The sequence below is a fragment of the Dasypus novemcinctus genome, chromosome 6 (genome assembly GCF_030445035.2).
Source record: "Dasypus novemcinctus isolate mDasNov1 chromosome 6, mDasNov1.1.hap2, whole genome shotgun sequence".
Lineage (NCBI taxonomy): Eukaryota > Metazoa > Chordata > Mammalia > Cingulata > Dasypodidae > Dasypus > Dasypus novemcinctus.
Window position 1 is genome coordinate 73644311 of NC_080678.1, and position 144179 is coordinate 73788489.

Sequence of the window (144179 nt, forward strand, 5' to 3'; positions counted from 1 at the left end):
ATGGGTTGAAACATTTCAGGTTTCATGCAGTTAGAAGATTTTTACAAAAACGCTTGAACAATGTACTCATTGGACTGTCTCGTTATGCATTGTACAATGAAGTGACTTTATCTCTTTTATTTTCTTCTGAAAACTTATAAAATCCATATACTGATTTTCATGTACCTGGACACTTCTGAGTCATCAGAGAATATCTGTATTTCACTGTTCTAAGTTGCTTAAATCTGAGTATGCCTTCAAACTATTTGGAACTGAATTTTGGACATCTATCAATTTTCCCCTATGGTGAAACTTATTACCAATTATTTTTCTATCACTTTTTGTTTGCTTATATATAATTAATTGGGCTAATACTACCATGTAAGTAATTAAGTTGATCTCAGATTTTACATTTGGACCAAGTTTACTTTCCAATTCTTAAAACATTAGCCAGAGACTTCTATTGCCACAGAATAACATTTCTAGCAACAACAGTTATTAAATGTTGATAAAATAATAATTTAACAAAACACCTGGTTGAAGGTTTTTGGGAGCAACCAAAGCAGTCGGGTAATGAGGTTTCAAGATCACAGAAAGAAAATAAAGCACATACAAATTAAGGTGAGTCAGATATTTTCTGCTGCCGTCCCACTCCTGATACTTGCTAATTCCTAAATCACATTAGACAAGATTTATGCATATATAATTTGTAATTTTTTCTTCTGTGTTTTATTCCAATATTATATTTAACCTTAAATATATTAATTTTATTACTCATCTGAGTAACTTATATACTGCAATTAATATTTTTTAATTTCATTATTCTTTTGGTCTTTAGCATCATGAATAGCTGCTTTATCTGATGGGTGGCTTATCAACATAGTATTTCTGATTTGCTACACACCTTCCTAATTTAAATTTTCCTCTTGAATGTGCTATATAAAAAGTAATCTGTTCTTAACGTAAAATATAATAAGGCAATGTATCATTGTTCTCATTAGCTGTGTTTGGGAACCATTCAGTTTAGCAAATGGTCAAAGTTCCTAGCTGTAGCTGAGCGTGGGGGTTTCGTCCTCGCTCAGGCCCAAGAGTCGGGGGGGCTTGCTCCTGCCGAACAGCCGGCGGGGGGTGCTCCAAGAAGGAGCACCGGTTCTCCAGGCGTGGGGGACGCTCGGTTGAGGAAAAACCACGGAGACCGCTTGAGCGCAAGAACAGGTCTGCTTTATTACGGAAGTACACTTAGCTATATAGGGTTGGGTAGAGGGAGGGGCGTGATGAAGGGAGGGTTGGCTAAGGGGCGGCTGTGGATAGGCTGAAGCTGATGGATAGACCTGAGGTAAGCAGTTACTGGGGAAGAGGGCAGATTGTAGGTTGGCAATATGGGCGGGACTGGCGGGAAGGACGGTGGGGCTGGAAGGGGAGGAGGGGTGGAGAAAGGCGGCAACACCTAGCTACAATTTTTCCACTGGAAAAAAAAATGCCTCATCTGCTGTTCTGTAAATATGTATGTTCCCAATATACTCTACTACTTGATCCACCTACAGAATCTTCCTGAGGGTTTTTTTTTGTTATCTAGTGCTTATCTTTTTAGATTTCCCATGTTTCCTGTTTAGGCAGTTTAAAAGTTTTGTAAAAGAAGTGGCAGCTCTTTCATCTGTCCTTCTATATTTTTAATAGCATGTTTTTTACATAAGGTGAAATATGGAAAAAATGCAGAAAAGTACAAATAAGTAGGCAAGTTCTAAATGTTTTCAGCACTCAGAATTTATCACACCTAACATTTTAGAATACATGTTTCTAGTTTTAGCAATGTGTTAATGGCTTTTAAGTTAAACAAGAACTATGTGATCCCATATGTATTTGAAAACAAATAATAAAAGCAGATATAAAGCTAAAGTTTCCTAGATATAAAGACTCATAGATTCTCCAGATATAAAGGAATATCGGAGGATAAGGACCAAGCATAATGATAATCCTATGCTACATTTTTTCTACAGAACGGAATGGAGGCCTCCATTTTAAATTCTATTTGTCTGTTTGTGATTTCATTATTCAAATTATTCCTTTATTATGTTCTCTGATAATTGGTAAAGCTATTTGCCTTTCTTCTTATTCAAAATAAATTACATATAAGTTTTAGAAGTAGCTTGTCAAGAACCATAAAAAGTTCTCTTAGAATTTTATTGTGATTATGTTGAAAGATACAAGACTCTGAGAAGAATGATATATTTTCTAATATAAAGCCTTTACATACATTAACATAGTATATTATCTACTGAAGATTTTCTTTATCACATGGCATAGGTATGGCTATTTTTCTTTTTCTTTGCAAAAAGATTTCTATTTCTCTGATATTTATTCTATATTAACACTTTTCAGTATTACTGTAGTAGCAGCTATTATTTTAAGAAACAAGAGTTTATTCTTCTAATATTATGAGATAATATGCATTAAGCTGATATAAAAGATGCTGGTGCCGAGTGAACACAATGGCATTATATTAAGGATGAAATATATAGCTATTAAGTCATAACATTTCTTTCTAGTGTTAGCTTTGACAGATGTCATAAAATGTGTATTTCAATCTTCAAAAAATTTTAGATCATGTTTTCATAGATTTTTATAGTCCTAAGGAAGTCTTACCTTAATAATAAAATAATACTACTAAGAGAATATACTCTGTGTTTAACACTTTGACATAAATTCAATTTTTTGTGGAGGTTTTTGCATTTAATACTAACAAGCATTCTATGATTTATAGAATATAGAATACTGAAGTAGAAAGAAATTTGAAAATTTGCCATACATCCTTGTTATTCAAAGAGCAACATATGCTTCTTAGAGATATGCAGAATACTAAGCCTTGCCCCAGACCTATGAAATCAGAAGCTACCTTTTAAAAAATTTATTGACGTATATCCCTCATACATAAACATACATAAACAATAAGTGTATAGTAATGGTTTTGAACTTACAAAAGAAACATGTATAACAAACTACAGGATTCTCATAACTCACCCTACCACCAATAACTTGCATCGCTGTTAAACATTTTGACTAATGATTAAAGAGCATTGTCAAAATATTACTACTAACCAAAATATTTTCCCCAACCCACCCCATTATTATTATCTTTATATTTTTTATATGTAAACATAAGTAAACAATAAGTGTACAGTAAAAGTTGTAAACTTACAAAACAAACATGCATAACATCATAGAGGGGCCCCATATATCAACCCTTCACCAACACCTTGCATTGTCATGAGATGTTTGTTACAAATTATCAAAGATTTTTGTCAAAATCTTACTACTAATTACAGTCCTTATCATCTTACATTTGGTGTATTTTCCCCCTTATCTACCCTATTATTATTTTTTAAATGTATTTTTATGACAGAAGTTGTAAATTTATAAAACAATCACACACACGTGCAGAATTCCCAAACAACACCCCTCTACTAACACACCACACTGTGGTGGAACATTTGTTACAGATAAGATAACATTATCTGATTGTTACCACATCCATAGTGTACATTTGGCACACATTTTCCATACTGCCCCATTATCAACCCAATACATCCTTGGCATAGATGCAAGAATATTATTACTGTTAACCACAGTCCATAGGTCACTCCAGTTGTTTTTTTCTCCATGCTTCTCCACATTCCTACCACCCTGCAGTAGTGATGTACATTTGCTCTAGCTCACAAGGGACACTCTTCCATCTGCACCATCAGCCACAATTCTTATCCACCTCTTGGTTTATACTGTGCTATTCAGTTCCTAGATAATTCTCTAGCATTTTGTCAATTGGCATTTACATACCTAGTGTACCATTTTCAGCCACATCCCCATTTATAAACTAGCTATTACTCACTATTTGTTACCATCAACTCTATACATTTCTACATGTTTACAGGAGAGCTAATTAAAACTTCTACATACATTAAATATCAGTAGTCCATCTCAGTCCTCCTCCTATCTCCTTTAAAAATCTACCATCTACCACAAGGCCTTGAAGATATTTTCCTACAATTTCTTCTAGACGCTCTATGGTTCTTGCTTTTATTTCCAGGTTTTTTATCCATTTTGAGTTAATTTTTGGATAAGGTGTGAGATAGGGGTCCTCTTTCCTTCTCTTAGCTATGGATATCCAATTCTTTCAGCACCATTTTGCTGAATGAACTCTTATGCCTGAGCCGTGTGGGTTTGACAGGCTAGTCAAAAATCATTGACCGTACATGTGAGGGGCTGTTTCTGAACCATTGATTTGGTTCCTTTAGTCTATGTGTCTGTATTTATGCCAGTAGCTTGCTGTTTTTACCACTATATCCAGCTAATATGATTTAAAGTCTGGAGATGAGGGTTTACTTTTCCTTTTTAAGACGTTTTTGGCTATTCAGGAATGCTTACCCTTCCAAAATGATAATCATATATTCAAATTTTTAAAAAAAATTCTGGTGAAATTTTTACTGGGATTGGATTGAATCTGTTTATCAATTTGAGTAAAATTGATATCTTAATGATATTTAGTCTTCCAATCCATGAGTATGGAATGCTCGTCCAGTTATTTAGACCTTTTATAATTTCTTTTAACATTGAGTTGCCATTTTCTGAATACAAGTGCTTTACCTCATTGGTTAAATTTATTCCTGTCTATGAGTTTTATCAGTCATATTATATTTTCACCACTCTTTTGACATTTTAGTTACTTTTATTGATATAATCTTCATTTCTAGACTCTCTTCTGGGCCCCTCTCTCCTGTTTTCTTTTCAGCCTCTAGCACACCCTTTAGTATTTCCTGAAAATCTTGTCTCTTAGTTAGAAATTCTCTGTTTCTGTTTATCTGTGAATATTCTAATCTCACCCTCATTTTTGAAAGACAATCTTGATGGATATAAGATTCTTGGCTGGAAGTTTTTCCTTGTAGCATCTTAAATCTATCATACCACTGTCTTCTTTCCTCCGTGATTTCTGGTGAGAAATCAATTGGACCAGTGGTTAGGGTGTCCATTTACCACATGGGAGGTCCACAGTTCAAACCCCAGGCCTCCTTGACCCATGTAGAGCTCGCCCGTGTGGGGTGCTGATGCACACAAGGAGTGCAGTGCCATGTAGGGGAGCCCCATGCTGCAAGGAATGCACCCATAAGGAGAGCCACCCTCAGTGAAAGAAAGTGCAGCCTGCCCAGGAATGGCACTGCACACACGGAGAGCTGACACAACAAGATGACACAACAAAAAGAAACACAGATTCCCATGCTGCTGACAACAACAGAAGCGGACAAAGAAAATGACGCAGCAAATAGACACAGAGAACAGACAACTGGGGCGGGGCAGGAGAGAGAAATAAATAAATAAATCTTTTAAAAAAATCTTATTGGGAATCCCTTATATGTTATGCATTGCTTTTCTCTTGCTATTCTCAGAATTCTCTCTTTGTCTTTGACATTTGACATTCTGGTGAGTATGTGTCTTGGAGTTGTTCTATTTGGATTTTTTTGGATGTGAGTATGTTGTGCTTCTTGGACGTGGACATCTATGTCCTTCAATAGGGTTGGGAAATTTTCTATCAGTATTTTTTTCAAATATTCCTCTGCCCCTTTCCCCCTGTCTTCTCCTTCTGGGTCACCTATGACATGTATGTTTGCACTCCTTTTGCTGTCATTTAGTTTCCTGAGACGTTGTTCAATTTTTTCCATTCTTTTCTTCATCTGTTCTTCTGTATGTTCAATTTCAGAGGCCATTTCTTCAAGGTCACCAATCCTTTTTTCTGTCTTCTCAAATCTGCTATTATATGATTTCAGTGTATATTTTTTTTATTTTAAAAACATTTATTGAAATATATCACTCACACATAAACATACATAAACAAAAAGTGTATAGTAATAGTTGTGAACTTACAAAACAAACATATGTAACATGAAATAAACATATATAACATCTCACCCTACCACCAATAACTTACATTGTGTTTAAACCTTTTTAACTAATAAAGAGCATTGTCAAAATATTACTACTAAACAAAGTATTTTCCCACTAACCAATCCTATTATTATTATCTTTATATCATTTATATATGAACATACATAAACAATTAAGTGTATAGAAAAAGTTGTGAACTCACAAAGCAAATATGCATAGCATCATACAAGGGTCCCATACTTCAATCCTCCACCAACACCTTACATTGTCATGAGATGTTTGTTACAAATTATGAAAGGATATTGTCAATATCTTACTACTAATCACAGTCCTTATCTTACTTTTGGTGTGTCCAGTGTATTTTTAATTTCACTTATTGCACCTTTCAATACCATAAGATCTGCTATTTTTCTATGTATGCTTTCAAATTCTTCTTTGTGCTCACCCAGTATCTTCTTAATATCCTTAATCCTTTTAGTCATCTCATTGAATTTATTAAGGAGATTTGTTTGAACATCTATAATTAGTTGTCTCAACTCCTTTTTGTCATCTGGAAGATTATCTTGTTCCTTTAACTGGGCCATATCTTCCTGTTTCTTGGTGTGGGATGTAATTTTTTGTTGGTGTCTTGGCATCTGGATTATTAGAGTATTTATTCTAGGTGCAGTTTTTCTGTTTAGTTTAGGACTTTCTGCCCTTTCTCCCTTGCTGGTTGTGCAGTAGGACCAAGGATGTTATTGGTACTTTAAGCTGTGGAGGCTCAAGTCGCCTGCATTGCCCCTGGGACCAATGATGCTTCTCCCAACTTTCTCCTTTGCCAGAGGTTGGGACACAGTCACAGCTTTTTTGAATAATCCAAGTTGTGCAGCCTAGATTGTGTTTGCCAGAGAGACTGATGAAGCTTCATTCCCCTTTTTCCTCTGCTTGGGATAGGGATGGAGCAGCAGGTGTGGGTAGCAATCTATGCAGTGCAGGTCCAAGATGGCCACAGCTGCCCCGGTAGACTTCCTATTATTCAGTTTGTACTAGTCAAAGGTAACCTGAAGTTACCTGGATAGGGTGGTGAAAAGCTTGCCAGTCTCCTCCCTGCCAGAGGTGGGGCTGAAGGCTAGCCTAGGGCTGCAGGCTGATGTGGGTGAAAGAATCCGGTTCCTACCGTCACTGTGATTTTCAGTCAGCCTGGCTTCCCCTCAGGCTGGGAGCAGAGTCAAAATGGCAGCCACTGGCATCTTTCTAACCTGGACAGATTCACCCCCCAACTGTTCCTAGGGTTATACCTTAGGCAGCCGAGTCTACTAATCAATAGCCAAAATCGGCAGCTGGCCATCATCTCCTCCCATTTTTGGGAAATGGAGCTTCCAATTCCAGCCACAGTATTCTGTATTCTGTATCACATTATTCTGTAGCTCCTGGGGTGGCTTGCACTACCAGGGTAAGATAATCACCAGCCTCCACGGCTTGGCCGGTAATTTCCCAGAGAGGCTGGCACTGGTCCCTGCAGCTTTCTTGCTGCTGTAGATGACTCTGGGGCCTAGGCTAGAGCTGCAATCTGATCTGGATGTAAAGAAGCCGGTCCCCACCAGCACTGGGATTCTCAATTTGCCCCGTTTCCCCTTGTGCCAGGCACAGAGTTAAGATGGTGGTTCCTGGCCTCTTTCTGAATTGGACAGGCTCAAAGTTTAGCTGTTCTCAGGGTTATAACTTAGCCTGCTGAATTTACTCATCAGTAGCAGAAGTTGGTACCCAACCGTCTCTTCCTCCTCATTTTGGGGAAGTGGAGCTTTCAATTCCAGCCACAGAAAAGCTCCCAAGGCAGCGTGTGCCTCCAGTGTAGGATGGGCACCAGCCTCCAGGGCATGGAGCAATCTACTTATGAGTCTTCTCTGCAGATGGGCAGTCTTCTCCTTCCACTCCTTCCAGGATGTTTCAGGATGCTCTTCTGGTCTCCTGGAGCCCCCAAACAGGTGCTTCAGCTAGCTCCCAGAGAGCTCTAGGTATTTACTAACTGCCCTGCAGCAGGAGCTGACTCTAGGAGATCCGTACTCCACCACCACCTTGCTTGTTGTCTCTCTTAATGGCTTTTTATATTTTTATTATTATAACAATCTCTTATATGTATGTCACTTTGTCTTTATGTAATATTAAAATGCCTTTCATTCTTTAATTCATTCAAGAAATGTTTACTGAGAGTCAACTATCTACCTCTGCTAGATGCCAGAGAGAGAGTAAGGAGCAAGATCTCTATGGGTATCATGGACTGGACATAATTAATTAGATTGGGACCTAAGCTCTGTATAAACTATTGTTTCCTCTGTTGTGGCAGTTACACTTAGATTTTTAAACTATTTTGAGGACTGTTAGTCTAGAAAATGATAAATGTAATCTGCATATAAATAATAGTGTATTATAAATAATATTGTATAATCTATTCAAAGCACTGCCATATAGATAATTTTATTTTAACTCATAGAATGCCTTAAAGAGTAGTGTACAGGGGACATGAAAAATAAACTCCATTTTATAGAGAAGAAATAGAAATTCAGAACAAGTTCAGAATAGTAGTTAGTGGACCTATCTAAAAATACCAGTTTGGGGGTATTATTTTTCATTTTTCTATGCTGCCTAATATTGGACCCAGGTATCTGAAAGAATGTGATCTGTGAACATCATAGGCTTTTATTTTATCTCCCCCTTCTTTTTTTAAAGATTTATTTATTTCTCTGCCCTTCCCCACCCCCCACCCCCCACCCTGGTTGTCTGTTCTCTGTGTCTATTTGCTGTGTCTTCTTTGTCTGCTTCTGTTGTTGTCAGCAGCATGGGAATTTATGTTTCTTTTTGTTGTGTTATCTTATTGTGTCAGCTCTCCATGTGTGTGGTGCCATTCCTGTGCAGGCCGCACTTTATTTCGTGCTGGGCGGCTCTCCTTAAGGGGCGCACTCCTTGTGCGTGGGGCTCCCCTACGCGGGGGACACCCCTGCGTGGCACGACACTCCTTGTGCACATCAGCGCTGCACGTGGGCCAGCTTCACACGGGTCAAGGAGGCCTGGGGTTTGAACCACGGACCTCCTATGTGGTAGATGGATGCCCTAACCACTGGGCCAAGTCTGCCGCCTGTTTCCCTTTCTTTGAGGTTCCTTTCATTTATAAATTATATTTTGTTTTGCTCATAATATTTATATTAGTAAAATACCATATATGAATATAGCTCATTGGTGTCATTATTGGGCAGCAATGAAATCATTAAATCAGTCTGTTGAGAAATACCAGCATGGTCACTGTGTGCTTTGTAAACCATATCATCAGGAGCTTACATTCCTTGATATGGCAGTAAAATTCTAAAAATCCTCACAGGTCTGATTTCTTTTACTTTCATTTAGTGATATGTTACTACCATTAAAATCTATTGGGGTTGCTGCAAGAATTTACCAGGTACGTTTTTGTACCTATAAGTAGGTATAGGTACTTATAATCTATAAGTGGATTTTTATATAATCAAAATTTTTACACTTAGCTATAATTTTTGGCATCAAACAACAAACAACTATTTGGTTCATGCAATGATCAGATAAAAAGTGATTTGACTCCTGAATAGACAAGTGCATTTAAGAGAATTATATGAGGATTTTATATAAAGTATTTACCACTTATTAGTTTGCTTGTTAGTAATCGTTAAGACAGATTTATTTACAAAATACATATATTTCCACATTATTAATGGTCACATCATCAAATACATAATACATACATGTCTTTGGAGAAACTGGAAAAACAAATTTTGTGAAAGGTATTTGATTTAGAATGATTATCACACAACTAAAATTATGTCAATCAACTATATGAAAAGTTAAAATAAGTAGGAAGAAAATGAACAACTAATAGTGTACTTACTGCTTTCTGCCTCTGAAATGTAATAAACACCTCAATAAAGCAAGTTATTCAGAAAACTGAAAATTGCTATAAAGCTAGTAACATTATTTTTTTGGTTTCCCAGTGCATATAAAAGCTATGTTTACAATATACTGTAGTCGATTAAGCATAAGTAGTATTATGTCTAAAAAAGTATTGCACATACCTTAACTTAAAAATACTTTATTGCTAAAAATATTAATCATTATCTGAGCTTTCAATAAGTGGTAATCTTTTTCTTGGTGGAGAATGTTGCTTCAATGTTGATGGCAGCTGACTGATCAGGGTGGTGGTTGCTGAAGTTTTTAAGAAATTTGACAATTTCTTAAAATAAGACAAGGTAGTATGCCACTTTGATTCTTTCACAAAATATTTCTCAGTATCATGCAATGATGTTTGATAGCATTTTATCAAAAATAGAACTTCTTTCAAAATTGGGGTCCATCCTCTCAAACCCTGCTGCTTTATCACATAAGTTTATGTTATATTCTAAATCCTTTGTTATGATTTTAACAATATCCACAGTATCTTCACTTGTTGTAGATTCAGTCTCAAGACACAATTTTCTTTCCTCATCCAAAGAAGCAATTCCTCATCCACTAAAGTTTTATCATAAGATTTCAGCCATTTTGGTCCATGTGCAGTGCTGATGCACACAAGGAGTGCCCTGCCACGCAGGGGTGTCCCCCACGTGGGGGAGCCCCATGCACAAGGAGTGCGCCCCATAAGGAGAGCGGCACAGCGGGAAAGAAAGTGCAGCCTGCTCAGGAATGGCACCACCCACACAGAGAGTTGACTCAATGAGATGACTCAACAAAAAGAGACACAGATTCCCCGGGCTGCTGACAACAATAGAAGCAGACAAAGAAACAAGATGCAGCAAAAAGACACAGAGAACAGACAAGGGGTGGGGGGGGGTGGGGATAAATAAATAAATAAATCTAAAAACAAAAAAAAACCCTTAAAAAAAAAAAGATTTCAGCCATTCAGTCACATTTTCAGGTTCCACTTCTAATTCTAGTTCTCTCACTATTTCCACCAAGTTTCTTCCTCTACTGAAGTCTTGAACTCCTCAAAGTCAGCCATGAGGGTTGGAATCAACAACTTCTAAACGTGCATGAATACCGATATTTTGATCTCTTCCCATGAATCATGAATGCTTTTAATGGCATCTAGAGTGGTGAATACTTGCCAGAAAGTTTTCAATCTAATTTGTCCATATCCACCAAAGGAAATGCTATCTTTGGCAGCTATAGCTTTACAAAATATATTCCTTAAATAATAAGATTTGACAGTTGAAATGACTCCTTGGTCCACAGGTTGCAAATGGATGTTGTGTTAACAGGCGTGAAAGAAACATTCACCTCATACATCTCCATCAGAGCTCTTGGGTGGCCAGGTGCATTGTCAATGAGCAGTAATATTTTGAAAGGAATCTTTTTTTCTGAGCAGTAGGTTTCAACAGTGGTTTTAAAACATTCAGTAAACCTATTTTTAAACAGATGCAGTCATTCAGGCACTGTTGTTCCATTTATACAACACAGGCAGAGTCTGTTTAGTAGTATTCTTAAGGGCCCTAGGATTTCAGAAGGGTAAATGAGCATTGACTTAAATTTAAAGCCAGCAGCTGCATTAACCACAAACAAGAGATTCACCCAGGCATTGCCTTTTCTCCCTAGCTATGAAAGTCCTGGATGGCATCCTTTTCCATTAGAAGGTTGTTTCCTCTGTATTGAAAATCTGTTTTTTAGTGTATCCACCTTCATCAGTTATCTTATCTAGATTTTTTGGATAACTTGCTGCATCTTCTATAAATTAATAACTCACTACTTCACTTTGCACTTTGATGTTACGAAGAGGGTTTCTTTCCTTAAACCTCATGAACCGGTCTCTGCTAGTCTCAAACTTTTCTTCTGCAGCTTCTTCACCCTTTTCAGCCTTCACAGAATCGAAGAGAGTTAGGTCCTTTCTCTGGATTAGATTTTGGCCTAAGGGAATATTGTGGCTGATTTCATCTTCTATCCGGACCACTAACCACTTTCTCCAAATCAGCAATGTCTGTTTAGCTTTCTTATCATTCATGTGTTCACTGGAGTAGCACTTCAAATTTCCTTCAAGAACTTTTCCTTTGCTTTCTCATCTTGGCTGTTTGGAGAAAAAGGCCTATATTTCAGCATATTGGTTTTCAACATGCCTTCCTCACTAAGATTAATCATTCCTCGCTTTCAATTTAAAGTGAGAGACAGATTCATCCTTTTACTTGAACACTTAGAGGCCATTGTAGGGTTATTATTTGAGTTAAATTCAATATGGCTATGTCTCAGGGAGTAGGGAGGTCCAAGGAGAGGGAAAGAAATGTGAAAATGGTTGGTTGGTGGAGCAGTCAGAACAATTTAATTTATTGATTAAATTCACTGTCTTATATAGGCACAATTCATGGCACCCCAAAGCAATTACAACATAACATCAAAGATCACTGATCATAAATCACTGTAACATATATAGTAATAATAAAAAATTGAAATACTGCAAGAATCACCAAAATGTGACATGGAGACATAGAGTGAGCACATGCTATTGGGAAAATGGCTCTAATGGACTTGCTTGATGCTGGTTTGCCACAAACCTTCAATTTGTAAAACAACACAACATCTGGGAAGCATATAAATTGAAGTGCAATAAAATGAGGTATGACTGTACATATACTCATTGAATATCAAATCAACTTAGTCTTTTTAATGTAAATAGTTACATCTGCTAAAGATTTTATTTTACAGTAGTAATGGGCATGTGCTTAGCAGATATTTGTACTTTTCCTTGATCATGATAGTAGCATAGAGCCTGTAACATTCCAAAATGTACCTGGCCCATTTTATTTGTCACTAGTAATGTGTATTCTGAAAATATAGGTATTCACTATTAAATTCAGAAATGGTTTGAAATAGTTATAAAGAGAATTTCCAAAGTGAGTTTTGTGTTTTAATTTGTACTTGTATGTTCTTTTAGGGAATTATAAGAAAACTAATATGTGTAGGATTTTGGAATAAATGAAAAATGAGAATGACCTTAAACTAGTAAAGAATAGAGTTTATGATGCTCTTCAGAGAATGCAGTGGAATGGGGCAGGGGTAGTTAAATTGGTTCTTTGACTTAAAAATCAGCATTTTAAAATGAACTTAGGTCTAAGAAATTTTCCATTGTTTTTATCTTAATTATAAAGGCAAAAGCTATTGAATATTTTTAAGAAATTAGAATTACATATTTTTTTTAAGAAACAAAGTTTTGAGTTACAAATTGGACTAAAGCAAGTCTACATAGTCAAAAGGAAATCAATTCCCTATAAACTCCTAATTTTATAGATGAGAACATTAAATCCAGGATGTTGGGGGAAAATGTCACTCAGGGCCAGAAACATTATCTGAAATAATTACATAAAAATTAATCAAACATGTGAATTTGGTGGTTTTTGTAACTGAAAAGTATACTCACAAATTTTACATAATGAAGTAAGCAATGCCCAGTAAAATTCCTTAAAGGTTTGCCACACAGATCTCCTTATAAATGATCTCTATTGATAATAGGAGCTATGAATTGAACTGAAATCAGATTTGTCTTATTGAAATCTTGAATTACAGATCAGATGAATTATGATTAATTGTTTTTTAAAGTAGTTTTTACCCATTTATATCAGCTAAGTGTGAGATTTCCTATGGCTCTATATTATTCACAAAATTGATGTTTTCAGACATTTATGTTTTTGCTAACCTGGTAAGTGTGTGAGATATCAAATTAAAACATACTCAGGAAGAAAACCTCAGGTCTGGATGACTCTACTGGTGAGTTTTCAAAAAAGTAAGGTACCAACTCTGGGAAGATTGAAAAAGAAAAAAGATAATCTCTTCAGCTGCAAATCATTTGCAGAAATAATTTATCATACCTGAGAAGAATTTTCAGTACACAAAAATTATAAAATATTCTCTGCTAAGAAAATGGATGCAAAACTCCTAAAAAAATAGTAAAAAGAGAAAGACTTGATATAAAAGAATTAAGCTACTATGATCAAGTAGGGTTTATTATAGGAAAGCAAATTTAGCAGTAAAATCAGTGTTATTCGCCACACATCCAGAGGAGATTTTTTAAATTATTCATCCAAATAGGTATAGAAAAAAGAATTGGATAAAATTCAACTCTCATTCATGATAAGAACACTTACAAAGCTAGAAATGAAACTCCCAATTTTGTTAGTTCATTTAATATATAATGAACTCAATACATTCAACAGCAAAACTAATAAGTAAATTATTGAAAATAAGTTTTATCTATCCTCGTTCCAAACCCTATTCTATCCCTCTGCCTCACTCCTCTCCAAGTATATGAATTCTGTGTTTAAAATTTCCTTGTTATTGTTGTTTTGTATTATTGTTGTTATTGTTTTTGAGGTACCGGAATCTTGTATGTAGGAAGTCAGTGCTCAACCATTGGGCCACATAATCTCCACCGAGTTGTTTTGTTCCATTTACTTGCTTGTTGTTTGCTTTCCTTTTTTTTAGAAGGTACTGAGGACCTATTCTGTCACCTTCCATGTGAGAAGCAGGCATTCAACTGCTTGAGCCACATCTGATCCCATTCCCTTGTTCTTTAAATGACTACATTGAGTTATATTTACATATAATCAAATGCACCATGTTAAGTATATTGTTAAGTGATTTTTGACAAATATGGAAGCCACCAATATAATATAGATATTCAACATTTTCAACACCATAGAATATTTCTTGTATCCCTTACCAGTCAATATCTCTATTACCCATGGGCCTACACAAATGCTGATATGCTTTCTGTAATTATAGATTTGATTATTTCTCCACTGAAGCAGGGATCAGCAAACTTTTTCTGTGAATGAACAAATAGTTACTATTTTAGGCTTTGTGGCCATAAAGTCTCTTGCAAATACTCAACTCTGCCACTGTAGAATGAAAAGCCATGGGCAAAATGTAAGCAAGTAGGCATGGCTGTGTTCCAAGAGAACTTGAAAATAGGCAAGGGGTTGGATTTGGCCTTTGGACATTAGTTTGCTGGCACTTACTCTGGAATATCATATAAATAAAAACATTTTGTATATACTATTTTTAAGATTTTTTAATGTTTATACTGTTTTTAAGTTTGTCTATTTGGTATGGTCAACTTTTTAAAACTTGTACGTTAAATGGGCACAGAATGGTATTCCATTGTATTATTGATTTCAAGACCCTTGATTGCAAATGATTTTTTAAACATATTTGTATGTCTATAATTCTTTGAGATTTTAGTTTCAATGGTCATATTTTTAGTTTTACAAATTTGCTTTATTAAACTTGTACATTAACATTTTAATTCCCTTTTTATTTGTTTAAATAATTTAAACTCATTTATTTTCACCTTACAAACACATAACCTATGTCCTTGATATTCTCATTCTGCTGTTCTTTTTTTCATCCAGTTCTCACTTATTGGTGATGATTTACTTAAATGCTTATAATTTTGAATGTTGAGCTCATATTCAGATGGCTCATCTTCTTTTACAGAAATCCTTTGATCTGAGGATGAGTTCCACCAAAAGATTTCTGCGTGCTTCAGCCCCACTGGGGCCATTCTAATCTGAAATTGTTTTAAGGTAATAGCTAAGCTTGACTTTTTTATATGAGTACAAATTCACGTACAGACAAGTTTCTGGTTGTATTCTCTCAGTGATGACTTTGTGGAGACTTCATCTACTCAGAATCTTGGCTGGAGCAGCAGAAAGGTAATGAGGCTGTGTACTCGGGGCTTGCTTATTTCCTTTTCTCTTCCAATATAACTTGTAAGGGAATTTCGACCTTCAAAGGTATGGTGATTGGGAAGTACAGTGTCCAATTGAAGATTGCTAGCACCAAATATGTACCAAGGATAAACTAATCCTGATGTTCATTCTTTTTACAGTCACTGACAATACCTAAGGACAGACTAACTTTTGAGGAAAAGAGAAATAGACTTGGTTAATATTTAATCCAGATATTGAGATAGATCCCCTTTCTTTATTTCTCTGTATTTCATACCCAGTTCTATTTTCTTCTTACAACTTAGATGCCCTGAAACTTGCTTACTTATTTGATTATTTTTTGTTTCCACCTTTTAGCTGTTTCTCATACATAGCAGGATATCAATAAGTATATGTGTTAAATAAATTGTTTATATTTATAATTAAATCTAATAAATTGTTAACGTAGATTATATTTTTGTACACAAATATTCACTCCCCTGTCTAATGAAATAATTTATCCTCTCTTCCCATTGCCATGTGGCTTGAAGTGACCAAGGGAAATATACACCTATGAATACCACTGATGGTTATATTAGGTATGTAAGTCACTTTGTTCTCTGACATAATGACGTGATAGGACCATGTCCAGGCAAAAACTTTAACTGCCCCAGAGTGTTTTGTCCAGCTCTATAACCCGTATTCCTATATAAAAGTTTTGTTTGAAGAAGTGGCTGCATCTTCAGCCTATACCGAAGTAGGAAAAAACCAGATAGCATTAGAGAGAAATCAATCTGTGCTGTTGAAGCCCCTGAGATTTAGGGGTCATTTATTACCATATCAAAACTGACTAATCCAGGTTCTTAATCCAGAACAATAGATTTTCCTATAACTTAATCCTTACACATCATAACATGTGTAGCCTTCAATAATCTCACACCGGAAAATAATTCTTTTAATTTTTTCAGTCACTAATTTATTCAATATATTTATTTATGACGTATATAAGACAAATGAAGTAATTGTGGTATACAAAAAGAAAAGGAATAGAGCACACAAATAAGATTTGAGTAAAAAGTTATGTTTCACTAAATTTTGAGAGAATTAAAAATAGCTAAGTAAAAATTTTAACTGTGAGGCAACGTATGATAATATTTGATATAGATCTTTAATTATGCTTAAGATTTTGCACAGGCTAGTGTATTTGAGGCACAGGATATGAATAATGTCTTAAAGAAAGATCAAACAGCTAAAACTTATTTCATAATGTAGAGGGAAAACCAAGAACTTACTGGTATCTAGTATGCAAGACAATGTAGTGGAAAATATAATAAAAATACATAGTGAGTAAAAAAAAATATATATCCTTTGAAACATTTAGGTAGGGAACATCAAGTTTCTCAGACATGGAATTAAATACAGATAAATTTGCATGGAAATAGGTAGGTAGTGCATTTGTTTATAAATCAAATACAAAGTTTGACAGTTGATCCTGTTAACATTTGGAGTATTAATTAAATTTAGCCTTTAACTTAAGGGTCACTTTGGTAAATCATTCAGGCATTTAACTATTTTATGGGTATAATGTCAAGATAAATTGCTCTCTTAAACATGGAAATACACAGTAATAGATAATAAACGTACTCTAAGCAGATAGATTTAACCTTATCACAGGCCCAGAGTTAGACAGAAGATTCCCCACTTAATCAAGTTCGCAAGAAATATTTTTGGAGAAAATAGCTATTGGGCACGTCTGTTTAGTAATAAATAAAGTAAGCAAAAAATGACTTGTCTTGTAGTTTTCAGAGTAAACTTAGGTTAGCAGTATGTTCCTCAAATTATATACAGTCTCATCATTATCTTATATTTTTTAAATGTTGGCATCTAATAAGAATGAAGAATAATTCTATCTCTATTACAATGTATAGTTAAGTTTTATAACAGCACATTTTTATAATCAATTTTAGTATCTTAATGTAGAAATAAATATGACAAATTACTCAAGATCATAAAGGTGCATTTTCTTTCCTGTTTATTTTCAAAACCCAGTGTTGATTGTATTTGGATTCTTTGGAGTCACAATGCTATAAATCTCACAGTGAATCAAGGTTTCATCACAGTGACTCATGAGAACCCTGGTAGGATATTTCAACATACCTTGCACTGAAATCAAAAAGGAATCTAGACAAAAAATAAGTAACTCAATAAAGAATCTAAATGAAACTCTAAATGTGTCCTATCCATAAATCTACATAGAATTTTGTATCTTCAAATGACCAAAATCTACAGCAAAATAAAATAAAGAATGCCTATTTTTTCGAACACTCATGAAATATTCACAAAGATTAATGATTTCTTGCCTATCAAATTTTAAAAATTAATTTGGAATAGATTCCAAAGAATAAATGTATACACTATTCTGATTAAAATATTTAACATAGAAAAAGAATAAAACATAAGTCTTAAGATCAACAATACTAGAGCATTAAGAGTTCAAATCTTCCTGATATAGCCAAAGTGATACTATGAAGAAAAAGGGCAGCTTAAATTTAGCTGCTGTAAAAGAAGGAAGAAAAAATATATTTTCTTCTAACACAAGTAAATGTAAAGCATATTAAGATTTTTAAAATGTAAGGAAGGAAATGATACAGCAGAGATAAATGAAGTTGAAAGCAAGCAATCATATCTGATTTGACAGATATTTTAAGAAATTGATATAATGTAAAATAGATAATAATTTGGAATACAAATGGTATTTGGACCAACAAAGAACTTAATTACAGAAAAATAGAATATGTTGGAGATTGCTATAGTTGTATACCAGTAAACTTGAAAAACCATTTTAAAGTTATTTATTTTTTATAAACTATCAACAGGAAGGCAAAAGAAATGGAAAAGTAAGTCAAAGATATACATCTAAAATTAGTGCTATTAGCACTGGGATTGGTGAAGGTAAGTATATGTGCCAGATATATAGGCAGAGTACCTTAAAATGCCAGGTACAAAAGTGTACATACATATTAGCTCCTGCTATCCTAAGGTGTTTGATACCATTTCTATATATATATATATATAAAAAAACCTTCACTTTTATATCCATATAATTTTATGTAAATACTTTTAAAACCATGGAAGGGTTACGGGGAGTAAGATGAATTAATAAAAATAGTAGCATGGCAATACACTGAATTTTCATTTTAAAAAAATCAAAGTTTTAAATTTAATAAATATGCTTAAACCTGGGTCAAATATATACAATAAGATGTACTTTTGGTGTACCATATTAGCTTTCATATCTTTTTTCCATTGATTTTCAGTAATTCATACATTGATTTTCATTGAAAATTCTTGTTTGCAAAGAAATATTGATTGTAAATAATTTTGGATAACATGATTTTAATATGAAAATTATACTTAACCTTTCATTTACAGCTTTTATCTTTTAAGTATGCAATTATATGAAGAAAAGATCAAATCAAAATATTTTAAAAGATTTTGTTAAAGTTCTTTTGGAAGTTCCCGCCAATGCTTAAACAAATACACCAGGGCAGGAAAAGAGATGCAAAATAAAAAATGATGGAAACTGTAGGACTTTGCATTTGTATGAGCTCAACAAAAAAAAAGGAGGAATATTGACAGAAGACAAATTACTTGGAATTGCAGTTATAAATAGCTGTTTCTTTTAGAGGCAATAAATAAATGTCACTCTAGCCAGACAATTTAGAAACTAGAATGAATAAAATAAGAATGAGAGAGTTGGCAAGCTAGCTTGAGAAATCAAGGAAATTATTGAACATTTCTCTAATAAAATAGTTGTTAAAAAGAAAGTGAAGCAATCAGAATTTCCCACATGAGGAAGAACTTCTTGGTACTACTCAAATCCCACCACTCTGCCTTTAAACAAACCTTTTCCAGATATTAACTCAGAGTTATGATTTATAAAATGAGGTTTGAAATGATTTAGACTTAACTGAAGCTATTTGTATATTTTTATTCGGACGATCATTCTGTCTTTCTCCAATGGAAGAGGTTTCAATTTCATATCATTATCCTAGGCTGTGATCTCTAAGAGTAAGTAGACTTCAGACATACTATGAATAGTACATGGCTCAGAGGAAAAAAGACAAGATCTGTAACAGCCACTCATGATCCAAGAGGATGAAGAGAGGAGATAGTCTGCTAGAGGTAAGACCATTGGGAAAGTATTTTTTTTCTTACGATTTTAATTTTTTTTCACTTTACTTTTTTTTTCTTAAATGTTACATTAAAAAAATATGAGGTCGTGGAAGAACCAGCAAGATGGCAGTGGTAAGGAGCTCCTAGAGTCAGCTCCTGCTACAGGGCAGTTAACGAACATCCAGAGCACTCTGGAGCTAGCTGAAGCACCTGTCTGGGTGCTCCAGGAGGCCAGAAGAACATCCTGCAATGTCTGTGGGGGAGTGGAAGGAGGAGACTGCCTGTCTGCAGAGAAGACTCGTAAGTAGAGTGCTCCACGTGGAGGCCAGTGCCATCATCCACTGGAGGCACAAGCTGCCTCGGGAGCTGTTCCATGGCTCTAATTGAAAGTTCCACTTCCCCAAAACAGGGGAGGAAGAGATGATTGGGCACCAATTTCAACTATGAAGAGGAAATTCAGTGAGCTGCAGAACAACTAAAGTTCGAGCCTGTCCAAGGCCAGAAAGAGGCTGAAAGCTGCCATCTTAACTCCGCTCCTGGCATGAGGGGAAGCGGCGCGAACTGAAAATCCCAATGCTGGTGGGGACCAGCCTCTTCCTAACCAGATCATATTGCAGGTCTAGCCAAGTGCTACTTCCAGCAGGGAGGAAGCTGTGGGGACCTGCACCAGCCTCTCTGGGAAATTACCAGCCAAGCTGCGAAGGCCGGTGATTGTCCTACTCTGGTGGCATGAACCACCCCAGGAGCTGTTCTGTGATGGGAATTGGAAGCTCCATTTCCCAGAAACAGGGGAGTTGGAGACGGTTGGCTGTCGATTTCAGCTACTGATAGGGAAACTTGGCTGGCTAAGAGATAATAACCCTGGGAACAGCTGGGGTGAGAACCAGCCCAAGTCAGAAAGAGGCCAGTAGCTGCCATTTTTACTCTGGCACAGCCTGAGGGAAAACTGGGCTAACTGAATCTCTCAGTGTCTGCAAGAGCTAGTTTCTTTCACACAGATCAGCCTGCAGCCCTAGCCTATGCTTCAGCCACACCTCTATCAGGGAGGGGGCTGAGGAGCCCTGCACCAGACTCTCCAGGTAATTTTGACTGGTATATACTGAAAATCAGAAGTCTACCAGGACAACTGCAGTCATCTTGGACCCACACTGCACAGATTGCTGCCCATACTTGCAGCTCCATCCCTGCCCCAGGTAGGAGAGAAAAAGATGTGAAGCTTCATCAGTCTCTCCGGGCAACTACAGTCTAGGCCTGCACGTGGATTATTCCACACAGCTGTGACTGTCCCTATCCCTGGCAAAGGAGAAAGCTGGAAGAAGCTTCATTGGTCCCTGGTGCAACGAGGGCAGCTGGAGCCCCCACATCTTACAACACCAACTACATGCTTGGCTCCTACTGCATAAACAGCAAGGGAGAAATGATAGGAAGCCCTAAACTAAAGAGAAAAACTGCACCCAGAAAAAATACTCTAGTAAGCCAGATGCGAAGATGCTAACCAAAAATTACAATCTACACCAAGACACAGGAAGCTATGGTCCAGTTAAAGGAACAAGATAAACCTCCAGATGACATGAGGGAGTTGAGATAACTAATTATAGATGTTCAAACAAATCTACTTAATAAATTCAATGGGATCGCTAAAGAGATTAAGAATATTTAGAAGACATTGGATGAGCACAAAGAAGGATTTGAAAGCATACATAGAAAAATAGCAGATCTTATGGGAATGAAAGGTGCAATCAATGAAATTAGAAGAACATTGGAATCATATAATAGCAGATTTGAGGAGGCAGAAGAAAGGATTGGTGAGCTTGAAGAAATGACCTCTGAAAGTGAAAATACAAAAGAAGAGATGAAGAAAAGAATAAAAAAAATGAACAAGGTCTCAGGGAACTAAATGACAGTAAAAGGCATGCAAACATACATGTCCTGGGTGTCCCAGAAGGGGAAGAGAAGGAAAAAGGGGCAGAAGGAATATTTGAAGACATAATGGTAGAAAATTTCCCAATCCTATCGAAGGACATAGATATACATGTCCAAAAAGCACAATGTACTTCCATCTGAAAATATCCAAATAGACCAACTGCAAGACACATACTCATCAGAATGTTAAAGGCCAAAGACAAAGAGAGAATTCTGAGAGCATCAAGAGAAAAGCAATGCATCACATATAAGGGATATCCAATAAGGTGAAGTGCTGATTTCTCACCAGAAACCATAAGGCAAGAAGACAGTGGTCTGATATATTTAGGATACTACAGGAGAAAAACTTACAGTCAAGAATCTTATATCCAGCAAGACTGTCTTTCAAAAATGAGGGTGAAATTAGAATATTCACAGATAAACAGAAACCGAGAGAATTTCTAAGCAAGAGACCAGAGTATCAGGAAATACTAAAGGGTATGGTAGAGTCTGAAAAGAAATGACAGGAGAGAGGAGCCTGGAAGAGAATCTAGAAATGAAGATTATATCAATAAAAGAAACTAAAAGTGTCAAGAGTGGTGAAAATAAAATATGACAGATAAAACTCAAATAGGAATAAACTTAACCAGTGATGTAAAGCACTTGTATTCAGAAAACTGCAAATCAGTGTTAAATTTAAAAAGCCCAAAATACCTGGAAGAACATTCCATGCTCATGGATTGGAAGGCTAAATATCATTAAAATATCAATTGTACTCAAATTGATAAACAGTTTTAATACAATCCCAGTAAAAATTCCACCAGCATTAAAGAAAAAATTGAAAACACGATCATTAAATTTATTTGGAAGGGTAAGGAGTCCTGAATAGCCAGAAACATCATAACAATGAAAAGTCAACTCTCATCTCCAGACTTTAAATCATAATACCTACCTAAAGTGGTAAAAACAGCATGATACTGGCCTAAAGACAGACACAACAGACCAATGGAACCAAATGTATGGTTCAGAAACAGACCCTCACAGGTATGTCATTTTGACTAGCCTTTCAAACTCACATAACTCGGGCAAACAATCCATTCAAAAAAAGATGCTGAAAGAATTGGACATTCATAGCTGAAAGAAGGAAAGAGTACCCCTATCTCACACCTTATCCAAAAATCAACTCAAAATGGATCAAAAAACTAAAAATAAAAGCAAGAACTATAAAACTTCTAGAAGAAATATTTAGAAAATATCCTCAAGACCTGGTGGTAGGTGGTGGATTCTTAAAGGAGATAAGAGAAGGACTGAGTGGACTACTGAAGTTTAATGTATGTAGAAGTTTTAATTAGCTTTACTGTAAAATTGTGGAAATGTATAGAGTGGATGGTAACACACAGTGAGTAACAGCTAGTTTATAAATGGGGATGTGATTGAAAACAGTAGTCTAGTTATATAAATGCCAATTGACAGAATGCTTGAGAATAATCTAGGAACTGGATAGTACAGTAAATAAAATAGTTGGGTGAGAATTGTGGTTGATGGTACAGATGTAAGAATGTCCTTTGTTAGCTGGAACAAATATATATCACTACTGCAGGGTGTTGGGAATGTGGAGAAGCATGGGAAAAATTTCAGGTGGAGTGACCTATGGACTGTGTTTAGTAGTAATAATACAATATTCTTGCATCTATGCAAAAGATATACTGTGTTGATACTGAGGCAGTATGGAAAATGTGAGCCAAATGTACACTGTTGAAATGGCAATAATCAGATGATATTATTTTATCTGTAGCAAATGATACACTATATTATGGTGTGTTGATGGAGGGGTGTTGTTTGGGAATTCTACACATGTGCATGATTGTTTGATAAGTTTACAACTTCTGTCATAAAAATATATTTAAAAAATAATAATAGGGTGCGTTCGGGGAAAAACACACCAAATGTAAGATAAGAACTATGATTAGCAGTAAGATTTTGACAGTGTTCTTTCATAGTTTGTAACAAATGTATCATGACAATGCAAGATGTTGGTGGAGGGTTGATGTATGTGAACCCTGTATGATCTTATGCATGTTTGCTTTGTAAGTTCACAACTTTTACCATACACTTAATTTGTTTATGTATGTTCATATAAAATGATATAAAGATAATAATAATCGGATTGGTTAGGGGAAAATTGTTTAGTAGTAATATTTTGACAGTGCTCTTTAATCATTAGTTAAAAAGACTTAAAAGTTATTGGTGGTAGGGTGAGATGTTATATATGTTTGCTTAATGTTATATATAATTGTTTTTTAAGTTCAAAATTATGCATTTATTGTTTATGTATGTTTATATATGAGTGATGTATTTCAATAAATTTTTAAAAAATGATTAAAAAAATGAGGTCCCCATATATCCCGCAACCCCCTCACCCCACTCCTCCCTCATCAACAACCTCTTTCATCATTGTGGCACATTCTTTGGATTTGGTGAAAACATTCTGAAGCACTGCTGCACCACATGGATAGTGGTTTACATTGTAGTTTACACTCTTCCCCAGTCCACCCAGTGGGCAATGGCAGGACATACATTGCCTGACATCTGTTGCTGCAGTACCATCCAGGACAATTCCAAGTTCTGAAAATCCCTCACATCTTATCTCCTCTTCCCTCTCCCTACCGTGGCCACTTTCTCCACATCAATGCTACAATTTCTTCCATTATTAATCACAATAGTTCCGTAGTAGAATATCAGTAAGTCCACTCTAAACCATACTCTATTCCACCATCCTGTGGATCCTGGGATAGTTATGTCCACTCTACCTCTATATCGAGAGGGGGCTTAGATTCCACATTGATGATGGATGCAATTCTCCTGCTTGCAGTTGTAGGCGCTCTTGGCTCCCTGGTGTGGTGGTTACCTTCTTTATCTCCCTCTTAGCTGGCCAGGGTAAGTCCATTAAGGCAGAGGGTAGGAGTTGCAATTCTGCTGAGGCTCAGGGCCTGGCTGTCATATGGACAGTGAGACATTCAGGTCTCTTGAGTATACACCAACCCAAACACCAACCACAGGTCCGGTAAAAGTGACAGAAGAGGCATGTGTAGAAAACTCATTTCTGAGTCCAGTTCCATCACATTCAGGAATGCAAACTCCAATGTAGGGCCAACTCACATGACAGTGAGCTCCAGAGCCATCTGCCATGACCATAGAAGCTGTGGGTCTCTGTAGCCCTCAGGAGAACCAGTACCTGGGCTTCTATTTACTTTTACTGTCTCTGGTACCCTGCTGAGGCATGCATGAGCGTTACCCCTCTGATGACCTCTAGCCTCTTTTTTGGAGACTCATAGCCATATAAACTCATTTGTCCTTTCCATTTTCCCCTTTTATCCAAACTCAAAAAGCAGTTTTTAACACCTGATATTACATGTAGGCTGAGATATTCTGCTGGTCTGAGTTGACCCTTTTATTCAAGGTCTTTTTCTAGTTACATAATCAGCCAGTGCTTGGTAGTAATCCCTCAGCACCAGGGAGGCTTATCCCTGGGAGTTACGTCCCACACTGGGTGGGGGCAGGGGGAAAGGTAAGCATTTACATGCTGAGTTTGGCTTAGAGAGTGGCCACATTTGAGCAACACAAAGACTCTCAGGAGGTAACTCTTAGGCAACCTGCAGCTCTAGGCCAAGTTCATATTTCAGGCACACAGGCTCATAATCGTAGCCATCAGTATTAAGGGCTCATTGTTGGACCATCCATCTTTATTGGTCTTTGCCAATGCACTTGGGGGATTGTTGCTGTTCCATTGGGAAATGTGATAGAGCTCCCCTGGCTAGGAATTCAGCACTCCCTCAGTTGTCATTTTTAACTGAAACCACTATGAAAATATCCAAGAATGTTTATGTACCCTGTGTAAATGTCCTGGAGAACTCCCTCCCAAATATGTGCTCCCTATCAATAACTCCCTACACCAGTGTTCCTCCCCTGCCATAGTTGAACCTCTCTGTAGTCCAAAACTTCTTTAAAAAATGAAACCTAATATATTGCCAGGTTCCATTAATAGAAAAATGGAATATAATGATGGGTTTAAAGGTTAGATATAGAATACATACTAACTTAAAAAAATTAAACAAAGTAAAAATAAATTGGGGTATCAAAAATGAAAAATGAAAAATCTTTGTTTTTGACTTTTTGCCTTTCATCACTGCTATAGGTGTTACCCTGTATGTACAGTGGCAAGGCAATTTCTTCCATTTCTCCCTCAGTGTCTACACCATTTCTTTTTTTTTCTAATTATTAAGTTTGACCTCACATGAGTTTTAGATCACAGTAATTCACATACACAATATATGGTACTCCCACATATCCAACATCAAATCCTTTGTCCCTTCCCAAGCAATGAGCTTTTTGCATGTTTATATTATATTTGCTGCAGCCGATGGACAGATATTGAAGCAATAGCTTTCAAACATGGTTCCATTTGGGTTTACATTATGGTTTATATTTTAGACTATACAATTTTCTAAATTTTTAGTTATCTTATGTTTTACATTATGATTTACATTTTAGCCTACAGACTTTTATACATTTTTTGGGGTAATTTAACACATCCTATATCCATCATTTCATGATCTTGTGGAACACTTCCATTGCCCAACAGTTACATTGATTCCATCTATTCAATACCTCTTTCTTCTTCCCCACAGGGCCCACCATGACAATCAATCTCATTATTTGAAGGACCATATTCAGAGATACTTGTAACAATGTTGAGGGCTTGACATACTTGACTGCCCTAACTCATTGGGAGATACTGATTCTCTTGAGAGATAAAATTCCCTCTGTTTGAGAACATCAGTCCTCCCCAGGATATGGGTATACCTTCACTCTCATTGTATGGGTCTCCATCCAATGATATAACCCACTATGACAAAATGAACACTCACAAACTCCCTAGAAGCTTGCCCTGTGTCAGATGCCCCCCTTAAACATCTTAAACAGGTAAACTTCCTTATTATATTTTCTAAAGAGTTTTCTCTACATTATAATTTTGACCACATATCTGACAATCTCCTATGTTCAAATGCTCCCCTCACCCTCCCCCCAATTTCTTGGTCCATCTGAGCCATCCTCTCCTCCCTAGCCCCCCTCAAGCCCACAAAGCCCCACCCAAAGCTATCCCTATTCCCCCATTTTATCCCTTCCCTGTACAAATACTTACCTCCAGTGTATCATAGATTTCACCCATGTAAGTGTCCGCTCACAACCTTCCTCTACCCCCCAACTTCCTTTAAGCCTATCACCCAGTCTCTAGTGCTCTGAGTCAGTTTGGTTTACTTATTTCATATCAGAGAGGTCACAGTATTTGTCCTTCAATGCCTGGGTTGCTTCACTCAACATAAGTTTCTCAAGATTCACCCATGCGATCACATGTGTTTGTACTGTATTTGTTCTTATAGCTGAGTGCTATAGATTGTATGTATATACCACATTTTATCCATTCACTGTTATGGATAAGAATATCCCTTTAACCCACTCACAGCCTTTTACTGACATACTCACCTATGTTTGCCTTCTCCTTGTTCTAGCATCCACTCACTTAAGAGTTATTTCCCTTTCCTCTGATTAGATTTCTGGGACACAAAACATTTCAATCTTTATACAGAAACATGGAGCCTAGAGTGTCTACAACTGGAAGCGGGAGGAGTGCATCCAGTACCCATATGGAATCTAAGCCCTCACTTGACATAGATGTGCAATGGACACAACCAATCCAATGTCCACAGAGAAAATGTGGAATGGGTGTGGGAACGGTAGCCATGGTGGCTGCTGGGTGTGGGGAACGGGAGGAAGAGATGAGATGTGGAGGCGTTTTCGGGACGTGGAGTTGTCCTGGATAGTGCTTCACGGACAATTACGGGACATTATAGATCCCCCCAGGGCCCACTGGATGGAACGTGAGAGAGTCTGGGCTATGATGTGGACCATTGACTATGGGGTGCAGTGATGCTCAGAGATGAACTTACCAGGTGCAATGGATGTGTCATGATGATGGGAGAGAGTGTTGCTGTGGGGGGAGTGGGGGGCGGGGGCGGTGGGGTTGAATGGGACCTCATATTTTTCATAATGTAATTTAAAAAAAAATAATAAATAATTAAAAAAAAAAAAGAAACCTGGTTTAAAGTATTTTTGCACATTTTTCTGAAAAAATGCTGTATTAATACACAAGAATTCTCTCAGAATGGGCCTTGAGGGACCTTTGAAAAGGGCCCCAAACTTAACACTGGAAACCTCTCTCAACCCATTGAGCAGCCTTACAGTACTGCCTTAGTAATTAGTATAATGTGAGAATTTTGTTCTACTGATAGAACACTTAAAAGCAAACATGTTGTAAATCTAGACTTGATTTTATGACCAAAGGCGTACCTCTTGAATTTGAAGAGTAAAACCACAGGGAATTTTCTCCTTGAAATGGAAGGTAACAGAAAATGAAATTAAGTGTCAAAGGCCTAGGAAGAGAGACCGTATTCAGTTACACATCGGAAAATCTACTTTTTCCCACTCTTTATTTTCCTCACAGTGGCTTGAACTTAGCATTGTTTTATTTTGTTTTTAAATATATTTTTTTAATTTTTTAAAAAAGATACTTAGATTACATAAATGTTACATTTAAAAATTTGGGGGATTCCCTTATGCCCCACTCCCTACCCCTCATATATTTTCCTACATTAACAACATCCTTCATTAGTGTGGAACATTTGTTACAATTGATGAAAACATTTTGGACCATTGCCATTAAGTGTCAATGATATCTCACATTGTAGTTTACATGCTGTCTTGCACAATTTTGTAAGTTATGACAAGATATATAATGGTTTGTATCTGTCATTGCAATGTCATTCAGGACAATTCCCAAATTCTGAAAATGCCCCCATAGTACACTTATCCCTCTCCCTCCCCTCAGACCCTTCAGTGGCCACTGTCTCCACATCGATGACAACAGTTCTAGAGTCACAGTAAGTCTATAGTAGAATAACAGTAAGTCTACTCTAGTCCATCATCCATTCCCCAATCCTGAGGATACTGGGATGGTGATGCCCACTCTGCCTTGGTTTTAATGCATCAGAAATATGAGTTCGGCAAATAAGGAAAGTTTCAGTATGTTGAAGAGCCGCAGTTTTTAACTTGATTGTTTGAAACAAAGAGACACTGTGGAAGATATACTACATATGTATGAGTGTGTGTGTGTGTGTGCGTATGTATGTATCTATCTATCTATGATATATCCCCACATTAAACTTAGTATAACTATGGAATTGAGGCTGAAAACATTGGTGATGTTTTAAAAATTCCGCAGGTGTTTATTTCTTATACGCATTCGTTTTGCAGACGCCTGGTCTTGAAATAGTTAAGGCTGATTTAAGAAAATCTTAACAACTGATTCCCATCAGAATACAGCTTATTTTAGAGGTTAGAAAATCAATAGCTATATTTTATTTTGTTGTTCTTGCATATTGTTTTCTCACACAGACCTCGCCCAGTGTTGATTGTGTCCCCAGTCGCAGCCTCTGCAAAGAAGAAAACAATTCATAGGACTAGTCAGTGTTCAGCTGACTTGAAAGATATTACCTCCCCCATGTCTAAGTTAGGAGAATTGTAAAATAGCTCTAAGTAAAAGACAAATATACCTACCACTAATTTAAATTGAAATACAGAAAAAAAATTATGAATTTTCTGAAATGTATGAAGCATACATAGGACAAACTTTCTGGTTTTTCTATTGCCAGCCCTTTGGAAATGCCAGTCAAGTCCATGGAGTTTAATCTAAATGCAATACCTAACAGTCTTCTGAGATAAATGTTTTTTTTCACATATTTCATTTTCTATGCCTTCACAGGGAAAATGCATACTCAGATGCAGGGTGAATCTGAATTTGCATGTTGAATATTTTCTTTAAAGGGTGTTGTCATATTGTGGCTTGTGCTCATAAGGTGAGCACATTCAATTCCCCAAAGAAATGAACAAGAGAATACACAGTGTATACTATGTGCCATCTAGGCTTTTCTCCAAATGGATACACATATTAGTGAGTCTAGAAGATATATGCATAAATCCAGTTGTAGGTCATGAGAAGGGTATTCAACCACTATCCAAGGGAGTTAAAGAATGATGAGAGTAGCTTTAATTGGAAATGGAGGAGTTATTCCATGGTCTCAGAAGTTAGGATTGCTTCAGGGTTAAATTATGAACCAAATTCCCGTCTTGTCTTCATTTTCATATCTAATAGTCACCTGATGATAACTTATAACTGTCCCTTTCTCAGGAGTGTTTCTCAGCCTTGAAAGTATATTTGAATCTTTGGTAAAGACCCCTCTCCCAGAGGTTTTGATTTAATTGAGTTGAGTAGGGCTTAGGAATAGTAATTAAAATGCATATATATCCCAGGTATGTCAAATGTCTTTGAAACTGTCACATTCATCTTTATATATGTTGATATATATTATGTTTATCTGGGCATAAGGGAGTAATTCAATCATATTTACATGAATATCACAAGATGTTGCAAAGTCACCAGAACTAACATTAGTGTCTGGCATTTCTGACTCAAGTGTGATGTCTCAGTGGCAGGATAAGTTTCCATTCTTTTCATGAAATTTCTCCTCATGTTATATCATACAATTTGGGATGTAATTTTACAATGTTGAGATAGAAATGATATTGGAAGGAATTTTGATATTATCCAATAGGAGAAAGGACTTTGGTCTTTTATATATGAAGCTGGTTTGGAACTTTTATTTTAAAATATTTTTATGAAATTCATTGTTCCAATGTCCATAATAAACATGGTAGCACCTGTAATTTTTTTCTAAGATTTCCAAGAAACTATGAAACTTTCTTATGTTTCAAAAACAGACAAGTCTTTGACATTTTTATATCAGCCGAAGTTTTGATGGCATGTTGACCAGATAATTACCCCCCAGCTCTTCACCCATTGTCATGTGACTTGTCTGTGCATCTACTGGTAAGTATATATCCTTACTTCTTTGATTTAGGGCTTGGTAACATGGCATAATTTGGCCAATGGAATATAGGAAAAAAAGTTTTCTCTGTTCTGGCAGAAGTTTTGGTGATTGCATTATTTGGCTTGGGCACTATTGCTTTTCCTCTTGGCCATGAGGGAGCAGACTTGCATGCTAAAATAAGAAGAAGGATGAAACAAACTCACAGACAATCTGCAGCCTTAAAAAGAGCAATATAGCAACAAACTTCAGAATCACAGCTACCCACAGCTGACATGTGGGTATGGATGATGTGACAAACAAATCTTTGTTATTCTAAAGCAGTAGAGACTTTTGGATTTGTTTGCCATATAACATTACTATACCAAAAGTTGACTGATACACACAGATATAATTAAAATGTGCCCTAATCCAATTATACGTATATGGCTCAAGGGAAGGCCACACACATTGATTGCCTACTGACAAACACCAGATCTGGATATGTATATATTTATTTAAAGATAAGGATACAAGGGGGGAAAACGAAGACTAGTATTTTACAAAACACTTCAGGACAAGGAACATTGAAAATATACTAAAAATTAAAAGGGAGAAGAAGTCCCTGCATAGAAATAAATTCTAGGACACACACACAAACACACAAAACACACACACATACACAAAGAAATAGAAACAGAAAATACTTAGGAGAGAATTTGCTAATATGAAAAAAAAGCAAAAAGACAAAATAAAAAGAGCTGGTGAGATAAGGAAGGGCTACAAAGCAACTAAAACTCAAAAGCAAGAAGACATTTCAAATTGCATAAATTAAAATGCAGATTTAACACTATAGTCATTTGACTTGTGATGTATATGTAAAATATGGGACATAACAGTGAAAGAATACAGCCAAGAAAATGATTAAAGTGGTGAAAACTACAGACTACAGAAAACAGAGCATAAAACTTTATATTCTGGATGTTTCAGAGAAAGAAGCTAGGACAACTGAAATAAGTGACATTTTTGAAGAAAAGTATGATAAGCTTGGAAATTGATATATATATATATGTATATAGGCATGTACACATATGTAAATTTTAATTGTAAACCCTGCTAAGAATCAGAATGAAAAGAAAACTGTTGGGGAGGATATACCCTTTTCCATAATCATTTGATCTGAGATTGAAGTCAAATCCAAGGCAATCAGTCACAGCATTTTCTTGGCCATACTTACTGGTCACTAGTTCAGATAAAATTCAGAGACAAAATGGAGTAATGAGAAGACACAGTGTTTTTAGGTCATTCCTGACCAACTATGAGGGAAGCCAGTCTTAGAAATGGAATTTCTAGTCAGTGATCCAGTGCATTGCCTTATTGTTTAAGCTTCTGTGTTGATATTTATATTATTTGCAGCCAAAGTTGCCCTAAATGAGACCAAACTGGCAAGTATCCATTTTTGTACTATTGATATTAGTAAAATTTATAGTTCTGAATCAAAATTAAAACCTTATGACTGAAAAAGATATATTATGCATAGTGAGCTAAATGTGAAGACAGTTTTAAATATTTTCATATATGTGGTGAAAAAACTGAGTATCATGATTAAAAGTCATTCTTTGAAGTTAACTCACATATTTTGAAAATATTTTTGAGAAGATATATAATAGGAAAATCATTGACAAAATAGTCAAAAGTCATAGCAAATGATAAAACAAAGAAATATACATAAAATAGAGTAATAAGTAAAACTGGAATAATTAATGAAATAAAGGAGAAACAATATATTTTAAGCAGAAAAAGGACATAAGTTGTTTGTATAAATTGATCCCAATTTTGTTCATTAATATAATCATTCTATATGTTTTGACTGAGTTAGATGTACTTTTCAGGGTGTGCTGATAGGTAGATAGGTAGGTAGGTAGATAGATAGATAGATAGATAGATAGATAGATAGATAGATAGATAGATAGATGGATGGATAGATAGAGATAAAGTGATTTATCAATCCATATCCATAGTTACAAGTACAGCTATAGCTTTAGAGATTGGATGCACCAAACTGTTGATGATAGTTGTCTTTGTTCTTTTGGTTTTGTTTCTTTGTTGTTGTTTTATTGTTTAATTTTTTTGATGGTTGTCTTTGGAAGAGAAACATTATATTAAATTTAAATTTTCTATGAATTTGAAAAAAATAGAACTTGAATTACATCACCAGAAAAGACTTAAAATAAATAAGCACTGGGAAGCAGATGTGGCTCAATCGACTAGCCTCCTGTCTACCATATGGGAGGCCCCAGTTTCACTTCCCAGGGCCTCTTTGTGCAGGCCAGCTGGACCGCACCCATGGAGAACTGATGACCTGTACCTATGGAGAACTGATGGCTCGCACCTATGGTGAACTAACAGCCTGCACCCATGGAGAGCTGGCATAGCAAGATGGCACAACAAAGGGAGACAAGCAGACACAGAAGAATGCACAGTGAATGGACACAGAGCAGACAGCAAGCAATGGCAAGGGAGGATAAATAAATAAAATAAATTTTAAATAAATAAATTTAAAAGCTCCTATAAATAACTCTAAAAAAGATCTTCTGAGTTGTATCAGAATGTTAAGATGTTGATTCACCATATTGTTAGCTCAGGGTGGAAGAAAAGGGCTAGTCAGCAAACCTCATGAATTCAAACACTTATCTTTTCTGTAGAATAAGACAAACAGCATGAGCAATTTATAAGATCCCTCTGAATGATAGTTAATAGATATAATGATTTAACTTGTATTTTCTGTTTCAAATGTGGAGTTGACTTACAGAATAATAAAAGGAATTAAGTACTGTCTGAAGTGGTTGTAAAATGCATTATTCCCAGTGGCAAACCACCATATTGCCAGCCAAATTTATATTTTCAGTTTTACCCACTATAATGAGTTTCTATCCAGAAATTAAATTCTGGTTTTAGCAATAAAATAAGAACTTTTCAATCAGAGATTTTTAAAGTAATTATAAACATTAATTTTAGAGAAGTTTTAGATTACAGAAAGTTATGTAAAAAGTATAGGGGATTCCCATATTACTCCCACCCACCCACATACATGTTTCTTCCCTACTATTCACATCTTACAACAGTGAGATATATTTGCTACGCTTGAAACAAATTGAAGCATTGCTATTAATCAAGGTCTTTATGGTTTACCTTTTGCACTGTACAGTTTTATAAGCTTTGACAAATGTATTATGCCATGTATCCATCACTGCAGTAACATACAGAATATTTCCAATGCTCTAAAATATCCTGTGTTCCACCTATTCATCCCGTCCCCTCTCCACTGAACTGCAGGTAACCACTGTCTTTATATCAGTGTTACAAATTCTTCCATTACCATTTGATATCATGTGCAATAACAATAAATCTACATTGGTCCATGGTTACCCTCCCCATTACCCATTATGATTGGTCATTACTCAATCTTGAGGAATTTGGAATGATGTCTGCTCTGACTGCTTCAGACTGAGAAGCAGTTCAACCTGGGCTTGCAGTTGTAGATTCTTCCTGTTCTTTGGAATGTGATTTGTCCATTATAATCATTTTGTTAGTTGTTCTGGGCAAGACTGAAGAACTGGAGAGTAGGTATTGGCCACAATTCAGCTGGGATTCAGGACTGAACTGGCATAGGTACTGTTCAAAGATGTAAGTCTCTGGGATATATACTTAATAGGTGTAGTAATAATTATAAGTTCAAATAAAAGAGGTAGAAGAATCACAAGTAGGGAATTTATAAGAGTCTAAGTTATATTGCAGAAATAGATTATCATATATTCCAAAATAGGACCTGCTGAAGGGATGTTAGTTTCATGCAGCTGTGTGCCTTGCCTAGCCTATAGTGTTAGAATGTCCCTAGAGTTCTCAGAAAAACTGTTTGAAGTTTTGTTTACTGTGGTAGTTAGTGAAATCTTCTTGAGACCTGCACAAGCATAATCTGTAGAATGACCTCCTGACTCACTTTGAAATCTCTTAGCCATAAAAAACTATTTTTTTTTTTGTTTAAGGCTTCCAACCTTTGATCAAGGTCTATTTCCACATGCATCAGCAGTTGGTGCTTGGTAATAATCCCTGGGTGCCAGGAAGGCTCATCCCCAGGAGTCATGTCCCATGTCAATCTTTTTACCTTAGTACAAAAAGACAATTTTTAGAGTAGCCATAATAATTTTATGTAATATTCACCTAAGAGAATTAATACCAGATTATATTTCTTGTCTATTTTGACTGTAGGCATATGGAAGGAAGAAATGAAGTACAATACCAGTAGTCAACATTTGTTCAATAACCATACATTGAGCACTTGACATCAACCAGGTTCTACACTGGATGCTATTGTTAAAACAAGATATGAGAACCTGAATGCTTTGAGGAGGCTCATAGATTTTCATGGCAGTAAGAAAAGATCAGTATTAATAATACCAAGTAAAAACACAAGAGAGAAGAGCACACCACATAGGTGTTGGGAGGTTGGCATTGTGGAAAGGAGGATTATTAGAAAAATTTAGGTCTAAATCAAGACCCTAGTAGGTATCATCAAAGAAAGAAGAGGATTCCAGCAGAGGAATATTGTGAGAAAATCCCACTGATTATTCAGGCTGTGACTAATTAGCTCACAGGATCCACCCCATGTATTGAGAAAAACAAATTCAGCTAGTGGTTAGTGAGAAGAGTGATGGGTTGATTTCAGATGTTACTGCATTAATCAAGACCCAGGGCTGACTCATGAATATTTGCTACATAAAATCTGAAGTCTGACATCTGATATTCAGGTTCTCTCATAGATTGCCTTCAGATTACTTATTCATTCCTTGAAAAGCTACAATATACTTTTTATTTCATCTAGGAAAATAAATTGTCAGCAGACTGTTACATCTTTTCTAAACCTTCTGTCTCTCCCATGCTGTTCTCAATAATTTGCTGTGTGGGAAGTGGATTTGGTCCAATGGATAGGGCATCTGCTTACCACATGGGAAGTCCAGGGTTCAAACCCAGGACCTTCTGACCTGTGTGGTGAGCTGGCCCATGTGCAGTGCTGATGCATGCAAGTAGTGCCCTGCCTCGCAGGGGTGTCCCCTGCATAGGGGAGCCCCATGCGCAAGGAATGTGTCCTGTCAGGAGAGCTGCCCACTGTGAAAAAAGTGCAGCCTGCCCAGGAATGGTGCCACACACACCAAGAGCTGATGCAGCAAGACAATGCAATAAAAAGAGACACAGATACCAGGTGCCACAGACAAGAATACAAACAGACACAGAAGAACACAAAACGGCGAATGGACACAGAGAGCAGAAACCTGGGGGTGGTGGGGGGGGGGGGGGGTGAAGGGGAGAGAAATAAATTAAAAAATAATAATAAATCTTTGAAAAATAATTTGTTTTGTTAGATACTAATTGTCAAACCTACAACTCAAAGAATTTTTAAATTACTCAATGCACATTAATTTTGACCATTTTATTAAAAAACATTCAATCAGTCACTGGATGCTTATTAAACACATATTATGTACAGATAATTATGTTGGCCATTATTGAACATATGTAAACAAATAGGACACAGGCTCTGCCATCCCAAGTATTTATTATCTAGAGAAAAACTATCACAAGGTAGTAAATAGCTACAAAGGAAAATTGATCATGACAAATATTATAAAAGCGATATAAATTTACTGCTTTAAGAATTCTGAGGATGTAGGCATTTCTGAAGAACTAAAGGGATAGGAAGAGTTTGCAGGAATAATAGTGTTTAATATGATTTTGATGGTAGGGGAAGTCCTAGATTGGGCTGCCACCTTTCCCTGGGGCTTACAAAATACACCCTGTGCTCAGGATCAGGAGTGTCAACCTGGGAGGATGTAACACAAACCCAGTAGAATAGGGACTGATAGTAAATTCTGTTCTCTATTGTCTAAAGCATATGAAAACATTTACTAGAGACATCCTGACTATGGTGGGTGTGTTTTATGACTTCTAGCTCACCACCCGGTGGAATACTTGTCCCTGGTTGGGAGGGAGTGGGGTTCCTCCTCTGCTGCAGCACACAAACAAAAGAGACGGTTGCTGTGCACAGAACATCAAGGCCAAGGACTGAGACCCACGTGTCCTGGGGAACCAAGCCCACTACTGAAGCTGACCTTGCTCTGCCTCTTCTCTATATAAGTAAAATACCTCGTTCCATCAGCGCCTATATGAGTCCTGTTTTTGCTGGTGATCCCCACACATCTATTCGTGGGTTAATATCTCTTTAAAAGTGTCTCTCCTTCTGACTGTCAGTTTTTATAAAGCAGTGCTGGAGCATTTTTATTCAAAATAAGTATTGAATACATGTGTATTAGTTGGGACCATAAACAATGACTCTCTTATTATTATTTTAGTACTTTTCTACCTCCATTCTTCTAAAGAGGAGCACTTCTTATTTTTATTTCTTAGAGTGCATAGTCTAGTGTTGGTCATAAAGTAGCAGATTAAAAAATATTTGGTCATTGGCTTATCATTTAATTGGATTTCGAAAAAGAAATATTAAAATAGAAGAAAGTGTAATTGTGCTGAACATTATCATATGGCCTATGAAATTGGCATTATTCTTTGGTTAGGAAGGTGATCGATATAACTTATGCTGTCTCTTCAACCATCATAATATTACCAATTTAATAATAACTTGATGAAGAGTAATATCATTAGTGGAATACAGGGTTTAAAAATTGTGACATTGTGAAAAAGAAAGTAGTAGACATTTTGTACACACTTATAATTTTTTTCTTTTTAATGTAGAATAAAAGAAAAATAACAGGAACTATTTCCAGCAGTTGTTTAATGGAGCATATACAATATAGTCATTTTATTTACAACAGTTTTTTCTCCTCCTCCCAACCCCCCTCCCGCCCTGGGGTTGCTGCTAGAATAGCTGAGAAAGAGAAACAACATTTTGATAATAAGTCTATGAAAGTCATTGTAAAGGATAATCATGAATTCCCAACTATTGCAATGCAAGTAGACCTACTTGGGATTGAAATAACAACATCAAGTTTCAATCCCTTGGGAAAAATTCTACCAGGCAGACTGATTGAGTGGAAACTATCCAATAAATTGCTCATGGATTTTAGAATCAGTGAACTGTATAAATGAGACTCAATTTCCTGAATTGCATGTCAAGGACTAAATTTACATGACATATCCGTATCAAGTAAATATAACTAAGCAAGATGGTACATGAACTCCCTGGGGACAGATGGGGTATCACTAAGTGACTGCTGAACCTCCCAGCTGGAGTACTTGATGTGACTATGAATGAAAATTTCTGCTTAGTGGAAAAAATATATATAATGCATTTTAAATAATTATTGTTTATCCTGAGCTAAAATATAATAGTTCCACCATTGCCAGTTGTACCAATCTGTACAATAAAGGTTCCTAAAAAATAAATAACAGTCTTGTAGTAATGGCCGACTAAGTAAATCAAGATCAACCTTGCCTCCGTGGATAACTAGAAAAGGTGTATTAAATACATACAAACATCAACTTAAAAGCAGTGGGGAGCCACAGAGATCACAAATAATTGCCAGGTGTAGTAGGTTAATTGTAAAAGTGGCTCAGATTCTTCAGAGTCTTTACAGTGTATATCCACACCCTTTAAAATGTGACTCTTTGGTTACTCTCAACAGGTGTAGTCTTTTCCCCTGTCCCTTAAATCTGTGTTCACCTTGGGACCTGCTTTGGCCAAAGTAATTTAGCAGAAGTGGCAGTCTACCAGTTCTGAGTCTAGGTTTAAAAAGATTAGTCAAATTTCCATCCTCTCTCTTGGAATCCTGCCACCATTATTAGGACAAGTCCTGGTTAGCCTGCTGGAGGGTGGGAGAAAGGGAGCAGAACTGAGTCAGCCCAGCCAAGGCCATCCTAGACCAACCAGCCCCAGGCTAACCTTCCAGCCATCCACAGATGCATGGGAAAAGCCACTCAAGAACATACCTGGCCCAGGTCAGCAGAACCATTCAAGCAATCCATTCATTAGAGAGAACTAATAGTATTAGCCATTAAGTGACTTGGAATGCTGTCATATTTCCCTTATATACCAGGCCAGAAACCAGGATTGCATGGAGGTTCATGAAAGTGAGCCTAATATTAGTGATCATTATCCTTTCAGGGTGTTCCAATTCCAGAGGGTACAGTTGAGATGAAAGGTGGTTCAATAGCAATTTTATAGTCATATGAAGCTTAGACACCACAAATTAATATCTGTAAGGAGCTCTAATAGCTGTAGGAAAGTCTAGTAATGGAACTTTAGTAACTGTAAGATAGTCTAGTAATGGAACTCTAATAACTGTAAGAAAGTCTAATAATGACCAGGTCTAGGGTTAGTTAGGCAAGCAAGGTGTCTAGAGCACAAAATGTAATGAAGTATTCTCTCACTGGCTTGTGCAAGTACTGAGTTAGCACCTAAGAGTGAATGATCCTTTTTTTAATTTTTAAATGACGTGCAGGGGATTGGGACCTCATACATGGGAAGCAGGCATCTAACCACTTGAGCTCCACCTGCTTGAACAGCTGAGTGCCTGCTTCCCACATGGGAAGTCCTAGGTTCAGTCCCCAGTACCTCATAAAAACAAATAAACAAACAAAAACAAGTAAATAAACGAGAAAACCAACTCACGGTAGCTGATGTGACTCAGTGGTTGAGTGCTGGCTTCCTGCATATAAGGTCCCAGGTTCAGTCCCCAGTCTCAATACTTAAAAATAAAATTTTTAAAAAGTGAATGATCCCTTAAATTTTGTACCCTGAGTATCTCTTTGGTCTCACCCTAATCCCAGCCTTACTAGTCAATACCACTCAATTTTTGTTGTCCTTGAAGTATAAGAACTGGAAATAAAAGTGAGCTAGAGATCAAAGGGCCTTCTAAGGAAATACAATTTAGAATCATTTTAATACTTGAAAATGAATTAATATGACCAAAACCACTAATTCACCCAAGATACTAGCAGAAGCAGTAGTACAGTCATATCTTGGTACTTGACTACTTTGAAACTTATCAAACTTGGTACTCGATTCATTTTTCTTTTATTTCCCCCTTGCGGCTTGCTTGCTATCTGCTCTCTGTGTCCATTTGTTGTGCATTCTTCAGTGTGTCTGTATTTATTTTTATTTATTCACCACCCTTGTGGCTTGCTTGTTGTCTGCTCTCTGTGTCCATTCACTGTGCGCTCTTCTGTGTTTTTACTTGTGTCTCTTTTGGTTGAATCACCTTGCTGAGTTGGCACTCCGCGGTGCTTGTGGGCTGCTGCACTCCACAGCACTTGTAGGCTGGTGGCTCTCCATGGCATGTAGGTGAGCCTGCCTTCACAAAGAGGTCCTGGGATACGAACCCAGGTCCTCCCATATGGTAGATGGGAGCCCAACTGATTGAACCATAGCCACTTCCCTCAATTCATTTTGACATGAAAATTTTGTCTCAGTACACATCATTTGTTGGTACTCAACATGCAAGCTAGAACTTGTTGGTGTTGATTGTCTCATGATTGGCTACCCTTTCCAGTTAAAGCAAAGGGTCATGCATTAGGCAAATGTTAGCACTTGTCCTGTGCACATCCCATTGCAGTCTTGTCTTAGTTTCTGTGGTCGTTTTGTATATTTTTGCTTTTTTATTTCTCACCATGGGTCTTAAGAAAACGAACAGTGATAGCACTGAGTAGGAAAAAAAAATTATTTCATACCACTACTGAGCAAATAAAGGAAATTATAGGTAAATATGAGAGCAGTATTCACATCACTGATCTTGCTAGCGACTAGGGCATGCCTAGAACAATGGTCTCCACCATCATTAAGAATAAAGAAGTGATAAAATGCTGATGTTGTGAAAGGAGTTAAAGCAGTAACAAAGCAGTATTCCCAACCACTCAAGGAAGTTGAAAAGCTTTTATTAATTTGGGTAAACAAGAAGCAGTTAGTGGGGACCGTGTGTCAGAAGCCATGCTATGTGAAAAAGTGAAAATGTCTCATGCCAATCTTTTGAAAAACAAACTGGAACCAAGTGATGAGAGTGTTGACATTTTTAAGGCCAGCCATGGCTGGTTTGATAATTTTAAAATGAGGACTGGCATGCATAGTGTCATGTGGCATGGTGAGGCAGTGAGTGCTAATGAAAAGGCTGCTGAAGAATTTGTCATTGAATTTCAAGACTGTGTAAAGGGTGATGGTTTTATTCCTTATCCTGCCCTGCCTCCCCAAGTTTTTAACTGTGATGAACCAGAGTTTTTTGGAAACAAATGCTGAGTAAAACCTATATCACCAGAGAGGAAAAAACATTACCAGGCCAGAATTTGTGGCCAGAAGCTGTGGTTCAGAGAGACTTCAAAGGGTTCCCCAAGCCTGCAGGAACTGAGGGTATGGTTGTGCAGGATATTGTATCTCTGGGCCAATGCATGGGTCTGGAAGTTGATGCTGCTAATGTTGAGGAGTTAGTGGGGGAACAGCATGTAGAGCCCAGCACTGAGGAGAGGCAGGAACTCCAGAAGAAGCAGCAACAAGATGTGGCTGAAGAGATTTCTTCAAGTGAGGAGGAGAGAAGGGATGATGACTCCAGTTCTTGACAAAAGAAATGTGCGCAAAATGGGCAGAAGTTCAAAAATTTGCAGAGAAGTACCATCCAGACAAAGCTCTGACAAGCAGAAATGTGAATTTATTGAATGAGCAAACAACTTTACACTTTTGAGGAATTCTGAAAAGAAGACAGAAGCAGTCTTCATTGGATATGTTTTTATTGACAGTGACAAAGAATATGTCAGAGACTGTGGTGCAAGTTGAAAAAAAGCAGAAAGAGGAAAGAATACCTGAAGTACAAGTGTGCAATGTTCTATTGGATGGAGACTCTCCTTCCAAGAAATACTCCATGTAACCTCTTCTCCTCACCACTCTCCTCCCACCATCCCATTAGGCTATGGACTCTTCTCAGTATAGGTAAAGTGAAGTTTTTATTTTATTTAATCTTAGTATTTATTAATTTTTAGGTTTATTTCTCCTATAAAGTAATGATATATAACCCTATCTTTTTACATATTACCTTAAAAATGTGCATAGTCTTTGGTTTGGGAACACATTAAATTTATATACATTATTTCTTATGGCAAAAATTTGTTTGGTACTCATCGTTTTTGGTAATTGTCACACCTTCCAGACCAATTTAATAATGAATACTGAAGTACTACTGTACAAATGCATTGGACAAAGTAATATCCTTCTAGGCCTAAAATTTACTACTACCAATTTTGCAAAATACAGTTCCTACCTATGGGAAAAAAAAATAAGTAAGAAAGGATACAAGAGACAAGACAACAGGAAAAAATTCAGCAGGAACATAGACCAAAGAAATTGATAGATTAGTGATACAGATACTGGAATTATGAGATACAGATTTTTAAATAACAATGTTTACTCTATCCAAGGAGATAATAGAATCAATCAGAAATTTTCAGTTTAAAAAGTACAGCATGCCTCAGCAGGGTCCCAGAGACAGCCAAAGTAGATACAACCCCAGGTACTGGTTCTTCTGAGGGCTACAGAGACCCACAGTTTCTGTCGTCATGGCAGATGACTCTGGAATTCAGTGCTGTGTCAGTTGACCCTCTTTCAAGTTTGTGTTCATGAGTGTGATGGAGTTGGACTCGGATATGACCTTTCTACACATGCCTCTTCTGTCACTTTTACTCGACCTGTGGTTGGCACTGGGGTTGATGTATACGCAGGAGACCTGAATCTCTGACTGTCCATATGACAGCCAGGCCCTGAGCCTCAGCAGACTGGCAACTCCTACCTTCTGGTTTATTGGACTTACCCCTGCCAGCTTAGAGGGAGGTGAAGAAGGTCAACCCCCACACCAGGGAGCCAAAAGTGCCTACAACTGCAAGCAGGAGAATTGCATCCATCATCCATGTGGAATCTAAGCCCCTTCTTGATATAGAGGTAGAGTGGACATAACCATCCCAGGGTCCACGGGATGGAGGAATAGAGTATGGATTAGAGTGGACTTACTGATATTCTACTATGGAACTATTGTGATTAGTAATGGAAGAAATTGCAGCACTGATGTAGAGAAAGTGGCCACAGTAGCTGCTCAGGGTAGGAAGAGGGAAGAGGAAATATGATGTGGGGGCATTTTCAGGACTTGGAGTTGTCCTGGGTGGTACTGCAGTGACAGATACCAGGCAATGTATGTCCTGCCATGGCTCACTGGTAGACTGGGGGAGAATGTAAACTACAATGTAAACCATTATCCAAGTGGTGCAGCAGTGCTTCAAAATGTATTCACCAAATGCAATGAATGTCTCATGATGATGAAAGAAGTTGTTGATTTTGGAGGGGTTGGGGGGTATGTGGGGACCTCTTGTATTTTTTGAGTGTAACATTTGGAAAAAATAGAGAGAAAAAAATGTAAAAAAATTAAAAAGTACAATAATAACAGAATTAGAGCATTCAACAGATGGTTTAACAGAGAGTAGATGTACTTTCCTCAGTTTCTTCCACCACAAACAAGTAAATACCTTGGACATATAAAACAAACAAAAGAAGAATCTGAAAGATAGAGAGAGATGAAGGCAGATTGCCTAAATTTCTCAGGGTCCATGGAACAAAATGTTGGTCAATTCTCTCGGTTGTGTTTTGCCTCAGGAAACCCAGATTTAGATCTGAAAAGCCAGTGTCTGGAAAACGTCAATAGGACCAAACCAAAAAAAAAAAAAAAAAAGCTTTCTCTTTCTAGCCAGAGGATCATAAAAGAGTCAGACTAGAAAAATAGAAAACTTTTAGAAAATATCTGCCATACTCCACTCAAACAGCAAAGATAAGAACACTCTAACCAATCCCTAACCCCATTAGCAAAGGCTATGATGGTAGCCAAGATTTCTCCTTGCCAGGTACTAAATCTCCATCTTGGTGGTGGTAGAGAAAGTGAAATAGAGAGCCTGAACTTTCATCCACATAGCTAGTAATGAGACTTCCTCCCTATAGTGTCAGTAGAGAGAATGTTGGGAGCCTGGACTTCATCTCCTTTTGGAAGTAGAGATGTCTCTCCCACTCCCCACTGGAGTGGTACCAAAGTAGACATAGTAAATAATCAGTATCTTTGCCACTGCTAAGTACTAACAAGGCCACCCCCACTCTTGTGGAGTCAGTAAGGAACACATGGTAATTAGTAACAAGGCATTCCTACCTCTTTTGAATTGGTCATCTTAGTGGGTATCCTGGTCTCCCACCTCTGCCAGGAAATAACAACTATCACCCTCCTTGAGTATCATTGGAGACTGAATGGGAAATTTGGACTTCACCTTGCAGTAATGAGGCAAAATATTCACTTCCCCTGCCAGGGCAGTATCAGAAGAAGCCAGCTAAAACAGATAATTTGTAAACTCAGAGTTTCATATCATAATACTTTAAATGTCCAGGTTTCAAATGAAAATCACTCATACCAATACCCAGGAAGATCTTAAACTAAGTGAAAAAGACAAATAAACCAATATAACAGAGATGTTAAAATTATGGAAAAAATATTTTAAAGAACTCATCATAAAAACTTCAAAGAGTAGTTAGAAACATGTTTGTAATAAATGAAAAATAAAAGTCTCACAAAATAAATAGAAAATATAAAGAACCAAATGGAAATTTTAGAACCAAAAATTACAATAACTGAAGGAAAGAAAATCTCAATATATGGTTAAACAGCAGAATGAAGAGTATAAAGGAAAGAATTTGTAAAGTGTACTGGAAGATAGAATGATAGAAATATCTGAAGAATAGAGAGAAAACAGACTAAAGAAAAGCACAGATCTTTGAGACCTGTGGAACTAAAACAAAACATCTAACATTTGTGTCATCAGAATATGAGACATAGAGGAGAGAAAAGTAATGCTGAAAAAGTACTCAAAGAAATAATGACAGAGAAAAATTTCAAATTTGGCAAAAGACATTAACCTACACATTTAAGATGCTGAATAAACTAAAACATGACACACACAAAGAAACCCAGTAAGGCACATCATAGTCAAAATTCTGAAGACTAAAACCAAAAGAAAAGTCTTGAAAATAGCAAAAGAAAAGTGACATCTTACTTAGAGGGGGAAAAAAACAACAACAGTACGAATGACAGTGGATGACAATGGATTTCTCATCAAAAAACATGGGGGCCAGTGTAAATGGCACATTTTCATACAGAATACTGGATCACTCATGTTGTTGGTAGGAATGTAAAATGTTAAAACCACTCTGGAAAATAGTTTGGCTATTTCCTAAAAAACCTTATATGAAACTACCATATGACCCAGCAACTACACTAATAGGCCTTTATCTGAGGGATATGAATTTTTATTTTCAAACAAAAATCTTTACATGAATATTTATAGCAGTTTTATTTTTAATTGCCCAAATGTGGAAACAATCCAAGTATCCTTCAATGGGTGAATGGTTAAGCAGACTGTATTACATCCAAATCTTGGAATACTACTGGAAAGCAAAATAAGAAATAATGGTACAGATAACAGACTGGATGAATCTCCACATAACATTGTTAAGTGAAAAAAGTCAATCTCAAATGGTTACATTCAGTATACTACAACTTAAATGGCATTCTTGAAATAACAAAATTATAGAAATGGAGAAGAGATTGCTAGGGTTTAAGAATTGTCTGGGTGTGAAAGGGAAGTCAGTGTAGCTATTGAATAGCAATGTAAGAGGTCCTTATGGTGATAGAAATGTGCAGTATCTTGACTGTATAAATGTCAATATCCTGGTTGTGATATTGATTTATAAGAAAATACCATTGGGGGAAATTGGGTAAAGAGGACAAGAGTTTTCCTTGTATTATTTCTGACAATTGCCCATGAACCTGCACTTTATCTTAAAATTTTGAGCTTAATTTAAAATAAAAAGTAATTAGTATACATGAAGATAAAGAAGAATATGTCCAGATTGCATCATGGAGAGACAAAAGGAAAGAAAAAAATGTATAGAAGCTAGAGTAAGAGACATAGAATGTGTGTGCAGAAGTCAGGAATGCAAAATTGGAATTCCAAAAATGTGAAAAGGAAGAATGGGACAGAAGTATTCTATGAAGATATAATTGTTGAAAACCTTCAGAAAACCATTTAAAAACACCAATCCACAAGTTCAAGATAGCAAATGAAAACTGAGCAGAATAAATAAAAGGAAATCTATTGACATGTGTGTAAGCAAACCCCTCTGGTGATCTCCCAACTCATTTTGAAGTCTTTAGCCTATAAACTCATTTGTGTTTATTATTCCCCCTTTCATTCAAGATCTTTTTCTAGTTGCATCACTAGCTGGTGATGGCAATAATCCTTCAATGCCAGGGAGGCTCATCCCCAGGAGTCCTGTCCCATGCTGGGGGAAGGTAATGCATTTGCATGTTGACTTTGGCTTAGAGAGTGGCCATATTTGAGCAACACGGAGGCTCTCAGGAGGCAATTCTTAGGCACCCTGTAGCTCTAGGCCTAGTTGAAATTTCAAGCACACAGGCTCAAAAGCATAGTCATCAGTGTCAAAGGCCCATCATTGGACCATCCTTCTTCACTGGTCTTTACCATTGCACTTGGGGGATTGCTTCTGTTCCATTGGGGAATGCAACAGAGCTCCCCAGGATGGGAACTCAGCACTCCCTCAGTTGTATGTAACTCTACACCCACTATGACAATACCCAATGAACCCTCATAGGGGTTGTGCTTACGCATGTAAGCAGGATCCCAGAGACAACCAAAGTAGATACAACCTCAGGTAGTGGTGCTTCTGAGGGCTACAGAGACACCCAGGTCCTAAGGTTATGGCAGATAGCTCTGTAGTTCAATGCCTTGCCAGTGGGCCCTACTTTGGAATTTGTGCTCCTGAGTGTGATGGAGTTGGACTCATATGTGACCTCTCTACACATACCTCTTCTGTAACTTTTACTGAACCTGTGGTTGGCACTGCAGTTGATGTATGCTTGGGAGACTTGAATCTCTCGACTGTCCACGTGCCAAATGGGCCCTGAACCTCGGCAGAGTTGTAAGACCTACTCTCTGGTTCATTGGACTTACCCAGGTCAGCCAACAGGGAGATGAGTATGATCAACCACCACACCAAGGAACTGAGAGAGTCTACAACTGCAAGCAGTAGAATCCCATCCATCAGTCATGTGGGATCTCTTGCTTTAGAGGTGGAGTGGACATTGCCATCCCAGGGTCCTCAGGATGGAGGAATAAAATATGGATTAGAGTGGATTTACTGGTAATCTACTACAGAATTATTGTGACTCTAGTGATGGAAGAAATTGCATCATGGATTTGGAGACAGTGGCTATGGGAGTTGCTGAGGGCAGGGTGAGGCAAGAAGAGTATAATATGGGGACATTTTCAGGACTTGAAGTTGTCCTGAATGATATTGCAGGGACAGATGCAGGACATTATATATCCTGCCATAACCCACTGAATGGACTGGGGGAGAGTGTAAACCACAATGTAAACTATAATCCACGTGGTGTAACAGTGCTCCAAAATGTATTCATCAAATGCAATGAATGTGCCACAGTGATGAAAGAGGTTGTTGATGTGGGAGGAGTGTGTGTGGGGAGTGGGGTATATGGATCTCTTATATTTTTTAATGTAACATTTTGTGTGATCTATGTATCTTTAAAAAAAGTCAATAAAGTAAACAATATTTTTTTTTTAAAAAAAGGAAATCCTGGGCATATCAGAGTAAATCTGCTGAATATCAAAGACCAGGAAAAAAAATTAAATCAGACTGAGAAAAAGTCACAACCATTGGACTGGCATTCCATAAGTTCTTAAGAAAAATAATGGAAGCCAGAAAAAAAAATGGAAAGATATCTTCAAAATGCTTAAAACACTAGCAATAAGACTACTGAAATGGTTAATGTAGAGAACCATAGGAAGAAAAAAACAGACAATTTTAAAGGATAGGGAAAAATGAAGGAATTTTTAGAAAATAAAACTAAGGAAGTTTTTATGAACAGAGCGCAATGAAGGGAATACTAAGGGGTTTTCCTCAGGCAGAGGTCAAATGCCCCCAGTTGAATATTGGAAATGCAGGAAGAATTGAGGGCATAAATAATGGAACATTATTTTTTAAGGTTCTTATATCTTTTCAAAGGGGTCAAAGGACTGCTAATTTTAGACCTTGATAAGATAAGAAGGCATGTTGAAGTTTCAAGGGGAATCACTAATGACAATAATAGAGTTTATAAATTTCAAGCTAACAAAGTGTAAAACATAGAATGGTAAAAAGTAGTCAGTCAAAAAGAAGGTATAAAATTAGAGAAAAAAGAACAGATGGAAGCACCAAAAAGAGAAAGCAATCAACAAAATATTTGATTTATATAAAAGTGATATAGAATGAATGGAAAAAGAAAAAATCCAATTTTAAGTAAAAATTCTCCCTCTTTATAAACCACTCTTTTCTTTTAAAAGAAACATGTTTAAAACAGGAGAAAGAAATTATTTAAAATATAAAATGAAAAAGGGTATATACCATGGAGGAATCCATCTAAAGAAAGTTGATATAGCTGTATGAATATAGCCAAATCAGACTTTAAGGCAAAAAGCATTGCTAGAATGAAAGAGGGATGCTTATAATGATGAAATTTTAACCCACTGGGAAAATATGCCAACTATAAATTTAACACCTAATAATATAGCCTCAGAATATATCAGAAAAAAATGCAGAACTTTAAGGAGAAAGAGACATGTTTGAAATTTGTGTGGGAGAGTTTTACAAAACTCAGTACCATCAAGAATAAGCCAACAAAAAAATCAGTTTGACTACATATTTGAACATGATTAGCTAACTTAATTTATTGCGTACCTATATAATACTGCAACTAACAACTGCAGGATATACACACTTAAGTGAACAGGGAATACATCAAATAGTTGGATATAATTGAGCATTACACATAAAAAAGAAGTAAAATAAATGAAACTTGTCTCTTATTATTTCATGGCTCCTCATCATTCACAAATTCAACCTTCCAGCTTTCAGCTCCAGATACCTATTTTGTGTCCAAGCTCTCAATTTTTAGCAATTGGATGTTACTGGATGTACAGGTTATATAATTTCTTAAATAAATTACTTTTTTCCTTTTCATTCATAATTATATGGCATTGTAGGAAATTTGGAAAATATTTAAAAATTAAAAAAAACCCAGGGAAATCAAGCTGACACTCATCTTGATCTCAGTGTAACGGAAAGAACAGTCTTTTTTGAGTCACACAGACTGACTCCAAAAGGTACCTCTGACTTCTAGCAACTGATTGGCTTTGCAGAAAGTTCCTTAACTTCTCTGACTTCAATGTCCTTAAATATAAAATGGTGAGAGAAATTGCATCACTTAAGACTAGGCTGGGTAGAAATAAAAGAAATCATTTCAATTTCCCACATGAATATGCAGAAATTAATTATAAGTATATGGATAGGGCGCTTCATAAACTCAAAAGATGTAAATATAGCTGGACCTCAAAAAGTTGAAAAACTGCAGTTTGGAGAGACAGCAAATAAGGAAGTAATCGTTCACTATTTCCCACTTCTATTTTTCTTGGCATGTGTGGCCTCATTCTTTTTTTTTTAGTTCTTAGATCCAATAACAAATAACCATGGAATGTACTCTGATTTAGCCAGATTTGGACCACTGCTCAATCTAATACCTTTTTCACTGAGAGGAAGGTAACATGGTCACACCTTATAAAATGGCTGCTCAAGTCCTGAGAGTGGTGAGGCTAATGAAGGGTATGTCTATAAGCAGAACACCTGTGACATTGCAGGGCTGCTGTGAAAATTAAGTATATTTGGATCTTCTGGGAGTCATTGATTATTATGATGATGATTTCCAGAAACATTTGGATTCTACTGACTCTATTTTGGTGTTTTACCGTAAATTATTTTACTTCTATATTTGCATATATAAATATATCATATTATACATATATGTGTTTGTAAGTATATATACCTACCTATGTATCACTAACATGAGATTCTATAATAAATAAAAGTGCACAAACTGTGCATTTTCAGTAAATATATTTTAAACATCTTTACCAGTTACGTGAAACTATTTTTAAACAACATTCTTAAATGACTGTGGTCTTATTCTTCAAATTCAGGTGTTATCATTATTTGATTTACCTAAACTAATCTCATTTTAAAGTGAATTAGAAACTTAGCCTGAACAGATTGTAAAGGATGGCAGTAATATTCTGAAATGGTAATGTATGCTATTTGTTTCATTTTCCGACAATACCATCTGATTGCTATTATTTTTGATGCCAGATAAAAAGCACAAAAGAGAATTAACAGATATGTGTTGTATCATATCCTTCAAAAATGCAATATGTTGAATTTCAAATCCCTTTAACAATAATTGTTAGTATCATCATTTGACAACTAATCAAGCCTTGTGACATTTGTGCTTTGTGATATTTCTTGTACTGGATAACTGTTATTTTTCAAGAAGTATCAATAAAAGGAAAACAAATTAGTCAACACTTCAAGACCATTCTTTCATAATTTCCTACTTTAGTATCAGGAATTTGGAGTAAAATTGGCTTTAATTAATATATCTTGCTTCTATTTTCTCAGATTAGGAGAAGTTACAAATCTGTTACAGTGTATTTACTTGTTTATACAGTAAAGGAAAATAAAACTATGGTATATTAGCATAAATATATATCATTTTATTAGTATGATAGTAACATCAACATAAATAGTACTGAGTTCCTTGTAAATGTTTCAGAATGATTTTGCATTAATATGTCTTTTCGTTGATATGCAAGATTTATATAAATTTAGCATTTCTCTGCTTTGTTGATGCTGGCAATGAACCCATGTGATGTCCATATAATTCTTTAGGAATACAGATGCTCATAAACAGATATTCTAAGTTGAAAAAAAATACCTAAGTCTCAGACATAGAAAACTGAAAAGATCTGTAAATTTAGTCCCTTCAAATTTCTAGTAAAGTGTCAGCAATGAGAGAAATTACCCAGCTTTCATTCTCTTTTCCTTTTCTCATGTAAATAGTGAATAGATTAATAGAAGTAATGTAAAACTTGGAAAGGACTTAGTGTTGCTTCAAAGGTTAGTTGAAGACATAAAACTTGATCAAATTTTGGGAAAAGTTTGAAATATGACATTGTGTATTTCTTTGGTACTTATCTACATAATGAAGAAACACTATCCCTAAAGATTACTGTCTTTTTTTACTTACCCCAGAGACTCCATGAAACTCCATTACGGGAGAAGGGTATTAGTACCTACAAAAGTATTTATATATTCTGCCATTTGCTTAGATGTCGATTTAAGCTCCTTGGTGGTAAGAGATTTGTATTTGTGGCACGACATTCATGGTACTTTATAAAAGGTAGATACTCAATAAAAATGGTTATAAACTAATTAAAGACTCTCAGATACTGAAAGACGTTAGATCTTTTCTGTAACCAAGAATCTTTATTAAAACAAAAATAAGTTATCATCATTGTAATTTCAAGCATCAGATACATTCTGTTATGTGCTTAAGAACAATACAACAGCTTGAATGACACAGGCAGTTTATAAATAATAGCGATTGGCAATGTATATTGCAGGTTCTTAACAATACCACCAAGGTGTATTGGATAGGTGTGTGAGATTGAAGGTGGGATTAAAATACCCTGACATTGTTAACTACGCTATAGACCGATTTATATTTCAGCTGATAGCAAGATACTATTAGGGATGAAAACACATTTTGCATAAGCATTTTACCTGTCAGTAGAAGAACAATAGAAATCACAGCAGAAGTTGGATCACGATAGATGAGATAGTCTGGGAAGATTTCTAAGAGGCAAACGGCACTTTAACTGGGTTTACTAGCTAGGTCTGTATCTCAGTTGGCTTAGATGATAAGAAGCTACCCTCAGCCTCTCCAATGGCATTTCTGCTTCTGCTTTACATGCCAGACAGTTTGAAACTTTCAATCCCCAGTGTTTTTGACAAAACCCTCCCCTGCCCGTCTGGGTCACAGTAAAGGCAAGATCTCAGGACCCACTGTGCTGCTTCTCCCTCTGCTCCTCCGTGGCCACTCACAGGTGTGTATGGGCCAGCAGGCCCTTGGCTGCCCTCATTCTCCCTTTCCCCTCCCCCTTCACAGAGCCTTTGATCTACCAAAGGCGTCATTTTTTGCATTCTCAGTTCTCTGGCTATCTGTGTTTGTACCTCCTCACCCAAAGAACTTTCACATAACATCCAAACACAGCCCTGGTATCTCTTTGAATGAATCAGAGAATTCCTGCAAAGGATGGAGTGGTAAATCTTGGAAAGTTTTTTCAGACTGATTTATCAAAGTCTTGAAATTTTAACTGAAGAGTTTATGTGTTTCTTCCATGATAAGGAATCAGCCAAATACATTATTCTTAAATTGTAAATTATAGAAGGATGTGAATTATAGCTAATCAAAATAAATACAGTAAACATTGTTATACATTAAAGGCCTATGAGTGAATGTTAATGACATTAATATTTTACATTCTTAAAATGAATTTCCCCTAAGAATATGATGACAAAATATTTATATCTATATCAATACTTGGTCTCTGAATAACTTTATCATAAATTTTTTATTTCTGGAAATCTAACAATTTTTGAAATACATTGTATAGCAATTAATATTTCATCTATAATGGTTGATATTTCTAAAAGATTTGGCCTTTAGCATTTTGAATGTATCAAAATATCAATGTGCAATGTTTTAGTATTCAAGAACATAACAAAAGAATCAGCCACTTCAAATGAAAAAATAAAAGACAGCAAAGGCATTGCCAAAGACTTTGTAATAAGCCCAGACTGAATAATAAAATTTTGAATCTACAAAATGTTAAATATATATATATATCCTTAGTTTAGTAAGCATAAGAGACAATAAATTTTATGAAGCAGATGAGGACCAGTAATGTAACCCAGCAGTGAAACATAGCTCATGTAACTCTGGAATTCAAATTAACTTCCCTTGAAGGAAAATATGGAGGGTACATCTCAGTTATTAAAATTCACAGTGATATGAGATCAGAAATGTTGAAAGTTGGTTTATAAAAACTTGGAGTTGGGAAAGCTTTGGGATTAAGTTATTTAACATCCTTTAGGATTTCAAATACTCTGTCTTTGTTTATGCTGTCTCATTTCCTGAAATTTGCTTCCACTTTTGTCTTCTACCAAACTCTGGAGAAACTTTCAAGCCCCCTGAAAAAGCCCCATCTTTGAAGACATCTTTAATGTCACATTAGGACTTAGTATTTCCTTCACTCTAATAAAATTTCTTCTCTTTTCTATAATAGGATTTTTTTCCTTCTACCTCATATTTATATGACAAATGTAATGATTATAGGCCTTTCATGTCCTTTGGCACTCAATATGTATTAGGCAAATTGAATAGAATTGACTAGCATCACACATTCAGTTAGGCTGTCTGATAATTTGGGCCACAGACACTCATATAAAGAAGCTTTCAAATTCACCTAATGCGTGTTTAACCATAGCCAGGCTTTGATGGTGTCCCCAAATGCAGAATCACATTTTACTTTTAGTGCATATATGAACAGATGACCTGAAAGAGTTACTTCAGCTCTCTTGCATCACTTTCTCCCACACACTATCCTGAAAGTTTAATTTCAAGCAGAACAGTATAATATATTATTATAGCATAGTAATCCTAGAGGAAAAAGTTAGAACAAATTGTTCACATATATCTGTAGATACATTGAAAAACATCTATATCTGGAACATAATAAGATGATTTCTTAGTTCAAATGTTCACAGCCAAAGAGGTCCTAAAAAGACATTGGAATACAAAAGGAATATCCATCAAGCCAGTAATGGCTTAACATGTCTCGTATGTTTTATTTTCAGTAAAATATTAACAGAGGAATATACACATACCTCAAAGGAAAGCTTTTTATGTAAAAGGCTAAAATTTCTATGCAGATAGATAAATGAATAGCTAGCTAGCTAGATATCCATATATATGAAATTTTTATAAAGCAAGATTTATGAAAATATTTCCCTTTAATCTTTTTCCTCTTTTCCTCATGAGACAGCTTAATTTTCTAAAGTTTCTGGTTTCATCATTTTGGATGTACAGAGATATTTTGAGTTTTCTGCTTTTTGCAGTTAAATCCTTATAAGAAGTAAAGAATGATGAATAATTCATATCAGTAATGAAATTATTTTCCCTAAAAATTCTATTTCACCAGGTTATTTATTTTTTTTATAAATTTTGTTGTTAATAATTTTGTTCTTTAAATGCAATACGCAGTTGGTTTGAAAGGAGGTAACTGAATTTTCTTTGCCAGTAACTTTGCTGTAACATATGTTGGGTTCTTTCTTTAGGTTCTTCTGTTTATAGCTCATCCTGAGAAAGCCTATGCTCGCCTTACCTATGACTATCAGTGTGAGCACTTGCTACATTGTCGCAGCAGGAAGAGCAGACTAGCGGTTAAGCAATCTCAATGTCCCCATCAGTTACCATGAGACTTCATCATCTTCGTGCCTGAGTATTAGTTTATGACTCTGTACAAAGAGGCTCTGGGGATTTGGGAGGGGGGTAGAATAAAAACAGAGAAAGTGTTGCCTTTCTATGTTGGTTTCTATAGCAACAGTGGAATTGTTCTTGCTAAGTTATTACTTGGCTCAAGCTGATTCTTGAGATTGTGTTTTTTCTTGGAAAAAAAAGTGAAGGATGCTATATTACATGGACCTATATCACATCCCCATATTGGTTAACAAGACTGTATTGAACTAAAGATCTTGTTGATGACAAGGTAAACTTTATGTGCCAAACATCATACTTCATTCCATTGTCTTGCTTCTGGATAATTTTTAAAATTGGGGATATTATTAATAATTACACAGCTGTATGGCCCTAATTTTTAAATGGCATTTCCTTAAAGCAGGATGAATTTGAAATTCTAGATATATGTAAGGTTCATTTTTAAAATTATTTAAATTTCTTATTAATTGAATTATTCTACAATGATATTAAGAACAAGGATTTATTCACTTAGGGTAAATTTCAGACCCTGTACCCAAGGACGTAGGTGGAAGATGTGATGTTTTTTCTATATTTGTACAAAGTTTGAACATATTTATATACAGCCTGAACCACCAGAACATTCTGTTCAAGAACTATTTCACATATAATAGGAAACAAAAATATATGGGCAAGAGGACAATAAAATTATTTAACATTTCTCCTAGGTGATGAACTGGGACATCACAGGAAAAAGTATTGAGATTTATAATGTCTTGCAGGACAAGGTGGAAGAACTAGGGAGGAGGAGTAAAGACCAAGAAAGCTGATGTCAGAAGATCTTTGTGAATACTTCTAATTCTGTGTTGACTTATGGTTGGAACCTTGCTTGATTGCTTGCTATATTATGTGGGCATCTTACACACAATAGCCTCTCCTAAGATTTTGCTTGGTTTATTTTAGGTCAAAACACTCAAAGGCCATAAAATGGAGGTGGATTCTTGTAGTGCTAAATGTCAGCTTCCCGGAAAAGTAAATGGCTGTGCCTTTTAAGAGATTTGACAGGCAAAGTACTCCTTGTTCTTGATACAAATATTACTTATATTTACCAACATTGGCTTTACAAGAAAAATGGTAACCTAATCTAAGTGAAATGCATATTTAAATAAATTCATAAAATATGTTTCATTAACTAGCATAATATCAGACGTTCATATATAATGATGCCTTTTCTCTTACAAACAAAATTTCCACCAGCATGGTTAAGTTAGAATAGTATAGTCTTATCCTAAGATAGCAAACATTCCAACAATCTCAAAAGATTTATACCTCTTCTCCTCCCAAATAGTCTTGTTCGTGCAAAGTCCCTCCTAATTTGAGTGACTCTCCCGGTTAGATGTCTCGTGGTGACTTAGGAATTCGGTTGTTTCCATTTTGCTCTCCTTCTAGCTCAGCAATGGGCCTCCTCACTCATTGTAGGAAATGAGGAAAGTGTAAGGAATACCTACCTCTTCTTTTTCAAGCTTAGGGTCAGAAGTGACACATCTGCTTAGAGCCTGCTGTCCAGGACTAGTCTCATGGCCCTCCTTAAATTCAAGGAGACAGGGAAATGAAAGGTAGTACACATTGAGGACTGGTTAGCATTACTACCTACATAAAAATGGCTAAGACAATTTTGAGGAATCATGTCAGGCTTCCTACCTTACAGGTATCAGGACTTAAGAAGCTACTGTATTAATACTAATTGGCAACAATGGAATATAATTGCCCAAAAATAGATACAAAGATATATGGAAACTTGATATGTGAAAGATAAAGGTCTAAAATCCAATGGAGAAAAGTGTGGTTGTGTTCAGTGGGAAAGTAATTGTGTTTTTAATAATTGATATTGGATAAATTGAATATCCATACTGGAAGAAGAAAGAAAAGATAACCTGTGGTCCCTACTTCTCACATTGCAACAAAGTCACTTTTAGGTTCATTAGGGGTCTGCATGTGTGGGTAACACAATAAATCTATTAAAATTAAAATAAAACATAGGAGAATCTCTTCAAGGCCTTGGAGTATGCATGATTTCTTAGAAAGGACCAATATTCCTAAACTATTAAAACAAATAGATAAATTGGGCAAAGTTAAAATTAAAAACTGCTGTTCTTTTTAAAAGACATCATTAAGAGAGCAAAAAGACTAACCACAGTATGAGAGAAAATATTTTACAATAAATATTTGACAAATTCTCTCTCTCTCCATAAGTGTGTGTGTGTATGTATCTACGTATATAATGCTTGAACATAACAATAACAGAAAAGGCAGACAACCCAAGAGAAAAGACTTGAATAGGCACTTCATGATGGAAGATAACCAAATAGCCAGTAAGCATATTAAAAGATGCTCATAGTCGGGAAGCAGCTGTGGCTCAATCAGCTGGGCTCCCACCTACCATATGGGAAGCCCTGGATTTGCATCCTGGGGCCTCCTTGTGAAGGCAGGCTCACTTGCATGCTGCGGAGCGCCGCCCGGCCCCCAAGCACCACGGGACAGCCCACTCTGCAAGGTGATGCAACAAAAAAAAGGGAGACAAGCAAAAAACATAGAAGAGCATGCAGCAAATGGACACAGAAAGCAGATGGCAAGCAAGCCACAAAGGGGGAGGGGGAATAAAATAAATAAATACAGACACAGAAGAAGACACAGCAAATGGACACAGGGAGCAGACAGCACACAAAAAGTCACAAGGGGCCAGGGTGGGGGGAGTGGATAAAGAAAAAGATGCTCATGGTCACTTCATTATTATTAAAGAATGTAAATTAAAATCACAATATGATACAACTACACACACAGCAGAATGGTTAAAATGAAAGAAGAAAATACTGAGTGATAGCCTGGAGATAGATGTGGATCAATTTTAACCCTCACACATTGCTGGTGGTAAATTGGTAAAAACTAATTTTAAAAAATATTTTGTCAGTGCAATCATCTGAAACTCTACCCAGAATCTCTAAACCAGGATTCTACTCCTTGTTATGAATCCGACTGAAATGATTTCATATGTTTACCAAACTACATTTATAATAATGTTTGGCAATAACAGCCACAACTAGAAACAAACCAAATGCCCATAAACTTTTTCTGTGACAGTCCAGACAGTAAGTAATTTCAGTTTTGTGAAGCATTTGGTCTCAGTCAGGATACTCAACACTGCTATTGTAATACTAAAGCAACTGAGACAATATGCAAATATGACTGTGTATCAATAATACTTAATTTACAAAAATAGGTGGTGGGCCTACCCAAGGCATAAATATGTAACTTGTGTTATATTTAAGTAATGGATTATTTGCAAGCTATGGTGTGGTAGGTAGAATTATGTACTTTAATTTAGATATGTTCTTGATTTTAATATGCATTCCTGTTGGAGTGAACCAGTTGTAAATAGGACCTCTTGAAGATGTTCTTTTCAGTTAAGGTGTGGCCCAGCTGAATTAGTGTGGGTCTGAAACCAGATTACTGGAGACCTTATCAGGAGGAAGACTCAAGGAGAAGCCAGAAGCAGGAAGTGAATAGAACCCAAAAGAGAAAGGAGAGAACATCGCCATGTGATGCAAAGCAGGGATACAAGCCAAGGAACCTCAAGAATCTCTGGCAGCCACCACCAGAATGGTACAGACCTTGGGAAGAAAGCATTACCTTGCTCCTGCTTGGGTCTTAGAATTTCCCTGGCTTCAAATTCATAAGCCAATAAATTCTTGATGTTTAAGCCAATCCATTGTGTCATATTTGTCTTTGAAGCCTGGCAAGGTAACACAAATGATAATGAACAAACTACACTACTTGTATTAACATGGGTGAATCCCAAATATTTTTGAGTGAAAGAAGCCAGGCACATAAATGTACAAATAATAGAATTCTACAGTCTTAGTCACAAGAGTAATTCCTCATTGGGTGCAAGTGGGGTCAGTGCAGGGAAGGGTGACAGTGCAATGCTGACTGAATGGAGATCTAAGTATGGAATTATAGGGAAAGGGGTGCCGTGGTGAGCTACTTATGTTTTCTATTCACTGACTTCTAGTTAGACATGTGTACTTACTTTGTGAAAATTCATCAAGCTATATACACTTATGATTAGGGTATGCTGCTTTATGTATGTTATACTTCAATGAAACTTTTTAAAATAAATTCCATGGGGGCAAGGAAGGTGCTGGAAATGTAGTTATCCATATCCCCTGAATCTAGTAACAATTGTGCATTTGTGTCTCTTGTATGCTAATTTTAATCTATTTGACTATGGTAGAAAAATGACATAGTGTTAAATTAAAATTTTTAATAATTTTTAGTTTAATAAAACTAATTCCTCTCCAAGATTAAAGGAAAACATTCAATCATATTAGAGTGTCTAAAAGCAGAACCATGATTTTTTTCTCAATAATATATTTTTGATAATATTTTTAAAGAATTCTTTCCTTTAATCAAAAAGCTAAAATCTAAAAATGCATTGTTAAAATATATGACAAAGATAAACATCATAATGCAATTTATATTTATAATATATTAAATTGAAATATATGCTAAATATCCAAGAATAGTGGATTGGTTAAGTAAATGACACCATTCTATTTAAACAAATATAATGCTAACATAGCATTAATGTTTATAAATATTAAAATAAGATGAGAGTATTTATGAAAGGTGAAAAAAAGCAAATCATACATTTAAATTGTATATAAATTATAATCACAGAATCAGAAAACAAACCAGATAACTATATCTACAAAAGCCTTCTAAGGAATTAGTCCAGAAGTAAACAATGGTTATTTCTGGTCAATGAGACTATTTTTCCTTTTACTCTTTGCAATTTTTCCAATCTTCTAAAATGATTATGTATTATTTTTACAACATAAAATGCATAGTTAAATATATATTTCCTTATATTTTCCTTTTATTTATCCATCTATGTTTAGAATTTTAAGTATTTTTATCACAGTTATGTTATGTAGGAGTGTTCATGAATATTTATTAAACATCCTTATTTTAGTGCAACTGGGAATATAAAGGTGACTAATACAAATATCTACCCTCAGCGAGTACTTAACTTAGAATGCCAAATTAGTTAAAAATTAAACGGAGGCATGAGGAAAATATCATAAAATGTTATTTATAATTATTACTACAGTAATTTCAAATAGGTTTTATTTTACTTTCACATAAAGTTCAAAGTATATTTAATTAAAAAGAAGTAGTTTTAAGAAAAATCTTTTGAAAAACCTCTCTGTGTATTATGTAAGCTTTCAAATATATTACCAGTGATAGTTAACATTAGGTGGCACTGTTTTCCTTTAAAAAACAAAAAAGGAAATAAGCTTTGCTTTGAGTTCTAAGTCATCCCATAATAGAATCTTAGAGTATTTAAAAGATATCATTTAATTAAAATATGGCAGATGTTTTAGTAATGTATTGCCCACCAAAATTTTTAAATGCTATGTTTTCTATTCAGAGAAATATAATATGTTATAAAAGGAAGAATACATGCTACAGGATATGAATCAAACAATGAGTATACTTTAAATTATGTTTCTATATGCTACTCTTATTCTGGTTTATCCCCACAATGTTTTATACAGCTTGTTAAACTTTACTTTGCAATCTGAAGTCTTTAGTAGTGAGGGGAGAAATTTATTCCTCAGTAGTGGTATGGAACTTAATTAATTTAGGATGCCATCTTTTATATTCCTATCTCCATTAGGTATTATTGTGCTACCTCAGTACCTGAAATAGAATGGCTTTTGTCCACGAGCATGCCATTGCTGTACGAAAATTTTTATTATGACTTTTCAAATTTACTTTACAGATTATGTGTCATAAACACAATGTAAATGTTTAATTATGTGTACAAATTATTTTCTAAGATCTTAAATGTATGTCAGCAGCAAAAGACAGGGAAACACACTCATAATTGACAACTCCATTAACCATGCCTTTAAAGACAAAGCTACATTTTTGTGACTCTTTCTTATTAAATGGTCTTCCTGCTTCTTTCATTTTAAACCAACTTCTATCCTGATGCCTCTGCACCTATTCGAAAATGCACATCTTCAAAGACTTCTCACTGCTTATAATAGAATATTTAATCTCCTCTTTGTGATTTGACCCCACCTCTTACTAGCCTGATTTTCAAGTGTATCCCCATCATTTTTATATAACATCATAAAATTTACAGTTCCTGAGTATGCTTCTGTTTTTTATTCCTGTATTTGCACATGCTGAAAGTTCACTTTTTCAAAGAGTGTATTCCTCTTTTCCATCCTGTCAAACTCATGTTTCTCCATCATAAAATGAAGTAGATTGTCAAACTTCTCACAGAAATTAAAGCACTTCCTTTATCGCCTGCTGCTCTATTTAATTACAGCACATACCACGTCATACTATAACTGCATCTTTCTCCCTCTAGATTATAAGGACCTTGAAGTCAGAGGCTGAATCCACATTAAATCTAACACATAAATAGGCAGAACAGCATAACTGTAAAAAGCATAGTTTTTGGTATCAGATGCTTGCTTTTAAATCCCTGTTCAGCACTTACTGTGTGAACTCAGTCAAGTCATTTAACTTTCTGGAGCACACTTTTCTCATGTGTAAAATGGGAGTGATACTGGACCAACAGAATTGTTGTAAAAAGGAGGTAATATTAGTTATGTTCCTAGGTCATTGCCTGACATGAGTTCAATAAATATTAGTCTTCATTATTACAGTAGATTTCTAAGAAATATTTATTGAAAGGATAAGTTAATATTGATGTCATGCTACTCTGCAAGCATGAATGTTGGGAGCAACAATGTACCAGCAATTTTAACAATGGTTACAAAATTGCTGCCTCCATGACGAAGATGCACTTAAAATGTATTTTTTGTCAATGTTGAATTAATTAACAAAATTTTTAAATTGGGAGAGTTTGCATTAAATATCAGGATATTCTGGGTTTTTTTTCCTTTTAAAATCAACTCAGAAAACTTAACGTTTGACCCTATACCTAGTTGACAAAAAATCTTCAGTAGACTTAAAATTGTCCCCTTTACATGAGACACATAATTGCCATTTACCTGCAATGTCCACTCTTTCCCATTAATTCTTAGCACTGAGGATGCCAGTTGTCACTCTTAACACTTGAATGTTAATTTTTAACAGATTTAGTGAGATGTATTTTATATACTGCTGAGTTCATCCATTTCAAAGGCTTTTAATATTTTCAGAGTTGTCCATCCATCACCAAGGTTTTAGATCATTTTCATTAACTGAAAAGAAACTCCATACTTTTTAGCCATCACCCCCAAGTCTCCCTACAGCTTGTATCCTTGCTTCATTTCTATTAGTGAATAATATTCTGTTGTATGGATATACTGCATTTATTTTTCATCCATCAGTTAATGGACACATGTTTATTTTTCCTCTTTTTGTATATCATGAATAATGCTGCTATGAATATTAGTGTGAAAGCTTTTGTGTGAACATAAATTTTCAATTCTCTTAGGAGCAAAATACCTAGGAGTGCAGTTGCTGGATCATGTGGTAGGTCTATGTTTAACAATTTGAGGATTTACCAGACTGTTTCCTAAATGGCCTTACCATTTTAAATTCTCAACAATAGTGTGAGAGAGCTCTAATTTCTGCACATCCTTGTCTACACTTGTGATTATCTGTATTTTTTTATTCCAGCCATTCTAGTAGGTGTGCAGTGGTATCTAATTTTGGTTTTGATTTATATTTTCCTGTGCCTAATGATGCTAAGCATATTTTCATTGCTTATTGGCCATTTGATTATCTTTAGAGAAATGTCTATTTTGATTTCTTGACCATTTTTAAATTGGGATATTTGTCTTGTTTATTTTAAAGCTGTAATTATTCTTTATATAGACTAGATAAAAATCACTTATCAGATATGTGATTTGCAAAACTTCCCACCCAGTCTATGGGTTTCATTTTAATTTTTTGATGGTTTCCTGCAAAGCACAAAAGATTTTAATTTTGATGATGTCCAGTATATCTATTTTTGTTTGTTGCTTGTGCTCTTGGTGTCATATCTAAGAAACTGTTACTTAACTCAAGGTCAGGAAGGTTTACAGTTATATTATCTTTTAAGAGTTTTATAGTTTTAGCTCTTAAATCTATGTTTTTGATCCATTTTGAGTTAATTTTTGAATATGGGTGTGAAGTAGAGATCCAACTTTCTTCTTTTGCATGTGAATATCCAAATAAGCCAGAACTATTTGTCAAAAAGACTATTATTTCTCCATTTGTGTTGGTACTCTTGCCAAAAATCAGTTGACAAAAATGTAAGGGTATACATTTGGACTCTCAATTCTGGCCATAGCAAGTTGCTTTGATTACTATAAATTTGTAGTAAGTTTTGAAAGGGATAAGATTTTTGTTCTTCTTTGTTCTCATTTTTCAGAAATATTTTGGCTATTAATTTTCAAGAATTTCCACGTGAGTTTTAGGACCAGCTTGTGAATTCCTTAAAAGAAGACAGAATTTTGATAGTAATTGTATTGAATCCATAGAACAATTTGGCTAGTATTCCCATCTTTACAATATCAATCTTTTCTGATCCATGAACATGGGATGTCTTTCCATTTATTTAGGTATTATTCAATTTCTTTCAACAGTGTTATATAGTTTTCCAAGTATACATTTACATTTCTTTTGTTAAGTTATTCCTAAGTGTTTTATTCTTCTTGATGCTATTTTAAATGGAATTGTTTTCTTACTTCATTTCATTTTTATTCACTCATTGCTACCACACAGAAACAATTGAATTTTGTTTATTGAGATTGTACCCTCCAACCTCATGAACTTGTTTATTAGTTCAGACAGGTTTTTATGGCTTTACTGTATATAAAATCATGTCATATGCAAATAGAGTTTTATTTTTTCCTTTTCAATTTGGATTTCTTTTTATTTCATGTTCTTGCATAAACAACCTGTCTAAAACCTCCAGAATATAATTGAATTGAAGTGGTGAGAGCAGGCATCTTTATTTTATTCCCGATCTTAGGTAGGATGAATTCAGTCTTCCACCATTAATATGATTTTTATCTGTGGGTTTTTCATAGATGCCCTTTCTCAGGTTGAGGAACTTACTCTTCCTAATTTTTGAGTGTTTTCAATTTCGAGGGGTATTGGATTTTGCCAAATGCTTTTTCATTCCCTATTAAGAAGATAATGTCATTTTTGTTCTTTATTTGATTGATGCAGTGCATTATATTTATTGATTTTGAAAACTGTTTTTATATAAAGTCAGAGGGAAGTAAAATATTTAATATATGCATTTATTTGTTAAAATTTGAAGAAAAAAAGTTTCCCCAAGTGAATACATATTTCTTAAAAAGAGAGGGAGAGATAAGTTGTGTAAATGAATATATCTATCTAATTATAAAGTCAATGATCTTAATCCTTTGATGAGTACCTAATGAGAGTTCAGAATGTGCACTTCATTTCAAAGTATATTGATTTCCTTTAATGAAAGAATTGAAATTCGTAGATAGAAATAAGTAGGATGAATGGTATAGTTGGAATTTAACAATACAGGTGTCATAGGACTACACTAATTTTATTTTCTTTGTTAGAGAAGTTCTGGGTTTACAGAAAAATAATGTGCAAAATACAGGTTTCCATATAACCCACTGTTAACACTTTGCATTGGTGTGGAACTGTTTAATGTAGTTACTATATATACAATCTAGCAGTTCCCTTTTAAATCACATTCAGATATATATTTCAGTGTTGTTAATCACATTCACAACATTGTACTACCATCACCACCATCCATTACCAAAACATTTCCATCATTCCAGATAGGAACTATGCATATTATACTTTTAAACAGAGGAAAAATAAAGGTTAGAGCCCCATGCCTTCATGTGGATTATTAACAATCTGAATGCCTATGTCAAAGGACTTTGTAAAAAACGACTGTCTTGAAAGATTTGTTATGATTATGTCCTCAGCTTAAACTTTTTTAATTTTTTAAAAGTGGCTTAGATTGTTGTATGGATAATCTTTATATCATATTTTTGTCTTTATGGTACTTTTGGTAGTTTTGGCAAAAACCTACTGGTTGAAATTCTTTCCTATTTTGGTTTTCATGACAGAATTCCATTCAAATTCTCCTTCAACCTCTCCAAGTTCAACTTCTCTCCAACATCTCAAGCCTCTCCTCCTGTCCACTCCTTACTTCTGGGATTTTCCCTTTGGAAATGTAATTTTTACATCACACCATATTTATAAACAATCCCATCAATATCTTTGGCTGCAACTTTCATGTATATGATAATGAATTCCAAATCTCTTCGTTTTTTCTGACATCTCTTTGGGACTTCTTATTTAAATCACCAAATGTCCCTGTGACATCACAGAATGTCAAACTCAAATATCTAATGCTGAGCAAACCACATATATTCCCCAAACTGTTCCTTATTGACAATGGGCACTGATGTGGTAAGAGCAAGGGGACATGCTTATAAATATTTTCAGCTGCCAAAACAACAAAAAACAGGTGGTAATCTGGACTCTTCATTTCATTTCTTTTCAGCCATTTTAAAGCAATTAAGAAAGTGGTCTTGATTCTACATCTTCTCTATATTTTAACCATTGTAGTTTTGCATCTTTTTACTCTTGCTTTTAATTTGGTGCTCATTATCAACAGCCTTAGCTATTTCCATATCTTTTTTAAATGGTCTTTTTTTCCCCATTGTGTTTCTTTGCCATTAGTCCCTCAAACTACTTTCAAAGGACTCAAATTCAGAATGTTATGTACCTCTGATTATGTCACTCCCTTTTCAAAATATATAGCAGCATCTTTTGCCTTCAGAATGATATATTAAATAGTTTACATACCAAATGAGAATTTTATTTACTAGTCCTTCCCTTGTAAGACCATTCTTATAGTTCACTCACTCCCACTTTTTATTGACTTATCAATTAATTCACAGATTCAGTCATTATTTACTGGGCATCTGCTATTTGACTGATGCTGAGAATACAGTAGAGAACAATGCAGAATAAATATCTCTTTTCTAAGGGAGCTTACATTTTAGTAAAGAATGACACATGATACACAAGTAAATATGATAAATATATAGTGTAGCAGATGGTTATAAATTCTATGGCAAAAAATACAGCTGGGATAAAGAAAAATGTGTGCATGCATGTGTGTGAGTTTAGATGGATGGAAGGATGAGGAGCTCACTGAATGAAGTGAGGGAAGGAACCAGGTGGTTCAGGGGAAAGAGCATTCCTGCAGAGGAAACAGCAAGTACAAATGCCAGGTAGGAGCAGATCTGACGGGTTCAAGAAACACCACTGATGCTAGTGTAGCTTCAGTAGAAGGGGCAAAGGAAAGAGTAAAAGATGAGTTAGCAAGGTAATGAGAAATTTACCCATAAAGGGCCCTGTGTGCTTTGGTAGGGACTTTGGGATTGACCCTGAGGAGACTAGAGACATACATTTGATTAATTAGTCCATGAAGCAGATATTGTCATGTCCCTTTGCTCTTACCACATCAGTGCCCATTGTCTGATATCAGACATGTAGGCATTTTCTCAGGAAGTGCTTTGCCAAAAGTATGGGGAAATAAATGACCACTAGGAGTATCCCTTAACCAATGAGTGAGAGCCCATGATGAATAAATACCCTTTGCCCCTCAGGAGAGAGATGCTTTACTGGCTTCTAGATTTCTTTAACAGAATTAAGCTCCAATCACACATAGCTATAATTGGCACAGGGATGGGCTCTATTAGGGACCTTTCTTTCTTTGCCTTTTTTCCCTTACTGGTTGTGACAGTCTGATGTTATTTCATGTTCTTGAACTAATCCATTCCTATGGGTGTGTTGCCCTTTTGATGGAACTACATCAGTGACAAGGTGTAACCGAGGTTGCGTCTCAGCCCTCTTACTGGAGCTTTATATAAATGGAGATGTGAAGAAAGAGAGACACATAGAAAGGAAGCTGCCATTTTTAACCCTGCTATTTGAGAGAGGACTCGAGGATGACTAGCAGGCAAAGCTTAAGCATTAAGCCACTAAGAGACTGGGCCCATGGAGCATCTCAAGGCTGAAGAAATGAGCCATTAACCTGACAGCTCACAGCTGGGCTTGGAAAGAAAGCAGAGAAGTCGAGCCTGAGAGAGGAGGCCCAGAAAGAGACAAGCCTTATGCCTGTTGCCCACAGCTGAGCTCTGGGGGATGGTAGATTCTGGAGAGGAAGGCAGGGACCTCAGCAGAGATCGCCTGCTCTCTTGCTTTGCCATGTAGCAAGACACAAGGATTTTCCAGTAGCTGACTTTGATGAGAAGGCATCTTTATAGTGCCTCAGTAGGGGCAATTCATAGCCTCAGAACTGGAAGCTTTTACCCCCAAAACTCTCCTTTATAAAATCCAACCCATTTCTGATACTTTGCTTTGGCAGCCCTGTGGCAAAGTAAGAAACCAGTGATTTCTCTACCTCCAAATAAGCTACACACTCAATTCTTTGTTCAAGATCTGCTTCTGTGGGAACCCAAGCTTAAGGAATACATATTTTCTACAAATATATTGACTGCATTTTAAATGTCAGGCTTTGTATGCCCTGGGAATTCTGTGGTGAATCAGACTTCATCAGGTTAGCCATCTTGTAGGAATGTCATTAAAATGAGTGAACAAATAAAACTGCAATTATGCTTTCATTTTGAAGTGCTACTAAACTCTGCATGGGGCTGTGGCTGGGGGAGAGGGGCAATAAATGTGTCCTGGGGAAAGTGGTTATGTGACTGGATGATTTGCACTTTTTCATGTCCACAGAATTTCTACCCCAGCCTCTACCTCCATATATATGTTTCTCCATCTCACTACTTTGCGTAGATGTGTAGTGACCTGTTCCTAGACATCCTGCTGCCTCCACATATTTGCCCCAACTCCTCTGTCTCACTTCCTAACACTTTTGCATTCACAGTAGGAACAAAACTACCCTTTTCAAATTTTACCACAGAGATCCACCCATTACCATGGGCAGAAAGCTGAAAGACTTTGATCATCCTAGCTCCAATTACAGATGTTAATACCAGAAGATGGGGGTGGGGGCTGAAGGAAGGCGAGGGTGAGGTCACTGAAAGAGGACACGGTGTCTACAGCAGGGGCAGAAACAACAACCTCTCATTCTGCTATTTAGATAATGAAGATATAATTTCTTCCATTGCTAGAGCATCAATAATTCTATAGTAGAATACCAGTAAGTCCACTCTAGTCCATATTGTATTCTTCCATCCTGAGGACCCTAGGATGGAGATGTCCACTCCACCTCTAAACTGAGAGGGCCTTAGATTCCACATGGATAATGGATGTAATTCTCCTGCTTGATGGGAACATCTTATATTTTTTATTAAAACATTTTGTGGGATTTATGTATCTTTTTAAATAAAGATAATTAAAAAAAAAGAAAAGAAATAAAAGGAAAAGAAGTGTGCCAGAGCTTGAGCTTGTGTTATAAAGGTTCGTGTTCTACGTGTCTCCTTTTGTATACTGTCTCCCTAAAAGATGTCCTTCCTTGAAGAATGAGCTAAGTCTTATCATTTTTTCCCATAATACCTAGAACTTTACTTTGCTCATATTGGAAGCTGAAATAATAGCTGAATAAATGAATGAATGATTTTATGAAAGGGTTTGAACTAAAACTGTTAGAAAATGTCATTTTAGCACTTGAGGAAAGTTCTGTTTTCTCATTTGTGAGATTCTGGTCAAGAGCTTTGACTATTAGGCTGTCTCAGCTGACAGAATTAGATACCAGTTTTATAAGATATGTATGTTTTTACAGAAACATTTTCTTTGGAGTAAACTTTAATATTCAGGATGATTTAAGGCTATTCAACAGTGGGACTAAAGTATATCTTTCCCATAGTTAAAAGCAACGTTGCTAATTTACTCATTTTTTCTGAAGAAATCTTTGTCATTGCTCTGTAACACATAATATTAAACTCAAATTGTTCTGCTCAGTGTTTGGATGGTGCATTAGATGATTTTCTTTTCATTTACTACTTCGTACAAAAAGTTTTGATTATGAGACTTTCTCTCTTCATGAGAAAAGGTAGCAATTAAAAATAATACCATTCCACCTCTTATTATGCAACAGAGAAACTCTTTTAAATTGCATGTGAAATGATCTCGATGAACCAAATTATGTTTTCTGTTGAAAAAGTATTCATTTTAAATTGAGGAAAAATTGTCTGAAATCACTATAAAATTTACCATTGAACAAAGAGTAAAATATACAAATCTATATTTTAAATATTCACAAAATGAAATAAAAATAAAACCTAAGGCAATAAAAGTACCTGAGAATATATGAATAAATATTTTTAAATTACCAAGGTGGAAAATAATTTCTAGTGATGATATATTTTAAAATAGTAACATATTTGAATACATACATATTTAAAAATTCCTGTTGACAACAGCAAAATACTTTAAATTAAAATGAAATACAAATGACGGCATAAATTCTACAAAAAGTGGCCCTCTTTATGAAATTATGGGTGCTAATAGACATATGCAATCTTTTCTATATTTTCATGCATATTTGTCTAGATAAAACAAACAAATTCACATGTGGGCTTGGAATCTTGGTTGTTTCTGTTTATTCTATGATATTTATTGTGATTGAATAACAATAGGCATAAAAGGATCTTTTTCTCTAAAGGAAAAGGTCATGTAATTACGGAGGTCTTATTAAATGCTAGGCAATGAAATGGGTGAGTTATATTAATTTATTTTAATTTCTGCATATGCTTTGCAAGTAGAGAGTTACCTTTTAGGAAAAGAATTTGATAAATACTTTGTGATGAACAGTCATGATTGACCTAGCATTCTTCTGTAAAAGTAAATGGTCAAATTCAGTTGGAAACTAAAGCTTAAGTAGGTTAAATAATGTATGCAAGGTCACACTGGTAATAATTGAAAAGCCTGGGATTAAATCATAAGTTTTTCTTTAAAGCCCAAGTTTTTGCCTTTATGGCAACTTCTGAACATACAATGAGTGTTTCATTTTTCTCCAATAGTCACCTTCAAAAAAATCATTCTCAGAGACTTAGTGGACTTGGGTAAAAACCCCAAATCCACAACTTCTTTTGGTTAAAATCACTCCCTATAATTTCTAAATTCACCTTACTTAACTGCTCATGCTTCTCCCTGAACCTGGGATTTGGTTGATTAGCCATGTTCCTTGGCATCAACTGCATAGATCCAGGCCAAAAGTACGAGAGCAACTTTCAAAATAGAATAGCCATGTATGTTCATCATTTGAGAGTTAGTAAGTTTACTGAAAATTTAGAAGTGGTATATATCTTGAACTGAATCACTTTCTGCCAACTCATCAGCGTTTCCTTCTCTACTGGCTCTAGCACAAATTTCTCCTCACAGTTCTAGAAACACCCAGGTTGGCAGAATGTACACATTGCTTTACTGAACAATTATATCCCCACCTCCACCACACACACAAAAGAAATAGCTTCTGTTGAAAGCATCCATGTGAATGTAATGCCCTCAGTATTATACAAAAAATGATTCTAACGTGATTCAAATGAGTCATATGTAAAACATACGTGCCTTCTAAAACCTATTAGAATTAATATATGCTGTAGTAGATATGTGGTGATATATAATTTACACACATAATGTTTATGTATAATGTATTTAAAAATTAAGTAAGTATTCTTCTTAAGAGAGATAAATGAAAAGAGTACAAGATGACTACATCTTATTATGAACTTATCTTTTTTCAAAATACATCTCCCAAATTAACAATGGGCTTGATATTTCCTTTGATATTTGGTTTGAAGATTTCATGCAGAATTATGAATCTAAATTTAATGGTTGCACATCTGAAATATGGCTGAATGTATTAGTATGAATGGTTGAATATTCATGAATAGCTCTTTTATTGGTAAAATAACTAGTATTTCTCAACTGCTATTCCCTTCAGTCACGAGCTTTTAACTACTATTGTGAAAAAAATAGCTCTAAGATGCTAGGAACTGAAATCAGATTCTTAGAGTTTTATTACATTAGGGACTGATAAAATCCTATTGCTGACTCTGGCACCGTTGAGGCTACTCAGCTGGAAGGCTTTAAATTAGTGATGGCCAATCTCATTTTATAATATATTTTTTAGAAGATATGGCCTCCAGTTCTGAACATGGCCATGCTAAATGAAAGCACATTCAATGGCTAGACCTCTGGGTCTGAAGTATACCAAACTCAGCTTAATAAATAAATCTGATTTATGGGCATTAAATATAAAGTTTTTTCACAGTTGTGTAATGGCTGTTTTACAGAGACCATTTTTACATACACAATATTTCACTTTCCAGAGTGAGACGAGTGGGTTCTCCAAGGGAAGTGAAAGGAGAGTACTTTCATTTTATTTGTGTTTTTCTGTTTTTTCTTTATAAATCTGAAATACAATTTTTCTTCATTACATTTTGCTGGAAAGTGAAGAGAAAGATGCTGACATTAAATGGAGAAGGGTGTATTTGTCAACTGCACAAGGACTTTCTCTTTCCATTTTATATAAACTTTTATATCCTAGTGCAATTTACCTTGTATGTGACTTTGGGAAATTACAAATTTCAGAGTCCCAGAATGAGCTTGACATCTATTGACATGTATGCATTTGCGTATAATAGCCTATGATCATATTTTATTGCGTATAATAGCCTATGATCATATTTTATTTATAACATATATTATGTTTATAAGGAACATATACATATACAAATAGAGATGAGTATATTACAAACACACTCATACACAAACACATTCAAACACTTTTAAGTTTGTATCTGGAATGTAATATTTTTCTGTGTTTTATTATTAAATATTTGATGCACAGAAAAAAATATGTAAAATGCAAACAACATATAAAAATTATTAAAATAACCTCCAATGCACACACAACTCAGACTAAGAAATACAGTGCTATTACATCTTTTACATGTCTCTTCAGGAAAATCTTTCTTGTCTCCACCCCAAATAGGTAACTATCACCATGAAATTTTAGTATTATTTCTTTGTGTGTGTGTGTGTCTATATGTATATGTGTGGTTTTAGGGTATGTTTTTCCATAATATGTTATACAGTTTTGCATAATTATTATTCACTTGTTTAAAAATTGATTTTGCAAAATACATTTTATTAGATATTCTTTTTGCAGTCAATATTAGGTGGGTAAAAATGCTTTGTCGGTATCTCTGGCCTGCTTCAATAGGAGAGTTTAAGCATAGACCCAAAGGATTTTGAGCTAGGTCATGCCCTTTGTGGCACAGAACTACTTTCCTTTTGAAAAACAGTTCCTGATATGTTAATATACCAAAAAAAAATATTTTGACAACCTGACTGGGGCACTAAGTGTCTTTGTAAACTGATCTTATTATTATGAGCAAAGATTTAAAAATATACAATGAGTCATAAAGCCACACAGGCAGAGAAGAAATTCATTTTAAGATGAAAGTGGTACGTTCCAGATTAGTTTGAATATCTAAAAGGCATAGTACAATTATATAAACAACTTGCATAGGTCTAGTGCCTCTCTCTCAACCTAAATGGTTGGTGAGATTTGCCTTGACAAAAGAGAAATAAAAGATTCAGTCCTTCCCCATGGAGGGGCTAGTAAAATATGTTAAGTTCTAGCCAGGTATGGACGGCTGTAGCATTGGAGACACACCCATAGGGATCAATGTAAGGCCATGAAAGAGTCTTCCTCTTTTCATGAGCACCTTGAATGGAGGGAGAAAATACCTACAGTACAGGTTTACTCTGACTTCTGTGCAGTAGCTAATTTTTAGGGGCCTGTAAGAAATGAGACTGGAATTTCAGGGACAGGGAAGTCCCAGGAGAAGGTATATGGATTTATTTATGAAGGCATAAAAGTGTGTACATCTCATATTAATGGCCATCAAAATTTATCTACTTAACAGGAGGGACTCATGAAATAGTCACATGTGGGTATCAACCAGCTTTTCTTCATTAACCACTCCAGTGTGGAAGCAGTGGACCCATGAGTAATTGTCAAGGATGATACCAAACACAGCTAACTCTACTACTGCCACCATGGAATCCCAACCTAAAAGCAGAGACTAATGCCAATCCCAGCTGAATCAACATTTTTTGGATTCACCAGTTAAAAACAGGTCAATTAAATTGGACCACTTCAACTCTGAAAGAGTAGCAATCCATCTTTAAGAGAATCCATATATAATACATGTCTGGAATTGTCTTTTCTTCTTTCAGTGCCTCAGCCAAACCCACCACCTGAGGAAGCTTACAAAATGCCCATTTTTTTAAAAATAACACACAAAATTGCCTTGGTCCAAGGGAAAGAAACATCTTTCAGCAAGGAAGTTATGGCAATGACCACAAGACCATAGGATTCACTATCTTTCTGTGTTTGGGTTGGTTAGTTGGTTTGCTTTACTTTTTGACCATTCACACCATCAAATGTGAGGCAGGCATTCTTGTAGATAAAATAGTCCCTTGGTTTCTCAGCCACTGTGCCAGCTCTTGACATACATTTTGAGAAGCTATTGCACTGTCTTTCAGGAAAAGATGTAGAAACTCAGCCAATGTGTAGTATGTAGAATGTGACCCCAATAATTGGAATGTTCATATCTGAGACACCAGGTATTGAAGTAGAATTGGCCCCTTTCAACATTACTAGACCCACTTGTAGAATATGTGTTTCCCATTCCTGTAATCTAAGACTTGATAGGGTTAGAGTCCCTTGCTCCCACAGTGGTAATGCTTTGGCCTTTCTTAAAAAATGTGTAAAATTTTGACTATTTTAAGTAGCAATTTGGACATTTTAATTTGTCTTCTGTGTTATATTTTGGTTATTTCTCTAAAATGACAATATGAATTTGCTAATCATTCATATATTTATTGAGTTTAGAGGGTACATTTTATTAGCCAGTCACTAAAGAAATATACTCTAGGAAATGTAACATTTGCTTGGAAAAAAAATTAAAAATATTTAATAATTATGGAAGATCAATATTAGAAAGAAGCATTTAGTTGAGGGTAAAGGATATATAACATGTATTAAGTTGAGGAGAAATTCAGTCTGCCCTGAAAAAAGTGAGAGAAAACAAATGGAACATTTGGGAAGATATAAAAGATGAAGGAAATTTCAAACAGATAAAGAGAAAAGACAAAAAGAACTCTTCTGCTTTATTTAGCCTTGACAATCTATAAATGATGGATTTTACAAATTGAATTTAAGTTTCAATGCCCTTATCAAGTTAGCTGTGCAAAATCCTTACAATATTCCATCTTAATATAAAATTAATATAAAATAAAATATCATAGAGAACAATAGTGAATCTAACACATTTTCTCTCTGCTCTAAATAGACTGAGAGCTTAAGCAGCTCTATTGTAATGCAAATAAGATTATTATTATAATTTTGGATAGATAATTTCAAAAGCAGTTATTGTCTGTCAATAATGTTTGTGATTATCCCAAATGCTTTAATGGCTTTTTTGAGACACTGAAAGGCACAGGTAAAAATCAGCTTTCAGAAAGACATTAATGGAGGCAGAGAAAATCCTGTTAGTATTGCTTTGTAGAAGTTCCTTACCTCTCTTTGAGATTCTTTAGGATCAAGGAAGTAGTAAATACTTACTAATGATATTTTCAAAAATCCTTCCAACTTTTCTTTGATCCTCACATAATTGGGGAAAAAGATTATTAATTCTAATTTCAGGTAACATTTGATTAGGAATTAGGAAATTTGTTGGGGGTGACTATTGATTGTATTAGCTGATAATGCCATTATTGTTACAAAAGAGAAAATTCACATGATTTATGTACAATTTTAATATGAATTCTCAAAATAGTTGTAAAAAATTAAAACAGAGGTGAACTCCATTGTCTATCTGCAGTTTATACGAAATATGTAAAACTATAATATTTAAGCTAAACATAATACAGGGACACAAAAGGTTTAGTAGTCTTATGAAAAATTTTATATTACAAGTTGATTTTACTTATAATCACACTGAACAAAACACCCTTTATGCATTAGTAAATCCATCAGACAAAATGTAGAGAAATAAAAGAATAATAATTATTTATATGCACAGTATTTTATATATTTGAAGAGATTTTAGGTACTGGATATCAATTATTATGCTTCAAAGTCTATGAAGTGTTACCTTAATTTAATATAAGTATTTTAATAAGGTATTTTAAATTATTTATTTTGCTAGTATGTGATCACTAGCATGTGATTTTATTCCAGATATTTATCATGCTTTCTCTTTTTTAAATACTTCTCCAAGTAGCTTTTGTTTGGGGGATTATTTATATGTTAAAATAAACATAAATAGCATAAAACCTAGTCTTATGCTATTTTTATTGGTTAAAACTATATTAATTACATTTATAAAGATATTAAACCAGTATTCAATAATTTATTTATAAAACAAATATACTTCTAAATGGATCACACTGTAAACTTTTACATCAAAAAGTAAAAAAAAAGTATTGCGGGCCAGAAACCACTATCTCACTAAAAAATCTACCTGATATATAACAAAAATAAAGATGTGGCAAGTAAATATCAAAGCCTGAAACCAAGGGCCAGGACATAAAATTGGCATTTAATAATGGCAAAGGTTATAATTCACATTTAAATATGATATCAAAAGTTATTATCTCTGCATTAAGATGTATAATATAAAGTTAAAAACTCTAAACATACCTGAAAAACATTTTCTTTTAATTTATGAATTCTGCTTTTAATAGATTAATGAACTAAAATATGAAGACATTAAAATATAAATCTTTAAATCATGAGATCTTTAAGAAATGTTAACCCAGTTTTATATCTTATCAAAAATATATTTTTAATACATGCTATTTACAAAAATAATTACAAGATCACAAAGAGTTTCTCTATCTTCTTAGAAGGAAATTTTCACATGAATCGATTTATGATTACAATAAAAAGTTGAGAATTAGTTATAAAAATTAACCAGAAATTTTAAAAATCCCATAAGAATAAAATCTGAAGTGACAAACTCCACCGATAATGAATATATATATATATTCGTTTTTTTTCCTACTCTAATCCATATTTTATTCCTTCATTCTGTGGACCCTGGGATGGTGATGTCCTCTCCACCTCTAAATCAAGAGGGGGCTTAGATTCCACATGGATGATGGATGCAATTCCTCTGCTTGCAGATGTAGGCACTCTTGGTTCTCTGGTGTGGTAGTTGAGCATCTTCACCTCCCTGTTAGCTGACCTGGGTAAGTCCAATGAACCAGAGAGTAGGAGTCCAACTCTGCTGAGGCTCAGGACCCAGCTGGCACATGTTCAGTCCAGAGATTCAAATCTCCTGCTTATGCACCATCCCTACCTATTCTTTTTTTTTTTTAATTTTCATTTTTTGTCTTTATTCATTTTTTTAATATTACATTAAAAAAAAATGAGGTTCCCATATACCCCCACCCCCCTCACCTTACTACTCCGCCCATAGCAACGTTCTCCTCCATCATCATGAAACATTCATTGCGTTTGGTGAATACATCTCTGAGCATCACTGCACCTCATGGTCAATGGTCCACATCATAGCCCACACTCTCCCACGTTCCATCCAGTGGGCTATGGGAGGACATACAATGTCTGGTAATTGTCCCTGCAGCACCACCCAGGACAACTCCAAGTCCCGAAAATGCCTTCACATCTCATCTCTTCTTCCCATTCCCCACACCCAGCAGCCACCATTCTTAATATCTTATTTTCCTAATTGTGAGGGAATCATCCATCAACACTAAGGAGAATCATATAAATTGGGACACCCTGAATTAGAACAACTAGATATGACAGGGCACTCTTTTGGAGATACCATTATTATTGCATACACACCTATAAGGTGGATCCATGGAAGAATAGTGTTACCTCATGTCTGGATGTCAATAGCAGCAATGCTGCTGGTGTATCTTACCCTGGACTAGCTATAAAGTTAGGTAGTGATTGTCGAGACTCAAAGATAACACAGGCATTTGACAGATACTGAAGTAGTCCCAGTTTAGGGATGACTTCTGCATTCCAGCAGAAGCACTAGGGAATTTTCTGTTTGAGACCTTCCCCAGTCAAGGACCCCAGGACTCTGTGGATTAAGATAAACAATTGTTCACATCTAAGATCACAAGGCACAACTGATGCTAAACCACCTTGTATTACACAGTTAAAGGAATGAGAAACTATAGATTTCAGCCAGAAAGTAATAGAGATGTGTGAGTTGTCAGATATAAATTGCAGAACAGCTGTGTTAAAAATATTTAAAGAGGGGAGTGAGTGTGGCTCAGTGGTTGGGTGCCTGCTTCCCATGAGCAGGGTCTCTGGTTCAATCCCTGGTACCTTCTTTTAAAAAAAAAAAATTTATTTTTTCAATCACAAAGATGAGTAAGCAATGATAGAGTCTAATAAATGGGAAAATTTGATAAACAACATAGAACTTCTAGAAATGAGAAACCTATTGGTTGGACTTAAAAAATACAAAGAATGCATTAAGTAGTAAATTAGACACAACTAAAAAGGGAATTACATTTAAAAATTGATCACAGCTATCTCCCTAGAACACACCATAGAAAGACTAGAAGATGATATTAGGGAAAAGTTAAGGGAAAAAAACATTGTCTTGGGCACTGGAATTGGTATTCTAGTTCATTGACTAGTTTATTCTTATGCAAAGAATATTAGTGTTAATAGCCGATAGGACAAATCTCTTTTTGTTATCCTTTCTCAGGATGTTATTGAATATTGTTTTCAGTTTTTCAATTCATATTACTTTTAGCATGTACTTTTCAAGTTCTATAAAAAAATTCTGTTACGATGTTGGTTGGGATTCTGAAAAACTGGTAGATTACTTGGAAGGAAATGGGCATCTTTACAATATAACTTACCCCATTCTCTAACACATTGTGTATTTCCATTTTGTTGGAAAGTTTTGAATGTTGTGTAAATTTTTATAGTATTTTCTTATAGGTCTTTTTAGATTTGTAATTAATATTATTTTTCCTTATTTTGAATAGAATCAATTTTTAAAAATCACACCCTACAACTTCTTATTCCTGAAGCAGAAATATATATATTCATTTTTACACTTTTGATTTATGTGACCAACCACTTTACAGACATTTCAATTCTTTTTAAATAAGCATAGATTTCCTTGACTTTAGAAAGCAAAGCAAAATCCATTCTTTCTTATATATTTCAAATATTATTATTTTTCCCGAGCCCCTGCCCCTCCCCGGCCCTGATGTTTTTGCTATCTATGTCCATTGGCTGTGTGATCTTCTGTATCTATTTCTCTTTTTGTCTTCATTTCTCATTTGTTTCCTCTAGGATTCACTGGGATTGGATCCTGGGGCCCTCTGATGTGGAGGGAGATTCCCTGTCAATTGTGCCATCTCATTTCCTGGTCTCTGCTGCACTTCACCTTGACTCTCCCCTTAGTCTCTCTTTTGTTGTGCCATCATCTTGCCGTGTGACTCACTTACATAGGCATTGGCTCACCGCAGTGGGCCCTCAGCTTGCTGCATGGGCACTCGGCTCACCACTCGGGCACTGGCTTATCACACAGCTCACTGTGAGGGCACTGCCTCATCACATGGGTACTCAGCTCCCTCGCAGGTACTCATGTGGGCACTCAGCTCACTGTGCAGGCACTTGGCTCACCACATGGCCACTTGGCTCACCATGCGGGCACTAATGAGGGCACTCGGTTCTGTGCATGGGCACTCAGCTAGCCACAAAGACACCCACATGGCACTTGGCTTGTTGCATGAGCACTTGGTTCACCGCGTGGGCGGGCACTCGGCTCACCACATGGGCACTGGCTCGCCATGCAGTATATTTTCTCTTCTTTTTCACCAGGAGGCCCCAGGGATCAAGCTTGGTGCACCCATATGATAGGCGGAGGCCTTATCACTTGAGCCACATCTGTTTCCCACAAATACTATTTTTTTGGAAATGTTGTTTTTGCAGAGAAGAAAAAACAAATATGTATGTAACATATTATATGTTTCCAAATTATTTTCACTATTATAGTATCAACCAAAAAAGTCATATGTATATGAATATATTCCTGATATTTAGATCTTCATAAAAATAATTATTAGCATTTATTAAACATTAATCATGTGAAACATAGTGTCACACATATATTTTTCAAAGTAATCCAATTTTACAGGCGATAAAACTGAATCAAAGACAAATAATCTCAAGTCACATTTAGGTGGTGATGGAATCAGGATTCTAATCCATGACTCATATTTAAGAGTTTGAGATCTTAAGTACTATGAAATACCTTAAGTCCTCCAAAAAAATCTTAACCAAAATTTTACTGTAATATTCTAAGGTAATAAAATGTATCATAGCTGATTTTTCTAAAATAAAACCTTCAATTTTCATTTAAAGTACGCTAAATATTAAATGTTTTCCTTAACTTCAGTAATTCTATCAAATAACTCTGTAACTGAAGGGTTTATAATCTGTTGGTGTTGCTCAAAGGCCTATGCCTTTCTCATTAACTTTTATACTTTGATAATTGGTGTCAGAAATTGAACAAAATCTATTTAGAAAATTAAAAACCACAAAAAAGCCTATTTAGATGTTCCTCGAACCTTATATAGTTTCTGAGTTAGCTGTTCAAAGTATTAGAGTGCTTACGTTTAAAAAGGACATTCTTTTTAGTTAGCATTTTAATTCCTTTCAGAATTATCTATTTTGTTAGATTATTGGAAGGTATACTCATGCCCTAAAGTCCGATGTGACTCAATAGGTTCAAAACTGGGCAATTACTTGAATGCTAAGCTACACAACAAAATACTCTATGATTCCAAACACCATTTGCTTTCCACCACACCCTTCTGCCCCTCATGGTTGGAGCCAGCTACAACACCTGGCATCGTTGGCATAGGGGAATTCTCGAAGGAAATCTAACCTATGGAAAAACTGCGTGGAAGCAGGGCACTGAAATCCAATGGCTTGTTGCTGTGTGGTACTGCAAGAGCAGAACTTATATTTACTTTTAAAAGTAGATTTCTCCCTCTGCTTGTAACCATTGCAGAAATGCTTAGGATGTTGATACATTATCAGAGTATTATAGGGTCTCTCAACCAAGATAAATTTGCAAAGTAGGGGTATTTTCTTTTTCAGCTACCACTCTTAGTAAAAGTTGCCAACACCCCCCCCCCCAGGGCCCTTCCTATCCTCGGTTTATCCATTATCTCAATAGAAAGTCACTTACCTAATTTATGGATGACTGTCAGAAAATATCTCATTTTAGGACAACACGAATCTTCTGTATATGTGTATACAATGTGACAAGGAATAAAATGAATAAAAGGCTGCCTAAAAGGTGAAGATTATAAAAAATATGGAGATAGCTTCACAATGCACTTAGAATAAAATTTAAGCACTGTTCTGTGGTATATAAAGCCCTGGTCATATTGTTCCTGCCCACCTTATAAAATTTTCACTGGACTCCTGTCATATCCTCCATTATGAACCAGTTACTAGCTCCTAGACAATATCAGGGGTTTTCCTTTCTCTTGAGTTTACACATGACTCTCCCATTGGATGGAAAATTATTTCCAGGTTTTTCTTATTGCTGGTTATTTTTTACCTACCAGATATTGATCTAAAAATCACCTCAGCAAAGCCAATCCCAACCATCCAATCTAAATGCCTACTAGTCTCAACACCAGTGCCCAACTTTAATGGTTTGTTTTGTTTCAGAGAATTCATTATAGACTGTAATCATTTTCTCTATTTGCTTTTATTTTTATCCTTTCACTGTAAAGCAAGCTCCATGTTGTAAGGATCTTGTTATTCTTGCATACAGTGTATACGTAGCACATAACACTATGCCTGAAGCATAGAGATCCTAAGTGAAGATTTGTTAATAAGTGAAACTATAATATGCAATTTTCAGATGTTATGGTAAAGACATTATTAAGGTGCACACTAATTTTCCCAATTCCCCTCAAATTATACTACATAGAAGCATTCTACTCAAAAAGCCAGACCTTTATAATTGAAATTGCTTTAGTACAAAGGGAAAAGAAAGAGGGAAAAAATGGGAAGGAATGAAAGAAGTCATGTCTACCTTTAAGCTCCAAAAGATGGAATTGTTGTTGCCACCATTTTAGGATTTGCAAAGTTTGATATAAGATTGCTGATAAAAATGATCTCTAAACTTTAAGAAATCTAAATGAATCTATTGATCCCAAGCGAATTTGAATATAGATGAATATTATAATTAATGTTATATTTTATTTCAAATAATAGAAATTATGACTGAAATTTTCTAATGCAGACACATTAATGCCTCAGTTTTTAATTACAAAATCATATTTCTCAAATGTGTGCCTATTTTAATTAGTTATTTACATAGAAACAAATGATTGGTACCTCCGGTATAATGAACTCTGCAACAGAAATTCCAAGCAAATAATGTGTTGCCTTCACAAGCTTTGTCAAGAAGTGGTAATGATTATATTTACACAGTAGAATGATATTGGGTGGTTTTCTGTAGATTTCATGCCATAAATTTTAAGCATTCCTTCCTCCCATGAGTTTAAAGGGAGTAGAAATCAACATTCCCATAAAAGGCTCGTGCTTCATTTAACTCAATATGATGCATTATGATGAATCATAGGTTTCAGAGGGGAAAAAAAAGAATATCACTAAATATGAAAAACAAATATGTACCATACCATACATATTGATTATTTTGAAAATATATTTAGGTCATGATACTAATTCTAGTTACTTAGGTTATATGAACATAACACATTTGTCATTTAGAATAGACAACATTATCTAACTGAAGCAATGAGGCTGCAAATTCAGATAATTCAAGTTTCAATTGCAGTGTTTTAGTACTTAAACGGAGTTTAGCTGTCACCTAGGAAACCAATGACATTTAGATAAAAATAAAAATAAACTCTACATTGTAAGAAATAATAAGTGAAATTCCTTCTAAGAAAAAAATAGGGGGCAGGAAGATATAGATGGAAATTTCAAATTGATCACAAATACACTCAACCTCTAATTGGTATGTGTGGGAGGGAGGATGGTTTTCTGAAAATTAAATTTCTAAGTAAATTTAGATTTAGCTATAGCTTTTGGAGCTATGGTTTGTATTTTGTTCAGACTCTTTCTTCTTGAACAAGGGAGAAAAGAAGCTGTGATATGTGTATAGCATAGACCAAAGAGCTCCTAGTTTGTGATTTGTCTTTTTATTCTTTTTATTAGCAAGTTTCTTTTGCAGAGGAGTTTTACATTTTAATAAAGTCAGCTTCTTGATTTTTTTTTCATAGATCATGCTTTAAGTGTTGTATCTGTAAACTCAATGCAAAACCAGTGTTGCCTAGAATTTTCTTTTGTTGTATTCTAGACATTTTATAGTTTTGCATTTCATATTTTTGTCTATGATCTATTTTGAGTTAATTTTCTGTAAGGTGTGGAAGTAATGTCCATCTCATTTTTTTTTTGTAAATGGAAGTACAATATTTCCAGTACTCCATTTGTTGAAAAGATTATCCTTTCTCCACTGATATGCCTTTGCTCTTTTGCCAAATCTCAATTTTCTATATTTGTGTGGGCCTATACCTGAACTCTCTAATTTCTTTCATTGGTCTGTGTGTCTGTTCTTTTGCCAATAACACACTGTCTTCATTACTGTAACTTTATAGTAAACATTGAATTCAGTTAGCGTTAGTCCTTCAACGTTTTTCTTTCTCCATATCGTATTAGCTATTGAGTCTTTTGCCTTTCTATTGGGTTGTTGATAAATACAAAATAATTTTCTTGGACTTTAAGTCGGATTGTATTGAATCTATATAGATCAAGGAATAATTGACATCTTTACCACATTGTCTTCTTATCCATGAATATGTGTGGAGCCAGTTGCCATGTGGAGTGTCACAGGAACACAGGCTCAGGCACAACAGAGACTTTCAGTAAATGACCATTTATTACTTACAAAGCACAAAGTTTCCAAAAGAGCAAGAAAGGAGAGCCTATCGTGGCTGGTTTCCTGGGGAATCCAACTGCACAGGTAGTGGCTGCCCCACTTTACCTCGGAGAGGAGAGAAAAATCTGTGCTGGTTAAGGGTGGGATATTTATACAAACCAGGAGGAGTGGGCCCAGCCACTGGGAGTTCCTGCCCTGATAAGCAGCAGAGGCACCTTGTTCCCAGTTTCTGGATTTAAGTTCTGATTGTACCTTTACATAAGACTTAACATCTCCCCAGGGCTTCAGAATAGAAATATACTAAAGCATCAGCAAGGAGTAGAAAAGGAGGCAGAGGTAGGTGAGGGCTGGGAGTTGCCGGTAGATATGTCCATGACTTCCCTAATCATGTGGAATATCTATTAATTTAGATATTTGATTTCTTTCATCAGTGTTTTATAGTTTTTCTCATATAGAGCCTGTACATATAAGTATTTAATTTTCTTTGGTGCTAAGGTAAAAAGTGTTTTGTCTTTAATTTCAAATTACAATTTTTCATTGCTGTTATATAAGAAAGTAATTTACTTCTATATTAACCTTATATTCTTAAACTATAATTGTTTATTAGTCCCAGGAGACTTTTGATTGAATCATTTGGATTTTCTACATAGACATTCATGCCATCTGTGAACAAAGACAGTTTTATTTTTTCTTTCCCAATTTGCACACTTTTCTTTTTCTTACCTTATTGCACTAACTAGAACTCTTCCATTACAATGTTGAATACCAATGGTGAAGCCAGATAGTCATGCCTATCCTCTAACTGTAAACTGGTGTGTTTTGTATATGTTCTTTATCAAGTTGAGTAAGTTCCCCCTTTTTTCTAGTTTGCTGAGAGTTTTTTTCATGAATGGGTATTGGGTTTTGTCAAATGTTATTTGCGTATATTTATATGATCACATCTTTAGCCTGTTGAGGATTACATTAATGATTTTCAATTGATGAAATGCTGAATAAGACATACACTTCTGGAATAAATTCCACATGATAGTAGTATATATTTCTTTATATAAGTTGTTGGATTTGATTTGTTAATATTTTGATGAGGATGTTTGCATCTGCATTCATAAGAAATATGGTATTTTACTTCCTTATAATGTTTCTATCTGGTTTTGGTATTAGAGTAATGCTGGACTCATAGAATCAGTTATGAGGTGTTCCCTTATGTTTTTCAGAAGAAACTCAATAATTGGTTGCATTTCTCTCTTAAATGTTTGGTAGAATTCACAAATGAAATATTTGGGCCCAGCATTTTCTTTTAAGCAAGATTATTAATGATTGAAATAATTTTTCTAATATATATAGGAACATTCAGATTATCTATTTCTCTTTTACAAGTTTCAGTAGATTGTGTCTTTCAAGGAACTGATCCATTTCATTTATCAAATTTGTGGCCAAAGTTTGGTTCATATGTTCCTTGATTATCTTTTTAATGTCCATGGGATCCATAGTGGTGACCACTCTTTCATTTCCAATATAATTTATGAAACTAGTAATTTGGTTCTTCTCTCTTTTTGCCTTGTTAGGCTTATTAGAGGTTTATCAGTTTTATTGGTTTTTTTCAAGGAAAAAACTTTTGGTTAAACTGATGTTCTTGGTTGTTTTTCTATTTTCAATGTCACTGATTTTTTTTTTAAATTTTAAATTTTTGTTCCATTTATTCTTATTTATTTATTTATTTTAAAGAAACTCTAGATTACATAATTGTTACATAAAAAATTTAGGGGATTCCCATATACCTCACTCCCTTGCTCTCTCACACTTTCCCACCGTAAGAACATCCTTCATTAGTGTGGTACATTTGTTATAATTGATGAACACATATTGAAGCATTGCCACAAACCATAGATTATAGTTTACATTATAGTTTACACTCTGTCCTGCACAATTTTGTAAGTTATGACAAAATCTATAATGGTCTGTATCCACCATTGCAATGTCATTCATGACAATCCCAATGTTCTGAAAATGCCCCCAGTTACAACTTTTTTTCCTCTCCCTCCTCTCAGAATCTCTAGTGACCACTGCCTCCACACCAATGATAAATGTTCTTTCATTGTTAGAATAACAATAGATCTATAGTAGAATAATAATTCTACTTTAGTCCATTGTTCATTCCCCAATCTTGAGGATTTGGTGATGGTGATGCCCACTCTTCCTCTAATTGAAAGGAGGTTTAGATTCTATGAGGCAGATGGATGGGACTCACATACTTGCAGTTGCAGACTCTCTGTTGCTTGGGATGGGCATGTCCATCATCATCACCTTGTTAGCTGTCCTGAGTGCCTCTAATGTACTGGAGAGTATGTGTTACAACTCTGCTGAGATTCAGGGTCCAACTGGCACATGGACAGACCAAAGACTTAGGTCTTTTGAACATGTACCTATCAAGTATAGTACTAACTATTGGTTCAAATAGATGTGGCAGAAGAGCCATGTGTAGGGAAATCACAAATGAGTCCAACTTTGTCACACTGGGGAGCATAAGTTCCAAGGTGAGGCCCACTGACAGGGTGCCAAACTCCTGAGCTGTCTGCCCTACATATAGATTCTGGATATCTCTAGAACCCTCAGGAGCCTTGCTTTTTAAGGCAATATTTGTGGCAGCCAATGAAATACTGCTGAGATGTGCATAAGCATAATCTATGGAATGACCTCCCAACTCACTTTGAAATCTCTTAGCCATAGGAACTCATTTTTATTTGCCATTTCCCCCTATGGTCAAGTTCTTTTTCCAGGTGCATTGCTAATTGGCACTTGGTAATAATCCCTTGGTGCCAGGGAGGCTCATTCCAAGAGTCATGTCCTACATCAGGAGGGAAGGTAGTGTGTTTATATGCTGAGATTGGCTTAGAGAGAGGCAAATTTGAGTATCAAACAAGCCCTCATGAGGTAACTCTTAGGAACATAAAATACTAGACTAAGTTTCAATTTCGAAAGAAAAGGTTCATAAGTACAGTCATCAATATCAAGAACCCAGCACAATTGTCTGTCCTTCTTCACTAAGCACTGCTCCTGTACTCAGGAGATTCTTGCTGTCTCATTTGATGTAGCAGAACTCTCCAGGATAGGAATTCAATATTGTTTCAGTTATTGGTGGATTTCCGCCCACTGTGACACTGTGCCAGGAAGGCATGCCCCAGATGAAACCCCTCCCATGCATCATTGATTTCTGTTTTATTTTTTTTTCTTCTGGTTGCTTTAGGCTGAAGTTGTTCTTCTTCCATTTACTTTTTGTATTAAAGTCTGTTAGTCCTATTATTATATTTTCCCCCCAAATTTGCAGTATCTGAAATTTACAAAATATGGAGCAAACCCTACAAAAAATATCTGTACATTGAATTTTTTCTAGAACCAGCTTTGTCTGTATCCTAATGTCTTTTTTGAAGGAATATTCTTGATGAAAGTACTTAGACCTTAATTCTAAATGCTAATACCTGTTAGTATTTAATGTAAATATATTTTCTCTGTAAAGTCTATCACCAGTCAGTTTTTCCCTGTCAATTTTTTTTTGTGGGCTAACTCTATCATATGTTTAGGTGGTTTTTATTCTTGCTGTGTGCTTTTTTTTTTTTTTTTGCTTATTCATGCACATTTATCTTATAGAGCACAAATGATAACATTCTCTTTGATGACAATTTCACTATTAAACCTATTTTCCAGTGCATTTCATCATAAGCAAGCCAAGAAATTTCATATAATACAAAATCATGTTGCAAGATTGCTATGGTATTCAGAAAACTGATTCAGGTAACAACTTTAAATCACAAACAAATCTATCTTGTTTGGAAAGGTAGAAGTTGGGAGACTGAAATCCATTCATATAATTTTCTAAACTGATATCTAAACACTTTATATAGTCGTATATGATCATTTATGATAACTTCATAAGAAGGAACACCATGGTTTTAAAGTTAGTTATTATTTACATACATATATATTAATATTTTAACATTAAAATACCCTAACATATCTGTTTTGCATGTGAAATATATTTATTTGGAAGTAGCTACAAGCATCTGTGAATGTTATAAAGCTTGAAATTTAAATAGAGCTGATGACCTTCTAGTGAATTTAATGCTTATTGATTTAATTATTTAGAGATTCAATGCTAATGAGATAATAACAAGCCCTTGGTTGAAATGTCACAATTATCAACTAGCTTTGCATGAGAGAAAAAGTAAAACAAACCTGTAGACATAAAATACTCCCCTGTCTTTTTCCAATAGCTGTATTACAAAGGAGAGAGAATAGACCTGCAAGAGTGTGGCTAGTGGTACAAGCCAATTACCAGCACAATAGAAATTATCGAAGTGACAAGATGCTTGCATGCAGATGAATCTATTATGCTCATGAATTTATAAAAGAATAGTGTGGGTGGGTAGGAAATTATCAGCTCCCAAATATCTCAGTGTCTGGAAAGTAGGTCTTTTTTGTTCTTCCTTTTCCTTTGAAATATACAGGCATTTCATTGTTTATTAATACACATAGTATATGTTGGAGGAGTATGTGCAATGTAAGCGCAAGCTGTGTATTGCACACTTTCTTTTCTAAATATGCAATACTTAAGAATATTTTTAAAAGGTGGCCTATCTAAGTAGTCGAGATAGTAAAATGCTTAATATGAGAACCAGCAAGATGATGGCAGAGTAAGGAGTTCCTAGAGTCAGCTTCTGCTACAGGGAAGTTAGCAAATACCCAGAGCTCTCTGGAGCTAGCTGAAGCATCTGTTTGGGGGCTCCAGGAGATCAGAAGAGCATCCTGCAACATCCTTGAAGGAGTGGAAGGAGGAGACTGCCCATGTGCAGAGAATACTCGTAAGTAGAGCACTCCAAACCATGGAGGCCAGTGCCCATCCTCCACTGAAGGCACAAGCTACCTAGGGAGCTGTTCTGCAGCTGTAATTGAAAGCTCCACTTCCCTAAAATGGGGGAGGAAGAATGGTTGGGCACCATATTCATCTATGATGAGGAAATTCAGTGGGCTACAGTATAATCCTAAGAACAGCTCAAGTTTGAGATTGTCCAAGTCAAAAAGAGGCCAGAAACTGCCATCTTAACTCTGTACCTGGCACAAGGGGAAGCAAGGCTGACTGAAAATCCCAGTGCTGGTGGGGACTGGCTTTTTTCCATCCAGATCATATTGCAGGTCTCGCCTAGGCCCCAGTGCCACGCCCAGCAGGGAGGAAGCTGCTGGGACCTGTATCAGTGTCTCCGGGAAATTACTGGCCAAGCTGCGGAGGTCAGTGATCATCCTGCTCTGGCGGCATGAGCCGCCCCAGGAGCTGTTCTGTGACGGGAATTGCAAGTTCTATTTCCCAGAAACAGGGGAGGAAGAGACGGTTGGCTGCTGATTTCAGCTACTGAGTGGGAGACTTGGCTGGCTAAGAGATAACCCTGGGAACAGCTGGGGTGAGAACCAGCCCAAGTCAGAAAGAGGCCAGTAGCCACCATTCTGACTCCACCCCCAGCCTGAGGGGAAGCTGGGCTGAGCTGAAACTCTCAGTGTTGGTCCCTGGTGCAATGAGGGCAGCTTGAGCCTCCACACTTTACAGCACTAAATACATGCTTGGCTCCTACTGCATAAACAGCAAGGGAGAAATGATAGGAGGCCCTAAACTAAAGAGAAAAACTTCACCCAGAAAAAATACTCTAGTAAGCCTGATGTGAAGACACCAACCAAAAATTGCAATCCACACCAAGAAACAAGAAGCTATGGTCCAGTTAAAGGACCAAGATAAGCCTCCAGATGACATAAAGGACTTGAGACAACTAATTATAGATATTCAAACAAATCTACTTAATAAATTCAATGAGATGGCTAAAGAGATTAAGGATATCAAAAAAGACATTGGATGAGCACAAAGAAGAATTTGAAAGCATACATAGAAAAATAGCAACTCTTTTGGGAATGAAAGGTGTAATCAATGAAATTAAAAAATATTGGAATCATATAATAGCAGATTTGAGGAAGCAGAATAAAGGATTTGTGAGCTTGAAGAAATGGCCTCTGAAAGTGAACATACAAAAGAACAGATGAAGAAAAGAATGGAAAAAAATTGAACAAGGTCTTAGGGAACTAAATGACAGTAAAAGGCATGCAAACATATGTTCCATGGGTGTCCCAGAAGGAGAAGAGAAGAGAAAAGGGGCAGAAGGAATATTTAAAGAAATAATGGTAGAAAATTTCCCAACCCCATTGAAGAACATAGATATCCCTGTCCAAGAAGCACAATGTACTTCCATTCTGAAAAATCCAAATAGACCAACTCCAAGACACATACTCATCAGAATGTCAGAGGCCAAAGACAAAGAGAGAATTCTGAGAGCAGCAAGGGAAAAGCAATGCATCACATATAAGGGATATCCAATTAGATTAAGTACTGATTTCTCACCAGAAATCATGGAGGCAAGAAGACATATGTCTGATATATTTAAGATACTACAAGAGAAAAACTTACAGCTGAGAACCTTATATCCAGCAAGACTGTCTTTCAAAAATGAGGGCGAAATTAGAATATTCACAGATAAATGGAAACTGAGAGAATTTCGGAGCAAGAGACCAGAATTTCAGGAAATAGAAAGGGTGTGCTAAAATCTGAAAAGAAAAGACAGGAGAGAGGAGCCTGGAAGAGAGTCTAGAAATGAAGATTATATCAATAAAAGTAACTACAAGTGTCAAAAGAGTGGTGAAAATAAAATATGACAGATAAAACTCAAATAGTCAGGAATAAACTTAACTGAGGATGTAAAGCACTTGTATTCAGAAAACTGCAACTCAGTGTTAAAACATAACAAAAAAGCCCAAAATAACTGAAAGAACATTCCATGCTCATGGACTGGAAGACTAAATATCATTAAGATGTCAATTCCACTCAAATTGATACACAGATTTAATGCAATCCCGATAAAAATTCCACCAGCATTAAAGAAAAAATTGAAAACACGATCATTAAATTTATTTGGAAGTGTAAGGAGTCCCGAATAGCCAGAAACATCATAAAAAGGAAAAGTGAACCCTCATCTCTAGACTTTAAATCATAATACCTACCTATAGTGGTTAAAACAGCATGGTACTAGCCCAGTAGAACCAAATTTATGGTTCAGAAACAGACCCTCACAGGTATGGTTTAGTGAGTTTTGACTAGTCTGTCAAAAACACAGCTCAAGCTGAACAGTCCATTCAACAAATGATGCTGAAAGAATTGGACATCCATAGCTGAAAGAAGGAAAGAGGACCCCTATCTCACACCTTATCCAAAAATTAACTCAAAATGGATTAAAAAAACTAAAAATAAAAGCAAGAACTATCAAACTTCTAGAAGAAATTTTCAGAAAATATCTTTAAGAACTGGGGGTAGGTGGTGGATTCTTATCTCCTTTAGAGATAAGAGAAGGACTGAGTGGACTACTGAGGTTTAATGTATGTAGAAGTTTTAATTAGCTTTACTGTAAAATTGTGGAAATGTGTAGAGTAGATGGTAACACACAGTGAATAATAGCTAGTTTATAAATGGGGATGTGACTGAAAATGGTTGTCTAGTTATGTAAATGCCAATTGACAGAATGCTTGAGAATAATCTAGGAACTGGATAGCACAGTAAACCAAGAGGTGGGTGAGAATTGTGGTTAATGGTACAGATGCAAGAGTGTCCCCTGTTAGCTAGAACAAATATATATCACTACAGCAGGGTGTTAGGAATGTGGAGAAGAATGGGAAAAATACAGCTGGAGCAACCTATGGAATGTGGTTAGTAGTAATAATATAATATTCTTGCATCTATGCAGAAGATTTGATACTGCATTGATACTGACGCAGTACGGAAAATGTGAGCCAAATGTACGCTATGGACACTGTAACAATCAGATGATATTATTTTCTCTGTAGCAAATGACACACCACAATGTTGATGGAGGGGTGTTGTCTGGGAATTCTGTACATGTGCATGACTGTTTTATAAGTTTACAACTTCTATCATAAAAAAATAAATTTTAAAACAATTTTAGGGTGGGTTGGGGAAAAACACACAAAATGTAAGATAAGAACTATGATTAGTAGTAAGATTTTGACAGTGTTCTTTCATAGTCTGTAACAAATGTCTCATGACAATACAAGGTGTTGGTGGAGGGTTGATGTATGGGACCCCTGTATGATGTTATGCATGTTTGCTTTGTAAGTTCACAATTTTTACTATACACTTAATTGTTTATGTTTGTTTGTATATAAATGATATAAAGATAATAATAATTGGATTGGTTAGGGGAAAATACTTTGTGTAGTAGTAATATTTTGACAGTGCTCTTTAATCATTAGTTAAAAAGATTTAAAGACAATGCAATTTATTGGTGGTAAGGTGAGATGTTATATATGTTTGATGTTATATATGCTTGATTTGTAAGTTCACAACTATTATACACTATTGTTTGTGTATGGTTATGTGTGAGTAATATATTTCAATAAATTTTTTAAAATGCTTAATATGGAAGTTGGGGCAGATTTAAGAAATAACTCATGAATAATATTGGCTAGTTGAATGAGGAAGTAAGGAAAAAGGAAGAGTCAAGATGGGTGTGACAATAATGGTACCATAATTTTTGAGCAGAAAAATTAAGAAGGGGGCTGACTTTGGAGAGAAGAAAGTACATTCAGGATTGGTTATGACAAGATCTAGGCTCCTGTGCAGATTTTAATTGAAGATTGAGCTCAATTTTAAATTATACACCTGCTTCCCTCTTATAAAGACCCTTGATATGACATTAGGTACATCCTGATAATCCAAGATAATCTTCCAGGTCAAGGTCATTTAAAATAATCACATGTGTAGAGTCATTTTTTCCATGTGAGGTAACCTGTTCACAGGTTCTGAGGTTTGAGACACAGACACCTTGGCAGAGCCATTATTCTGTCTTTCACATATAAAGAAATTCTGTTCAGGGGAAGTTCAATTAACTTTCTTCTCCCACTGTGCAAGAAGCTAGTTTTGTCTCCAATTGTACACTCCTTTCTGATCTATGAATATGTCTGTCCTTTGCAATGTCCTTTGAACTTGTTCTAACATGTTACTGGTTAGTTATCTCATTACTAATGCGTTAAACAACACTTTTAACACATTCATTTTATCTGTGTAAATAGTCTCATGATTCATTTTTAAAAATCTTAATGCTAAATATACAGAATTAGAATTTCTGAGTTTATCAGCGGTAGTTAAAGTTAGAGAAAAGAGTTTTTAATGATAGTGTAGATGTTAAAGGAGTAGTGCTAGGAAATGATCCCAAATTCAGAAGTTCGGGTAGCTTTGTGAGTATTGGAATAAACTATTTTCTTTAACCTAATTGCCATGATTCTAATCTCCAATAGCTATATATTATAGCTATTTTAAATAGAATAATGATGGGGGATTTCTTTTACTTTGAAGATGTTATTAGAAACAAATTATTAATATTCAAGAGGGTGGTATACAATACAAATATAAATTATTTGTGGGAAAATGTAAACAAACATTTAGATTAAAATTAATTACGGTGTTCATCGTTGGATATCATACTGAAATATATTTTCATCTTACCACATAACTTCCAGTTGCCTTCATTGGTTCTGATATCATGATATGTTTATTTTATATTTTGTTCAGCCTTTTAACTAAAAGCATCTTATGAATTTAGAAAGTTAAGCAAGTATGAATATTTGAAATTTTCTTTATATGACTTTTGGGGCAGAGATTGAGTTGCCCCAGCCTGTGGTATCTCAGAACACTCTCCAACTAAGTGAAATTTGTCTGCATTGAAAACAGTAGCTTATTAAGGCCTATTAAATAGCCTCGGGGTACAAACATTTGAAGCTAAAGCACAAAGCATTGTTCATCTCTCATGTTTTAGCAGCTGTTTAATGAAAAGTGCCAGCTCAGTGTGTAGTTAATCTATCTAATAATTAATACAACAGCAGCCTGGGACCAATGCAGATTTAACTCCAAAGTCCTTGTTCCTTTGCAAATTAAAACAGAGGCTTACTTTTATAGCCAGTTTCTTACTTAGAAAGGAGACTGAGATATTTAAATTCTTAATTCAAGGCTTCTGTTTGATCACATTTCATTTTAATACATCATATAAAATATTTTAAAAGAATAATGCTTGAGAGCATAATATAGAAAATTAGTCATCTTGTAGTTATTAAGATACATATATTACCCTCAAGGCTAAAGGGAGACCAGTGTATTTTCCATCTGCAAAAAAGAGAGAGAGAAAGAGATCAAAGTTATTTCTAAAGCCCTTAACAATATATACTCTCTTAATTTACCTGTGTTCATATTCTAGTCAAAAGTCATCTAGACTAAAATCTGTCAAATTAATTGCTTCACAATTTACAAAATTCACCTTGAAGATTTTCCCCCCAAACCTATTAGTTTCTTGGGCACAAACAGTAGGATATTCTAAGATGCTCTCTGGAAGTAAATAATTAGAAATAAATATTGGCACACACACAAAAAACCCAAATCATAAAATAATATAAATTGTGAAGGATAAGTTGTGCTGAGCCAGTAAATATTCTGTGGCTATAGCTGCAATTGTGATAAATTGCAATTATGCTTGTATGCAAACCTGGATAAGTCTGAGTGCCTACCCTGAAGGACACCAAAGTTAACCGAGGACCTCTAAAACAGGACTACCTGCCATCCTGAAGAGCTCATTCAGAAAGACCCAAATTCTTACCTTTGCTCTTATCCATCAACGTGCAGGTGGATAGGACATGATTCATTTAGGGCCTCTGGCAATCTGGGATCAATCAACAAGAAAAAGATATACAGCATTATAATTTTACACTGTCACTTTTGTGAAAATATAGTTTATGGAAAACAGTTTGGCACATCCTCAAAATGTCAACTGAAGAGGAACCATATGGTCTAGCAATTCCACTCCCAAGAGAAATGAAAACACAGGTCCACAAAAAAATTTGCATGCAAATCTTCATTGCAGAATTATTTAGTGGAAAAAAACTAAATGCTCATCTACCTATGAATGGATTAAAAATATATAATATTATTGGGCAATAAAATGAAGTATTACTACATGGTTGAACATGATGAACCATGAAAACACTATGCCAGGAAAAATAGATTAGTAGTTGCCTGGGCCTGTGGGGAGTGGGTAGAATGGAGAGTCACTGCTAATGGGTGTGGGGCTTCTTTTGGGGATGATGGAAATGTTCTAAAATTGAATTGTGTTGATGGTTGTGCAACTGTAGAGTATATTAAAGTTGTACACTTTAAATGGATGAATTGTTTGGTATGTGAATTATAGCTCAATAAAACTGGTAAAGTGGACATTGTGCTAATCTGAATAATTACATTGAATGAATATATATTCATGAATTCACACACACACATATATAACAAAACTTATTTGACTTCAAAAGTAAATATGCATTCTAAGGTAGTATTATTATTTTGACAGTAATAACTTCCTAGAATAATATTTAAGTTCAAAAATCAAAATCATCTACAAGTATATTTAAGAATGGATTTTTCACACATTGTATTTTTATAAACAGTTGAAATTTATTTCCCCAGTGTTTCATAGTTTAAAAAATAATAATTTCAAGAATAAAATAAAATGAATCATGATATACAAACCCAGCCAGAAATGAAACTTCACACACACACACACAGTTATAAGAAATAGACCTCAACAAAGATTCAGAAAGTATATTCTGGGAAGATCAGTCAAATATCTCTGGAGAGGTGGCTCAGTAATGATATATCTCTATATTCTTAAATAAGGAAGGGAATGATTGTGGTCTAAACTTTCCAAATATATGACCACGGTTGTTAAATAAATAAATATAGGGAAAATGTGAAATGGCATAAGGATAAGTAGACTCTTATTGTATAAAAGACAGGAAATTACTAATAAAGACTTAGAAAATCCATTTGAATATATTAATAGTTCACATTACATGATTTTGAAATACATAAAATATATTAATGAACTAAAATTAAACCTCAAATATTTTTAGTTCTTTACTGATTGTTTTTCTCACCAATTTTTTAAAATATATTTTTATTTATTTTTAAAAGATACATAGATGACACAAAATGTTACTTTAAAAAATACAGGGGGTTCCCATCTGCCCCATTTCCCACACCTCCCACTTTTCCCACATCAACAACTTCTTTTATTAGTGTGGTACATTCATTGCATTTGATGAATACACTTTAAAGCATAGCTACATAGCATGGGTTAGAGTTTACATTGTAGTTACATACTCTCCCAGTCCACTCAGTAGGCTATGGCAGGATATATAAAGTCCTGCATCTGTTCCTGCAATATCATTCAGGACAAGTCCAATCCCAAAAATGCCCCCATTATCACACCTGCTTTTCCCTCTGCCTGACTTCAGCACCTCCAGTGGCCACTGTCCCCACATCAATGATATAATTTCTTCCATAGCTAGAGTCACAATAATTCTATAGTAGAATACCAGTAAGTCCACTCTAGTCTATATTTTATTCCTCTATCCTAAGGATCCTGGATGCAATGTCCACTCCACCTGTAAATCTCCCAAATTTTCATTTCTAAAAGTTCCAAACATATAGGAAATCTGTTAAAAACATACAATGAACTCCCATATTTTGCTAACATTTTGCCATACTGGTTTTCAATCTCTTCCTTTCTTCTGAACAATTTGATGGATAGTTTTCCTAAGAAAAAGGCATTCTTCCACATAACTATAATAAAACATGACATTCCAGGAAATTTAACATTCACAAAATACTATGATCAAATTAGCAGTCTCTAACTGAGTTTCCACAATTGGCTACCAATGCAATACTTAAGCAAGTGTAAAAAAGAGTGTGTTTTATTGCAAGACCATTAGTTTAAGCCTTAAATTTATATCTAGGTCAAAATTAATTTTCTAACAATTTTTTTGTTGCAGTAGTCAGCCATGTATTATGTGACATCGGCAGAATGTGATATAAATCATACCTGAAGTATATTGATTAAACTTTGGAGAAATCTTTTATTTTGTGATCTAAATAGATAGAAATTATTGGTGAAATAACTGGCCTTTCTCACAGAATAAAAGGTCTTTGTAACTATCCATTATCCATGTTGTATTAAATCAAGAGCTAAACTACAAATATAGCTCTAAATAGCAGTCTAATAATTTAAGTGCCGTGCATGATGTTTGGGAGTGAAGAGATAAGGAAAGACAGTAATGTCATCCAACTTCTTCGTGATATGACTTCTGTTTTCTTGATAGTTTTTCTCATGCAAATTATATTCCAGTTGCTGGATTTATATAAAGTTTCCAAAACATATCATGTGTTCTCTTGCTTCTGTGACTTGACATCCACTCCCTGTCCCTATATTTGTCTTCACATGGGAAGGAGTAAGGAAGAGGGAAAAAAACAAAGTAGAGACAATCACTAGAAAAATCAACTAATGTCAATAGATAGGAAGATAAAAGTTCTTCTCCATAAATTGAGGTTTTGTCTTTAGACAAAAGCCAGGACCGTTCATCTTTGGCAATAGAAAGGAAGGGAAGTAGAAATGAAGAGCTACAGTTAGTTTGGTAATTGTGTTGGTCAGAACCATGTGGACATTCTCTTGATTGCTTCTGTTTTCTCTGAGATGTAGCAAGTAAAGTCATCAATTAAAAATGTAGAAAGGAGAAGTTAACATGGAGGTTTGAGAGGAAAATAGAAGTTTGACATAGTAGATTATCCAATATTTCAGTATGAACAATAATGAAATTGCTTGCAAACACCAAGGACCCACTGGAAATTAAGGCTGATTAATTTAATTGAGGCCAGTTGAATGAATTCAGGGTTCTTCAATTTTATTCAACTGAGGAGGATGAATGTAGAGAATATTGGCTAGGCATTTTCTCTGTTGAATAAGAAGGGAGAGAAGAACAAGAGATGCGTTGCATGAGAGGAAGTGATTATTATGATAATCACAATGGACCGTGGATCTGACTGGATAAAGACAGAAAGGTGGCAGAAAAAGTTTCTCAGGCATTAATGAGATAGAAGCATTGTTATCTGGATACTCCCAAGGAGTAAATTGGAAAAATATAACTTCTAATCAGTGACTTGTATACTTAAAAATGAGATTATGCTGGACGCATAATTATTAGCACTGACAAGTATTAGTGTATTTTCCTGAGAGTGTCTCAGTGAGATGGAGTGGGGCTCAGGACCACTGAATGAGTCAAAGAAGTGATAGGAATGATCATCTTTCAGAGTACTGAAATGAATAAAAGACAAGGCAGGTATAGATTTGTAAAGAATGAGTGAGCCAGGAGCTAAATTCTCTAGAAATTGAGGGAGCAGGTCTGTGAACTCTAGCTAACTGCATGAATATAGTGATTGGATTAATCTGATGGAATGAGTTTATAAACCATATTTTCTATTTTTTATTTTTTAAATGGATGATAAAGAAAAATGGTGTGGGGCTTTAATAAAGGGTAAGTAAATCCAAACCAACTTCCAGGTCAAATGCCATTAGTTAGTATAGAAGAGAATGCAGTCACCCCTTGATAAAAAAGCTTGTATGGGGAGCAGTAAATTTCAGTTGGGGTTAAAGGTTAAGGTGATATTTAAAGAAGAGTTTGAAAATATAGGGGACTTTTCTGATATTAGAACTTGAGTTCCAGAGGGTGCATTTGGAAGAGTTCTAGTCATTTAGAAGAGGCTTGAGATGAGAGTAAGTTAGCAAGTTGGCAGAGCCATTGTGTTGCCACAAATAAGAATGAAGGTTTTCAGAGATGCTTCTGATGGCTCCTGTGGTGCATTGTGGTAGTGAGACTCAGTGTGTTGGATGAAAGGGCAGAGCTGGAATCTTACCAGTAGCAAACACATCTGTGAGATCCCCTATTCATTCCTGCCAAAGGGAGTTTTGAACTATGAGTCATTAAATAAGTGTATGGCAATCTGAAATGACTACAGGATTCACAGCAGTATTTGGATACAAAGTGCTGATATATTTTTCATGTTTCCCCCAACTATTTTATTTGTGCCTCAGAAGTTTAAAATATTCTTTGGAAGAAAAATAATAACATGTTTGGGTAGATTTTTAAAAAATTGTTATTTAGTAACATATATACAATTTAAATACACTGATATATAATTCAGTGCTGTTTATTACATTCACAATATTGTGAACCTATCACTATCATCAATTTACCACATTTCCATCACTCCCAACAGAAATGCTGTAACAATTAACCTTTAACTTCCCCTTCCCTGACCCTCCCCCACCCCGGCAACCTCTTTTTATTTTCTGACTTTATGAATTTGCTTATTCTAATTGTTTCATATCAGTAATATCATAAAATATTTGTCCTTTCCTGTTTGGCTTATTTCACTTAACATGAGGTCTTCAAGGTTCACCAATGTTACATACATCAGAACCTTGTTCCTTTTCATAGTAGCCATTTTGCTTATCCGTTCACCTGTTGATGGACAAATGGGCTGCTTCAAACTTTTAGCAATAGTGAATAATTCCACTATGAACATCAGTGTACAAATATCAGTTTGAATTCTGGCTTACAATTTTTTGCATATATTGTGTAGATGTTTAAACTACTAAAATTTTGAAGTGTTAACTTGACTCCTACACAAGGTGTTGTGAAGTATAAATAAATACATGTTATGTTTGCATATCTGTATATGCAAATACATATATTAATTTAGCTGGCTCTAATATATTGTATAGTATATTGTATATATAGTATAGTATATTGACTTTAGAAAAAAGAAGATTAAATTTGGAGATCCCAAATCCCTCCTTAGAAGGGATATGAACAGTGAAATAGACTTTATTATATAAATATATGGAAGTTTTAAAACAGGAGGATTTGATACTAAATTGAGGCAATCAAAATTTGAGGCATATTTTGATATATTGGTATATTTTGTCAACTTAATAATAAGGGAATTTACATGTGTTTCAGGGAAGGGAATCTAGTTAGAAAGTTTGTATTGTCTAATATTAGACATTTTTAATTTTTAATTTAGACACACTCACCATGATTGTAATACTGATAACTACAGGATTAAATGGGTTATTTAGATTATTAAAGGAGGATAGATAAATTAAGCATTCAAAAATAGTGAAAGGAATAGCAAATCATGAGTAAAAATATTTTTATTTTTAGAATATTTGGTGAAATATTTGATGATAATTGATTTTCATAGTTTAATCAGAAATTTTGACTATTTTTATTATTGGTTTTGTTAACTAACTTTGTTTTAATAACTGGCAAAAACTTTGCTTTGTTAGCTAACCTATTCACATTAGTTGCTTTATTCTTAAAACTATAGCCACCTCTCACACACACACAGAGATTACTATGATTGTGACAAATAAATAATATCTACCTAATACATTATAATTTTATATAGATTATTAAGAATTTAAGTTAGTAATATGGGAAGAAGAGGAATTCAATATTATTCTTTCTCATATTTATATCAACTAAGCAACCATCTTCATCTAATTATATTTCTGAATAGAATCCAAGTATTTTATCTTACATAGTGAAATTTTTAAAAAAGACTTTTAAAATAGGAAACTAATTAAAATGTAACTCATGGATATAGTTACCCATATGTGATCCCAGGAGTAGCTAAACCAAAGTAACACTAATGTCTTAAATTGCACTTGACACAAAGAATCATGTCATATGAATTTTACCTCAATGATGTCTATACTGTTAATGCATTAATCAGGTGCAATCCCATGTATGCTAAAAGAAAAGAAACACATAAGCAAAACATTTTGTATTTTACCTTTACAATGTGAGTTCTGTCTTCCAATCCTCATTTTGTTTTTTTTAAGAAATGTGAATAATACTTAGGAAAAAAATCCTTTCACCAATTCAACACTTATGTAACTTTAAAATGTACCAAAATGAGGGTTATTTAATTTTTTGTAAAATTTTATTGAAGTATATCATTTATATATGAACATTCGTAAACAATAAATGTGTAGTAAAAGTTGTGAACTTACAAAACAAGCAAGCATATCATCATACAGGGCTCCAATATATCACAACACTACCAACATCCTGCAGAGTGACAAAACATTTGTTACAAACTATGAAAGAGCATTGTCAAAATATCACTACTAACTATAACCCATATCTTAGATTTGGTGTAATTTCCCCCAACCCACTCAATTACTAACACCCTGTATTAGTATTATACATTTGTTATAGTTCACGAAAGAATGTTCTCATATTCGTCCTGTTAATCACAGTCTGTCACGCAACACAGATTCACTGTGTTATGCAGTCCCATGTTTTGTACAAGTCATTTAAAATGTACATTCAGTGGCTCTCATTTTCATCACAGAGTTGTTCTATCATAGACTCAGTCATTTTTAGAATGTTTTCATTACTCCAAAAGGAAAATCCTTTATATCCCACTATAATTGTCTCTTAGAAGTAATACAATATCATCCTTGCCATTCCTGGAAAAATATTACAATATTATTGTTAAATATCATCCAAAAGTCATATTAGTCATAATTTCCCCCTGTATCTCCATATTTATATCACTTTTAAAAAGAACATTCTTTTATTATATATATACTATTATCCACCACCAAAATCACTGTATTATATGTAACCTAGATTATTCTCTAGCTTCCTTTCAAATGACATTTAAATCTACAGTCTACCCCTTTCAGCCACAATCACATTTATAAATCAGACGTGTTAGTTATACTTACTTAAATGTGTTACCATCAACTCTATTCATTTCCACACTTTTACATAAAACCTTATTAAAAATTCTAAATACATTGAACATTAGCTTCCATTCTCAACCTACATTCTACGTCCTTTAACGTATATTCAAGAGTTTACCTCAGTGAGATTATTCATTGTATTTAGTTCATACTAGTGAGACCATACAATATTTGTGCTTTTGTGTCAAGCTTATTTCACTCAATGTAATATCCTCTAGGTTCATCCACATTATAATGCACATCCTTATTTCATTTCTTCTTGCAGCTGAATAGTATTCTGTTATATGTATATAATACATTTTGTTAAGCCATTCATCAGTTAATGGACACTTTGACTGTTTCCATATTTTAGCAATTGTGAATAAGGCTGCTATGAACATCAGGGTGCAAATGTTAGTTTGTGTACTCACTTTCAGTTCTTCTGAATATATTTCTGGTTACAGGATTGCTGGGTCTTATGGCAGGTCTATATTCAGCTTCTTGAGATACTACCAAACTGTCTTCTCTTTAGACTACACCATTTTACATTGCCACCAACAGTGAAGAAATATTCCTGTTTCTCCACATCCTCTCTAGCACTTGTAGTTTTCTGTTTGTGTGTGTTTGTGTGTGTTTATAATTGCCATTCTGTAAGGTGTGAAATGGTATCTCATTATAGTTTTGATCTGCATTTCCCTAATAGCTAGTGATGTTGAACAAATTTCATCTGTTTTTTAGCCATTTGTATCTCTTCTTTGGAGAAATATCTATTCAAGACTTGTGCCCATTTTTATTTGTGTTACTTGTCTTTTTATCACTGAGTTGTATGATCTCTTTATATAACATGGAGATCAAACCCCTATTGGATATGTGGTTTCCAAATATTTTCTCCCATTGAAGCTGCCTTTTAACTTTTTTGACAAAGTCTTTTGAAGAACAAAAGTGTTTAATTTTGAGAAGGTCCCATTTATCAACTCTTCTTCTTTCACTGTTCATTCTTTGGATGAGAAGTTTAAGAAATTACCAACTACCACAAGAGCTTGGAAATGTTTCCCCACAATTTCTCCTGGAACTTTTATGGCTGTAGCTTTTATATTTAAGTCCTTGATCTATTTTAAGTTAATATTTGTATAAGGTGAGAAATAAGGGTTCTCTCTCTTTCTTTTGGATATGGCTATCTAATCCTCCATAACCATTTGTTGAATAGACTGTTCTGGCCCAGCTGCGAGGGCTTAAGAGTACTGTCAAAAGTCACTTGCCCTTATATGTGAGGGTCTATGTCTGAATTCTTGATTCAGTTCTAATGGTCAAACTGTCAATCTTTATGGCATTACCAGGATGTTTTGTTTTGTTTTGGTTTGACCACTGTTGCTAAGTAATATGCTTTAAACTCAAAGTGAGAGTCTTTCAACTTCAATATTCTTTTTAAAAGACATTTTTGGCTATTTGGGGCCTTTTACCCTTCCAAATAAACTTGATAATTGGCTTTTACATTTTCATAAAAGGCTGCTGGGATTTTGATTGAGATTACATTGAATCTGTAAATCAGTTTGGATGGAATTGTCGTCCTAATGATATTTAGTTTTCCAATCCATAAACATGGAATATCCTTCCATTTATTTAGTTCTTTGGTTTCTTTTAGCAATGTTTTGTATTTTATGAATATAGGTCCTTTACGTCCTTGGTTAAGTTTATTCATAATTATTTGATTCTTTTGGTCACTATTATGGATGGAAATTTTTTTTCTGACTTTATCCTCAGATTGCTTATCAGTAGTGTATATAAAAAACTACTGAATTCTTCATATTAATCTTGATCCTGCCACATTGCTGAAATCATCTCTTTGTTTTAATAGCTTTGTTGTGGATTTTTCTGGATTTTCTAGCTATAGGTTCATATCATCAATGAATAGTGAAAGTTTTACTTCTTCCATACATATTTGGGTGCTTTTATTTCTTTTTTGTCTAATTGCTCATGCTAGAATGTCTAGTACAATATTGAACAACAGTGGTCATGGTGGGAATTCTTATTTTTTTTCCAGTTTCAGGGGGAAAGCGTTCAATATTTCACCATTGCCTACAATGCTAGCTGAGGGGTTTTCATACATACACTCTACCAGGTTGAGAAATTTACCTTCTATTTCTATATTTTGGAGTGTTTTTTATCAAGAAAGGATGCTGTGTTTTGTCAAATGCTTTTTCTGCATCAATTAAAAGGATCATGTGATATTTCTTCTTAAATTTATTAATGTGGTTTATTACACTAATTGATATTCTTGTGTTGAACCATCCTTGCATAACTTGGATAAAACCCACTTAATCGTGATATATAATGAGCCTTTGGATTGAGTTTGCATGTATTTTGTTGAGGATTTTTGCATGTAGAGTTATTGTTCTGTAATTGTCTTTTTTCATAGTATCCTTATCTGCTTTTGATATTAGGGTGATGTTGGTTTCATAGAATGAGTTTGATAGTGTTCCTTCCTGTTCAGGTTTTTGGAAGAGTTTGAGCAAGATTGGTATTAGATCATCTTTGAATGATTGGTAAAATTCACCTGGGAGGTTTTTGATATCTTCTATTTCTTCTAGAGTCAATGTAGGTTGCTCATGTGTTTCTAAGAATTTGTCCATTTCTTCTATGCTGTCTGGTTTGTTAGCATACATTTTTTTTAGAGTGTTTCTCTTATGATCTCTTATTTCTGTATGTTTAGTGGTAATGTCACCCTCTAAATTCTGATTTTATTTATTTATTTGCATCTCTGTTTTTCTTTAACAGGCTAGCTAATGGTTTGTTGATTCTGTTGATCTTCTTGAAGAACGGACTTTGGTTTTGTTAACTCACTCCTGTTTTTTTCTTCTCAATTTTATTTATTTCTGCTTTGATCTTTACTATTTCCTCTTTCATTCAGTCTGGGATTATTAGATAGCTGTTCTTTTTCTAGTTCCTCCAGGTGTACAGTTAGGTCTTTGATTTTAGCTCTTTCTTCTTTTTTAATGTAAGTATTGAGGGTTATAAGTTTCCCTCTCAGCACTGCCTTTGCTGTATTCCATAGGTTTTTGTTTTTTTTAAAGATTTATTTTATCTATCTATCTATCTATCTATCTATCTATCTATCTATCTATCTATCTGTCTATCTATTTGTTTGTTTATCCTAACCCCCCCCCCCTTGCGGCTTGCTTGCTGTCTGCTTTCTGCTTTCTGTGTCCATTTGCTGCGTGTTCTTCTGTGTCTGCCTGTCTCCCTTTGTTGTGTCATTTTTCTGTGCCAGTTCTCCATGGGTATGGGCTGTCAGCTCTCCATGGGAGCTGGCTGTCAGCTCTCCCTGGGACGTGAACCCAGGGCCTCCCATATGGTAGGTGGGAGCCCAGTTGGTTGAGCCACAGTCGCTTTCCTATCCCATAGGTTTTTATATATTGCGTTCTCATTTTCATTCATCTCAAGGTATTTACTGCATTCTCTTGCAATTTCTTCTTTGACCCACTGATTACTTAAGAGTGTGTTGTTTAATCTCTCATATATTTGTGATTTTTCCCTTTTTCTGTCTGTTATTGATATCCAGCTTCATTTCATTATTATCAAAGAAAGTGTTTTGTATAATTTCAATCTTTTTAAATTTGTAAGACTAGTCTTGTGACCAACATATGGTCTATCCTGGAGAAGGATTCGTGAGTACTTGAGAAGAATGTTGTTTTGGGGTGCAATGCATTAAAAATATCTGTTAGGTCTGGTTCATTTATTATATTATTCAAGTTTCCTGTTTCCTTATTTATCCTCTCTCCAGATCTATCAAGAACTGATAGTGGTGTACTGAAGTTTCCAACTAATATTGTAGAGACGTCTATTTCTCCCTTCAGTTTAGCCATGTATTTTGGGGCACCCAGATTAGGTACATAAATATGTTATTTCTTCTTGGTGAATTGCCCCTTTTATTAGTATATAATGGCATTCTTTTGTCTGTAATATTTTAAAGTTTAAAATCCATTTTGTCCAATATTATTATCACTACACCAGATCATTTTTTATTTCTATTTGCATGGAATATCTTTTTCCACCCTTTCACTTTCAAACTGGTTGTGTTCTTAGATCTTTGAGGAATCTCTTGTAGACAGCATATTGATGGCTCATATGCTTTTATTCATTCTGGCAGTGTATTTCTTTGATTGGGAAGTTCAATCCATTAACATTCAATGTCACTACTGTAAAGGCATTACTTTATCAATTTTATCCTTTGGCTTTGTGGTCATATCTTAATATTATCTTTTTAAAACCCTTAATTTACCTTTACTTCAGTTCTACACTCTTCTCCAAGTCTCTCTCTCTTGTTTTGCCTTTCAGGCTTTAAAACTCCCTTTAGTATCTCTTGTAAATCTGGTCCATTGATAACATACTCTCTCATTTTTTGTTCATCTGTGAAGACTTTAAATTCATCCTCATTTCTGAAGGGTAGTTTTGCTGGATACAGAATTCTTGTATCCACTTTCTTCAGATACCATTTTCTTCATGCCTCCAGGATTTCTGATAAGAAATTGGCACTTATTTTTATTGAGATTCCCTTTTATGTGATGCATTCCTTTTCCTGCTGCTTTCAAAATCCTTCCTTTATCTCTCATGTTTGTTATCCTGAATAGCAGGTGTGTCAGAATAGGCCTATTTAGTTTAATTCTTTGGAATACATTGTCTTTCTTTTTATTGATATTTTTGTCTTCACATTTGTTGGGAAGTTTTCAGTCATCATTTCTTTAAATATTATTTTTAACCCTTTTATGTTCTTTTCCCCTTCAGGGACACGAATAACACATATGTTTGTGCATTTCATGTTGTGATTCAATTCCCTAGATCCTCTTCCAGTTTTTCCATTCTTTTCTATTTCCATTCTCCTTTCAAGTTCATATTTTCTGTCCTTGATTTCACTAAATCTGTCCTCAGTCAATTCAAACCTGCTATTCTGCTGTTATATGCCTCTAATGTATTTTTTTCAGATTTATTTTTTATTTATTTATCCCCCCCTCATTGTTTTGTGCTTGCTGTCTGCTCCTGTGTCCATTTGCTGTGTGCTCATCTGCTCTTTAGGAAGCACTGGGAACATAGCCCAGGACTGTCCTTGTGGAAGAGATGCACTCAGTCATTTGAGCCACCTCAGTCACCTGGTTTATTGTGTCTCTCATTGTATTTCCACTTTGTGTCTTCTTGCTGTCTCATCTTGTTGCATCAACTCACCACCCCTTCCCATCATGCCAGTTTGCTCTTTTCCTTGTCTTCTCCAGAGGTACCAGAAACTCAAACCGGGACCTCTCATGTGATAGGCGGGAGCCCACATCTGCTTCCCTCTAGTGTATTTTTTATCTCATCCATTGTGTCTTTTACTCCCATAAATTCTTTTACTTTTCTTTGTGGGCTTTCAAATTGTTCTTTATGTTCACTCAGTATTTTCTTAATATCCTTTATCATTTTAATCATTTTTTTCCTGCATGTGATTATCACTGATTGTCTTAAATCTTGTGTCATCATTATTTTTGGTTTGTTTCCTTGGCTGGGCCATATCTTCTTGTTTCTTACAATGGCTTGTAATTTTTTGCTAATGCCTATGCATCTGTTTATATCTTGGAATATACTTCAGTGGCCTATTTCTTTCACTTGCCTAGTGGTTTTATTTCATGGCTCTTCTTTGATTTTTAGTTCAACTTATTCTAATTCTTTAAAATTACCCAGCCTAAGTTGTCAAAATAGAGCCAAAGACTCACTAATGGGGCACAGATCCACTCCCAGAAGTTAGGACAAGAGACACTTTGGCTTTTCTCCTGGCAGTTTCCTGGTCAGCCAAAAGATAGCACTTACTGGCAAATCTTTCCGCAGAAGTGTCTTTTTCAACCTCCACTTGCCTGTGATTCTGCTCTGGCCAGAGTCAAGACTCAGAGTAGACTCTGCTGGCTGAATTCACTAAAGGGAAACCACTCTTTCCTCTCTACTTCACCCACCCTTCTCCCAGGGAGGAAGACATCTGTTCCCATTTTAGTTGGCTACAGTGAACCATAGGTTTTATCCATGTTGTTCTCCTTGCAGGTCAGGGAAGGAGGCTGTTCCTGGCTACAGGATTTAGTAAATCATGGTTGTAGTTTCAGCTTCTTCTCTCTGTCTCTCACCTTCCCTGGGGGTGTACAGCACTCTCTTTGTCTCCAGATCCCCAAAGCATGTCCCTTGGATAAGTTTTACTTTTCCTCCATTGTTTTTGTAAGAAAATTGAGCTCTGCCTACCTATTTCAACATGATCTTCCCAGTTAAGAGTTATTTTATTTTTCAGGTTACTAGAGTGTACTTATTCTGTTAGTTTTTAAAAGTGAAATAGGACAGTACAATAATTATGTGCCTTCTCCATCTCCTCTGGTGTTTTAGTTTCCAAGCTGCTAAAACAAATACTGTACACTGGGCTGGCTTAACAAAAGGAATTTATTAACTTACAGTTTCTGAATTAGAAAGCTTTCTTCCTCCTAGGTCAGTATCTCCTGCTTGACTGGTCATCTTTGTGGGTATTTTCTGGATGGCTGGCAATCTTCGGGGTTCCTTGACTTTACCATCACATGGGAATGCACATGGTGGCATTTTCTCCTTTCTCTTTCTGGTTCAGTTGACTTCCAGCTTCAGTTTTTCCGCCATGTCCAATTTCCTTTGTTTAGAAGGACTTCAGCCATTTGGATTAAAACTCACTCTCACTAAGTTTGGGCACACCTTAATAACATGTTCAAAGGTCCTATTAATAAATGTGTTCACACTATAGAACCAGGAATTGGGACCTGAATATACCTTTTGTGGAGGACGTAATTCAATCCCAACTATCTCTCTACTCCTTTAAAACAATGTCTGATGAGAACAAAGGCATTTATTACAAAAGACTAAATTGAAAATGACCTTCATCCTCATGTAGGTTTTCCTGACCCATACCAAGGGAAGAAGAACCATTTGCAACTTTGAAACTAACTGGATATAAATATGAGTCTTTAGGTTGGAGAAAGTTAGGCAAAAGTTGGAGACAATGTCAAAGAAAACTTTATGGGCAGTTCCTTTACCTCCAAGAAGGAAGAGGAGATAGACCAGATAATCTCCCCATGATTTGGGGGAGAAAGTGGATCTTAAACCACACCTGGTTTATCTTTTTGAATTTTTCTAAGCAGGAAAACTCAGAAAAGACCAGCTTTTGGGTGACGTGAGTGAAGAAACCCACAGCAATTGTGCTGGAAAATTCCTAGATTGGGAGAAGATAAGAAGAGAAGAGTTTGTAATGAGGATATCTAAAGTTCCTTTGGACAAGGGATAGGCTGCAGAAGTTTGTGGGAGTTTGGTGTGCCTTACCAGCCCCATAGGAGGCCACTAATGGAGTGAGTTTAATGGCAGTCAGATGGATGGTGTTTTTGTTGGAACTCCTAAGCCAGGAGCCTGCTAGGGGGCCAGTTAGGGTGTGTTCAACTCATCTAGCAGCCATGATTAAAGGCAGTCAGAGACTATGATCCTAGAGCTCTCTCCAAAGGAGGACTGATCTTTGAGAAATAATATAACCAAACACCAGTGCTCATATATATTGTCAGGGAAGGGACCCAGGTGAAACCAGGAGTAAAGATCCAGGAGTAAAGAAACCAGGAGAAAAAAAACTTCAAAGAGAGCATTAAACATTGATTTAATTACTCTGACTTGAATTTTAATGATTATTGGAGTCTGCAATAGACTAAAAGATTAAAATTCCTTGAAGCAATATTATATTTCCTATACCACATGGAAACAGGGACTAATAAAGAAAATTAAATTCCATTAGAAAAATTAGGTTATAATGGCACATCTCTGATTTATAACTGCCAATTTATATCTGTTAAATTTGAGATAAAACGTGATGAAATTTGCATGAGTTAGCATCAAATAGTAGAAGGGCAATGATGTATGACAGTGCTAACTGAAGCAGTTTTAACTGAATTTTTTCCCTGTATAGCTTATGAAATTCATGTATTTGAATACAGTCTTTAGTAGATGCTAACATACAGTAAATAGAAATCTTGGATCACAATATTTTTAAAGAAAATTTGCAGGGTTCCTAAATGTTATCTGAGTTTGTTGTCTTTTCTCCTGCGATCTTGAATTATTCATGAACTATTGTGATTAGTAATTGAAGAAAATGTGGCATTGGTGTGGAGAAAAGTGGCCATGGTGGCTGCTGGGGGTAGGGAGTGGGAGGAAGAGATGTGATGTGAGGGAGTTTTCGAGACTTGGAGTTGTCCTGGATGGTGCTGCAGGGACAGTTACCGGACAGTGTATGTCCTCCCATGGCCCACTAGGTGGACTGTGGGAGAGTGTGGGCTATGGTGTGGACCATTGACCATGAAGTGCAGCGGTGCTCAGAGATGTATTCATCAAGTGTAATGAATGTCTCATGATGATGGAGGAGTTTGTTATGGGGGAGGATTGGGGGGGGAGTGGGGGGTACATGGGGACCTCATATTTTTTTAATGTAACATTAAAAAAATAAAGTGAAGGCAAAAAAATCTGCCTTGAATGTGATATTAGAGTTATTGCTACTACTAATATTGCTGGTTTTCTTTAATTCCTTAATATATTTATTTTTTTAAACTTTTGAATTATAAAATGTTTCAAAGTCATACAGAAATTTATAATCCATATAATGAATACCCATGAACTCATAACCCAGATTTAAGAAGTGATGTCATTTTGCCACATTTGCTTCATGCACTTTTTTTAGAAAGGAAATCAGGTATAGCTAACCTCCTTCATGCTGCCCATGCCTCTTCATCCCTCCTCAAGAAAAAGTAATACATGATAACCTAAAGTGAGTGTGCATTCCTCACAGATGCATGTTAAATTTAATATGACTATGGAATAATATCTTTTGAATTTTTCAACAAACATAAATTTTTGTTGTCTCAAAACTTTTTTTTTACTACTCAAAATTAGGTTTGGGAGATTTTCCCCAATATGCAAACAATAACGCATATTGTTAAATGCAGTTAAGTTCAGTCACATTAACTGCTGTATGCTATTGTACCATTAGACCATGATTTAATTATTCCTTCTCTCCATTATTTCCCCAGACCCCTCCTGGCCCCTTCACAGGCCAAGGGGGACATAATCTCAAGGAAAGTGTAATCTGTCAAAGCAAGCTGGCTAGGAAACTTAGCTTGAGGGGATAGCTAGGAGCAGTTTTTGGGTTTTAGGTTATTTTACCTAACTGTACTTCCACCAGAAGACATTTCCCAATATCCTCTCGAAAACTTGATACTTTCAGACACTTTGCTGTTCTAATGTGTCAAATGGCAACACTTTCTAATATAAATCTGCATTTCCCTATTAATTAGGAGAGTTAGCATTAATTTCACCACTGAATTTCTATCTTCTGTGAATTAGTTATTTTATACTTTTAACCTTTGCCCATTTTTTTCTACTAAGGTTTTTCCTTTTTCCTTTCTTCTTCTTCTTTTTTTTTTTTTTAATTGAGATACTCAAATATTCTGGCTACTCGCTTTGTCAGTTATATGCATTGCAAATATTTCCCCCCCACCTATGATTTGCACTTTCACCAAGTTTAAGATACAGAGAGTTTTATTTTAAGACACTTATATTTACATTAAAAGTGTATTTCAGTGATAAAAGCATGGACTCTAGACCCAAACTGTCAGGATTGAATCTACTTACTAACAGTGTAACTTTAACCATATATGTTAACTCTCTGTGCCTCAATTTCTTTATCTGTAACAAGTATTGTAATAAAAGGACCTGCCTCATAGAGTTGTTATAAGGATTGAATGATTAACATGCCCAATAATATTTATGACATGTTTCCTTCTGCTGGGCATATGAAAAAACAGTTTGTTTTTTATTACTTTAGTGGTTTGTAAATTAGGATACTCCTGCACTTACATGAAGTAAAATTTGCTTTTGCTAACTTAAATTTAATTTAGCCTTTAAAAAAACAATTTGTCCAAAATTTAGAGCAGATACATGCTTCATATTAGCTTCCTCAGCAGGTGGGTAGAGTTTCTTTATGTGCTGCCCACCAAAGGAGCACCCATTCCCACTCTTGGTGCAGCATTCCCATTTTCAGCTCTTCACATTACAGGGGCCCAAGCTCATGTCTCTAGCATTACCACACCGATCTAAAGCCTCTTGGACACACTGCTCTTATTCTAAGTTGCTCTTGGTTTCTGCAACCTGGATAATTTCCCTCTTTTCCTTTAGGACTTTTCTGTGAATTTAAATTTCTTGAATAATTTTACTGTATTCATCATTTTAGTTTTAGTATTGGAAGGCGGAGTAGTGATAAAAAGAGGTTACCTTAGTCTACCATGTTATTAAAATCAGAGGTCGGGAAGCGGACGGACTTGGCCCAAGGGATAGGGCGTCCAACTACCACATGGGAAGTCCAGAGTTCAAACTCACTGTGATGAGCTGGCCCATGTGCAGTGCTGGTGCGCGCAAGGAGTGCCATGCCACGGAGGGGTGTCCCCCACGTAGGGGAGCCCTATGTGCAAGGACTGCACCCCATCAGGAGAGCCGCCCAGTGCAAAAGAAAGTGCAGCCTGCCCAAGAATGGCACCACACACACAGAGAGCTGACACAGCAAGATGACCCAACAAAAAGAAAACACAAATTCCTGGTGCCGCGGAAAAGGATAGTAGCGGTCACAGAAGAACACACAGCGAATGGACACAGAGAGCAGACAATGGGGGTGGGGGGTGGAAGGGAGAGAAATAAAAAATATATAAATCTTAAAAAAAAAAAGTAGAGGTCTTTTTCTCATCTATTTCTATTATCTGCAGCATGGTTTTTTCTTCTTTTAAAATAGATGTTGTCTGTTGGAAAGATTAATCAAATGCCTTGATCAATGAGTTTATTTCATGGCTCCAAAGTCATTATGGATTCTCTCTGTTTGAACCTATAAAATAGTCATTTTTGTAAGTAAAAAACAATTGAATGGTGGAAATGTCATAGAGTTCACCAAAATATGATTGGTATCATAGCATTACTATTATGAGTTTCACCGGGGACTTTTTAGGTGATTATTTTTTACTGAAATAAATTTGATAGATATTGTTCAGACAAATGAGATATTGCTGATTTATATAACAGATTATCTTTCAAATGATCCTTCTCCTTAATATACATCCCCCACATCTTCCTCTAGAACTCTGTGAAACTCCTCCCCAAATCTTTGAGGCCCAGCTCAAATGCCCTTTCTTTGAACATAATCCATGACTTGTTCTTCTGTGTTCCCATAATTCATTGTCCCTATATTTATCACTTTCCCCACCTTGCCTTCTTATTTATTTATCTGTATTAATGATTTATCTTAGCTTCTTGAAAGCAGGAAACATGCTTTCATTCATGCCTTCATACACAATAGGCACTTAATAAATGCTTGATTGAATTGATAAATATGCTTTAAACAGTGTACATCATATTTGAGGAAATATCATCCAATTTTAATATTGAAAAACAAGGGAGCATGTGAAAATATAGCCTAGATTATTATTTTTTAAATCAGACTAAAACAATAGAATCATCTGATCCAAACAATATTTTATTTTTTCTTCTTGTATTGCATTTCTCTACTTTAATCCTTTGGAAAGTCTGAAGCACTTTTGAAAGTTGATATTTTTTCCCTAAATATGATTTATATGAAACCATTGGTTATTTAAAAAGCCCTTCATTGCTTTTTGCCACCTATTCAATCTCATATTTTATAAATAATTGCATATACCACTTTGGTTCTAGAATTTCACATAGTAGTGCAATGAAAATAAAACTTACTTTTAACTGAATAAGCCACAAATGATCAAAATCAGCAGTCGCCAGCAAAGTCTTCTATATTTTGTTCTCCATTTATATTGTACTTTCAGAAACCCGATCATGGTTACCTGACATTTCCGAACTAATCCATAATTATAGAATAGTGAGAATATTTAAAAGCCCAGACAAAATACAACCCTCTTTAAAAACAATTGGAATCATCATTTTATTTCCCTATGTCATCTCTGTAAGCCCAGCCAAAGCTGTTGTGACTGACTCCTGCCACTGAACACATGCTTGTTGTTACAGATCTTTTCACTGTATATTTGCACCTCTGATTTCGGAAGCTGGCTTCATGCTTTGGCCTTTGTTTTTAATGAAATTCTGAATACATTCACTGCAGATTAATCCACTATTTTTATTCTCTGGGAAAAATGCAAATGTCAGTCTGTTAATTCTCTGTGTGATGTTTGAAAAAATTTAAGTCTGGAGGCCTCTCTGCACGCTGCTGGTTCCAAGTTTTATACTAATATTGCTTTTGTGAATTATACTGTGAACTCTTGGATTAGTTTTGGTTTCTCGTATTTTTTCTTTCTTTTCTGCAAAGTAGATGTTTTCCACAAGAAAACCAGCATGTTTTGTTAGAAAAATACAATTTTCGTGAAAGTCAAAAAAATCATTTTTTTTTTGACAATAGGATATATTTTCTCTTGTACTAAATTTTTTCCATTAGCTACTAATTTCCTTTCTCTCACTGCAGCCAACATTTGGCGTCATTCTTTTGGTCTTGACAATATAATCTCTGCATATCCTACAGAACAATGTGGACCAATAGAAATGTGATAAATCCATAATCGTGTTTCCACCACTGCCCTTGACATGATGAAAAATAGAAAAATCCTCTCTACTAACCCATGCTATCTTATTTTTTCAGTGTCTGTGAGCATGCCAGGACTGTCCTCCCCTATTCTCCACTCCATTTCTCAACTACACATCCTGAATGACTCAAACGAGTTAGCAATATCTCCAGGAAACTTTTTTGTGAACTCTACCTCCAGAATGGATTGGATTTTCCCTTATAATATCTTGTTTATAGAGCTATAGTTGTAGCCTCAAAGTATTTTATGAAACTATTTGTGAACTCGTTCAAGACCCTAGCTTTATCTTAATTATATTAGTTTCCATTTATTGTGGCTCAATATTGGGAAATGGCAGAATAAAATTAATTCTACAAAACCTGGCATTCTAGAAAATCCTGCACTAAAAATAACAGCCTTAATTGAAAATGAGGGTTGGATAGGCTACCTAACACAAATGTAAGTTCATAATTAAAGAACTAAAGGAAACAAAATTGTATTGGTTTGTAAGATTCTCGTGATTAAGTTTTATTTCTAAAACATTTTAAAGTAATATCAAATTCCTAATATACATAGTAGGATACACTAAATAGTGGACTTGACTTTAAAATTAAAGGTAAATTTAGTTTGATGTGGGGAATTTAAAGTGACTTTGAAACTATTGAGTTATGAGGTAAGAAATAAAATAACAAAGGACATGGAGAACAGAATGGGACAAGATGTTCCTCCATATGGAACACATGGTCAAATATTACAAAGAAGAAGAATGTGGAATGAATGGCCATTGTGTACAAGATTCTATATCTCCATTAAACACGCAGATATGTTAGGATGCTTAGCTTTCATCTGAATGGCTACTTTGAAAATCAAAGATGAACCAACCAGACTTCTACACTTACTTACATCATTCTTCTATTCATCAATTACGCATAAACTAACCTTTTTGCAGAAATATGCTTTATAACATATTTGGCAAAGAAAATGATCTTCAATAAATAAAGGTTTCCATGAAAATAAATCTCAAATTTCTTAATTTTGAAGTTTCTATAATTGAATAAAATTGACTTTTCATGGACCATGGCAAATGAACTCACTCAAGTTAATCTGCACTTTGTGAAGTATTTGCTTTGGGAGCTCTGCAGTCCTTCCAGAGATTAGCAAAAGTTTGGAATCCTTCTTTAGGAAATGCTACATATTCCTTTTAGGGAAAACAGATACAACAGGTCTATAAAGAGTAGTTCCTGAAAATGTTAGCACAGCTTTTGATGGTGTTTGGTCCATCATGCTAGTTATAATTCATATTGATATGTTAGGAATCTTTAATGTGCAATTATTTGGTGAATCCAATAACAGAATTATTAGTGTGTCATATATTCCAATTTATTTAAGCTTTGTGGAGTTTTTCTCCCCCCTATACTTATGAGCCCATTTCAATTATCATTGTTTCAGAAATAAGTTCAGTAAATAGGACAAGCATCCACACAATGATCAGAAAATCTCACAACTGTCAGACCATATGACAAAATCCTAAATCTGCCTACTGGGAGGCACCCCAAGAAATCAAATTTAGACAGTTTCATTCAGCAAGCATTTTTTCTTAAACATACCATGCGTCTGGCACCATGTTAAGTTCTGAAGACAAATGATGAATAAAATAGAGCCTATCTCCTCAAAGATCTCATAAGGTAAGGGACTCAGCTGAGGTTCCAGCCCATGCTTTTCCATTAATTGCACAAATAGCCTTGATTATCATTCTCATACCAAGCACAGGATTTTTCACTATGTTGAATTAAAATAAATAGCCAGATATTTTTAGTAAAAATATAACTTTCCATGTTTCCTTTTCACATGTCCCTGGGAATTAAACCAGGCAGAGTTGAAGATATTTGCGCAAGAAGTTTCATATCACAGTCCCTGATGGAGCAATGCCCAAGTGCCTATATCTGTGCTCTCAGGTAATCTGCTTCCCCTTCGGATCCATAATTTTCTCACTTATGAAATGAGGACTTGGACCGGTTATCACTGTTTTTTAGCAATATGAGAAGCTAGTCCTCTGTTAATTTCATTAAAGACATGATTAGAATCAGTGTCTGGAAATTATATACTGTTATATATACTGGGTTTTTAATAGGTAGGATTTTGGAAATGAGGAGTGCAGTTTAACCAATGCTTGAAAGTGAAGAAGGACTGGCTATATTGTCAGGAAAGAAGGAAGTTTTCATAATGTAAACTTAGTGATGCAATGTGCTTGGCTATTGCCCAGCTAGGTTTCATATTGACTGACTGTTACAATAAGAATATGGTAGGAAAAAGATTTCAGTACTTAAATCCATATCCTAGGGTGCGCTCTCTCTCTCTCTCTCTCTCTCTCTCTCTCTCTCTCTCTCTCTCTCTCTCTCTCTCTCTTTAGTTACTAATAAGCTTCATATCTATTTAAGGGCCTTGATTATATCCTTTTAAAAAATCAAAACTATTTAACATTTAGTTCTGGAAGTTTAGGGAAAAAAATAAAGCAATTATTCCCCAAGTGAATGTGATATTTCAAATGCTTCTAGCACACTTCAAATGCTTCTGTGGTTAACTGATAACAAAGTTAGTTATCAGTCAGCTGATAAAAAAAAATCCAGCTGACACTAACTTAAGCAGATATCACAATTGTTACAGTAATTCATTTCTTGTCAAATTTTTACCAGAATAAACTAAAATTTAGGCTGTATTAACTCTGAAATAAATGACCATATAAGTGCTGTGTGAATAAAAATATAATGAGTTCGACTGTGGAGTCATATGTAAGCTTGAGTTAGAATGCCAGTTCATGAAATATGGGCAAAAAATGTTTTGATGATCCACCATTCTCCTGAGGATTTGAATTATTTGCAACACACAATCCCATGTATATAGTTATAAGCTTATATACAGATAATACAAATACATACTAACTCTCTTGCACACATTGAAAAAAGCACTTCACATGAAGGAACTCATTTTGTATTCACATCCATTCTGCAAGTATTACTATTATTATTGCCATTATATCCATGTTATAGACTGAGACACTAAAAATTAAAATTTAAAGTAACTTGTGTAAATGCTCAGAGAAGGAAATGTTGGAGCATGGATTTGAACCCAAGCAAATTAATTCCATGGCCGTGCACTATCCTAGATAGATTGTCACAAAGTAGGTAATCAGATGAAGGATATTGCTCACTAGTATTCACTTAGCCTCCCGTAAAAGCTGCTGATATTGAAACAACATGTATTTATAACTATGATGGCTTTAAATGAAATACTTTCACAAAATATTCACGTATCTTCTATTTCGGCTAAATCTACAAGTCATACATTCTAAGGCAACACATGGTTTCAGATAGGGTACTAGAAATAAGAAGACATTAAAAGTAGAGATTGCTTTCTGCCCTATTTTGCACTGCTGTTGATGATGCCAATACTTATGGCAGTGAGGAAAAAGTCAGGAGACTTAAGTAATTCCCAGTTCAATTTGGAGCAATAAGTTCTCAAGCAACCTTGAGTGTCTACCTTCTATATGTATAAAACCCTGATACACTGAATGTCCAAGGGAACAAAATCCTTAGCCTCAAGCTAAGGATAAATATGGATATCATTGTAGAAAATCAGTATCCTTCTGGAAAAATATAGATGCTCGAAAAGCAGAAAAACTTTAAGTAAAAGTTTAAGATAATTATGCAGAAGTGTCAAAAAATTCAAAAGTAGTTGTCAGATGAATTGTACAATTAGAGAATCTCAAAGTGGAGTGCTGAAGGGAAATTTATGCAAGTCATGGAAATTAGGTCTAGGTTGTTTTTTTACAGGGAAAGAAAAGGAAATGTAGTAGACAAATCCCATACTTATAACTCCAACATTCCCTTACCCCCAACTCTATATACCCAAATACACCAATTTTAACATGTTGCCACATTTGCAGTATCATTCTATTTATCCATATATATGCCTGTGTCTATTTATCAGTCCATTTCCTGGACACTTGAGTTTAGGTTGTATATATCAGGCTCCTTGAACACTTAATACAGCCATGTACATTTCCTACAAACAAGGATATTCACTTATCTAGCCACCTTAAGTGCAGTTATCAAGTTCAAGAAGTTTAATATTGATAATAAAGCTTACAGTCTATATTCCATTTTTTTTTCATATGTCCCCATATTGTGCCTTTGAGCCTTTTCTCCTCCTTTAATAGATCCCTTCTAGGATTGTATAATGCATTAAATTGTCATTGTCTCTTTAGTTGCTCTTTCTTTTTCTTTTTTAATTGTGGAAACATATATGCTACATAAACTTTTCCTGCTCAAACATTCTCAAGCATACCATACAGTGGGATTAATCACATTCACTATATTGTGGTACCCTCACCATCTTCCACTACTAACACTTTCCCATCTCCCAAACCAGAAACCTTATACCCATTATGCATTAATTTCTTATTTTCCCTGCCCCTCTGTAATTTTTGACAACCCACACTGTAAATTATGTCTCTCTGAGCTTGCGTATCCTCTGATATTTTCTTTGTAGGCCTTAAATTTAACATCCTATATCTATAACTATCACATTTGCTTTGATACCTACTTAACTTTAAAGGTATTCACAAACTTTGTTCCTATACCCCATCCATCTCCCAAAATGTGTATAGTTCTTGTCACAAATGACATTTTTATATTATGAGTACAAAACCACTGATTTATTATTATATTTTATGCATTTGCCTTTTAGATCCTTTAGGAAATAAAAAGTAGAGTTACAAACCAAAAATACAATACTACTGGCATTTATACTTACCCTCCCATCACCCTCATTGGAGATCTGTATTTATTCAGGCAGCTTTATCTATTGTCTATTACCCTTTTCTGCTAACTTGGAGAACTTTCTTAATATCCTTTGTAGGTCTGATGAACTCTCTCAGCTCTTGTTTATCTGTAAATGTCTTAATCTCTCCCCTATCTTTGAAAGACAATTTTACTGGATATAGAATTATTGGTTGGCAATTTTTTGCTTCCAGCACTTTAAATATGTTATCCCGCTACCTTCTTATCACCATGGTTTCCAATGAGAAATTGGCATTTAATCTTATTGAGGTTCCCTGCACTTGATATGCTGTTTCTCTGTTGCAGCTTCATAATTCTCTATATTTAGCCTTTAGCAGAGTGAATATAACATATAAAGGCATGGTTCTATTTAGGTTTAAATGGTTTGGGGTTTGTTGAATATCTTACAGGTTTATATTCCTTTAGGAATTACTCATATAATCAGTTTAGAGAGTAGCATTAGTTCAAAGCATAGGGGCCTCCCTGATCCTTTCTACACATGCGTCTTGCCTTGGGCATGTGTATGCCCCTAGGAATTCCCCCATTTACATGGTTCCAAAGGTCCCCTCTTACCTAGGAAACAGTTTCCTCACAATGCTGCACTGTGTATCTTATAGCCAGCAATTCCTTGCCCCAGGCGGCATGACTTGACTGCTCTGACTTCTACGTGTAGGGCAAGTTCTGGGATAGTGAGTCCCTCAGGTCACCATCAGACAGATTGTGTCAGACATATGTGCTCTGAGTGTATACACTAAGGTTGCTCTGCTTCCTCCAGAACCAGGACCAGTGAGATCTACACTGGGAGCATGGTTCAGCTACATGCTGAGCCAGTGAGAGCTGGGCGAAGGAACAGCCAGGACTCCAGGAGATCCTATCACTTTTAAGTAGGCTTTTTTCTTTTCTTGTTAGTTTGGTGCTCACCCTTTTACTGCAGTCCGTTAACTGTTTTCCGGGGACTTGAGAAAGTTGCTTCAGCTCATTCTTGCTGATTATTCAATGTTTTTGAGGCAGGACAGAGATCTGAAATGTTTTACTCTGCCATCTCATCCTTTTTTTGATCACATCTCCCTACCCATCAGCCCTATACCAACATTATAGCTACACCATCTTCCAATAATGTTTTCTTCAGGAATTAAGTTTTGCCCCATAAAAATATTGCTATTTTGGCTATCATTTATTACAGGTCTTTTGTAAGTGAGAAATTCAAATAAACTTACTGGCTTGATCATTTCCCTCTAACTGTGTGTGTTAAGCAATTGCCTCTATAAGATTCAATTAAAAAATCCTTTAAAATGGCATATGTATTATAGTAAAAAAATTAGTGTTTTCCCCTCCTCACTAGATATCTATAACATGATTTATATATTCAAATATGGATGTTAAGGACTTTCCAAGAAGCACCACTTAATACAATGGCACCCTACACATACTGCCTCTATTTTAAAATTGGGGCTGGTAGTAGGTAGTATAACCACGTGGAACACAGATGTCCTTGAAGCAGAGCAGAGTTTTATGGTTGGATTGTTTTTTCATGGGGCAGTCATTTGTTTAAGCCATTCTGATAGATTTTATTATTGTTTTAAACATTTGTTGCCCCTCCTTTGAAGAGGACTAATCTCCAGTCTGTGAGTCTCAGAAGTGGCCGTGTAACCTTCCTTAGCCAATAAAATGTGAATGGAAACCATGTGTCAGTTTTTACAGAAACTTTAAGTGCCAGCTAGTGATTTTCAATTTCTCTCTGCCCTTCTAGGCATTCTAGGTTTGAAGTTAAGATGGAATGGAGCAGAGAGCCACAATTGGCACAGGATGAAACATGTAGTGTATGTTAAACAATCAAAAAAATGCCTTGCTGATTACATGTCATTGAGAATTTGGGGGTATTTGTTTATGTAGTACACCTTACCCTATCCTGCTGGGTATAATTATTCACAGAAAAATGGTCAGTAGGTGTTAGGAAACTATTGTTAGACCTAGACCACACCCTAAAACAATACCATGCAGTTGGATAATATACTTGGTCTTCCTAACTTAAATGCAAAACAGCCGAGTGAGGACTGATCATCTACAAAGTCCTTTTAGTTCTGAAATCATATTCTTCTACCACTATTGAGCATTTTAGAAGGCTTATCATGAGTAAAAATTAAAGAGAAAAAAGAATTTTCCCAGTAGCTGAGCTTAAAACAATTCACTCTTTATGTATAATCTTAGTAAAAGATTTTCTTTTATAATTGCCATTAATTAGAGTTTAGGTTTTCATTTGGGATGTGTTTATTAGTATCCCAAAGTCATCGTAATAGTGCTACTGGATTTTATTTAGGTTCTTGGCTATGCTGCAGAAATGAATTTCAAGAGCACGCCGGATGACTTAGGCCAGTCATTTATTCAGGCAAGGAGGGAAAAGAAATAGGAGAAAATAACAGATCAGGAGTCCCAGGTAGAGAGGAAGGAGTTGAAAAGTGATAAAGAGGACTGAATTACAGACTACAATTCCCCATTATAGGTTATAAGTGTCCAGATTTTACTTGCATGGTGATCCAAGTGGGGCAGAAGGCAGCCAGAGTCGGGGTCCAGAGGCGAGAGAGCATGAGAGAGAGCACAGGCATTCAGGTTTCACTTTTTGAATGGTTAATTATTGCACCCTTTTGCTAATGGCAGGGGAGGAGTTCCAGCTATTTACTGTTTGAATTGATTACCCACCCATCAATTCCTGATGAAGGCCCAATGATAAAATCCTTAGGGAATATCCAGGGCTTCTCCTGGCTTGCAGAAGAAGTCTTTGTTCTGAACAGCAGGACCATGGGGGTGGTGGTCTTCCAGCAGCCATCTTGGGCATTACTGATGTCCACGTACACTCTCGGCCAGGTTCCAGATCCATCTATTGATTACCTATCCTACTAGACTGCTTCATTTCCCCCTCAGAGAGTTTACACCTTTAATCTTAAAAGGGTGCTGAAGGGAGATGATCATTTTTCTGTAGCTACTCCCTGTCGGTTAAGAGCAGTAGGCCCTACTTGACAAGGTGTTAAATTCTCTTGCTATTCTATCTCAGTTGAAGGAAGATGGATCTGGCATCCTGTGTGAAGCTGGATAAAGTTCTCATTTGGCTAATAAGATGTTGATTCTTGAAGATGACATCTTGAATAAGATGTTGAAACTTGATTAGAATTTTGAAAATACATGTTCCCACTAAGAGGATACTGGACCATAGAATTAGAAAAGGCCAGGTGCCTATGAAGGCTCCATTTTCCCAGAGTTGGTAGGAAAGAGTATTTTTCCTTCAGAAGAATGGGAAAAGGAATTGCTATTTTTAGTTAAGTTACAGAAGATGAAAACAGCAAGATTTTTAAAGGGATGTCTGATTTGCCCTCCCCCTAGCAATAGGCATTTGGGCTAGAGTTAGAGGGAACAGCTGATATTGATATAGACACTACTTAGCTCTATTTCTTGAAGAGGTATTTCAGGCCATCCAATGACTGGTATTTGTACATCCCATCAGGTGCTTCTTGTGAACTGGAAGTTTCTTGGACAGCTGGCTTCACTCAGGATTAGGATACCAAGCTGGAAATTCCTTTAACTTTAATAAGGGCTGGGAGGGAGACCTGGGCTAAGCATGTTCATTAACTACTTAGAAAATGAAGTTTACCAGTACTTTTAACATGTTCAATGTCCTTCTGCACATGATCTAGAATAGAAAAGATATTACTATAATCATTAGGTATTTGTCTAGATTAGGATATAGGTACAGTACTTAATATTAATTAGTATACTACTCAATGCATAAGTTTCTCCTTGAGCTGCAATTAATAACTTAAAGTTTCAGGTTTGCAATACTTGACAGGTTATTTCTCCATGGGAGCAGGCCATAAGGCCAATTATGTTTAAGTCCTACTCACAGTACTCTGGTGATCATTGTTTGACTTGATATCTTTTTCACACAGCCAGCAAGCTGCATCACCATTGACCCTAGAAAGAAGCTAGGAAGGTGGTTTCCAGTATTCCACTGGCCTGGTGCATAGTCTGGAGGTGATATTCATTGTATATTTGGCTGTATCGAGCCATCATTGGCTACTGCAGGAGTTTAAAACTGCAACATAGTCTCCATCAACTTCAGGAGCACAATCAGAGATGTAGTAGATTCCTTTATTGTTTTAGGGGTCAGTGACCAACCTAGCAAATAACTCAAATGGAAAGGCAAACTGCAGTGTATTGAAGTCCTGGTTTGACTGCACAAGAGAGTTTGAAAATGCTGAATCTGTCTTTTGATTTTTTACATACTTTTAAAACACTTCCAAAGCAATGTGTTATATATAAAATGAACTTTTTATACTTTGCTTCTTACTTCTACACTTTTACCATGAAGATGATAATTAGCAGGCATTCTTAGTTACAGTCTCTAGTAAGTTTTTACTTTAAGGTAAACTGGGTACCTTTATTAACTAAGCCACAAGAATTTTATTAGTAACAACTTTGTGAAATTTTTCTGCTTTTCTAGTATTCCATTTAATTTCACTTGTGATTTATACATTAAATCCACTAGCAAGACAGTATTGACATTTAAAGACTCATTTTTAGGTTACCTTTCCCTGTTACCCAATTTGTGACAGGTGAACCCCAAATCTGATTTCCTGGGCACAAGCAAACTGACGAAGTTAAACACAGATTTAAGGTTTAACACAAATTTAAGCACAGATTAAATAGAAGAGATAATTTTATACCTTTAGCATTTCTAGGAACTCTTTGATCTTAATTGATGGCACAGGAGATTTCTTTATCTTGATCACTATTTACACATTTTATAGGTACAACCGAGCTTAAACTAATGGCAGTTTGAAGTTTATATTCTCATTTTTTTTTAAGGACACAACATGAGGTCTCTGGGCCTCAGATCTATTTGTTTTCTTTTCTTATAGTGGTTTAACTGGAATTCAGGGTCCTATACAGAGGCTGCTCTCAGTTATACTGTGGCCATATAGACCAGCAGAAGACAGAGTCTCCTGATTTCTGAGAAGATGCTCCTAGGGGGAGTCTGCTGACATGCATTGCATGCTGACATGCAACCATTATTCTAGGAAGAATGAAGAAGCACCTTTTTAGTCGACTGATCTGGTGTCCCAGAGTCCTAGTCTCGCTAAAATGATCACTGCCCGACCTAATTTTGAGCTGAAGCTCTGTCCCAGCATCCTGAGAACTCCAGTTTTCAGGGGCTGTCTGACCAAAAGTGTCCTTGTGGGCGACCTAGATCCTGGGGGATATCTGATGATTTCTCTGGTGATCAGATCAATGTGCCCAAGCCTAATTGATGGGAGAATGAGCAGTGGTCCCAAATCAAAGTGCCTGAGATGTCTGTCTCTCAGGGGATATTTGGCTGCTCTCTGAATAGATGGCCCAAGGAATGTGGGTCATTCAGTTTATTGATCTGCTTCTCAGCGCCCCTGACCATTATAGGGTCTGAGACTGATCGCTCGGTTACCCAAACAGAAGTTCCTGAGTTAAATTTCAGGAAATGTTTGGCTTCTCTCTGATTCCCGCCACCCCAGGGAATCACAGAGTGCCTGCTGCCAGGTGATCCTGGGGCCATTCTAGACTTGGGAGACAGGTTGAATAAATTTCACCCTGAAGCTGCCAAGGCAAACAGTGCCTAATTCCCCATGAAGGCCCAATGACAAAGTCCTTAGGGAATATCCAGGGCTTCTCCTGGCTTCCAGAAGTTTTTGTTCTGAATAGCAGAATCTTGAGTGTGGGGGGTCTTCCAGTAGCCCTCTTGGGGGTTACTGATGTCCACGTGGACTCTCTGCCAGGTTCCAGATCCATCTATTGATTCCCTATCTTACTAGCTTGCTTCAATAGTATGTGATTGAGAGTGCAAATAGTATGTGAAATATACATTGATGGCTCAACATTTATTTAAAAGTCTTGATTTTACTTCCAACTGGTAGATTTGCCATTTATTTAGAAACTGTGCTTTGAATGAAAACTGACTTCAGCTATTTATGTCTATGAATGTATTTCTTTCAGTATTGCTTCTGAAATTCATATTAATTTTATATCAAATAAAGTTTAAATATATTTAAATGAAACGCTAGGTTTTACAACAAATGAATATGAAGCTGGACTGTGATTGTTGTGATACTAATGTTCTTTTTAACAATGCCTAGTACATATTAGATACTCATTAAAAAATGTGATGAAAAAATAAAAAGTAAAAAAAAACACATTATGATGCATAACTGTCCTAAGAGATTTCATCACCAATTTTGTACATATTTATGTTACTTTGAGCCTAGAAAAATATAAAATTAAGGGCTAGTTCAGGCATAATGAGTTAAAACAACATTGTTGTGATTTTAGTATTAACTTTAATTTGACTCATTGTTCATTTTTTAATTCATTCATATATTCACTCCTTCACTTGACAAATATTTATTGAGCCTACTATTGCTGACAATATATTAATTATAGGGATAAAAAAGAATAAGACTTTGGGAAAAACATTACATTTGGGAAGGAATTATTCAAAATTATATTACTTAGAAAATATATATTGTATTTTTATTAAAAAATTACTTAACAAAAATACTAACAATTACATACATTCATTTTACAACCTTCTTCTTAATGGTTGCTTCAGATGAAACAATAAAGTGGCTTCAAATTCTGTGTGTAGATTACTTAATTAAAATGTACTTAGGATCCATGAGAGTCCTTGCTGCCTAAGAAATGAGGAATGATTTATTTATTGCTAACATATAATTTCTACAGTCACCATGATTTGATCCCTGATAATGCCTTTCTCCCTGTATCCCAAAACTCATGATGGTGTGGGAAATTGAATTCCATCTTTTTTGTTGATAAAAAAGAAACACAGCTCAGGTATAAAATACATTTTTGTAAAGCAGCAATCATACAACCAAAGCTAATACAAAATAAAGGTGAAAGGACATTTTTAAGAAAATATTTGGAATTATAGACGCTGTTATTTTTCCATGCATGCAATTATTATCCATTTTTATGTATTTTCTTTTTTTTCATTTTTGTCTGTTCATGTATATAAACACACAGATACATTGACTTGATGTCACTATAATTCTTTAAATTAATCTGTTCATTATAAAAACAACTCCATTATAAATTCAGTAAAACCTAGTAAAATACTTCATCTCCTCCTCCAAACTTGGGCTTCTGTAGATATTCATTATTTTTGTTCATGCTATTATCAACTTTCTGTTTTTCAATTAAACTTAGTGTTGGTTTTCCTCAGTTTCTCACTCCTCTTCTCTCAAATTAAGTAAAATCTACTTCTTAAATAATATGTTTTTCAATTCAGCCTTTCCTTCTCATGCATATATAGTACTGGTTTAAAGAAGTTTCTTCTAATCTTTGACTTGTACTCGTGGAGTAGTCTTCAATCTAAATTGTTTTCCTGTTGTCATTCCTCATTTCTTCAGTTATCTCCTAGGACAACCAAACAATTCTATTTTCCCCTAATCCATAAAAACAATCCTATTATTCCTTTGCATGAAATCTTTCATTTGTTCTTCATTGCTTATAAAATTATTCTGCTTGTATATGACTTTTTCTTCCAATAGTATCTGTAATCTCATCCACACTGGTGCCTTGAACCTAATGCTGCAGGCATGTCTCCCTGGTTGCTGTTTCCCAAAAGGTTAATGTTTGTCATGCTTATGTAGTGTGAATTTCTTCTGCGTTTGTGCTACTATTGAAATGGACATATATATTTTTATGTAGTTTGCCTTATGAATATTTGGTTCTATTTTTATCTTCCAAAGGAGAACATGAGCTTATTGCATGCAGGGACTGCATTTTATTCATTTTTGTATGCTTGCTACACACATACTAGGATCTGACACATACTAGGCATTCAAGTCTCAAGAAACAGTCATTGAAACTGGATAGATAGAAAGATAGATTTAATATATATTTAATTGGTGATTGAATAAATCAGTAGATGACCAGGGTTTTTTTGTATATTTGTATTCACTAAATTACTTGAAAGACAAGCAAAAATATTTTTCCTCAAAGAGAAGTGTTTCCAAATTTTAAAATACTGGAACATTATCCAAAGTGTATTGTTTCAAATGACAATAACTAAGTTACAGAATACAGTTAGCCAATAATTTTTCTGTCATTTAAACTGACTGATCCTTTTAGGAGGAAACTGCTTACAGAAGGTTGGAAATATAATTATGCCACAATTTTCTTTATGCTATTTCTGACACTTTGTAAATTTTCTCATTGCTAATAAAATACTCAGAGAACGTAGTTAATACCATATATTTGCATATTGATTTGTAGTGATGTTATCAAATAGACCAAGCTTGATAAAATAATAGTATTTGAATAACTATTAATAATAAGGAGGTCACAAAAATGTAATCCTATTTGGGTGCTTTTGATTTTCATGAATAACTGATTAGATTTCATCAACTTTCATAGAAGATGATTCAACAGGCATACACTGAATTAATCCCATGCATTTTTATTTCTCTTGGTTATTACTGTTACAGAAGTACACTGAAAAAACATATAGTGTGAAGACATATAAACTTCTTTTCCCCTCTCTCCTGATTAATATGCTTGAAATATTTGAAAATAAAAACTCAACTCAGAAGAAAAATTGTTTTTGCTTATTGTACCTACTTTTTATATTTTAAAATTTTGAAATGGTTTGAATAAATAACCCTTTACATCAGGGTTTCTTAAATTGGATCATGGACCATAAGGGCTTCTTGTGCCCATTAAAATTACATGAAAGATTCTACATGTGTATACGTGTGTACATTTGCTGTGGGAAGAGTATTCAACTGTCCTTAAGTTTTCAAGAGAACTGTGGTTCAAAGTTCAGCAATCACAGTTTTATGCTAATAAATGACCACATTGACCAAAAGTTTTGAATTTTAACTTTAGTGGGACTCAGGAGTCATGCAACTGTTCTGTGGACTTTGGATATATTTAAACATACTTCACTTCTAAACTAGAATCACTATCAGATATAAGGGAATTTTTAGAAAATGTGGTGAGAGAGTAGGGAAAGAGAATCCAAAGACATATTTATTGAAATGTGTCTGCTATTAGCCAGGCATTGTTCTAGGGGCTTTACATATGCAATACCATTCATTCTCACAACAATTGAGTGAAACTCAGGCCAAAGGAGTATTTTTCTGATACTCATTTGCTGCTAGAAATGTTGAAAATGGTCACAAGAAAATTCAAGCCTATGTATGTCCAGCTCAAAAACCTGTGCATTCTTTCTGCTATATCACATTACCTCCATTTAAAGTTAAATCCATTTTACTCCAAATATAGAATTGAAAAATGTTTTGAATAATTTTACTGTAAAATATAGTTCTAAATCACACATGCATATTTAAAGAATGATAAAAAGTGGACACTCATGCATCCATCACCCAAATTAAACAACATTTTATTACCATCTTTAAAGCCCAATGTGTTCCTATCCCCTACCACAGCCTTATCCCTGTGCCCCAAATATGAACACTACCATGGTTTTGTGTTGCTCATTCTCTTGTTTGCCTTTTAGCTTTTGCCATCTCTGTATATGAACCCTTAAACAAAATTAATTTTCTTGTTTTAAAATTTAAATAAATGGAATCTTCCTTGAACAGATTTCTGTGATTGCTTTTGTTGTACAACATTAATTTTTTTTCTGGCTTTCTGCATGTTGATACCTATAGTTATAGAATATTCATTTTCATTCTTATATAGTGTCCCATTGTATAAATATGGCACAGAATATTTATCCATTCTCTTGCCCATGTATACTTTTCATCTTTTCAGATTATTTCTTTAGCTGAGATGCTATAAGTATTATTTTATGGTTTCTGGTATACTTGTGTAAGAATATCTTTAAGATATATAGCTATGGGAATGATTTTGGATTTTAGAGACTATATCCCTAATCTAATTAGATAATGAAAAGTAGATTCCATTGTTTTATGCATTGACTGTTGGTTGATGAGAATTTCCAAAGCTCTATATCCTATATAGGATTTGGTATTATAGTTTTTTTTAAGTTATCCAAATGGTAGTTGAGCATTGATACCTCAATGTGGTTTTAATTTGCATGTTCCAGTTAACAATGACCTCTGAGCATATTTTTCTGGCTTATGTGTTAGTAAGTGAAATGTCTGTTTTCTGTCCTTTCTTTCCTAATGGATTACTTGTCTTTTTCCAATTAAAATTTAGGGTTTCTTTTATATGTTCTGAGTATATAAAATCTATGTATTGATGTATGTTGCAAACAAACTCAAATTTATGGCTTAAGTTTTCATTTTATAGTTTCTTTTGATAAACAGAAATGACTGCTATTAGTGGAGTTGAGTCCATTGATCTTTCTCTCATCATTTGTATAAAACAGTATTGTTTAAGAAATTTCCCTAATCCCCAAATCATAGAAGTTTAGTTATTTTATAGTTTTGCTTTTCAAATATAAAGTCCCTGTGACTTTTTATTATTCGAGTGCTTATATATATAATATATATATTATTTGAAATATATATTATATTATTGAAATACATATAAGCACTCGAAATATATATATATATATAATTTCAGCACCACTTACTGAATGGCCCATCATTTCTCCATTGTTTTGCTATGCAATCTTTGTTATAGCTAAATTTTCTATATTTTTATGAGTTAGTTTGTGAGTCCTCTATACTGTTATTTTATTCTATTTCTCTATGTGCCAGTACTACACTATTTACTTTAGCTTTCTGTTAAATGTTGATAAGTGATATAGACATTTTTCCAATTGTTCGAGGTTACTGACTGTTCTTGGACTTGATACTTCACTGTAAGCTTCAGAACCAGTTTGTCAAAGTAGGGTCTTTTTGCATTTTTACCCACAGCAAATAATTTTGTAGTTATTTAGGTCATAGGTGAGTCATTTTATTTCCCAGCCTGTCAGTTTTAATTTCTATAAAGTTGAATAACATTCTTTACTTAGTTCAAGGGGTTTTTGTGAGAATAAAGTAAAATATTACCTGTAAAAATATAATGTATATAATTATCATCTAAAGTGCAATGAATATTGCTTATAAGAATTGTTATATTTCTTTTCACTTTTGAGCTGTAAGTATATGTGCCTTTTATCCTTCCAGAACTGCCTACTCCACCCTGCCCAACTAATGGGACCACTATTTTAGTATCAATGGAAGGCCTAAAAGAACTCATTTGTTCCTGCACAAATTTATCATGAATTTCTTCTGTTTTCAGTTAATAAATTTAAACTAATCTCAAATTAAAAAAAAAAAATAGGAAGCCTGAAGAAGTCTGTAAGTGCTTGATACAGGGTCAATAGAGAACACCTTAGTAAATACTAAGAATGAGTACTTTAATTAAAGGTTTGGAAATGATTCAAGGTTGAGATTCAGACTTGCATTTAATGCATGATCTGCCTACTTTGGTTAATTTGTTTAATCTTTTTGGGTGGCAGTCTCATATATAAGGTAAGGATTGTAAACACCCACCTCATGTTATCATTGTAATCGGTGATATATGAAAAAATACTTAGTATAATTTAGTGTGCTATTTAAATCATATTTGTGATAAGTAAATTATATATGTAAACTTGAACAAGTCAAAACAAATTTTAAGTGTCCCAGGGAAATTTGCTTTTGAAAAAAAAATGTCTTATTTTAATTCAGATAAAACTACACAAATTCGATGTATAAAATGAAGTTCTTGAATAACCATCTTCTCATGATGTAATGTTTAATCAATGTAAGTGGGAAACATTACAGTTTCTGTGTATACCAGGAAAAATGAAGCATTAAAAGACTCTCCTGAGATCATGGGATTATCAAATAATTAGTTACACATCTACCAAACTATGTTTTGAGTATTAAAATTTGTTGTACATCAATTTAAAAATTACATTTTGCCCTTTCTTTAGAGAAGGTTAACAAATCACAATGATAAGTTAATTTAGGAGGAAAGAGAGGTCATTGACTGAAAAATAAATGTACAAATTAATAAATGTTTTTTGTATAACAAAAGAATACATGAATTGAAGGGAAAGTAGGTAAGAGTATACATTTCTTCATCTTTCAAAACAGAGTCAATATCACCTAAAGTTGAAATACATATTTTTAAAAATGGCTTAACCTCAATGTTTTTCATAATCATTTTTACTTAAATTAGAGGAATTGGTTAGGAAACACTTTTTCTTGTAAAGAAACTTTATCCAAAAACTTATGATTTTTTTCATATTCCTTTGTTATTTATTAAAATTTTCAAATTTTATAAAATCTATACATTAGAAAACCAGATTTACTTATATAATTCTAATAGTATCTAACTGCAAGGAATAAATTTATATATACTTAACAACAATAATGAAAACATACAGTTCTCTTAATTTCATAGAAATCTGCTAGAGAGAAAATTAGGGAAACAGGGTGTTGAAACTGTATATCTTTCTAGATCTTTTAAAAATACTTAGTGATCTATTATAGCTGAATTAAAGTATAACAATATTTTTCCTAGTTATTTTGAATGGTTAATGCTCAAAACATGTAAAGAGAAGTGCTTGGGATTGAGTAAGGCTCAATAAATGTTAGCTATTTCAAGTAACAGTTTAACTTCTAAGTAAATACCTTTGTAAATATTCAGACCAACCAGAGATAAAGAGGGCCCATGAGAAAATATTCTTATTTTTTTCCTGACTTAGTGATTTAACATCTTCTAGGTGAAGAGAGTGTTCAAGTGTTTGAATACTCATAAGAAACTAAATTTGATTTCTGACTCATAATTTGTTCACTTAGAATAACTGAAGTGACAATTAGAAATTTAAGAGAAGTAAATTAAAATAGTGCATTCTTAAATAATGTTATTGGGGGAAGAATATTTAACCTCAACAAAACAGAAAAATCTATTTTTCTTTTAATTATATTAATGTCTGCCCTTATCCTTATACTACTACAAAATTAGATAATCATGCCATAGATGGGAAATTTCAAACAACTGAACAAAGCAGTGGTGAAGATTTAAGAATGTATTTTGCTAAAAGGCAATTTAAATTTAATTAGATTATGCACTTCTAATGTAGCAGTCACAGAATATAACCAATTAAAAAAGATTTAAGATCTTATTTTATGCCAAAATGGCAAAGAAAATAGTTAGCCAAAATCAATTGAGGAAGATACAATGGCCTACAGGGAATATGTTTATAAAGAAATCAATAATTCTTATACTCATTTAGAACAAAAACATTTATATATAGTTTGTCTCATGTGTGGATGCAGCTTATATATATTAGTAATATTAATGTTTTTACCTAATTGATTTTCTTATGTTCATAAAGTTAAGATTGAATATAGTGTGTGAAAATAAAAGTCACAGAGTGAAAGGAGATAACTTAAATTTTAACTTGTATGCTTGTGAAAACTTGTATACTAACGCCTTGCATTTTCACTTAGGGAGTTTTTCAAAGGTTAGGATCTAGCTTTGTAAGGATAGTTTGTTTTTCTGTTACCTGCTGTATTCTGAGGGCCTATGATAATCTCTGGAAAGGTACTCAAAAGGTATTCAAGAAATACCATTTGAATACTTGAGTGAGATTTTCTCATTTTACCATGAGAAAATCAGAAAATATCTAGAGGTTTGAGAGGGGCCATGTGCACGTATGCATGTATTTTACAATTTGAACTATATAACTAAACATACATATCTTATATATCTATTATACAACCATAGATACTAAAAGCCAGATATGGCAATATGCTGGATAATATTGTACCTCGGTGTACGGTAGTTTAACTAGCATTCCTTTCTCCTTAGCTAAAAAACTTTTTTTTTTTTCTTTTGCCAGAAATGCTCCCTAATATAAAAAGGTTTTGAACTCAACCAGTGGGCATACAATTAGTTTGTGCCCCTAGAAATATTATTTCTTCACCATATGAGTAGGGTATATTCTTTTAGAAAACAGAACTGAAAATTTAAAGTGCATTTTTTTGGACAACCATAATTTATCTTTGAGAAGCTTTTATGTTTTCTTGTAGTGAATCATGTTCTGTTCATGTAACATGAGGATAAACTTTATAAAGAGAGGTATTTACTTCACTTTTAGTTTCTGCCATTTTTGTTTTTGTTGGTATTGGGTAAAATTCATTTCTTTGGAGTAATTTTTTTTTGTCTTCAATATGCCAACAGTGTTTTTTAAGTAGCAAGCAAAAATATTTTAGTAAATTACTTTCCTTCTCAATTTTCACTGACAGTTACAAGTTTGTGGAAAATCTGTATATTTATCTACATTTTTTCAATGAAATTTACTGATTCATTTGATAGACTTCATTTCATGAACTTTATAGTATTTTTTAAATCTTAATTTTTTAATACCTTTTCAGGACTTAAATTTCAGAAAGCTGCTGACAAATTTTTTTGGCATAACTTAAGTAGCTCAACTTTATGTGTCTTTAATTAGAGAACATTTTGTTTAAACACATATTTTAAATTCTCATTTACTTTCTCCCACTGAATGAAAGTAATATTTCTGCCATTCAAATGTGTTGCTGAAAATGTTGTAACCAGATGGAATGACACTTACTTAATTATTAACTGCCAGACCCAATGGCTTTTCTGCTCTGGACATGAACTTTGAGGAATTTAGTCTTTTCTAGAAGGCCTTTCCATGGAGAAGACTAATGAAGGAATATCAGGTGTGCAAAAACATAATGTGTGACCATTGCAATCTTTGAAAACACATATAAGTCTTGACATTACTTTGCAATATAACTTTTGAAAGAGTATGTAAAGTACCTTTGTACACTATGGGTTCCCTTAATAAAGACTGACTCATCATATGTATTTGTCCATTAGGAATTGTAAATACCGTCATTTTCACATACATCCCACATCAGGGTGTCTTCAGAAGATACAGATTTGGGAATGTGCAATGATGCTGAGTGCTTTCATGTTTTCAAATTTGTGTATATTCCTATACGGCAATCCTAGAGATTTTGAGCTATGAATTATTTCCAAAATATCCCATTCCTTAAGCATCTGTACTGAGAGCTACTTTTATTCCTGTGACTTAATGGTCTACTCACATTGGAAACAGAAAGTACACTCTAGCAAGTTCAAAGTAATAACCTCAACAAACTGTTAATTTTGTTTGTAGGAATTAAATTTTGAGTAATAACCATTTGAAATTATTAAGAAATAGAACTCAATTGATTTGTACTATAACTTAGTTCAGTAGATTGTATTCAATTTCATTGATTACTTTTTTGCACATATATATTTATGCATGAAAACCATCATCCATATCAATATTTCTAATACTTCAAAAGGCTTTCTTGTACCTTTCTACAGGTTTCCACTATTATAATTTCTATAACCCTATACTTATAAATGTGTCTCCTTTGGAACCTTGAGATTAATATAATCATATGCTCTTATGTCTTAACTTCTTTTATTTACCATAATTGTGAAAATAGTTCATGTTGTTGAATGTATCTGCAGTTTGTTCTTTCTTATCACTATGGAGTATTTTCCTGGGTAGATATATCAAAGTTTATAGGCCCAATTTATTTTTAAAGGTTATTTTGACTTTTTCTAGTTTGGGACTTTTGTAAAGAAAGTTGCTATGTGTACTTTTGTAAAATCTTTCATGAACTTGCTTTTATTTTTATAGGGTATATGACCAGGAATTAAATTGCTGGGTCATAGAGTAGGTATAAGTAGAGATAGGTCTATAAACATTGCTAAACAAGTTTCCAGCATACTTATACCAATTTACATTCCCACCAGCAATGCAGGAGAATCCCATTTGGCCACATCCTCAAGAGAACTTTGGTATGTGGTGGTCTAGTTGCTAAAGCTGTCGAAAGCAGTATACCAAAGTGGGTTGGCTTTTGCAATGGGGATTTATTTTCTTACAGGCTTACAGTTTTGAGGCTAAGAAAAATGTCCAAATCAAGGTGTCATCAGGTGACTCCTTCTCCCTAAAGACTGGCTGCCAGTGACCCTGGACTTCTCTGTCACATAACAAGGCACATGATAGCATTGATACCACCCAGAGGGCCCATTTGCCCAATGCACACAGAAGCCAGTACTGAATCACCAGGATTTTGAGAAAAGAAAGAGTTTATTTCATTGTCAACCAGCAAAGAGACCAGAGGCAAGACTCAGATCAGTCTCCCTGCACAAAATGGGTGCTGGAGTTTTATACCATCTGGGGAAAGTGGGCTTTCACAAGTGCTAAGGATGGGGTGAGATGAAGTGGGCCAATTCTTTTTGGAAAAGAAAGCTGAGTGGCAGGGTTAAGGATGATGTGGGCCAGTCCCATTTGGGAAAGGCAGGGTTAACCAGAGTATGCTCAGTTGTAAGTTATGGTTGGTCTTAAAATGGGTATTTAGTGATGAGAACTGGCCAGAGTTAGCTTTAGCAAGGGCAACGAGAGGGAGAAAAAACAATCATTTATCTTATAAGGCAGCAAGCCTCCTATGAGTGAACATGAGGAGGTGAATTTCAATAAAGGGAAGTAGAAATTTCTAGAAACTTTCATTAGTAAGGGTTAGGCTACTCTGAAAAGTGGGTTAGTAAGTGATGGGTCCAGTGCTGCTGGTCTCTTTCTGGTTTCATTTTTTCAGCTTCTGATTTCCATGCTTTTTCTGTCTGTGTATTCATGTATCCATTCCATTTATTATGGACTCCAGTAAAAGAATTAAGACCCACCCTGCGCCAAGCCTTAACTGAAGTAACCTAAACAAAAGGGCCTACTTACAAAAGTGTACATCCACAGGAATAGATTAGCTTGGAGAAGATGATTTTCTGCAGTACATAGATTCAAATCATCACATGTGGAGACATTAATTCAAACATTCTAATGTTAGAATTATATTGTGATTTTAATTTAAATTATTCATGATTCAATATGTATCTTCTTTGTTCATTGCTGCTTTGTAGGTTCTTTTGCAAGTTTTTACTGTGTTTTTGTTTTTCTCTTGCTAATGTAATAGAATTATTTATATTTATTATATGGCATCTTTTTCTTATGTTTGCAAGATAAATATCTTCTCTCAGTTTGTGAATTGTATTTTTTGCCTTAATACTGTCTTTTTTTCTTTACTAGGCAAGTTGTAGGTTTACAGAACAACCATGCATAAAATATAGGTTTCCTATATTCTACCCAATCACTAATACTTGCATTGGTGTGGAATATTTGTTACAAGTGTTTTGGTAGTGGATGGTGATAATGGTAGCACAATATTGTGGACATAATTAACAGCTCTGAAATATATATCTGAATGTAATTATAAAGGGAAATGTTAGAATGTATATAAGGTAACAGAATGATTTTTTTAAAACCCACAGAAGCATGCTCACAAACAGTGAACCGTAAGTTAAACTCTGGCCTGTATATAATAGAACAATTATTTTAAAAATCTACTTTCATGTAATATTGTCTTTAGATGAACATATGTTCTTAATTTTAATGAAAGTCAAATTTTTTTGTCTTTTAAAAAAATAGTATACTAAAGTTTGTGTCCTATTTAAGAAATCTTTGCCTACTATAAGATATTTTCTTGTCTTTTCTATTAAAAGTTTTATTACTTTGCATTCTACTTTTGGATCTATCAATCAACTCAAATTAATTTTTATCCAAAGATACAGGAATGGGTCTATATACATTTTTTCTTATGCATGTGTAATTGCTTGGACCGTTTAATGAAAAGTGCAACATTTTTCCACTGTATGTTAAGGTCATATGTCAATTTTGCTAGGCATGGTGCCCAGTTTTTTGGTCTAGCAAGCCTGCCTGATTTGTAAAGTTCATTATATTTTATATAAATTATTGTTTTAGAGGGAAGCAGTAAGACCTTCAATACAATGGTGCTTTTTTTCTGTCATCTTAATTCTAAAAGGAATGTAAATTATAGTGGCATAGATCTCCTGAATCCAAGTAAGCTGAACTAAAATGAAAATACAGACTTCTGGGAAGATGGCATCAGATTACGTAGGCAGGGGTGAACTCTCTCACAGAAACTAAAGAAGGAAGGGCAAAAAGCTGTCTTAGGGACCTGCTTTGCAGATCTGCAGACCAGAAGAGTGTTGCACACTCCCCTGGAGGGTGAGGGACAGAGAGGTAGTAGCTGAACAAAAACCATGAGTTGCTAACCTCATGGATGGGAAGGGCACTCACCCCTCACCCTCAAGGTGCACAGCCTGAATAAAGACTGTGGCTCACTGCAGCCAACAGAGAGGGGACAGATGTCCTCCTCCCTGGGAAGGGTGTGCGTGTAAGGCAGAGAGTGGTTTTGCTTCAATGGATTTGACCAACAGAGTCAAATCCAGACCAGAATCATGGGCAAGGAGTTGAAAGAGTTACATCTGCAGAAAGAGTCACGAATGACTGCCATCTGCTGGCCAGCCAGAAAGTCTTTCATATGATAAATGAGCTCCGGAAGCTCACAAAACTAGTCAGTTTTCAGGGTATTTTGCAGAAGGATTTAAATCATTAGACAGCTGATTGCCTCAGTGGTTAATTACATTTACAAACAACAAAGGAGATTGCCTTCAGCAATAAGAGGAGTCTTCTTACCTAATCAGTTAGAAGCCACAGGGAACAATGAGATGCTGGAAGTCAATGGAACACAGAAGAGAAATGAGAAGTCACTGCTATGTGCATTGCCTTGTGACAGAAGAGCCAAAGAACCCCAAAGATTGCTGGCCAGCCAGAAGATACTGATCTGGGAGGGAAACAAGTTTTATAGCCTCTGAAACTGTGAGCCAATATATTCCTGTTTTTAAGCAAACCCATTGTATCAAATTTGTTTTAGCAGTTAGGAAACTAAGACACCACTAAATTATGTGGTGTTCTTATTGTAAGTCAAATGACATGTTATATGGGGGACTATTTCTGGGCTGTCTAGCTCTTTTATTGATTTGTACTTATGTATCCTAAAACCAGTACTATTTTATATATAGTGTCTTCTTTAATTTATTTTTTAAAAGAATAATCATTCATACAATATAGATTCTGATACATCATCCCACCATCAACACCTTATATTGTTGTGAGACACTTGTTAGAAATGATACTGATATCTATAGTCCATAGCTTAGATTTGGTATATTTTTCCCAGAAACCATCCTATTATTAACACCAAGTATTGTTATTATATGTTTGCTACAGTTCATGAGAGAACATTCTCATATTTGTACTATTAATCACAGTCCATCCAAAGTGTATACTTAGTGCTATCAGTTTCATGACAGAGTTGTGCTGTCATCAGTTCAATCCATTTCAGAACTTTGCATTACTTCAAAAAGACAAATCTCCTACCCTTTATAGCCCTCTATTGCTGACCCTTAGAATTGTTATAATACCTTTGTTGCCATTGTTGTAAAAATATTACAATATTATTGTTTAATTATAGTATACAGGCTACATTAGTCCTCCATGCAACTACATATTATTAACACTTTGTGAGAGAGGAACATCGTTGCATTGATACAATTAACCACAATCATCATTCACCATTGAAATCACTGTTATACTATAGTTTGATTAGCCTCTAGCTTTCTTTTGATTGACATTAACCTCCCTAGACTACCCATTTCAGCCACACTCACATTTATAAATTGGCAGTGATAGCTTTATTACTATAATATATTACCATCAACTCTATTTCTACAAATTTACAATCCACCTTATTAAACATTCTAAAAACCTTCAGCATCAACTCCCCCTTCTCAACCCACATTCTATCCCCTAGTAACCTATACTCTATTTCAGCTCCATGAATTTACTCATCGTATTTAGTTCAAATTAGTGAGACCATAAAATATTTATCCTTTTGTGTTTGGCTTATTTCACTCAACCTAATGCCCTCTAGGTTCATCCGTATTGTCCTATGAATCACGAATTCACTTCTTCTTAAAACTGAATAATATTCCCTGTATGTATGTGTGTGTTTATCCATATATTGGTTGATGGATACTTGTGTTGTTTCTATCTTTTAGAATTGTGAATAATGCTACTATAAATATCAGTGTGAAAAAGTCAGTTTGAACCCTTGTTTTCATTTCTTCTGAATACATACATCGTAGAGGGATTGCCAGATCCTAGGCTGTTTTATATTTAGCTTCCTGAGGAACCACCACACTATTCCACAGAGGCTGCACCATTTTACCTTCCACCAACAGTGAAGGAGTACGCCTGTTTCTTCACGTTCTCTCCAGCACTTGTAGTTTTCTATTTTTTTAAATAATGGTCATTCTGTAAGGCAAAAAATGACACCTCACTGTAGTTTGTTCTACATTTCCTTAATAGCTAGGGATTTTGAGCATCTTTTCATGTGCTTTTTGCCAGTTGTATTTCTTCTTTGGAAACATGTCTGTTCAGTTTTTTTTTTTTTTTAATTGGGTTGCTTGACTTTTTATCTTTGAGTTGTATGATCTCTTTATATAACATGGAGATCAAACCCATATCAGATAAAAGTTTGCCAAAAATTTTCTCCCACTGAGTAGGATGCCTTTTCATCTTCTTAACCAAGTAATTTGAAGTGCACAAGTATTTAATTCTGAAGAGGTCCCATTTATCTATTTTATCTTTCATTGCTCATGCTTTGGGTGTAAAGTCTAAGAAACCACCACCTACCACAAGATCACAGATTTTTCTCTACATTTTCTTCTAGGAGTTTTATGGTTCTAGCCTTTATATTTGGGTCATTGATTCATTTTGAGTTATTTTTGTGTGTGGTGTGATATAGGGGCCCTCTTTGTTTAGTTATGGCTGTTCAGTTCTCCCAGGACCAGTTGTTGGATAGACTGTTCTGACCCAGTTGGGTGGATTGGACAGCCTTGTCAAAAATCATATGAACATAGATGTGAAGGTCTATTTCTGAATTCTCCATTCAATTCCATTTGTCAAGATGACTATCTTTGTACCAGTACCATGCTGCTTTTTACCACTTTTGCTATGTAGTATGGAATGGAGAGTCCTCCAACTTTGTTCTTCCTTTTTAAGACATTGTTGGCTCTTCAGGACATAAATTTGATAATTAGCATTTCCAATACTACAAAAAAAGTCTTTTGGAAGTTTTATTATGATTACATTGAATCTGTAGATAAATTTGAGTAAAATTGACATTTTAACAATATTTATTCTTCGAATCTATGAACATACAATGTCCTTCCATTTATGTAGATTTATTCTGGTTTCTTTTAGCAATGTTTCGCATTTTTCTGAATAAAGGTCATTTATGTCCTTGGTTAAGTTTATTTCTAAATATTTTAATATTTTAGTGGCTATTTAAATGGAATTTTTTTCTGAGTTCCTACCCAGATTGCTCATTTATAGTGTAAAGGAATGCTGCTGATTTTTGGATGTTAATCATGATCCCTCCACATTGCTGAAGTCATCTATTTTCTCTAGTAGCTTTGTTGTGGGTTTTTTAGATTTTCTAGATATATGATCATAGACACCTAGATCAGCAAATAGCAAAAGTTTTACTTCCTCTTTTTGTATTTGGGTATCAATTATTTATTTATCTTGCCTAATTGTTCTAGCTGGAACTTCTACCACAATATTGAGTAACAGTAGTGGCAGTGGGCACATGCGTTTTTTTCCTAATCTCAGCAGGAAGCTTTCAGTCTTTACCCTTGGGTATAATAAAAGCTGGGGTATTTTCATATATGCACTTTACTATGTTGAGAAAGTTTACTTCTATTCCCATTTTTTGAGTGCTTTTATCTAGACAGGATGTTGTATTTAGTCAAATGCCTATTCTGCATCAATCAAGATGATTATGTGCATTTTTGCCTTCAGTTTACTATTGTGGTATATTAGACTAGTTGATTTCCTTGTGTTAAACAACTATTACATACCCAGGATAAAACCCACGTGATCATGGTATATACTTCTTTTAATGTGCTTTTGGATTTGGTTAGTAATATTTTGTTGTGGATTTTTACATCTATATTCATTACAGAAATTGGTTCTGTAATTTTCTTTTTTCTTAGTATCTTAATCTGGCTTTGATATTAAGGTGATGAGGGCTTTGTAGAGTGAATTTGGTAGTTTTACTTCCTCTTCAATTTTTTGGAATATTTTGATCAGGATTGGTATTAAATATTCTTTGAATGATTGGTAGAATTTACCTGTAAAGCTGTCTGGTCCTGGGCTTTTCATATTTGGGAGATTTTGATGATTTTTTTCAATCTCTTTACTTGAGATTGGTTTGTTGACGTCTTTTCTTTCTTCCAGTGTCAGTATAGATTATTGTGTGTTTCTAGGAGTTTGTCTATTTCATCTATGTTGTCTGGTTTGTTGGTATACATTTGTTCATAGTATCCTTTTATAATCTTTCTTATTTCTGTGGGGTCAGGGGTAATAGCCCACCTCTCATTTTTTATTTTCTTTACTTGCATCTTCTCTTTATTCTTCTATATCCTGTGTAGTATGTTCTAAACAATGCTGACTGTGGTGTATCGAAGTATCCAAATGTTATTGTAGAGATATCTATTTCTCCATACAGTTTTGCCAGGGCATGCCTCATGTATTTTGAGGTGCTCAAGTTTGGTGCATAAATATTTATTAGTGTTATCTCTTCTTGGTGAATTTCCTCTTTTATTATTATGTAATGACCTTTATCTCTTATAACAGTTGTGCATTTAAAATCTATTTTTTCCAATATTAGTATCACTACTCCAGATATTTTTTGGTAAATATTTTCATGAAATATATTTTTCCAACATTTTACTTTCATTCTGATTGTGTCCTTGCATCTTAGGTGAGTCTCTTGTAGACAACATATAAATGGCTAATTTTTTTTTTCATCAATTCTGTCCATCTATGTCTTTTGATGGGAGAATTCAATCCATTAATGTTCAATGTTATTACTGTAAATGCATTACTTACTTTGTCCATTTTAGCCTTTTTCCATTTCAGCCTTTTTCTATTTCATATCTTACTGTTGTCTCTTTTTACTGTTTTGGTTATCCTTCCTTATAGTATTCATTTCTACGCTCGTCTCCAAGCTTCTTGACCTTGCCTTTTCCTTTTTGGCTGTTGTACTCCCTTTAGAATCTCTTGTAAATCTTATCTTTTGGTAACAAACTCTCTCAGTTTTTGTTTGTCTGAAAACTATAAACTCACCCTCATTTTTGAAGGTCAGTTTTGCCACATAAATAATTCTGGGCTGTTAGTTGTTCTCTTTCACTACCTTAAGGATATTATACCACTGCTTTCTCACCTCCATGGTTTCTGATGAGAGACTGAACCTTAGTTTTATTGTATGTGATGCATCAGTTTTCTCTTGCTGCTTTTATATTCCAATCTTTATTTCTGGCATTTGACATTCTGAATAGTAGCTGTCTTAGAGTAGGTCTATTCAGATTTTCAGTTTGGTGTGTGCTGTCCTTCTTGGATATCAATATTTATGTCTTTCATAAGGGATGGGAAAATTTTGGTCATTATTCCTGCCCCATTTTCTGTTCCCTTTTCCTTCTTGGACATCAACATCATGTATACTTGTGTATTTTGCTTTGTCATTCAATTCCCTCAGGCCCTATTCCATTTTTCCATTCTTTTCTCTTTCTGTTCTCCTGTCTTTTCAAGTTCAGATGCTCTGTCTTCTAATTAATTCATTCTGTCCCCATCTAATTAAAATCTACTGTGTTATGCCTCTAATATATTTTTAAAATTTTTTTATTTCCCATCCCCCCTTGTGGCTTGCTCTCTGTTCTCTGTGTCCATTGGCTTTGTGCTCTCTGCATTTCTGCTTGTCTTGCTTTTTGTTTAATCATCTTGCTGAGTTGACTCTCCGTGGCCCTTGTGGGCTGGCAGCACTCTGTGGTGCTTGTGGGCCAGGCGGCACTCCATGGTGCCTGAGCTGGTGACTCTCTGCAGTGTGCAGGTGAGCCTGCCTTCACAAGGATGTGAACCCAGGGCCTCCCACTTTAACTTTTATTTGTAGTTCAGATTGTTCTTTATGCTCACCTAATGTCTTCTTAATATCCTTTATATCTTTAGCCATATTTTCCTTCAATTCTTTGAGTTGATTTGGGAGATATGTATGACCATCATTGATTAATTGTCTTAAATCCTGTATTTGTTGAGAATTTTTGATTTGTTCCTTTATCTGGGCCATATCTTCCTATTTCTTAGTATGACTTGTAAATTTTTTGCTTATATGTAGGCATCTGATTATGTTGGTAAATTTACTCTAATGGTCAACCTCTCTACATTACCTAGTGGTATTGTTTCATGGCTCTTCTTTGATTTTTGGTTCAACTTAATCTTTAAAATTTCCCACTTAAGTTAACAAAACAGGGTCAGGGATCCACTAATAGGTCACAGACTAGATCCAAGTGTCCTGGGACATGAGAAACTCTAAAATGGTTTTCTTTCTTCTTATAGTTTCCCTGCCTGCCAATAGGGGATGCTTTTTGGTGAATCTTCCATGGAGATGTTCTTTCAACTTCCACTTGCTCAACCGGCTAGGGCCAAGATTCTGATTTCATGCTCCTGACCAAACTCACTGAAGTAAAACCACTCTTTGCCCTCTGTCACACTTTCCCTCCTCCCAGAGAGCAAGACTTCCCCTTTCCTTCTCAGTTGGCTGCAGTGAGCCATGGGTTTTATAGAGGCTGTTCACTTTGGTGGGGGGGGGGGGGGAGGGGGGAGTGGGTGCCATTCCTAGCTGCAGGGACAAGTAACTCATGGTTTTTGTTTCAGTCTTTTAGTCTTTCTGTCCTTCTCCCTCTTGAATGATGTCCAGCACTCTCCTTGTCTGCAGCTCTCCAAAGCAGCACCCTCAGACAGCTCTCTGTCTCCATTGTTTTTGTAAAAGAATTGAGCCCTGCCAACCTACTCCAATGCCATTTTCCTAGAGGTCTCCTACAGTATCTTTTTAATAAGTCATGATATTATAGTATAAATTTTCCAGCTTTTCTCAAGATTGCCTTGAAACTTTTGCACATCTATATGAATTCTAAGAAGAGGTTGCTAATTTCAGTATAAAGTTCCTGCTTGGATTTTGACTGGAATTACATTAATTCTATTGTACAATTTTGGGAGGCATGCTACCTTGACAACTTTGGGTCTTATAGAGGATGAGCACTGCATATCCTTCCATTAATTTAGGGCTTTTTTAATTTTTCAGCAATGTTTTATAATTTTCATTGTAGAGATATTACCTTTCATTAGATTGATTTCTAGATAATAGATGCTGGTTTTTTAATTTCATGATCCAATTGTTCATTGCTAATATATAGAAATATGATTGCTTTTTTATATTGGCCTTGTATACAGCAACTTCACTAAATTTATATATTAATTTTAGTAGTTTTTAGATGGATTTTCTAGTTACACAGTCATGTCAGAAATGAATAATGTCAGTACAATGTTGAATTGAAGGGGACATAGTGGAATTACTGTCTTGTTCCTGACTTCAAGGGAAAAATATTTAATACTTGACCATTAAGTGTGACATTACCTGCTAGTTTTTTTAGATGCCCTTAAAGTTAAGAAAGTTCACTTCTTTTCCAAATTTTCTCATAAGGTTTTAAAACATGAACAGCTGCTTAATTTTGTGATTTTTTTCTGCTTTTACTGAGAAATCATATGATTTTTCTACATTATTCTGCTAATGTTGCGGGATTAACTTTTATTTATGTTCCACTATTTTTCTCCCATTTTTTTTCTCTTTTTGCTTCACTCTGGATATTTTTTATAACTCTTTCATTGAGTTTGCTCAAGTAAACTTTGTGTGCATGTACCCAATCTGCTGTTAAACTCATCTGATGACTTTTTTGACTTGTGTCAAAAAATCTATGGATGTTGCATCAATGCCAAAGATGTAGTGTGTTGATAATGAGGGATATGGAAAAAGTGTGCCAACTGTACATTATGAACCATGATTGGTGGAACAATCTGTGATTTTACTCATAATCTGTAACAAATATTACACCAAGGTGTGAGGTGTTAGTGAAGGGGTGTTGTTTGGAATTCTACACATGTGGATATTGTTTTATAAGTTCACAATTTCTGAAATAAAAATATATTAATAAAATAATAGGTTGGGTTTGGGGAAAAATATACCAAATGTAAGATATGGACTATAGTTAATAGTAATATTTTGATGATGCTCTTGCATAGTTTGTAACAAATGTTTCACAACAAAGCAAGGTGTTGGTGGGATAGTGTATGGGACCCCCCCCATGATATTATGCATGTTTATTTTTTAAGTTCAAACTTTTTCTATACACTTATTGTTTATGTATGTTCATGTTTGAATGATGTATTTTAATAATTTTTACAAAGTAAAAAAAATTCAATGGATTTAAAATATCTGTTCATATCCTCCATCTTTTCATTATTTTCCATTTTTTCTTATTTCAGTGATATGTAAATGGAAGCTATTTAAGGTCCTATTCTGCTAACTCCCAATATTGTTATCTTTTCTTATTTTGGTTCATATGTATTTTCTTATAATTAGCAATCATGTCTCCTCACTTTTGCATGTCTACTATTTATTTTTTAATTGTAATGTCAGACTTGTGGTATAAAGGAATGGTGTAGACTCTGGAAGCAGATAATGCTCCTATTTCACTTGGTTAAACATACCTAATAAGGGCTGATCAATTCAA